The sequence below is a fragment of the Myripristis murdjan genome, chromosome 3 (assembly GCF_902150065.1).
Source record: "Myripristis murdjan chromosome 3, fMyrMur1.1, whole genome shotgun sequence".
NCBI classification, from domain to species: Eukaryota; Metazoa; Chordata; class Actinopteri; order Holocentriformes; family Holocentridae; genus Myripristis; species Myripristis murdjan.
The window spans coordinates 45,407,795-45,536,463 of record NC_043982.1 but is presented as its reverse complement, the minus strand read 5'-3'; the positions used below and the strand labels follow the sequence as shown (position 1 = coordinate 45,536,463).

Here is a 128,669-nt window from a genome sequence, read left to right as displayed (position 1 = left end):
CAAGTTTGAGTTTATTTATCTACATTTAAGACTTTTAATTGTCTTGAATCTGCTGGAACGCTGCGTTTGTGACAGCGGCTTTTTAGAGCTCCGAGAAAAGACGCGTTTTCCTCCAGCGGCTCACTTTTCCAGCGAAAAATCTCAGAGGCTCTGCTCTACTTTTTTCTTACTCTTTTTCAAATTCTATTTATATAATTATTTATTTAATTATTTATGTATGTACTTATTTATGTATTTATTTGTGGTGAAATGTGTGTTATTTATTCATTTATTTAAAAATCTGGACGGCCATTTCATAAACTATTTTTTTTAAACACAAAATTAAGTCACGGTACACCTGTTGTGGCCGCTTTGTTATGGTGGAGGCGCGCACTCGAGGCCTGCATCATGCATAATGAACACACACACACACGCATACACATGGACACAAAACACACACACACACACACACACACACACGTACACACACCGCCCTCCTGCACCTGGAGGACTTATTTTAAACGAATAAACGCCGAAATTCGGTCCGATTGGCTCCTGAATCATGTGCCGCTGGATTTGTGCGAACAGAAATCACAAAAACGCTGAAAGACGCTTGACGCTGTTCGAGCCGCACAGCCGCCATGCTGTCCACGCGAGACGGGCAGTGGAGCCCGGGCACTACAACGGACAGTGAACGACTTTATAATAATAAGAAGAATAACAATAGTATTAAAATGATAATAAAAATAATAGAACCAATAACCACATGCTGGAAGATGCTCGAGATCTATAATATCACAGACTAGTCGGTATAAATCTAGGCTATTATTAAAACGCTAGTATCCATAAAATAGTCTCCCACAATATCACAGCCTGCACAAATCTGGCATCCACAAAAAATTTTTAAATTTACTGGACAGATGTGTGTAGATTTAGCGCGCAAGAAAAAACAGTCCCTAGAATATCATGGTGCATACAAATAATAATAAAAAAAGAAAAAAAAAGAAAAAAGAAAAAGAGGCATCCAGGGAAAGAGCAGCGTCCAGGATGTGACTCGGCTGCTCGGAGGGCAGCGTACCTTCCCTCCTCATGCCGACTTTGAGGCATTTCTTGAGGCGGCAGTACTGGCACTGGTTGCGGTGGTGTTGGTCTATGGGACAGTTCCTGTTGGCCCTGCAGCTGTAGGTCAGGTTCCGCCTGACGCTGCGCTTGAAGAAGCTCTTACATCCCTCACATGTGAACTGTCCGTAGTGCTTCCCGCTGGATTTGTCCCCGCACACGATGCACTCGATCTGCTGGCTCTGCTGCTTGTCCATGGAGGAAGAGGAAGAGGACGAGGAGGACGTGTTGGTGCTGTTGGTGCCGTTGTTCGATGGGTTGGGTGCCGGCGGTGCGCCCTGGGGCGCTGTCGCTGCCGCTGGGGGTATTTCCAGAGAGGGAGCCGGGTTCAGGTGTCCCGTCAGCTCCCCGGGCAGAGCCAGAGCTCCGACCTGGGACACCGGGGAGGACAGGGTCCCCTGGGTGCCCCCGACATCCTCCTCGGTGTTCCTCCACGCCACCATCGCCATATCTACCGTCTCCAAAACTTTACGCACCCAACTTTCCTGTTTTTGGTTTTCTTTTCTTTCTTTCTTTTTTTCTTTCTTTTTTTTTTTTTTTAAGAGATAATTAACGCCCACGCTTTGTCGGCGTAAATTGGAAAAATGCAGTTAAGAGAACTGCAGCATTGTCGGACGAAATTAAATTACAGGCGACGGCATAAGAAGCTGCAGGGCGCCAGCGGGATGAGCGCAGTTTCATTTAGTAGAACGCGCAGCTTTGCGAGTGGAGGACGAGGAGTCACCCGTGCAGAGAGCGGCTCGGCGCGGCGCACATCCCGGAATAAAGACGCTTCATTCAGAAGGAGCCGGAGCTGTAAAATCCACAGAGGGGAAGAGAGGACAGTCAGCCAGAATCCACAGGGAGGGGGAGCCGCGTTATCCCAAAAACACAACCTTATCCTGTGTGTGTGTGTGTGTGTGTGTGTATGTGTGTGTGTGTGTGTCCAGCTTTAATAGCGCGCACACCGAGCGAGCGGATCCTTCATCAGAGACGGAGCCGCCTGACCAGGCTCTCCAGACGCTCCCTGCTCTCCCGATCAGTTAGAAGTTACATTAAAAAGAACAGGGGGAGGGAGGGGGGGTGGGGGGGTGATGACGACCATGCCTCGCTCCAGGACGGAGGAGGAGGAGAACGGTGCGTCTGGACGTCACGGCCGTGACTCGGATGACGTCTCCGCGCTGGGGGCGTGGTTAGTGCTGGTCTGGGATCAGCGGGGCGGAGCTTAGCGAGGACTCAGCCGCGTTTGGGGAGGGTTCCTCAGCCTGCCTGTGCGCGCGCACACACACTCACACTCACACAGCCCTGCGTTCGTCTCTCTCTCTCCCTCTCTCTCTCCCCCTCTCTCTCCCTCTCTCTCTCCCTCCACTTGACTCCTCTCCTCTCCATCATTAGTCCAGAATATGGCGCATAATTGCCGAACAACTGGCCTCGATCGCCGCCTGTTCCACATCACGAGCCGCCCTGAGCGCGCGTCCATTCGCACACGCGGTTTATTGGGCCGCTCATAACGAGCGGAGGCAGAGGACCTGCAGTCATCTGGAGTGTGGAATGTGATGCCACCTAGCGTCGGTGAGTGGGACCTGAACCAGCAGACCTGTGGCTGGCTGAGGAGTCAGACACCTGCAGCACGTGCGCACAGGACTCTCGTGCTCATCAGGTGGATCAGAGCTCTGCATGTCTTCAGCTCGGGAGGGAAAAGCATCACTTACCGCAGGTTTCTGCCTCAGGACTGTTGAGCAAAAGGCTCTGCCTCAGTAGAATAAGCTGAGCAGGGCAGTGTGGGTCCGGGGGCCCCCAGGGGCCCTTGAGGTTCCTCCGGGGGTCCTCAGCAAAACGAGGGCTAGTTAAAATGCCCGAGGCTGCGGTCAGACGCCTTTCACAACCATTTACACAAGAAATCTGATCCAGCACCACTGATCTGACCTATAAATAAAGCATTTTTATTTGAATCATATAATTCAATTGAAATAGAAATCTAATTTTCTCATGATTGTTTCCCCCCCAATTCTTTATTAATATGCCAGTTTATTTATTTATTTATGCTGATATGCTAATCACCTTGTCAATTTTACTATTAATAATGTCACTAAAAATTGTCACAGTACAAAAAAGCATGAGTGACTATGTTAATTGCACTTTGAGATCATTTATTTGATGTAAAGTGCGTTCTAAATTAAATTTATTATTATTATTATTATCTTCTCACCTCTCTGAAACTTCGTCAGTGTTCAAGACTGGCATCAATTTGACATTTAACACAAACCAAACTCACTCCTCTCACTGGGGGCCCAGAGGCAACATAACGAGAGACGGGGGTCCGAGGCTCAGTGAACCTGCAGGTCCACAACATGACGAGAGCCTGAAGACCCCGGGACCAGAGGCGGCATGATGAGAACACAGACGCCCTCCTAACCGGTGCCAACGGGACAGGCAGGAAGTAACTAATTACACTTCCTCTGATTACTTTCATGTAATTCTTCTTTCTTTAATCAGTAAGTTGACTTAAAGCTTGTGTCGCTTTTTAGAGTTTTCACTCTTTCATCAAAAACCTGAAGTCAAACAGCTCTCACCTGAGATTAAGCCCCTCCTCCTGCAAGCCCCTCCCACTCCAGTGCGCGTTTGTGCTCCGTTGTCAATGCAATGAGGAAGTAAGAAGTGGCAAGCTACTCTAAGTGATTTTTTTTTTTTTTTTCCAAGGATGGCTAAGTCATATTGTACCTTTTGGGGCAGTCATTTTGGCTTATTGGTTAAAGGTAGGGTTCGGCACAACTTGGTTATGGCTAAGATTAGGGATCAGCAGGACAGAGTGAATGTAAGTCAGTTAGGTTAAGCCTTCACCATCTTAGGAAAAAAAAAAAAATCTTCCCTACGGTAAGATAAGCTAAATTACTGTAGCTGAGGTAGGCTAGGAGGCATTTTTGGGGGGAGGTGGAAGCCAGCGTGCACGTCAGCTGTGCACCGGGCCTGATCGGACTGAGGTCGCGGCTCCTGAACAGATTTTAAAGTCCAGCCCCAGGAGGAGCAGCGTGGAAGACCGTGGACGTTTTTCTCAGTGCATTTAGTTTGGATCAGACCCCTTTTTCTTCAGAATTTTGACAAATCACCAAGACAGACACCAACGTGCACTGCAAAAACTCAAAATCTTACCAAGATTATTTGTCTTATTTCAAGTCAAAAATGTCTTATTCCTAGTCAAAATATCTCATTACACTTAAAATAAGACATGATCACCTCAGAAGTAACTTGTTTTTAGACAATTGTCTCTTGTTTCAAGTGAAAGTTTGCTTGTTTCATTGGCAAAATTTGTTTCTTGTTTCTAGCTAATTTTCACTTATTTCAAGTGAATTTTCACTTGAAAGAAGGGAAAATTGTCTAAAAACAATTTACTTCTGAGGTGATCATGTCTTATTTTAAGTGTAATGAGATATTTTGACTAGAAATAAGACATTTTTGACTTGAAATAAGACAAATAATCTTGGTAAGATTTTGCGTTTTTGCAGTGTGACTCTTCGTGTGATTTGCCAAAAACATGAAGAAGAAAAGGCTTCCCCGCCAGGCGTCCTCTAGGGGCAGCAATTGTCGAGCTCCGAGGAAGAGGAGGAAGAGGATGAAGAGCGACACACTGTTGGCCTGTTTTTTTTTTTTTTCCTAGGACGGCGATGGCATTCATTCTGTCACCATCGTAGGAAACGAAAACTGGCGTAGCCACGGAGGAGGGGCCAAACCACATCGACAAATCCTGCTCAGTGTGACTGCAACCGAAGCATCGGGTCACTCGACATCAGTGTTTAAAGTTGAATTTTAACATCAGACCATCCCAGTTAAGCGTTACCAGGCACTGCACTCGGTCTCCAGTTTAAATCTGTGGCCCTGTGCGCATCAAGCCATGTAAAACCTGTCTGCAGATGTAAAGAATGTCTTTTGTACACAGAGAAACAAACTCTACACCTCTTTTATATCTGCAGGGGAAGATGTCGCCTGGAGCACGGCTGAACCTTTACCACCTGTCCATTTTAAATCACACACGTCTGACTTGTGCTGAGGAGGACCTGGACGGCAGTGATTTTAGAGTGTCTTGCACAGTTTCAGTGAAGCAGCAGCTCTTCCTCAGTGAGATGTTTTGGTAGTTTTTCCACCCTCGCCAGCAAGTTAATCTCAGCCCTAATCCCCCCCCCCTCCACCCTCTGTATAATTACCTCTTGTTGTTTGCAGAGACTTTGTCTGCTCATATCGTCTGCAGAAGCCTTCACACACTGTGGCTCTGCAGCCTCGGCCTCAGGTCCTCAGAGTCTCCGCTTGTTGTCCCGCCACACAGCTGGACACCGCCGCATGTCTCCCTGCATGACAGAGCACGGCGCCTCCTACTGGTGAGGTGAGACCGGGGCGGAAGCAACACGGAAACATCGACTCCAGTACAAACACTGTTGTCTGACTGACATTTTATTTAAGTGGGCAGAAACGTATCAGTGTAAAAATCTACTTTGGTAAAGGAGAAAACTTTGGTAAACTTATTTAAACTGTGGTGAAGGTGGAACGCCCCCCCCCCCACCTCGCGGCTCAGGAGCAGAAATCTGTGCGCACGGTTTACAAACCGTGCTCTGGGATTCATAATCCGTGCCCTCGGATTACAAATCCATGCCCACGGATTTGCAAAATGTGCCCTCGGATTTTGAGGGCAAATCCGTGGGCATGGATTTGTAATCCGGCGTTTTGAAGCGGATTGGCTCTGGCATTTGTAGCTAAACAACCGAGCTGCAGTCATTCCTCAGCTCCTGTGCACATGCCCAGAGCGTGATCTCATTAACACACACACGGAGGCTCGGTGTTTTCTGTAGCCAATAAAGTTTCATTTTCAAACAACCTGTAGCTGTGTGAGCAGGTAAAACATCCTCAAAGAGTTCGAGTAGAAAGAGCTGGTTAGTTTGGTTAGTAAAGCTGCTTCTGGTTAGTTTGAAGCTGATCTGCAGCCACAGTGTGCAGCAGAGCCGCCGTCCGGCCTGCAGCCCGGCCTAACGTTTGCGCATGCACAAACGTTAGCTCATTAGCTAATTGTTAGCTCATTAGCTAATTGTTAGTTTGTATGGTATCTGGTTAGCTAATCATTAGCTTGTGCATTAGCTAGTTAGGTGAGTGAGCGTTAACTTCTGAGCTCGTGAGCAAATGTTAGCTCAAATACTTGCTTCTGGTGAGGTTAAGGTCAGGGTTAAGGTTACAAAACTTTAGCCAGCGATGTTAGCTAGCAAGCTAACATTTGCAAACACGTTAAAAACAAATGAGGACTTGGATTTGGACTGGGGTCGCTCGCAGTGTGTGTGTTGGCTGATGATGTGTTTGTGTACCGCACTAACTCCGGTCCATTTGTTGCCCTGCACTGCAAAAATGCAAAATCTTACCAAGATTATTTGTGTTATTTCAAGTCAAAAATGTCTTATTTCTAGTCAAAATATCTCATTACACTTAAAATAAGACATGATCACCTCAGAAGTAACTTGTTTTTAGACAATTGTCTCTTGTTTCAAGTGAAAATTCACTTGAAACAAGTGAAAATTTGCTTGTTTCATTGGCAAAATTTGCCAGTGGAAAAACTGAAAATTCACTTGAAATAAGTGAAAATCAGCTAGAAACAAGAAACAAATTTTGCCAATGAAACAAGCAAATTTTCACTTGTTTCAAGCAAATTTTCACTTGAAACAAGAGACAATTGTCTAAAAACAAGTTACTTCTGAGGTGATCATGTCTTATTTTAAGTGTAATGAGATATTTTGACTAGAAATAAGACATTTTTGACTTGAAATAAGACAAATAATCTTGGTAAGATTTTAACTTTTTGCAGTGTGGCAGACGGAGGTAGCTGCTGCTCATCGCCACGTGAAAATGTCTGCCTGGTTCTTTCCTTGCTGACTCATCTATCATGAATCCTGAGGCTCGGTGTGCCGCCGTGTTTCCTCGCATGGACAGTTTTGCAGCTGGAGGATTGCTTACACAATAGAAATAAAAAAACAACAAAAAAACAAAAACAAAAACGAGCTCTGCTAACGAGATACTGATGTCCAGGACCGATCAGAAGGACCAGCACAAGTTGAAGACGATTGTGTTTCTCTGTCTTTGTCCCTCCCCTCTCCATCCCTGTGGCAAATCTAGTTGACATTAATCACCAGGTTAGGAGTTTATAGATGATAAATCCCCCTGTTTTACGTGATTTGGTGCCCTTTATTGCCCCTCACCGGCAGGGAGCTGAAAGCGAGCTAATTGCGGACTAAGTGCAGCAGGTTTTGGCCGGAGGAGACCCGCTGTGCCTGCAGACCCATGGCGGCGCTTCTTAGTGTGTGTGTGTGAGTGTGTGTGTGTGTGTGTGTGTGTGTGTGTGTTTCCAGCAGGGAGGCAGCGCTGCTCCCAGACCTGCTGCAGCTCTCCGGGTTGCAGTGCGGCGCGGCGAACATATATCATTGCATCATGGCTCCCCTGCTAAGCTGTTTCCCCCACCGATCAGGCAGCAGCACCATATGTCCGCCTCGCTAAATCCACTAAGTGTTTAATATCAGATGCACTACAAGTATGAGAGGATTGGCCTGGCAGGACAGAGCCGATGACAGCCTGAGGGACACAGAGCGCCTCCATCACGCTCACATAACGGCTCCTCACTGCTGCTTCTCTGCTGAAATTTAGTACAAAAAGGTAGAAGGAGGCTTACTTTTGTAAAGAGTGAAAGTAAAGAGTCATCAAAAAAATATTCAGAAAAAAGTTTCAAAAGAGAAGAGTCTTAGATGTGATTTTCAGAGTGAACCACACCTTCTTTATTAACCACACCGTCTTTATTTGATTTATAAGTTCAAGGATGCATCAAATGGACCAAAGTATAAAACAAATATAAAACATTACAAGAGAGTTCTGACTATGATATCATACAAAAAGGAGAAAGAAAACATGATAAAAGGATTTTAAAAAATCCTTACACTTCTAAAGGGACAAAAAAAAAAGAGTTTAAAGTAGATTCTTTTGACTGAAAAAGGCAAAAGTAGCGATAAAAGTGAAAATTCTGACCTTCAAAACTACTCAGTAAAGCAGAGCTACATGAAATAAGTACAATCAGTAGCGGCTCAGTAAACTGTGAGTAAACCTGGAGCCTGAGCCTCCTGCATGGCCGGCTCCTCGGCTCCTGCAGGGTTTTCTCGACGTGTTCGGACACTGAGGCGGCGTCAGACTGATTCATGAGTGTGACATGCTGTGGCTGTGCGGTTCCTCCTGGCTTCATGTGTGTGTGCTCTTGCCCCGGCTTTGACAGGGCAGCAAAAGGGTCAGCACAAGCTTATTAGACAGCAAATGGGATTAAAGGTTGTGATCTAAATTCCTGTTCCACTTTGGCCGGCTTCAAGTCGCCGGGCGGTTCTCCTGCAGCGCCGGGCTTTCTGCAGGTCCAGGAACCGAACCGAGGACGTCGGTGCACGTGAACTTTACTTCACCTGTCCCGCTCCGACATCCTCATGACAAGTCAGGATGTCAGCTGAGTTTATGTCAGCTGAGCTCCTCACTTAGAGGACCCTCCATCCCAGTTCCTCTGCATGTGGAGTTTCCTCTCCAGAACGTTCCTCTGCTCTCCTCCCAGAGCGAGCAGTGGGGTTTCAGAGCTGCCACATCACTCCTCCTCCCTTTCCTCCAGCCGCTGGTTTCCATTCATTCCACTACGATATGAACATGAACTTTCAGAGCCTTCACACTTTCATGGTGTGACAAGAAGCCCAGAATCAACCGTAAAAAACTGGCTGTGTCAAGGGAGGTTTGGCTGCACCTGATGTTTATCTTTATTATTTAGCTTACAATGCATGTGTTGCATTAGTGCTAGCTTTTAAGCTAAATGCTAAAAACGGTTAGCTTTTTAACGTGCTTCCATACATTTATTAGTGTGGATCTTTTTTAAGCATAATAATTTAATTGTTACATCCATCCCCAAGTAGGGTTACAACTCCCCCCAGTACTGGGGTAGGTTGTAACAACATACCTCTTTGTATTTGACATTAATTTGCATAATCTGTGATGGTGTAGTAGAAGTCCAAGTGTATGTGATTTATAGCAGACAAATATGGGTACCACATGTCAAAACTTGAGATCTCTAGCTCAAAGAACCACTGAGTTACACTTGCTCAAACAGAAAGTGTTACTATCTTCCCCGGACTCCCCTACATTTCTCACTGTAGATCAGTGGGATTCAATACTGAAGCATTCAACTTCCATTTCCAGTTGTGTGAGATATAAAATGATTCAATTTAAATTAATACACAGAGCTTATATCACACCACATAAGTTTAAAAAAAAAAAAAAGGACCCAAATGTCTCTGAACTGTGCTGGCACAGTGCTGGCACAGTTCAGAGACATTTGGTACACTTGGTGAGTACCAAGCTCACAGTGGTGAGCTTGGTACTCCTGTACCTGGTACAGGATCTGCCTAACGTGATGATGCCCTGGCACCATCATCTCCAAAGTTTATCTGTTGTCTCGTCTTCCCGCTCAGAGTGAACAAACGTCCTCGCTCCACGACCATGGCAGCAGATTGAAACCACACACACACACACATCTGACACCTTCAGGAACCCAGAGGGAGAACTGAAGAGAACACGTGCTTTATCAGACTGACATTTACAGTTTTATTGAACTTATTAATAGCATAGGCGGACTATTTTCAGAATTATGCATGACTGATATTTTTTAAATTAACATTATTATTATTTTTTTTTAAATCTCACGTAACCCTTGCAGTTCTCCAGCGTAGCTTCATTTGAGTGATAGAGGAAACACAAAATGTCCTGGTTGAGTCTGTGTATCATATTTCAATGAGGCTCAAAAGAGGAAAAAAAAGTGAAATAAGCACAAACCATGACTCTACATGGTTCTCATCGACAGCCTGATAAATATCATCTTAAACAGTCTTTGCTTTAGTCAACCCTCAATTTTGCAAAGTGCACCTTTAATGCGGCTGTTGTGTGTTGAGTGTGGATCAGCGGAGTGAGTGTGTGCAGTAAACATGCAGCTTGTCTCGCTGAGGCGGCACAGCGGCTGGGGGAAGTCAGATCACTGGCGCAGGAATCTGCTCGTGTAAAAAGTTGAACCCCAGCTCATTTAAAACGCAGCCAGACTGAGAGCTGCAGAGTTACACGTCGTCTTTTCGTTTCTCTTGTAAAAGGACAAAAGGTCAGAGTTCAAACGAGATTCTTTTATTTAGAAACATAAAAATACAAAAGGAAGTTTAGTCGTCTCCTCTCTGCCGGCTGGTCAGTGTGGATGATTTTTGTCATTTAAAATGGAATACAAAACTTCCCTCGCAGCATACTTAAAGGGACAGTTCACCCAAAAACAACATCTGACCAATAAACCATCTTGACCTTAAGGCTGTAGGTCACACAGATCATTTTTAACCACTAAAGTGCATGTAACAAGCCCGAAATCCACAGAGTACAGTAACCAGACACCCCTGGTTTCCGTGGACACTCCCCATTTTGGATGACCTGTCCCCGGCAAAAACTGTCCCTGGAAATGTCCCCCGATTTAAGCATATTATGAATGGTAGGGGAGACTGGGGTAAGTTGAGCCAAAGGGTAAGTTGAGCCACCCCCTGTTGCTAGGAAACAGTAAAAAACATTGATCATTTGACCAAATATTTAGGAGGAAGGCATCATTTCATGGAGTCTGTGAAGGTAAGAACCACATGGGTAAAGTGGTTAGACAATTATTTCCAAAAAAACATTTTTTACTCTTGAAAGTGAATTCAGTCTATCATCAGTTTCATGAGAATTGTGTTAAGACCAAAACGGATCATTTTAAATTTGATTTATACATCAGTTGTGGTATCTATGAGCTACAACATGAGGTCATAAACCTAGCATAAAAGTGCACCATTTTAGCTGCGGGGACTAAAAAAAGTCAAAATGGTAGCTCTGGGGTAAGTTGAGCCGGAGCCCCATACACTTAATAAGTGTATTTTGGCTGTAGCCTAAATGTCTTAAATATTAAATAAATATGAAATATTGAATAAATAAATAAATAAACAAACAAACAAATAAAATAATAAATATTAATTACTTATAACCCTAACCCTAACCCTACGTCTCGTTGCGTGCAGGAAGCCCGAGCTTGGCTTGGCTTGGCTTGTATTATCGTCACCGAACCTAATTTCCATCAGGCATAGTTACGGCCACTAAGGGTCCTAGCTATGGGGTCCTAGTGCATCACCCATGAGCAAGCTTTTTATACCGTACTTTATTTTAGGTTTATCTGGTTAATATCTGATTGATGGGGGTCGTTAAATGATCAGAAGAATGTGTAAAATATGTATTCTTGGCACATGCTGGTGTCTATTTGGTTAAAATAAATGAAACTAAAATTGTCCCCATTTCTTTATTTCATCATTATAACATTTTTTTTTTTTTTTTTTTAACCTCAATGCTGGAAATGTCCCTGGATTTCATTTGAGAAATCTGGTCACTTTACCACAGAGACACAGTTGATTCATAAATGTCAGTTGAAGTGTTTTTGTGTGAACAGGGACACACACACAGGGACGCTGCTTCACCTCAGGGAGCTCAGATGGAGTCCTGATCTGCTCGGGAGCTTTCACTCCGTCTCCTTCCTTCTTACCTGGAGAATCCTCCATTAGAACAGCAGCCCACCAAGGTGGGACACACCTGGCTGTTAGAGGGGACGGGAGACGGCCTCTGATTGGTTCACTGCATGTTACGCCCAAAACACAGCCAGGATTCATGAAGAGACTCAGGACAAGCCTTTAGAGCCAGGAGGCTGGAGCTAACAGACTTTAGTCCAGCGTTCAAACAGCAGCAGGGACCTGGAGCCTGAAGGAGCAGCAGCTCTGCACACCGAGCACTCAGGTCATTAAAATAAAGCCCGTTACGTTTCTGCGACCCTAAAACCCAGAAGTATGAGCAGCCCTCCAGCCCGTTTTATTGTAAAGTCGTGAAAATTAAAGGTGTTGTGAGGTTATAAAGCCACAGTTCAGGGCTTCTCAGTCACAAGTTCAACTGGGACGGGTTTTAAAACCAGGACGTGTGGAGTCGATGGGCCAAACATTTTCAGCAGCCTTTTTAAAACCTTTTTTAGCTTTTATTAATGTCAAATTTTGTCATCATTTATCACCTCGTCCACGACGGCCAGCGCGCACTCTTTCATGGTGTAGGAGAGTCTAAATGACGTTTTCTTCTCTGTCAGGATCCAGGATGAACGAGGGGAAGCTGCTGTGGCTCTCTCTCTCTCTCCTGGGCGAGAGACAGTCACACTCAGCACTTCAGTCCCTCTCCTGTGAAAATTTGTCCAGAAGGTTTGGTGTCTCTCAGTGTGGTGCCTCCAGAGATGGCAGTAAAATAAACGAGTCCAGGCGGGGAAACACCGACAGCTCTCACTGTCAGTTGTGACTGTCAGCGGCCAGATGTTTGGAAAAGCTGGTCGATATGGTCAGAATTGCATCCCATGAGAAAATGTCGATTTGTGAAAAATCTACAGGGTGTCCACAAAGTCTCTTTACAATTTAAAAAATCTATTGCAAAAGCAGTTGATGAGATATCAGATTTGTTCTATGTCCTCAGTGGTTATCAAAGTCTTTAATCACATCAGTCATCAGCGACCTGAAGCTAAAGATCACTGATGCCGTTGCCACCATCGATGAGGCTCTGCTGCAGCGAACAAGAAATCGAGTCCCGTCTTGATGTGCTTCATGCAGCTAATGGTGCCCATATAGAGGTGGATTAAATGAGGCAAAAAAAAACTTCAGTATCTACTCCTCATTTTGTAATAATTTCCACAGATTTGTCTATTTATTTGCTTTTGTAATAAATTTGTTAAATAGTAAAGAGACTTCATGGACACCCTGTATACGCAGTTTCTCCTCAGGGATCAATTAAGTATTTCTGAGTCTGATATCCTGATGTTTCTCATCCTGGTTTTACTTCCTGAGTGCTTCAGATTTTGGTGTTGTAGCTATTTAAGCTACACAATAACATTACTATTAACCCTATAAAGCCAGAACTACGAAAGAATTGGCAGAAAATTCCAATTTTTTTGAAACTGAACCCTTTATTTAGTCCTATAACAAAATATATTATAAAAAAATAAAAATAAAAAAATATGTTATTACACGACCTTTCTGTTGTATGATATATGATATATACTTGAAGTGCCAATGGTCCAGGGTGAACAGGGGAAGTGTTCAAAGGTATATAACAGTATTTTGGTCAAGTATTGATTAAAGTGAAAATGAAAAACGGAATTGAAAATGTGTATCATATATGATACGAATGGCTTTATAGGGTTAAATAAATATTTTTTTATAAAACAATATTACAATTAGAAAATGAAAATTGCTTTTAAAATAGCCTGTGTAATTCAAGCTCGCCGGGCCACTGGGACGTTGCCTCTGGGCTGGATGTGGCCCGCGGGCCGCCAGTTGAATAGTCCTGCCATGTAGGGTTTCCATGCACTTTAAATATGAATACTTGTATGTGTAGTGAGTTACATCCACCCTGCAGGATTACGCCGCCCGGCCGCCTGCCGGGTCTGTGATCCTCAGCGCCGCGGTAAACAAGGTGGATTATCTGGTTGCTGTTAACCTCGGCTGCCGCTGAAATGAAACTGGACGCGTGTTGAGCCGCTGAGCCGAGGGTCAGGTCCTGGGCAGAGAGCAACAACAGCCTGTCAGGTAGATTAGCTCACCCGGGCCGCAGCCTTACCTGCCACCGCTCGACAACTCTCACCTTTTGATGACCTCGGCGCCGCTGACCTCTGACCCCTCGGGCCGAGGCGGCGCTCCTCGCACGAGCTGAGTTCCATGCCTGAGAAACGCGTGGCGCCACGGGTCAGCGTGCAATGAGGACGCACCGGCGACCGCCCGCCCGCCCAGCCGTGAGCCGAGACGTCCCCGGGAAACGCAGGAATCCTCATTAGGACGAGCTGGTGCAAACTGCTGCTCGACCTTTGACCCCGCTCGGGCTGCATGTCATCATCTGGCCGCAGATTAACCGAAACAGAAACACACCCAGATCCACAGAGAGACGGGCTGACAGGCGGCTTTAAAAGATCTGCGGCTCCCGACCCCGAGACACTTCAGATTCATGTCCACGCACACAAATTACCCATTTTTCTTCTTACACGTGTCCCACATGGACATGGACATGAATTTAGTTCACACACACAATGTTTATGAGTGTCATGAGAGATTATAAAGATACAAATATACAAGATAAAGATATGTAACATATTAAATATAAAGATACTGTGAGAGAGATCAATATAGAAGATAAGAGCAATATAAAAGATATGGGGCGAACAAAAAGCTAATTTAAAAAAGGCCAGTAAAGAGACAAATGAGGGAGAGAGAGAGAGAGAGAGAGAGAGAGAGAGAGAGAGAGAGAGAGAGAGAGAGAGAGAGAGAGTGTATATGTACTGATTCCCTGTATATGCCGGTGTATTTAAGTATTTATATATTTGATCAGTGTGCTGACTTCCTGCGTGTTTACATTTCTGTGATTCCATGTAACATCACATACATTGTAATAATGATAATAATTAGTTTTGTTTGTTTGTTTTTTACAGCTGTGCATTCTGTCAAATGTTTATTTGTGTTGACAAAAAACGAAAGAGAGAAAGAGTGAGAGTGAGAGAGAGAGAGAGAGAGAGAGAGTGAGAGAGAGTGTGTGTGTGTGTGTGTGTGTGTCTCCAGCTGTACTGACTCTCCACATTGTCACTGGCTGTTTAACCGTCTTAAAGAAGCATGAAAAAAAACAGAAGACTACAAAATAAAAGCTCTGTGAATATTTGTGGTAAAAAAAACAGACAGAAGGTAAATGTTGGGATGGTTTTCTCGGGGATGTGCAGGAGTTTTGCTGCGACGCTGATCCTGAGCGTCTCCGCAGCGACGTGATGCGATGGGTCAGACGGCGGCCTGTCAGAATCAAACAGACACTCAAAAAACAAACAAACAAACAAACAACAACAACAACAAAAAAACAACATCTTGCTGCTTTTTAAGGTCAGGCAACAAAAAGCGATTCTGCATCTTCAGAGGGACTGACTGAGTTTGGGAAAATGTTTTACAGAAGGTCGGGATGTCAGGATCATTATCATGTAATGTAAAGACGAACAGCTCCATGTTGTTTTAACAGTTCAAACGAAAAAGATTTAAAGGTGCAGTACACAAAATTGCCAAAGGTCATTTGAAGTGATGATTGTTTAGATTCAGTCGACAAGGAGCGTGAAGTAAACATGGACAGTTCAGTCTGAAAGGTCCTCATTTAAAGGACCAGAGCTTCTGCAACATGTTCCTCTGCTCTCCTCCCAGAGCGAGCAGTGGGCTTTCAGAGCTGCCACATCACTCCTCCTCCCTCTCCTCCAGCCGCTGGTTTCCATTCATTCCACTACGATATGAACATGAACTTTCAGAGCCTTCACACTTTCTTCACTCCAGTTTTCCATCAGCAGAATAAAGTCCTCCACATGAGTTTTCCTAAAAGCAGCAGCACTGTTGGCTTTTCAGGACTTTTTCAAACCCTCCTCCTCCGCCAGGGAAAATAGTCCCTAAGCGGGGAAACATTTTGCTCTCCACAGCCAATTATCAGCTGTGTGGTTTCTGGATGTTGAGAAGCAGAACATTAGAAGGCGGCTGCTTCAACCACAAACTCACATTTTGACTCTGTGCTGTGAAATCTGTAGCTCCTGCAGGATTTTAGGTCGACCCTCTGTAAATCTGCAAAGTGCATCTTCAAGATATTGCAATAATGGTTTTAATTTGGCATTTACAGTGAGGTTTTGTCAACAGTGTTCATGGCCCTCCCTCTGCAGCTCCGACTAGTTTCTCTGTTTTCACTGCAGAAGCACAACAAGACAAAGCAACCCCCCCCACCTCCACCCTCCACCCCCCCACCCCTCCCGGCTCCTACCACAAGAACAAATGTCATTCTCAGCAAAGACACTTTTTTTGTCCTTCACAGCGGCAGGCTTCCTCTCACCGTCCGCTGTTTTGATTGATCATGTATTTGTTATCTATTCATAGAGGCCAGATTCATCATTCCAATTTGTCAAGTTAGCGCCGCGGCGAGTTAATTATGTGCAGGAGAGCCGGGCTGCGGGACGGCCTCCTGTTTGGGCTCATCTGAGGTTTCTCCTCCTCACCTCCTCTCCAAACGAGCGGCAGCCGGAGCTTCGCCGGGCTGCCGGAGCTGCATGGCACCATGGGTAATTAGTGTGATGAATGCTTTAGCAGAGCAAATAGTGGCAGTCGGCTGTCTTGCTCGTCGTGCGGCTGGGCTGTCAGAGCTCAGGGGACTCGGGGCTCATCAGGGTAATGGATGATTCTCCAACAGGACCATCCCTCAAACAACAGCCCAGCGCCGGGCAGGAAACACACCGACTCGCTCGTGTTTTTCTCGCGGCTGAAGTGTGGAAGCGGAGCTGCTGCGGTGTTTGTGCAGGGATGCTGGCTGCTTATGGATGTCAACTGCGTGTTTGTAAGGTTAGCAACGACAACAACAACAACAACAAGTGTGTGTTCCCGAGAGCAGGACACAACACACCGACTGGAAAGATGTACGCTGCAAAGAAAAAAAAATCTACATATCTATCTATCTATCTATCTGTCTATCTATCTATCTATCTATAGATACATAGATATCAGAGTTCAAATCCTCCTGTGGGATGAGGTAATCCAGAATTTTCTTGAATCAAGTGTCATTTTCTTGATCCTAATGGGCTGATCTGCCTTATTCTGACATATTTTTTGTTTCCAAAAAAAAAATCCCAAAACAAGTGAATCTGCATTGAAAACAAGTGGGATCATCTCACCGGGCTGGCAGCTGTTTGACCTCGTCTGAAGAACAACGAGACCTGAACACTGGAGATGTGACTTGATGACTTGTTAACACGGAGACTTGTTTTTAAGTGTGATTTTTATTTGTTGTAACAGAGGCCTGGCCACGCACTGCAAAAACGCAAAATCTTACCAAGATTATTTGTCTTATTTCAAGTCAAAAATATCTCATTACACTTAAAATAAGACATGATCACCTCAGAAGTAACTTGTTTTTAGACAATTGTCTCTTGTTTCATGTGAAAATTCACTTGAATTAAGTGAAAATTAGCTAGAAACAAGAAACAAATTTTGCCACTGAAACAAGCAAATTTTCACTTGTTTCAAGTGAATTTTCACTTGAAACAAGTGAAAATTGTCTAAAAACAAGTTACTTCCGAGGTGATCATGTCTTATTTTAAGTGTAATGAGATATTTTGACTAGTAATAAGACATTTTTGACTTGAAATAAGACAAATAATCTTGGTAAGATTTTGACTTTTTGCAGTGCGGGAAACTGAGCCCTCTCCAAAGCAATGAAACGACAAATTATCATAAACATGATTTTCTGATTTTGTCTTCATGCGGCCTCATAGGACTGTGTGTAGATATGCAAACATCTGTGGGTGCTAATCCCTCTGAGGCTTTCTCTCAGAAAGTGTTCCTGAGCCCCGAGCGCGGAGCCATCGCCGCTGAAATGATGGATCACATTATTAGATTAGAAGAGAGCGAGGACAGCCCGCAGCCGCATTTGCAATTCACAGCCTCTTTTGTATGTGGACCTTTTCTGCATGAGGGGGATAATTGGGCCGCTGTCACCGCGTCAGAGATTGCTTTTTAACAATGTGGGGAACCTTGTAATAAATCAGGTCATCTGTCTGAGCCACGTCACGCGACAAGGCATTAGTCAAAGGTGCAGGATGATGCTTTTTGCATACGAGATCATCATTTATTCATAGTGTGAATAAATGTACACATATCCTCATTTTTCCAGCAAATGAAGAGCATATGGTGATTTTTTTTTTTGTCTCCTGGATGAATCAAGAGCAGCTGAAGGTCTGGCTGTCACTCCAGCACCAGCTAATGGCCTCTACTTACTCTGCGCCTTGACTTCTCAACCTGCTGTGACAGTGAATAATAGCCTGCGCCGCACATGAGGCCGATCCCCCGGCCATGTCATCCATTTAGCACGAGCCGAGCGGGCCGACCGTCCCCGGACAGGCGATCCATGGCTGTATCAGAGATTAAAAAAAAAAAAAAAAAAAAGCAGAGAAAGTTCTGTGAACACTTCCTTCAGCCAGCCGAGCGTGAAAGACAGGCAAGGTCAGGGGAAGGTCATCCGCGGGTTCAGGAGGTGAGAGTCGGGGAGGCGGACACGTCAGCGCGGCCGAGGCCCCGGGTCAGCGTGAAGACGAGTGGAAGACACATCACTCTGTCAGCGCGACGAGAGCCGCTGCGGCTTCAGCCTTTCGTCGTCAAGTCCCAAGCCATTGAGTCAACAGCCGAGGAACATGACACAACCTCTCAGAGTCACTCTGCATCAAGCGCAACAGGGAATGGCATGCTTTCCGTCTGACTGCACCCGGACCCCGGCTGCGCCCGGGGACGGGGGGCAGGCCCGGGCCCCGCGACGCCCACGGCGCGGCGGAGGGCCCCCCGAACACGTACCTGCTTCCTGAGCGCGGCGCGGCGGCTGAGTCACCGGCCCGGCCGTAACACGGAGATTATCTGCCCCGGCTGCTCCGGCGCCGCGGGAGGCTCGGGGATAACCACGGGGCTCGGGTGGAAGGAAATTAGATCATGGCAGAGCGCGAGCACATTTCTATTAAAACGATGTCAGGCTTTATCTTGTGCTGTCACCGGGCTTAGACGGGGAAGGAAAACGCGACCTCTGACCCCATCTGACCCACTTCTGATATTTCCACGGCAGTGTGAGCGCGGCGGAGCTGTCAGGCCTGATCCCAGGAGGTTAAACAGGAGACACGGAGCAGCTGTGGCTCCGCCGCAGAGGACAGCAGGACACAAGGAAACCATCCACCGCTCGGTCACATGACACAGATTTTTTATCCTAATTATAACGATCCTGTGGTCAAACTGTGGCGACGTCTTGGAACGGGGGTGTTTTAAACAGAGCGAGGGGCAAAGCTCTCTTCTGTTTATCCACGTGATGCCTCTCATCACGCAGAGGAGGGAAACTGACCAGCTGATAAACCGTGCGTGCAGCGAGCGGAGCTGAACTGACTAATCAATGCTTACATCAACAGGAAGTTACCAATCACAGTTTAATAATTGATTGTTTTAGTCATTTATGATGTAAAAACACCAAATATTGTCTGATTCCATCTCTCTCTATATATATATTTATAGACACACACACACACACACACACACATCTATCTATCTATCTATCTATCTACATGTGTATATGAAGACATTTGAAGACTTTCAATTTTCTGATTCATTAAAAAAAATTAAAATAGCAGTTTGTTGCAGCTCTAGTTGCTGTAAGTTTCTTTCTACCTGTGATTTTAGCAGGCAGTCTCATCAGCAAGATATTCTCCTTTCTATAAAAAAAAAAGAGATAGAGTGTTGTTTCACAGGTGAGGAAGCCCACAGCAACGTGACGTAGTTGTGTCATTAAATAATCAGGCAGGAGAGGTCGTATAAAAACAAAAATAGTATTTAATGTATTTACAATAAACATACAATCATGTAATATTTTCCAAGAAATATACAGAACATAAAGCTTTAAATATAAATTCATGTAATTTGAAAAAAAGAGGGAAAAAAATCCAAAGAAGCAATAGAGCATATCTAAAAATCTTTAGTGATGCTTTTGAAAATATAGGTGATATTTTCATATCTTGATGCCCCTCTCCTCTGGAAAGGGCCCCTGCAGGTACGACATGAGCGGACGCAGCAGCCGGAGGCGACACGCCGCCCCCCGGCTCAGCCTCACACACCCCGAGCTTCCTCCCAAAGGCACGCCGCCGCTCCACGAAAAACACCGTCCCGCCCTCAAGAGACGAGCAGAGCCAAGAGTCACGGGACGTCCCGCTTCCTCAGACGGGAGCCCCGTTACCTGGATGGCCTGCACCCTCCAGGTGGCAGAAACACTGAAGTATTATGAAAGCATAATGCATTCACGTGGGGGGAAAAATCTGCCTTGTTTTTCTGAATTAATGAGATAATTATCTCAGAATTTTGAATTTTTGTTTTGTTTTTTTTCCCCCATGAAAATTTTTCTCAGAATTCAGAGATAATTATCTCATTAATTCAGAAAATAGGGCATAATTTTCTTCCATGGAATCTGCTGTTTTATAATAATTATAATTATAATTAGTATCATTTTCTCTGAATTAAGATTTTTTCAGATTTTTTTTTCCATGAACATTTTTCTCAAAATTCTGGCAAAATTATCTCATTCATTTGGAAAAATGGGTCATATTTTTTCCCATGAAATCTGCTGTCCTGTACTCATAATAATTATATTTATAATTACCTCATAATTCTGATTTTTTTCTGGATTTTTTTTCCCATTAATGTCATGACATTAGCATCTCATCCGTTCAGAAAACTGAGGCAGATTTTTTTCTCCAAGAAAAAAAATTCTGAGAAAGATATCTGAGATAGATATCTCATCAATTCAGAAAAACAGCAGATTTCACGGGGGATTTTTTTCCTCATGAAATTTTTGTCAGAATTCTGAGATAAGTGTCTCCTTCATTCAGAAAAACGAGGCAGATTTTTTCCCCTTATGCTTCCATAAATCATAAACCTCAAGTCAATAGTTAGTTTATTTTTCACCCCTCTGAATATACAGTGTTTTGGAAATAAACTCTTCATACAGCAACACTTCTATCGCCAAAAATCAGCTATAAAACTCAAGCTGCTTTCACCACAAGGCAAGGTCGTCAAAAGAGAACAATGAAAAAAATATAAGATGTAAAAAAATGTTTATGCTCAAAAAAGTCATTTTCTTTTTTTCTTTTTTGTTTTTTTTTTTTGTTTTTTTCATCACAAGGCAAAAAACATGTCAAGCACGTCTCGGTGCCAAAAGAAAACAGTCCTGTCGCCGCAGGTGAACACAAGGTCAAGCGGGCGCCGCCACGCTCGCCGAGGCGCCGGCCGCCACGCCGGCGAGCGGGGACGTCCCGGTGCTCAGGTTGATACGGCACACCACCGACTCCCACCGAGCAGAGCTGGACATCCAGGCACAGGTGCAGGACTGCTAGTGTTTAATTTGGCTAATATTCTACAGTCAACCTTATCTACAATGTCAGACTAGAGCTTAACATCGGTGCCACTTAGTTCAAGCAAAGTTTTGTTTTTATTTGGACCAAAGCAACAAACAGCTATCAGCTTCGCCATAGATGGAAAGATTCTTCTAAATTAAGACAAGAACTCCACTGGTAGAAAAAAAGCCTACGGAATAACAAGTAATACATCCTAATAATACTGTTGTCTAGACCAATATACAGCATCTTATAGGCGATACGTATTTTTTTCTTTTTTCGGGACACTTCTATCTGTATGATATGGTAAAAGGAGCTGGAGGGGGTTCACAGAAAGGCTACATACAGCCGGAAGCTCTGAGCTCCAGCAGGTGAGACCGGTTCTCCGCAGAACGTCACAGGAACACTTGTATGGTGTCACTTTGGCACTTGAATGGCACTAATATGTACAGAGGGAACCGAGCCAGGCCGCGCCGGCGCCGAGGACGCTCGCCTCCCGGCCACGCTTCGCTTTCCGAACCACCGGCGACCTGGAGCCCTCCTGCCTCCTAACCGGTGACCTCTGACCTTCTGACAGCCAGCGACTACCAGTCCTCTGTCTGAAGGGTTTAAGTCTCGTGTTGCGGTTTAAAAACCTGTTTGAATGTTCGTTCACAGCACAGGGAGCAGAAACCAGGCCAGCGTTGTCTGGTTTTGGCTGCAGGTCCATGAAGAGTTCAGCTCCGGTACGTTCTCTACCGCCCGTTCTCCCTGTTCTCACTGGGTTTTGTTAGCGATGCTGAGCAGTTTGAGTCTTGAGGCGAGAGTTCACTGACGGGCAGAACTCCCAGCTAAACCAAACACATGATACGTCACCTGATTGGACGTTATCTCACCTTTGATTGGACATTGTCGGTCAAAACCCCGCCCACAGGTTCATCCTGAGACCAAGGTCTGAGCCCCACCTGAACCAAGAACCACGTTCGTTTTTAGATAGCTAACGTTAGCCAACATTCATTAAGTTTGCTAACCTTAACCATGACCTTCTCCTGAACTTGACTATCACAACCAGTCCTCTCCTAACCATGACCCTCCTGCTGTCTTTGGGGACAATTTGACCTCCATTTAATGTTCAGCGTCACTAAAAACATGATTAACGTCATTTTTTCCTAATGTCATGTGGGCAAGTGAGTAAACATGAAATGAACATGATGATGTTTTCAGTCCTGGACACATTCAGTTCACATCCATGTTTGACTCCAGGATGTTTTATCTGTATAAAACATTTAAGAAATATCAACATTTTACACACATTCAGTGACATCTGGGAGGTAAAAACATGATTCCCATCAGAACTCTGATGAATAAGGGGGTTTAGGTGGTGCAAGTTATGTTTTATTTAAAGGGATATTTATTTAGGTCCTCAGCAAGACACATAAAGTGCCTGATACATAAAGTTGGCTAACAATTTTTATTATAATTATTTTCTGGAGGTTTAGATCACCGGAGTCAAATTGACCCAGTTGATAAAAAGAGGGCGCAGCAGGTACCTGCTAACCCAAACCTGTGGGGGGCAGGGTTAGGATTGATACCGTCCAATCAGAGGTGAGATAACAGTCCAACCAGGTGATCCATGAAGAGTTTGGTTTCAGAATGAAATCCCCACCACTAGAAAAAAAAAAAAAAATCTCGTATGACACGATCGGCAGCGCAACGTTAAACGACTTGAACAAAGTCCAAAATATCGTATCGTGATATCAGACAGTATCGTGAGATTTTCATGATACTGTCTTGCAGTCCAACATTAATCCAACATTAAAAAAAGGATTTATTTTACTGTAAATTCTTTGAAAATCTTCTAAATTAAATGTTTTATGTACATGAAGTCTACATTAATGAAAAGGTTGATAACGTAGAAAATATCATGTATGGCCATAAATATCGTGATATTCAATATTATGATGTATCTTCCCAAGCCTGGATGATATTTTATAGTTTTCTAGCTGTAATTTCACAGGCGTCCTCTCGGTCACTGAGACACTGGATGATTCCCCTCAACATTTTGGAAATGAACTCTTCACATACTGGAGTGGTAAGTAGCTGGACGAGAGGAGTCCGAGTTTTTGATGCAAAACATATTTGAGTCCTTACAAAGTAAGCCTAGAAAAAAAGGAAAAAGGAAATATATTGTTTTCTCTGTATAAATAAATTATTTTAAAGTGTATATGTCACAGAAATCAGAATCCCACAGAATTCCTTGACAGATTATTATTTAAAATGAAAAACGTATTCATACCATCGCTGTAGTATGGAGTGATTATGAGTTAGCAGAGGGTCAGTATTAGACCAGATAAACAAATAATAAAAAAAACCTGTCAACATCACAATGCAGTATGCATTATTAAGCTTTTCCAAGGTCAGAAATACAATTTGGAGGCCATAACAGCAAAATGTGGCTTCAACCATCACCATGACCACCGAGTCCTGAACCTCAGCGTCCGTGCAAGTGACTGATGCTGCATATCTTTGTTGCTTTGCATGCATTTCTGGCATGCTTTTTAATATAATGGCGACAGGGTTTGCAAAGTTATGACTGATCGTTCGCTCCGGGCGAGAGCATCAGCTAATGTATTTTTTTTTTCTTTTTTTAAATATGCTTTTGGAAGTTAGAGCTAACTTATAGAAATGTCGGAGGGAAAGTTTTGGATATGGGAGAGAAAGAAACAGCTGGTATGTAAAGCTGTGTTAAACCAGATGTTGCACACAGAGGCCTCGTTAGCCAGAACCTGCGTGAGAAGTGTGAACTGAGATCCGTTGGTGATGGAAACAGTTTTGTGGCACTGAAAACAGATCATTGGTCTCTGTATCTCGAACAGAAGCCAGACACTGTGACACAGTGATGAGCTCTGAACCGCCTCAGGATTCCTCCGCTGCCCTGCGAGTGATCCTAAACACAGCAGGAGCAGAGCGGTTACAGTGAAAGCTACAGAGAAAGTCTTTTTTTTCTTCTTCTTGTTTTGTAAAATCTTATATTATGTTCAACATCTTTCACATCAACTCAGAGTTTAGTTTCCTAAGTGAGATATCCACACCTACTCTCACAATCTGATAGATGGCACAAAACTGAACAGGTAATTTACTGTTTAAAGTATTGCAGTTAACTTGTAGTTTGACAAAATGCTTGCACTTGCCCCAGACCGGATCGCCTGGATTTGAAAGATACCGGATGATTTCAGCTCATGACTGACTGCTAAAGCTACCACCACTGTAATGATCTGAAAGCTGTCTGAATTATAAGTAAGGCTGAGTGAACAGATGAGTCTAACTGTGGCAGAGTAGCCTCGCCGTTCCACTGACTGTCCCCTAACAGAAAAGGTCGCAGGTTCAATTCCCCCACCGCAGCTGCCGAAGCGCCCTTCAGCCACGACGACACCAAACCCGACCCGCGAACTCGTTCTGAAGTCGCCCCGGACTGGAGCGTCAGCTAAATGCAAAAGTAAACAGCGTTCCAACACAAGCAACACAAGTTAGGACTGAATCCAACCACAAGCCATAAAAAATGAATATCATCCTGATGCATTAGCCGTGTTGACTTCTGTCTTCCATTGATTCTGATGACTGGATCTGAGCTTCACGGTGAAGTTTGAGTACAAAACAAACCACCTATCCAATAGTAAGCTACTTAATCAACACGGGTTCACTTCCTGCCGGGTGAACCTAAAACTCATCATGGCCTCGACTTTAGTTTACCTTCACTTAACTTCAGTTGAAGAGGTTCATCTCTGTCATTTGGAAATGAACTCGTCAGCTTCAGTTGATTAGTTTTAATACATTTAAACGTCTACCGGTCTTCGTTCTCAGATCAGTGATAAATCAGACCTCAGCAGAGGCTGAACACATTCTTTCAAACCAACACAACATCTAAGAAACTCCGTCCTCCAAGTCCATTGCACATTACCAGCCTCAGCTCCAGTCTCCAGTCTCCAGTCTCCGGCCTCCAGTCCAGACCGCCACTATAAAACCGATTCCATGTTGTCGCAGGTCTCGTGATCCTCCAGGTTGTATATGAACTTTGTCCTGTTGACCGGGTTCTGGGCGATCTCCTTGCCCAGGTTGTCCAGAGTCACGTTGGAGGCGAACAGCTCGGTGGGCGTCAGGTAGCCCTCGCTGTTCTTGATGTACTTCCTGTAGTTCTTCCTCAGGCACTGCCACGTGGTGGCGTAGAGCAGGAAGGCCGACGACTTGAGCACGATGGCGATGCTGACGTACAGGTGCCTGTAGGCCACGTTGTCGTACAGCATGCAGGCTCCCTTCTCGCCGCACACCGAGCTCCAGAACAGGCAGGTCGAGTCGATGCCCATGCCGAAGATCAGAGGAGGTGGGATGAAGCCTGCGGGGCGGACAGCGGGGTCGAGAGGTCAAACAGGGTTCAGGACAGACGGACGACGTTCACCTCAGACCAGGTGAAACATCACCGGGACGTTTACAACACAGGACACACACAACACCACACAGACGGGACACAGTGCAACCAAGGCTGGAAGGAACTCATATTACTGAGACTGAGAAGCTTTTTATGCATTTGAACTTTTAAATTCTGTAATATGACTTTCCCGTCAGTGTGTTTCTGCTGCTGCATTGTTCTTGACTCCCATGTGAAAGTCCATCGATTCCAGAGAACAGATGGAGCAAGAAGCATCAGAGAGCAGCAACGTAAAGTTTTTTTTTTTCTAAAAATTAAAAAAATGAACTCACTAATGTTTACTCTCACTCCCTCTTAAGGTATAATGATAATTTAATACATAACAAACTACTTATTAACAGTTTATTGTTGCACACATTACAACATTTTACACACTATATTAGATATTTGTTAATGATTACCTAATAATTTGTAAACCCTTAAGAAATCATTTGTTAAACATTTATAGACGTTACATAGATGGACCAGATACACATTAATGGGTAATTAAATAGTTAAATGGTTAACTGCTTTGTAAACTGTCTATAAACATTATTTGGATGGCAACTGTAACGTTGTAACTGATTTTTATAAGTACTTATAAAGTAAATGGTAGTAAATGGTTCATCAATACGAGTAGTGCATCTATAAACTTAATTAAACTGTGTAAACTTTTAATTTTTAACAGTTTGTGTCGACTTGAACCTCAGAATCACTGCTTGTGGCTTTATTCGTTACTAACTATCATAAGCAGTAGCTGAGACTTTATAACAGCCATCCAAATAATGTTTATAGAAGGTTTACAAGCCAGTTATCAAGTATCTGGTTCATCCATCTATGTAATGTTCATAAATGTTTTACAAATGATTTCCTAAAGGTTCACATAGTGTATAAAATGTTATAATGCGTCCAATATTTAACTGTTAATATGTAGTTTACTATGTAACAAGTGAGGATTATAAATTATCATTTCATTGTTGCATGACTGTAAAATAACTATTAACTAATGTTTAATTAACTGTCAATTCAACATTTATTAAGGATTGTTATAAAGTGTTACCCATTTTAAATCACACTCTTGTTGCTGGCACTGAGGCGCTGCTACATCAGTGGTTTTACCTCTATCTTAGTAAATGAGAGTATTTCTTCAACACAGGACCAAACCCCAGAGCGACGGCGGCCATGAACACAACACGCAGACGGGACAGAGTGCAACAGGACAACATACATAATACAGAGTCTATAGCATGAAACAAGAGTTGTTCTGTTAATTATTGAGTTGGATTCTGTTGTAATGAATTCATGGATTCACGTCCTGTAATGTAACAGATGGATAAAATTCATAATGAATGAGTGAGAATGCATACGAGCGACAGCACGTGAGGGAGCTGCAGGAGTTTGATGTTCTTACCGATCAGCCTGAGCAGGAGGAACAGAACCCCGAGGGCGTAAGACTTCAGCTCCGGACTCACGGTTCTGCAAGAACAGGAACAGCTGAAGAGCTACAGAGAACAGCAACCTGAACAGGTGACCCGCTGTGCTCCAGCAGCTGCTGCAAAATGTCTGGATGTGACATTAAAGGAACACTTCACCTATAATTCATAATTTATCATCAACTAAACATTAGTTAGTTGGCATGAGTTCGAATATAACAGGGAAGCCACAGAAACAGCTCAGTGACGTTTATGAAAAACTTTAGTGATGTTACGTCAAAAATGATCCAATTCTTTTGAACAACCAATTCTTTCTAATGTTATGATTCTTCTGAATGATCAAATTTTTTTTTGAATGCTCCAATGCTTTTGAACGATACAATTCTTTTGAGTGATTAATTCTTTTGAATCATTGGTTCTTTTGGACGATGTGATACTTTGGAATCACTGAGTCGTTTTAACAACACGATTCTTTTGAATGATTCAGTTCTTTTGAATGATGGGAATGGAGTTGTAGGGTTAGGGTTGTTCTTTTTTTTTTTTTTTTATCTAAATTGCACTTCTTGCCCTGATCCACTTCCCTTAATGTGAGGAGACTCAGAAGTCATGAGGCCTGTCCCTACTCTGCCTCTGATTGGCTAACCCTAACCCTAACCCCACCCCCGAAGATCAGAGATAAATGACGTGTTTGGAGTTTGATGGAGCCAGGCTAACGACTCCCATAGGCTTCAAGTCTTTATGCTAAGCTAACAGGAAATGCTCCACATAGGAACTGAACCACTGGACATCCAGAGGTGGAAATGGTGTCCAACATCTGGTCTCAGTATGGGGAAGTCGGGAAGTTGGGAGTATTCTTTCAGTTATTTTAACCCTTTTTTTGTAGATTTGAAACACAGCAGTAATGAAAAATGTGACAGTATCCTGTGTCTTCCTATATCTTGGACCAGAGGTGGCAGAAGTACACACATTTCTTACTCAAGTAAAAGCACAAATACTCTTCTAAAATTATACTCTGGTAAAAGTTAAAGTGCAATTTCAAAACTTTTACTTAAGCCAAAGTTATAAAAGTACATGGAGTTAAATTTACTTAAGGACCCCATGAAATGGACTCTTACTGTGTTGATTTGATGTATTTCCTGTTGAAACAGGACGTTTGGGTGGGACACGGTGCAGGGAAGGACCATGCACAAGTTCAAACCAACAGGATGTCAGGAAACAGTTTATTTTGAAGGGATGAGGTGGATGAGAGAGGATATTCATAGATTTGTGAAGGTTTTATTGGCTGACATTTTAATTTACACCCAACTAGTGCAGGATGATGTCACTGTTTAAGCTCTGTTTTACTTTAAAGTAAAAAAAAAAAAAAAAAAAAAAAAAAAAAAAAGTAAAAGTAGTGTAATCCCTGTTAAAAAAAAAAAAAAAGCTTTTCTAATGAGCTAAACCAGGTTCTCTGTTGAGTGTTACTCTGAAGCACAGATGAGAAATAGTGTGCACCTCCGATCCTGTTTTTGAAGACACACTTGGATAATTCTAAGATGGTATTAGGCTGATTTTGTAATTGTCTTACCAGTTTCATAGTACGAGGTGGCTGCTCACATCTAATAAAGCTGCAGGTCCTGAGGGACTTGGAGAGTCTTTAAATGCTGCAGCAGACGACTAAAAAGACAAAAGACAACTGCTTCCACTACCTGTCCCCTCCTTATGGAAGACATGGTACACCACACCTGTACCTAAGAAACCACCTGAAAGAAACCACCTCAGTGACTTTAGGCCTTAAGCACCGACATCTATCCTGCACAAATCCACGGAAAAAATCATGGCAATCCACCTGACATCCTCTGCCAAAGGCTGCCGACGTCCACTTCAGTTTGCTTATAAAAGCAATACGGACACAGGAAATACATCAAATCAAGAAAGTAAGAGCCCACTGGGGTTTTCAGCAGCAAAAAGACAAAGACTAAGACACCAATGAATAAAGTATAAAGAGCATAATGCACAGCCGTGTAGGCAGCACGTACGTCCATCTACTATCTGTATTTTTCATTTTTCATATTTATTATTTTCATCAGTATATCTTACATTTCTTACATTTCAACACTTAAACATCTTATATTCTCAGGCCACTTTATTGTATATACTTAGCCCTTATTGTATTTAGTGTATATATTTCACAGTTTTAGTCTCCTTTTTAGTCTCTATTGTATATACTTTTAATTTAATTTAATTTAATTTAATTTTATTTTATTTTATTTATTTATTTTGGTTCTTATTGATGATGCTGCTGTAACGTGTGAATTTCCCAGTCTGGGATCAATAAAGTATACCTATCTATCTATCTATCTATCTATCTACTGATTGACATAAATAAATGTTGGTACTGGTAGCCAGTAACAAAATCATCAGTGAGGACAAAAAAACAACAAGAGCTGGGAGGAGAAACTACTGACTCAAGTTTCACTGGATGGAAAATCTGAGACAGACGGACATGTGACTCTCTGCAACACGTCTGTGTGTTGTTCTGTGCACGCCACATAACTGATGGTGATTCTGCTGTCTTCGCTAGCCTGAACATGTCAACAGCGCCCTCTGCTGGCCGGAGTGTGTACCTGATGAGGATGATGACGGAGGGCGTCTGGGCCATGGCTCCGATCATGCTGCACACACAGATGACGCACAGGAAGGTGAGGAAGGCCTGCTGGCAGCCGGGGCTCGGACACTTCCCGGGTAAAGCCACGGCCTCCTCGCTGCTGCTGGATATGCAGGTGCAGCTGGTCAGGTTCTGACACACACACACACACACACACACACAGGAACCGGGTCAGTGCAGGATGAAGAGGGTCGGTGCTGAAATGATTACTGACTTCATTTTACTTGTTTATTAGTATCGTCCCTTTTTTCTCTGCATATCTTGATAAAGTGAACGCTGCTCAGACTGAGGAAGACGTCTGAAGACTCTGATCACTTCCCATCAGACTTTGTGACGGGAAGAAAAATGTATGTGGGGAAAAAGATGAAGATGAATAAATGCATGAACAAATGTAAAGAGGGAGGAAGAAGAAAAGGGAAGAAAATACAAAAAAAAATGAGGAAAGCAGAGCAAAGAGATGGAGACGAAGAAAGAAGGGAACAAAAGAAAGAGGGGAAATGAGGAATGAGGGGAGGAAGGTGAGGGAGAGGCCAGCGAGTCTGTCTGACTCAACTGATGTGATTCATAATGATTCATAATGATGATGTGATTTCTGATCTTGAGCATTTTCAAAAAAAAAAAAAAACTAAACTAGCAAACCTATAAACTGAAACTGAAAACAAAAAGAGTCAGTAATGAAAATAAGAATAAAATAATGAAATAAAATGAAATAAAGTAAGAAATATGAGTAAAAATAAAAAATAAAAGTAAAAATAAAGTAAATTAGAATATAAGAATTAAAAATGCAGACTACAGTATGTATTAATCTATCTATCAGTCTATCAATCAATCAATATATCTAGCAGAGAGAACCACATATAGTGGAAACATACCGCACACTGGACTACTACCGGCACCTCGACTGTCGCTGTGTACGAGCATTTTCCTATTTTTTTCAATCAATCAATCAATCAATCAATCAATCAATCAATCAATCAATCAATCAGTCAATCTATCTATCTATCTATCTATCTATCTATCTATCTATCTATCTATCTATCTTATACAAATACATCTTATTTTATCTCACTCTGTCAGGAAACCAAACTTTTCATGCTTTCTTCCACTGGATGCATTTTTACATGTAACTCTACATGTGTATGTGTGTATGTCTATATGTGTGTGTATGTGTATATGTACGCATTTGTATATGTGTATACATGTATGTATGTGTACGTGTATGTGTGTATGTGTGTGTATGTGTTTACATGTACAGTACAGGCCAAAAGTTTGGACACACCTTCTCATTTAATGCGTTTTCTTTATTTTCATGACTATTTACATTGTAGATTCTCACTGAAGGAATCAAAACTATGAATGAACACATGTGGAGTTATGTACTTAACAAAAAAAAGGTGAAATAACTGAAAACATGTTTTATATTCTAGTTTCTTCAAAATAGCCACCCTTTGCTCTGATTACTGCTTTGCACACTCTTGGCATTCTCTCCATGAGCTTCAAGAGGTAGTCTTTTGGCCTGTACTGTATGTATGTGTGTGTATGCGTGTATGTGTGTATGTGTATGTGTGTGTGTATATGTGTGTGTATGTGTATGGGTGTATGTGTATGGGTGCGTGTGTGTGTGTATATGTGTGTATGCAGTCACCCTAACCACCCAGGCTGTTTACTCTCTCTGTGTGTATGCCTGTGTATATGTGTATATGTGTGTGTGTGTACAGGCTGTCTACTCTCTGTGTGTGTGTGTCAGCCCGCTCGTGTCCTCTGAGCTCTCGGGCTCCGTCTTTCCGTTTCGGTCGGTGTGCTCCTGGTGGCGGGACGCTCACTCACCGGCTTGGTGCAGCCGGCGAAGCAGGCGGAGAGGTAGGTGACTCCGTTGGAGCCGCAGACGGGGCTCACCGACGCCGTGTAGCAGTTGCAGTTGGTGATGCAGGCGGATTCAGGCCGCTGCCACGAGTGGAGTGTCCTGCAGACACAGCGGCCACAAACACCACCAACATTTACCGGCTCTTTACTGCAGCGTTTCCATAAAGTGACTCAGCGACTTCTCCATCTCAGAGGGAAACTATTTACTGCTCGACATTTATCTGAGGGCTGGAGTCACCAGCTCCTGTGCAGAGGAAGCTTTTCCATGCAAACCCTCAGATGTGCTGCATGTTAGAGTGTGAACTAGACAACAGGGTACAGAGCAGGGGAGTCAAACCAGGCGCCGTGCAGGGCCAAGAGGCTGCAGGTTTTCATTCCAACCAAAAACTCCACCAGGTGACTTCAGTGATCAGCTCGCCTTCAAGCAGAGAGGAGGGACCAGTCAGCCCGAGCAGCCTCTTGGCCCTCCATGGCACACGGCTGGACACCCCCGGTTCATGCATCAAGAATTTATCACAGTGGCTCTAAAACCTTGGTCAGTAATGTACCCCCTGTGTAAGTTTGACCAGTGCAGAAAAAAGAATTGGTTGTTTTTAGCTGTTCAAAAAAAACAAAAACAAAAAAAAACAACCAAGCCAATCAGCAGCGTCGTAGGGCGGGACAAATGTTGTTGACGTCATCAATCCAGATAGCATTTTAGCTAACACGGAAAACTAGATGATAAAATACCCCACTTGATTAACAAATGTATTTTACACAGACAGCAAGTCTTCTCAGTATCACGACACTGTAGTTTCCACTTCGCTCCACAACAAAACCAACATATTGGCATGGGTCAACTTAAAACTACGTTACATTTAGTTCTCAGGATACGTCGGAGCGTAGCGATCGGTTCAGGAAAATTAACTCCAGCAGATTCACGTGGCGGCCATTTTCCTATGACATCACTTCTACTGAAGGAGCATATGGAGACGCTGCTGGCCTGGACACATCAGTCACACTGGTGGGTCATGGTACTTACTCGTTGCCGTAGGCGACGGTAACCCCGGCGACGGGCCCGGTGTCACAGCCCAGGAAGAGGAAGGAGACGTAGCAGGCGGTGGACACCAGGTTGACCAGCATGGCCATGCGCACGGCGCCCAGAGCCGACAGGTTGAGCTTCTTGACCAGCAGGCCGCCCAGGAAGATGCCCAGGCAGGCGCAGGGGATCGCCGTCATGCCTGAGGGCGGGGGAGGGGGGGCACACGGTTAAAAACTGTCACACACTAGCAGCTCTGTGTCTGCTGTGTCTCCTGTCCCGTCTCATCTTTAAAAGAAAACTTCTACAAGTAAAGATGTGACTATTGTCACTTCGCTGAGTCAGCAATCTGCTTCCTGGGAATCCAACATGCTCTGAATTCTGCTGAGTCACCTTTAAATGAGCTCTGCAGCAGGGCCACTTTTTCCTTTATTACCACAAATGATGATTATGTTCATTTTGCAGCAGATACATACACATATACGAATGAAACTAAATGTGCTAGATTAAAATTGTACATTTATTTAAAAAAAAAAAAAAACTCATATTCTCCGAGATTGAAGTCATAAATTTATGAGAAAAAAACTAGAAAATTCTGAGATTATAAAGTCACAAATTTGCAAGACAAAACTTAGAAACTCAGAGATTAAAGGCATACATTTATGAGAAAAAATGTGAATATTCTCTGAGACTGAAGTAGTAAATTTATGATAAAATCTCACAAATTCATGAGAAAAAACTTCTAAATTCTGAGATTATTAAGTCCAAAATTTACAGCTCACTACAATGGCCTACTGCGCCACCGCAGTAGGCCAGAACTTTATAAATGACAGTGTTTTTTTTTTTTTCCATAATCAGAATCAGAAATACTTTATTTATCTCTGCAGGGAAACTGGGTCGGCTGCAGTTGCTAAAATTCTCAATAGAACAATTAAGATATAAGAAAATAGAAAGAAAGACAATCTCCATCTTCCCTCTGTCCATCTTTTACTACTGATTTTTTACTGTTTTTATCCAGGGTCGGATCTACCAGGGTGGCCTGGGCCGGCAGCTGCCACCCTGAAAACAGGCCTCGCCCCCCCAGCTGCCCCCCCAGTTTGGACAATCTGATAGAAAACAAATGTACAAGAGTGAAAGTGGTGTGTCGGAGTGCCAGTGAAGGTGTGGTGAGAGGAGCCGGCGGCAGGTCCCGTTCCTCTCATGTTCCTGTCTGGATCTCAGCAGAGACACAAAGAGAACCACTGATCCAAGCAGAACAACATCACTTTGACTTTGACTCTGAACAAACTAGAGGAACCACAGCTGGAGGCTCTGAGCCCACACTCTGTCTGTCTGTCTGCCTGTCTGTCTGTCTGTCTGTCTGTCTGTCTGCCTGTCTGTCTGTCTGCCTGTCTGTCTGTCTGTCTGTCTGTCTGTCTGCTTGTCTGTCTGTCTGCCCCTCTGTAATATTTCCACCCCTCCTTCATGAGTCTTCCTCTCTCAGCAGCCCTGTGGAAACAGCAGCTGAAGCAGCAGTGGGTGCAGTGTGTGTGAAAGCTAGCAGCAGCAGCAGCACAAGATACTGAGACTAAAATAGAAAACTTGAAAATAAGTCAGATATGAAAACGTATCAGAGATCTATCACAAAAACAAGGCCTGTTGTCCTCCGATGGGACGAGACGTTTGAGCGACCCACCTAGCAGCTGATTGGCCGAGGAGGTGGTGAGGTTGAACTGCTGCTCCAGGTATTTACCCAGGAAGGCAGCGAAGCCGGCGACCACGGCGATCTCCATGCAGGCGGCGAGCGTGATGCAGCTGAACACGGGATTACTGAGGAGGTGCCTCGTCACCCGAGGGATCACTGAGGAAACACCAACGAAGAAGACAGACAAGGTCACTTACACCGACTAGTGACTTTAAACTCATCTGATGATGGGATTCAGTATGAGATATGAGCAGAGGGGCTCCGAGTACTACAAACTATTACTGCAGTAGAAGTACAAGTACTGTCCCTCTGCTGGTATCTGACTGCAGTAGAAGTAGAAGTACTGTTCCTCTGCTGGTATGTGACTGCAGTAGAAGTACAAGTACTGTTCCTCTGCTGGTATCTGACTGCAGTAGAAGTAGAAGTTGTGCAGTAAAAATCTACTGCTGAAAAAGTAAAAAGGGACATTGCACTCAACTGAAGTGAGGACCCTGTAGACTCAATGTGGAATAAGCACATCATGTGGTGGTTGAGTCTACAGGGTTCTCACTTATTCCACTTTTTTTTTTTTTTTTTTTTTTGGACCAGTTGAGTCTAAATGGTCCTCGCTGCAGTTTTTCATGGTGCAGCTTTTATTGTGAAATTTGGAAAATGACAAAAATTAGAGACAACAAAGTAGAAGCAGGTTCCTCTGCTCATCTTTGCTGACCGAGCTTTTATTGTGAAAGGTTCCACAGTCTGTTCTCTGTAATGGATCTGATTTAAAATGTAGTGAAGGACAAAACTCAAGCAGAAATGGACTGAAGGAAAAGTCAAATTACTGACTTTAAAAATAAAAGTACACAAAAAGCTGCTCTTTTGCAGTGATGTGCATATTCAGGCACTTCCACCTCTGTAAATAATAAAATAATTATACATTATTAATCACTGGCTGCGGCCCGAACCTCCACCTCTCCGCCCCCCTTCATCCTGTCAGACCCTCGTCCTCCTCACCTCTCAGGTGCTCACAGACGCTGAGTCCGCTGTTGGCGTCGAAGCCGTGCAGCGCCCCGTTGGGTTTGGACGCCTGGTAGTCGGCGCCCAGCGAGGGAGGCAGCATGGCCTGCTCGCTCTCCGGCCCGCCGTCCACGTCGCTCTCGTCCAGCGCCTGCGGGAAGCCGAACATGAAGAGCGCCGACAGGAAGAGTAAGGCACCGCAGAGGAGGAAGCCGCCCCACCAGGCCCCGATCCAGCGAGGGTCGTCTGGGGTGATGTCCAGCTTACCTGCACAGGTACGCAGCAAGGTCACCAAACCACAAACAAACAGCTGTGACAACAAAGTTTTAGTTACCTGGAATCAAAATAAAATCAAAATAAAACTTAAACGATATTGTGGGTTTACAAAACTAACTAAAGTAAAATAAAAATCTGCAGAAAATGTGTTTAGTTTTAGTCTGTGACTGGGAGTCAACTGCCATCACAAAGGCAAAAATTAAATTAAATTAAATTAAATTAAATTAAATTAAATTAAATAATAACAATAAATACAAACTATATATTGTACTGGAGTACTTATTCTGAACATTTGACAAAAAATAAAATAAAATACTATAAAACAAATTAAAACAAAACAAAGCAAAACAAAATAAAATAAAATATAAAAGTACATATTGTATGGTATTAGAATACCTATTCTGAACTTCTGAAAAAATGAAACAAAATAAAATAAAACAAACAATAAAATATAATAAAATAAAGTAATAAATGTTTTGTTTTGTTTTGGAATACCTGTTGCATTGAAAAACAACAACAACAACTAAAAACTATATTATCATAAAAAACTAACTCAAACTAATACTGAAACTAATAAGAACTAAACTAAAAATAATAGTGAGCTGAGAGGTTTGGGAGCCACTGCCCCACGAGATGGATCATGACGTTACCTAAACTGAGTCTGAGCAAAAAACATCTGAAAAACAAAAAATGTTTTTTTCTTATTGGTGCAGGAAAGTGTTAAGATAATAATTACTACGTATGTTCAGCCCTGTGCTGAGGTCAGATTTAGGGAGGAATATCTTTACTGACAACAGCTGCTGCTGGAATAAATCTCACCAGATTTCTTTCTTTCTTTCTTCCTTCTTTCCTTCCTTCCTTCCTTCCTTCCTTCCTTCCTTCCTTTCTTTCTTTTTCTTTCTTTCTTTCTTTCTTTCTTTCTTTCTTTCTTTCTTTTTGACACAGAACCTGGGACAAGTGAGTCCAAGGATTTTTGTGGATTTCTCTATAAAGATACTGAAGTGAATAATCAGTTTTCTTGAGTGCGTTTAAATGTGGTGTATAAAGAGAGTTAGTTTAACCGTCCTATTATGTTTGGGGTCAATTTGACCCCAGTCAATGTTTAACATCTCTAGATAAATGATTAACATTTTTTTTTTGCTTCATATTTAATGAGTTTTCCCAATTTAATGGGTACTAACGGGTAAACATGAAATTCACATGATGATATGTTTTCAATGTCCTGGACACACTTTGTATGCACTGGTTATAAATAACAAAAATCTGTGTTTTATTTAAAGGGCCATTTAGGTCGTCAACAAAGAAACATACCTGACACATAAACTTTGGCAACAATTTTAGTTATAAGAATTTTGTGGAGGTTTAAACTGCCCAAACATAAAAGATGTTAGTAAATTTGAACATAACAGGAGGGTTAATCTGAAACCAGCATTTTCCTAGCAGCTGAGCAGGTTCAGTGGTTCAGAGATTTCTAACATCCAAAATGTAGATTTTTTTAAGGACCTGCATGCACCTGGTTATGACAGTGAGGCACGTCTGAGGGCATGAGCTCATCACTTTACAGAAAGATGTCATGAAAATCAGAAATCCTGAGAAGTGAGATGGGATTGGAAATGTGCACAAGTCACAGGAGGAGCAGCTCGTGGCCCAGGGTCAGATAAGCACAGCCTGAGCCTCCAGGTCTCATTTATCCTGTTGTTGGTGCCTCACACACACACACACACACACACACACACACTACCCATTCAATCTCCTGCCTCTTCCATTCATTCGATGGATTTCCACATTACCTCGGTATTTATTTTATTCATATATTCAGTGGTGCAGCCCAAACTTCAGCACCAGCTGAATCTAAGTTTTTGGAGAGGAGAGCTTTGGCACCAGATATCTAACCTCGTTACCAGACTGTGTTTGAATCAGCAGTGACTGGATCTTCACCGATACGAATCCAAAGGAGACTCACTTGTGTCGATGAAGACGGCATCAACATAGACTTTGGTACAGACGGAGCCGAGGATGAAGCCGCAGGCCGGGCCGAACACTAACGTCGAAAATAAAATACCTGCAGGAGACACAAAGCAAGGAAGGCTCAGTTAGAAATAATAGAGTCAAAATGCCAGCGGACCAACGTCATGGTCTAGGTGAGTTTGGTGCAGTGTAGCTGTAGCACAGATCTCTATTTTTCACTTATTGTTAATTTAATTTTTTATAATTTTATACCACCACTAATTGGTTCTAACTTCACTCATCATTTGCCTGATTGAACCCACTCGTTCTCTGTGACCTCTGCATGGGGCAGCAGGGGGACTTCCCACTCTTTTGCTATGTTGTGTTAGTTCATCTTAGACCTTTATCCAACTGAGAACTCTATTTATCCTATATAGTCCAGTCATTTTACGAAAAAGCCTAGGACAAATTGCAAGAGGAAAAACTCAACTGATTTTGGATCCTCAGTTTGTCCTGAGTGTGGGGAAAAAGTCCCAAGAAATCCCATTGGTGGAAAGTTTTGAAAATCACCTATTTATGACCACATATTACCAAAAAACAGTTTTTAACACACATATAGTAACCTTTTAATTCACTGTTATATAGTAACCTTTTAATTCAAGGTTACTATATACAGTACAGGCCAAAAGTTTGGACACACCTTCTCATTCAATGCCTTTTCTTTATTTTCATGACTGTTTACATTGTAGATTCTCACTGAAGGAATCAGAACTATGAATGAACACATGTGGAGTTATGTACTTAACAAAAAAAGGTGAAATAACTGAAAACATGTTTTATATTCTAGTTTCTTCAAAATAGCCACCCTTTGCTCTGATTACTGCTTTGCACACTCTTGGCATTCTCTCCATGAGCTTCAAGAGGTAGTCACCTGAAATGGTTTTCACTTCACAGGTGTGCCTTATCAGGGTTAATTAGTGGAATTTCTTGCTTTATCAATGGGGTTGGGACCATCAGTTGTGTTGTGCAGAAGTCAGGTTACTACACAGCCGACAGCCCTATTGGACAACTGTTAAAATTCATATTATGGCAAGAACCAATCAGCTAACTAAAGAAAAACGAGTGGCCATCATTACTTTAAGAAATGAAGGTCAGTCAGTCCGGAAAATTGCAAAAACTTTAAATGTGTCCCCAAGTGGAGTCGCAAAAACCATCAAGCACTACAACGAAACTGGCACACATGAGGACCGACCCAGGAAAGGAAGACCAAGAGTCACCTCTGCTTCTGAGGACAAGTTCATCCGAGTCACCAGCCTCAGAAATCGCAAGTTAACAGCAGCTCAGATCAGAGACCAGACAAATGCCACACAGAGTTCTAGCAGCAGACCCATCTCTAGAACAACTGTTAAGAGGAGACTGCGCCAATCAGGCCTTCATGGTCAAATAGCTGCTAGGAAACCACTGCTAAGGAGAGGCAACAAGCAGAAGAGATTTGTTTGGGCCAAGAAACACAAGGAATGGACATTAGACCAGTGGAAATCTGTGCTTTGGTCTGATGAGTCCAAATTTGAGATCTTTGGTTCCAACCGCCGTGTCTTTGTGAGACGCAGAAAAGGTGAACGGATGGATTCCACATGCCTGGTTCCCACTGTGAAGCATGGAGGAGGAGGTGTGATGGTGTGGGGGTGTTTTGCTGGTGACACTGTTGGGGATTTATTCAAAATTGAAGGCACACTGAACCAGGATGGCTACCACAGCATCCTGCAGCGACATGCCATCCCATCCGGTTTGCGTTTAGTTGGACGATCATTTATTTTCAACAGGACAATGAGCCCAAACACACCTCCAGGCTGTGTAAGGGCTATTTGACCAAGAAGGAGAGTGATGGAGTGCTGCGGCAGATGACCTGGCCTCCACAGTCGCCGGACCTGAACCCAATCCAGATGGTTTGGGGTGAGCTGGACCGCAGAGTGAAGGCAAAGGGGCCAACAAGTGCTAAACACCTCTGGGAACTCCTTCAAGACTGTTGGAAAACCATTTCAGGTGACTACCTCTTGAAGCTCATGGAGAGAATGCCAAGAGTGTGCAAAGCAGTAATCAGAGCAAAGGGTGGCTATTTTGAAGAAACTAGAATATAAAACATGTTTTCAGTTGTTTCACCTTTTTTTGTTAAGTACATAACTCCACATGTGTTCATTCATAGTTTTGATTCCTTCAGTGAGAATCTACAATGTAAATAGTCATGAAAATAAAGAAAACGCATTGAATGAGAAGGTGTGTCCAAACTTTTGGCCTGTACTGTATATAGTAACCTTTTAATTCACTGTTATATAGTAACCTTTTAATTCACTGTTTAAATATCTGTTCTGGCATTTATTCCTTATATTCCTTATTAGCGCATATCAAATCAGATAATGTGTGATATGCATGTGTAAACAGAATAATTCAAAGAACTTGTAATTGACTTTTTTTTCTTGTCTTTGAGTGTGTAATCATCTTGTGAATTTTTATAGTGATATCTGAAAGTCAAATGTTGAACCCCTTTCCCCTGTGTGTTAAAAACAGTGTTTTTTGGTAATATGTGGTCATAAATAGGTGATTTTCAAAACTTTCCACCAATGGGATTTCTTGGGACTTTTTTCCCCTCACTCAGGACAAACTGAGGATACAAAATCAGTTGAGTTTGCTTCTCTTGCAATTTGTCCTAGGTTGACCCCAATTTTGGCCTAAAATTACTGGACTAAAACAGTAGAAATGTGAGACTAATTTGTTAAGTTTTAATGTTGTTTGTGTTCTTTTTCAGATCCAAGCCCATGTGTGTTTTTCTTTCTCTGCATTAATTCTGAAGTAATTATTAAGAGGAAAATAAAACTGTTGAGAGGACTGAAAGTTCTTGGATTCATAGATGCATCACGATGGTAGTTAATTGTCCAACCTGAACCTGCTAAAACACAGAAACACAGTGATAAAACTGAGAAAACACAACGATAAAACAAAAAGAGAAGAGTTAAAAAACAAAAGAAAGCAAAGCTGAACAGCTGAGTGAGCGCCGCCGTCCACCGGCACACGCAAACCTGGAGAGAAGCCAGTCCAAAAAAAAAAAAGAGAGAGAGATGCAGTTCACCCGCTCTCTCAGCAGAGGGCAGCGTTGTATAAGACTGGTGATACTGGAGCCATTCACTGTAATACAGACATGATGAGACGGAGCTTCTACCACAGAAAACACACACACACACACACACACACACACACACACGTCTGTCTCCACCGTCTGGACTCCAGACAAGGGAAGGTCAAAATGAGAAACCATGTTAAATTTGACCTGGCGCCACCTGGTGACAGGTGCACTTCCTGTTTGACATGCAGACTGAGGCTCGATCACCCAGCTGAGCTGAGAGGAAGAGGAGGCTAATACAGGTGTGTGTGTGTGTGTGTGTGTGTGTGTGTGTGTGTGTGTGTGTGTGTGTGTGTGTGTGTGTGTGAAACGAGCTTAGCCATGAATGAGGGCTGCCAAACACTCGGATACACACCAGTGACTTCCTGTTTAACTCTCTGAAACCTGAATGAAACTCACGTTTTTTTTTTTTTTTTTTTTTAATATATATATATATATATATATATATATTAAAAATTCTGAAATTTACTGCTCTGTCCTATGAAAGTGAATGTTGTTTTGTAAGAAAGCACAGATTATAGAACATTTTAAATATTTGAATTATATCCAGTTTAGGCCAGTTTGGTCTGTCAGCAGTTTAGGAACGAATCTCCAAACCTGTTCGGTCTGATCGCCATGGATTTAGGGGATAACATTCATGTTGAGGATGAAACCCGTCTAGCGCCACCTGCAGGCCCAGGGGGGCTTCTGTGTTCAACATGTAACACTTATTTTTGTATACATAATTTTAACATTTTTCAATAAAGAGGCATTTTTCATCACATTTTTAAAAGCTTTTTTGTTTTTTATTTGAGGGTTCGGTTTAGGATTTAACCAAAAACAAACAAAACAAAAGCAAACACCAAAAATATTTTCTTAGCCCCAAGTAGTGATTTTGAATTACTTTTGAAAATAAAAGCTGATAAATGATTTGACATATTGTAAACCGTAACATTTCTAGCTTAAAGGGAACAAAATGTCCCTGAATGCTCCTGTGATGGTATTTTTTTTTTCTTTTTGTCATTTATCAAATCATTTCAGCTGCCTTATAATGTTTCTAATGGGCTATTTTCCCTGGCGGAGGAGGAGGAGGGAGCGTTTCAGTGTGAAAAAGCCCTGAAAAGCCAACAGTGCTGCTGCTTTTAGGAAAACTCATGTGGAGGACTTTATTCCGCTGATGGAAAACTGGAGTGAAGAAAGTGTGAAGGCTCTGAAAGTTCATGTTCATATCGTAGTGGAATGAATGGAAACCAGCGGCTGGAGGAAAGGGAGGAGGAGTGATGTGGCAGCTCTGAAACCCCACTGCTCGCTCTGGGGAGGGGACTAGCAGGAACATGAAGTTTGCACAGTTTTTGCTTTAATCTCGGCTCCAGACTGAGACAATGCAGCGCCTGCTAACATGACGGCCAAAGCACTCAAGCACACGCTGTTCTGTAGCTGTTCATAAATAACCCATGACTCAGGAATATAAAAAGTCCAGTCATTTCGGTGACGCGGGACCGCGGCCGCTCGAGCCGGGGCAGGACGGGCTCTCAAAGCCAAGGCCGGTCCAGGTAATAATAGCAGCTGCAGGCACGGAGAGGGAGCTGCCAGCGAGGGACGGAGGAGGAGACGGAGCTGATAATCCAGGAGCAACAGCTGCTGGACGTACGGGAACATCCAGAGCTGCCGGCGGCCTCCCGTCTGAACTCCACAGGCAGAGCAGGGGAGGAAGACTCTGCTGGACCTTCAGCCACAAAGGCCACATCAGTGGGGGGACTACGATTAGCTTGTGTCCTGCATGATTTACGAGCCTCTGCTGCCTGTTTTGGATGCACCTTGGGGGAAATTATGGGTTTTTACACTGGGGTCTGGTACTTTGAATATAAACCTGATTGTCTGACAACAGCGCCACCACCAGGGTCCCTAAGGTCCATGTTAAATATCTCGGACATCACCGGCTGAAATCTGATGAACCCACCGGACTTGAGTGGAGTAGAACGCTCTTTCCCATTCAAATTAAGCCCTTGCCATTCTGGCCCTTTCTCAGAGCCGCTGCAGTACAGGGGCAGGAGATCTTCAAGGGGAATGAAAGGTCAACAGTAGATGCCACGTAGAAGTAGTAAACATCATCTGAAAGCTGTGACCCTGAAGATTAATTTGCAGCTCTACGACTCCTGTGTAGGTGATGTTTGAAGCTGCAAAGTTTAACCATTTTTTGACCACTTGAGAATTAATTAAAATAGTCAAAAATCCTTCCAAAATACCATATTAGGACACCAAGACCTTGAGGAACACACAACACATGAAAGCACAGAAAGCACTTTGATCTGATGTCAGAAACTTTTGGCATTTGGAAATTTCTGTAAGAACTGCATTTATCAGCGATGATGTTGTGCGTTCTGTTGTGTAAATGTGTCAGAAACTGGCCCTTATTGTCAGTCGAGCTGGAGAAGCAGAGCTCCTCTGAACGGCCTCGCTCTCTGGTTTGTGTCTGTAAAGTCTGATGAGGCTGTGATTCTCCTAGAGGTCACTAGAGGTCGACGTCCAGTTTGACAAAAGTCTCTGCCTGCAGTGAAATGGCTGCTATGGGGGCCAACACAGGAATCAAATGTGGCTCATTGAATCCACAAGAGTCTCAGCTTTCCAGTCAAAGCAACTGATGCAGCTCCAAGACTGTTTAGGCCCCAGTCTGCACACACACACCATTTTACAACAGGCCACAAGAACACATGTGGACTGCAGGCTTTGTGGCCCAAACTGCATGGGATTAGCAGAAGGTGGGCGTGTCTGCAAAGGGGAGAGAACCCATTTTCATTCACACAGCTGGAGGTCAGAGGTCAAGGGACCCCGCTGGAGATGGCCATGCCAGTGTTTCCCTCGCCAAAATTAGCTTAACTTTGCAGCGATATTTAGCCAGTGTTGTAATGTAACGAAGTACTAACACTTTGTTACTGTACTTAAGTAGAATTTTCACATATCTGTACTTTACTTCGTTATTTATATTTCTGACAACTTTTACTTTTACTCCACTACATTTCCGAAATAAAATGTGTACTTTTACTCCGATACATTTTTCTTAACCATCTTCGTTACTCGCTACTACAAAATAAAAGTTGAGTTGGTGACGCAATTCCTGTTTGTTATCATTTCAACCGCGGCCGCCAAGTGCGAAGAAGAAGCTCCGCCACCGGACACAGTGGGTTACCCGGCTGCTCATATATAAATCCCCGCAGGCTTTCTGTTTGACATTTTGTTTACAAAAGTCTTGAAACAAATGTGACCTAACGAGGAAGTGGAGCGCAGAGTAGTTGGTTGCTAGGCAACGCTCTGTCCGTTTACTCTGGCGCAGGGATATTTTGTGCTGCGGTCTGCCAGCGGGTTACACTGATTTTACAACGGCATGGAACGCAGCTCAGCCAATCACATTTAAGGATGGGAAGCAGCCGTTTATAATTTCAAATAATAACTCGTGCTCGTGACAGTTGTGTTGTTGCCAAGTTCAGTTTGTCCAAACAGGGAGGCTGAGAGACAGAGAGCTGTTGATGGTGACAGAAGTTTAACGGTAATGTTAAAAAGTTGAAGCTTTTTTCTCCTGTACCCAGGCTGCTTTTACTGTAAGGAAGCCACAATTAATTCATTATCAAAATTCTAACCGCTCACTTTGTTTAAATACTTTTACTTCTAATACTTAAGTGCAGAAAATATCAGAAAATTACTTTTGATACTTAAGTACAGAAAATTCCAGGTACTTTAAGACTTTTACTCAAGTAATATTCTAAAAGGTGACTTAACTTAACTTCTACCAAAGTCATTTTCTAGTAAGATACTTGTACTTTTACTCAAGTATCGCTTTCAAATACTTTATACCAGACTGTATTTAGCCCTCTTGCCAATCTAGCATGACATAACTGACATCAATCGATCCCTTAGATTGTCTTGTTTCATGTGGCACCAGGGCCTCCAGAACAGTAAGGGGCTAACACACCATGGACTTTGTAGAATTTAAAGGGTCATAGGAAAGTAAAATGTATGTGTGCTGCTGATCAGCTCGGTTTGTAGATGTTGACTGTGGGTTGATACTCTAAGAGAAATCTAATCTAATCTCATCAAGAGTGTCAGACGTCAGAAGTTCAGATGCTCACAATTCTTTCAGGCTGCAGCCAAAGCACAACACATGTGAACAGTGCTGAGGCAGGTGTGACACATTTCATAGCCTCCTCACCTGCCAGCAGAGCAAAGACCGCCATGTTGTTGTGCAAAAGCCAAACCAGCATCCGTTCAGGTTCTGTGGATGAAACTTGGGGACTGACTGATGTGTTTTCATATCCAGAATCTAAATGAAACTGAATGGCCCACCACAGCGCCACCAACAGGCCAAGAAGTCCCCGAGCTTCAGGCGGCGATGTCTCACACATCACACATCCAACAAATAAAACATCCAGCACGACCTGCAGCAATCACGGTGGCCGTCATGGTCACTGCTGACAGGAAGCTGAGTCGAGGTACATCAACAGCAGCGGGAGGAAAAACATCAGGATGGCAACTTGGTCCTTCCTGTCATCTTTATTGGCTGGCATGTTAATATATGACTTTACTGAATATTCAGCTCTGATTGGTCAATGAAAACAGTCTGAGGTCTGTTTTTTTTCTGATTAACAATGTTCTCATCTAATCACATCAGCGCTCAGTCATGCAGTCTGGTCTGAAATCTGTTTTTTTCATCAAATTAAAAACTTGTTCCTGCCTGGTTCCTGCAGACAAACAGAGCTGGGTGAGAGGGAAGATTTTTATAACTTTATTTTGACAGCACAAACTTGTGACGGCTGGTTAAAGGGGCATGACACCAACATAGAAAATGTAGACTTTGCTGACATCTAGTGACCGAGATTTTTACTTTGCTGCAGTGACATAGTTTTGCACATGGTTTTGCATGCATTATCCATTAAAAATAATGCTTAATTATATGTCAAACATGACATATTTGGGGCATTCTACCGAATGTGTCCAAAATGCTGTCCCCTGACAAAAAAACAAAAAAAGCAAAAAAATTATGTATTCAGTCATATATGGTTACAAAGGTCTTTTTTATGAACTATTTAAACCCAAAACATTAAATGGGATAGTGATAAGCTAAAAATATACAAAATCATCATTTATACTTAAGGTATGCCTACTTTCTATTGGGAAGTAGCTGTCCCCAGCCCCGACCTAAAATTCAATTCATGTAAATAACACCAAAAACATTTTTTTGATTTTTTTTCAAAAGTGTAGTTTAACAGATATTTGTGATTAAGTCTAAACAGAAGTTGAAAGATTTAGATCTATTGTGGGAATAAGTTATAAATTAGTTTTAATATGCTGAAAAATAGTGTCCCCAGATTTTGTGTCACAACTGCAACGCAAGAGTTTTAATCCATTGGTTGAGTCTGGATTATAGCCACACCCCTGAATCTTTGAGAAGGGGAAGCACTCTGCTGCCCTTTACCTCATGAATGCATGGTAATTTGCTGATTCCCATAATTTTCTGAAATAAATGGCTTCTAAAGTCTGAAAATCAGTGTGTTACATTAAAAAATGTCACGACCGTACATATGTTTACTTGAATTTGGGTAGAAATCTTGGGGTTTTATCGACATATTATGTTTTTCTGTGAGAACAAGTCTTCAAAGCTATGCTAACTAGTCATGTGCTTACCAGCATTCTGTAGTTATGCTAAAAATTAGTTAAAAATGTCACAACCGAAGCATCTGCTAATGTTTCAGTTGTGGCACGATCGTTTCGGTTGTGACAAAGTAGTTAGTAGTAGTTAAACCCCATCATTTTGAAATGTGTGTTCTAAATAATCATGTCAATAATCTCTTTTAAGCAAATTAACATATTTAAGACAATGATATGTTTTGTATTTAATGTTCTGCTTTCTATTTGAAATTGGAGAGCTCAGGGCAAGACATCATGCCAAAACAGAATAGAAAAAGTGGAGCTGAAAGGTTGAGAGAATACAGACATTGACTACGTTTACATGCACACCATATTCCGATTTGGGTCAATATTCTGGTTAAGGTAACCATAGCAACAAAGACGCCCCAGAGTTCATTGTGAATCGAGCACGCGCAGACGTAACTGAATATTCCGGTACGGGGCATTTTCCAATTAAGGTGTTTACATGGCACAATATTCCGGTTACAACAGGCATATGCCAGGGGTCTGATTCTGATGCATAGCCTACATTTGAGGGATGCAACCAACTGAATACTGGTCACAACCGAAACAGTATAGTCACAACCGAAACACAGTGTGTTTTGTAAAAAATAAAGTTTATTGAGTTATCAACTAATACATTATGACACTAATTTGTTACCTTTATGTTCCGTTTCTTCAAATATTAACTTTGAAATCAATCTGATAAACATTAGGCATTTTACAAAGAAATATTGCATTCGATTTTTGAAGAATTGTAGAATTTGAATTTTAAAATTTGTTAAAATATTCATTTTTATTGATATAGTTGTGAAAACTGTCCTGAAAAATTTGTAAAAATGTAAATCTATAGACAAGAGAAGAATAAATATTAAAAGGTTGATATAATATCTTTTTTAGTATAATGCAATATATGTTTCGGTCGTGACAAATTTTGGGAGAGGTAAAACATTGCAAAACATTGTGAAAATACAATATAAAGATTGACAGTTCTTTTACTAGATTTGTGACCTTTAGATATGGTACAATATATATAAGGAAAAATTTGGGGGAACAAAACAAACAAAATTTTAAAATATTGCCAGGCCCATTTTGAACACTATCGGTAGAATGACCCATTTAATAAAGAAAAAGGAGGTAAATTAATTTGAAAAATATGAAATGCTGATGAAACTACTGGCGAGTTGGTTAAGAAAGGTGACAAAGTGATGACCTTAACACCCAAACTAGTTCAGGGTTTGCAGAGATGCCGAACGTGAAACCTGAACGCCTCTTTTCTCTGCGCTCACTGTTTTTTCTCATGTCCCCGTCTCTTCCATCGCAGGTGAAAACAAAATAAAAGGCCAGTCATTCCTTCTGTCATTCCTTGTGTCTGCTGGAGATGAAACAATCAAACTATCAAATAACTCCTGACAAATCTTTAATGGCTTTTCATTGTTCCTATGCAAAAAAAAAAAAAAACACTGCTGCTGTCTCTGAAAAGCCCTTTTAACAGTGTGTCCTGCCTTGAAGCCGTGCAGAGCGTCGGCGCCGTGACAGCCAACGCAAACAGAGAGCTAACAGATTACAGACAAGAAACACACGGCTGCCGGACAACAAACCCTGCCCACATCAAACGGATTGTTACGGAGCACTTTGATAGTCTCCATATTGAAATGGGGCGAGTGACTTTGTGTGGCATGAAACCAGACGACTTTGAGACTGACTTTGTGGAATGTATAATTCACAGGATTGTCTGGAGTGAAAGCTCTGGAGGCTTAGAGCCTGGAGATGACGGAGATACACCTCGGCCTGTCTGTCTGACCCAGCCGTTTGAAAATGACAGGCAGAGATACTCCACTTGAGCCGGGAGCTCAGACTGGATCTGACAGGCCCTCCATCCTGGCAGCGTCTGCGCACAGGGGCCACCACTTCTACATCTGAGGCCACGGATGATCTTCTTATTCTGAGCGACTTACAGCGAGCGAAGAGCGCCGTGTTTCATTCAAGGGCATTTCAGCTGGACCAGCGGCCACTGATGTGACCTTCAGGTCAGGAAGAGGCTCTGTGAGCACCGACAGACAGCATCTAGCTTTATTTCTGCATGATTAGTGGCTATAGAGCTATAAAGCTTAGTATATTATATAGTACAGTATAACCTAATAGAGTATAGCAGAGCAGAGTATTGTGCAGTGTAGTATAGTTTATCTTAATGTAGCGTAACATGGCATAGTGAAACTTAGTAAAGCACAGAATAGCATAGCTTTGTGTACTATTGTATAATATAGGTATAACATAGTATAGTATACTATAATATAGGTAAGATATAGTATAGTATTATACTGTACTATATTATACTATACTATAGTATAATAAGATAAGATAAGATAAGATATTCCTTTATTGGTCCCACAGTGGGGAAATTTCCAATATAGCTATAATATAGTACAGTATAGAACACTATTGTATAGCATAGTATAGCTTGGTATATATGGTATAGTACAGTGTAGTATAGAACACTATAGTATAGCATAGTATAGCTTGGTAGGTATAGTATAGTACAGTATAGTATAGCAAACTATAGTATAGCATAGTATAGCTTGGTATATATGGTATAGTACAGTATCGTGTAGGACACTATAGTATAGCATAGTATATGGTATAGTACAGTGTAGTATAGCGTAGTATAGCTTAGTATGGTATAATATGGTATAGTGTATTACAGTATGGCATGGCTTTGTGTACCATGGTATGGTATAGTATAATACAGCTTAGTATAGCTTATGATGGTATAGTATAGTAGAGTATAGAATGGTAGAGTACTGTATAGTGTAGTGTAGATTTGATTAGCTTAGTTTAGCGTAGCATAGTGTATCTTAGTAAAAGCTAGTATAACATAGCATAATATATTATATTCTAGTACAGAACAGTATGGTATTGAATGGAATAAAACAGCATGACACATAGAACTGAACTATATCCTAGCGTACTGCCCTACTACATTATACTGCGCTATACAATGCAGTGCTGTGTTATAATGTGCTATCTTGCACTATACCATATGATCCAGTGCTATACTATTAATAATACTACACTATGATGTAATGCTGTACTCTACTATACTCCACTCTATTACACTGGGCTTTGCTATACTACAGTATAAACTGCCATAAAATATGACAGTGTTGTTTTGGTGCTGGTGTGTATGTGGTCATGATGTGTGTGTGTTGCAGCAGACACAGAGCCATGAGTCAGCGTAACGACAGCGTGTGATCAAATGTTACGGCGGTGAAAACGCCCTCCTGTCCCCCCGGTTCGCCGTGCTCTGTTTGTTTGGTCTATCCAGCTGCAGTGGATGCAGCAAAGACAAGGTTATATGAGATCAGCTCTCCAACCTGCTCCCCTGCCAGCGCATCATGCATAATTTCTCACTCTGGCTCACATTATGGCGCGGCTCAATCAGCGGCTCGCTGTGCCGTGCTGAAGGTGTTCCCAAAAGGTGCACGCACATAAAACAGGCCTGTCCTGCCGTGGATGGACACCGCGTGCTGAGTCAGCAGCCGTCCCCTCCTCGGCTGTCCTACATGGGAAGAGTAATAACTCAGCTGGAGTGCAAACATTTTGCTGCAGTGGACTGTGAACTCGCAGCCTCACAGCTTCATTACAGGCGTCGGAGCGGCGGTGAGAGGCTGCGATGTGAGGCGCCGGGGCTGGAGCCGAGCCCGAGGCTGCAGAGCTGCGACCCCCCGGCTCCTCGGGCTCCTGCTGCACTGAAATCTACTGCGCTGTGCTGTAATGTGCTGTGCTGTGCTGTGCTGTGTTGTGCTGCTGCCTCTCCGCTCGGTGCTGCGGGTGGGGAGCGCTCTCGCTGCAGCTCCGCTCACTCAGAGGTAATTGTGAAGCCAGGCTTTACTGGTGAAGCCTCGACTGTCGAGCACTTTCTGCATCCACATTCATTCTACTGCAACACAAAAACAGGACAAAATGTATTTTGGGCCAGAAAACTGAAAGGTGCTATCAGCTTCTTTTTTTTTTTTTTTTGCTGTTTTGATCACAAATGAGACGGCTCGCCCATCACAGTCTGAAAAGCTCTGCATCCACATCGCATGATCTGACCTTTGGAACGACAGCGGTTTTAAAATGTTTACGTTCAAGCCAGCTGCACTGCCAGATTTATGGCTAAGAAATGAACATCATGGTTGTCATTGAAAGTTATTATGTGGTGCGGTGGTTGCACTGAATCATGAAGTCCATATTGAAGTGTACCGAGTAAAGCATATTGTCCCATCATAATTATTTTATTTCATTTAATTCTATTTTCTTGCTTTCAATAATTTTATTTTTACAATTAGTCCAGCCATTTTATGACTCAAGGTCAAACAAATTGCAACAGAGGCAAACTCAACTGATTTTGTATCCTCAGTCTGTCCTGAGTGAGGGGAAAAAAGCCCCAAAGAATCCCACTGGGGGAAAGTTTCAAAAAAGACCAAAATACAGCCCATTCAAACGTCTATTAACTTTTTTTCTCATGTGAATAGGGTAAAAATTTTAACCTTTAGGTATCACCATGAAAATTGCTGAGTCGATTACTTACATATAGACAAATAAAAAATGTATTGCAAGTTTTTTGAAATGGTTTATTGAAATGAGCAAATGGTGCATATTTGAATTATGTACACACTAATTTGCATAAATGCTACAACAGATATAAACCTTGGGTATAGCCAGGTGAAAATCTCGTAATCAATCCTGTTGACATACACTATATTACCAAAAGTATTCGCTCACCTGCCTTTACTCATACTATGAACTGAAGTGCCATCCCATTCCTAACCCATAGAGTTCAATATGATGTCGGTCCACCTTTTGCAGCTATTACAGCTTCAACTCTTCTGGGAAGACTGTCCACAAGGTTGAGGAGAGTGTTTATAGGATTTTTTGACCATTCTTCCAAAAGCGCATTGGTGAGGTCACACACTGATGTTGGTCGAGAAGGCCTGGCTCTCAGTCTCCGCTCTAATTCATCCCAAAGGTGTTCTATCGGGTCCAGGTCAGGACTCTGTGCAGGCCAGTCAAGTTCATCCACACCAGACTCTGTCATCCATGTCTTTATGGACCTTGCTTTGTGCACTGGTGCACAGTCATGTTGGAAGAGGAAGGGGCCCGCTCCAAACTGTTCCCACAAGGTTGGGAGCATGGAATTGTCCAAAATGTTTTGGTATCCTGAAGCATTCAAAGTTCCTTTCACTGGAACTAAGGGGCCAAGCCCAGCTCCTGAAAAACAACCCCACACCAAAATTCCTCCTCCACCAAATTTCACAGTCGGCACAATGCAGTCTGAAATGTACCGTTCTCCTGGCAACCTCCAAACCCAGACTCGTCCATCAGATTGCCAGATGGAAAAGCGTGATTCATCACTCCAGAGAACGCGTCTCCACTGCTCTAGAGGCCAGTGGCAGCGTGCTTTACACCATTGCATCCGACGCTTTGCATTGCACTTGGTGATGTGTGGCTTGGCTGCAGCTGCTCGGCCATGGAAACCCATTCCATGAAGCTCTCTGCGTACTGTACTTGGGCTAATCTGAAGGTCACATGAAGTTTGTAGCTCTGTAGCAATTGACTGTGCAGAAAGTCGGCGACCTCTTTGCACTATGCGCTTCAGCATCCGCTGACCCCTCTCCGTCACATTACGTGGCCTACCACTTCGTGGCTGAGTTGCTGTTGTTCCCAAACGCTTCCATTTTGTTATAATAGAGCTGACAGTTGACTGTGGAATATTTAGGAGCGAGGAAATTTCACGACTGGATTTGTTGCACAGGTGGCATCCTATGACAGTTCCACGCTGGAATTCACTGAGCTCCTGAGAGCGGCCCATTCTTTCACAAATGTCTTGTTTCACAGTCTGCATGCCTGAGTGCTTGATTTTATACACCTGTGGCCAGGCCAAGTGATTAGGACACCTGATTCTGATCATTTGAATGGGTGAGCGAATACTTTTGGTAATATAGTGTATAACAGTCAAATACTAAACATTAAGGTCTGAATGGAACCCATTTAGGCTGCCAAGGAACATTAAGGAAGAAGGAACTTAAAACCAGTCTTTAGTAATTATGACTGCAGAGATGAGGTTTGGAGTTGGGTCCGTGAGGCTGTTTCTGGGAGGTAAGTCTGTAGTGTCTCTAGACTCTAGTGGTGCAGCCACAGTACAGCATTAGCACTGTTTGACCAAGGGGGACCCAGTAAAGTGCTACCCACAGCAAAATGACTGTTTGATAAAAAAAAAAAAAAAAAAAAAAAAAAAAGCTTTATTGTGGCGCTCCCTGATCTCAGCAGCAGTCACCTCCTGAAGAAAGGAGCATGTCATAACTGCTCCACTAAGGTGGTAGCAATCTTGAAAAATGGCAGCCATTTTGAAATTTCTAAGTGGTTACTTGTCAGGGGACCCATGGAGACAGCTCATCCCAATTTTCATGCTGGTATCATAAGAAGACCACTTTATATGCCCTCTGTAGTAAAACTGTGGAGTTTATGCAAATTTATGTAAATTAGCTCATGTTACTAAACAATTTCAAAAAACTTGCAATACATTTTTTATTTGTCTTAAGGTAAGTAATCAACTCAGCAATTTTCATGGTGATACCTAAAGGTTAAAATTTTTACCCTATTCACATGAGAAAAAAAGTTAATAGGCGTTTGAATGGGCTGTATTTTGGTCTTTTTTGAAACTTTCCCCCAGTGGGATTCTTCAGGGCTTTTTTCCCTCACTCAGGACATGTTGAGGATACAAAATCAGTTGAGTTTGTTTCTGTTGCAATTTGTTTGACGTTGACCCCTTATTTGGCTTAAAATGACTGGACTAAATCTATATTTTGAACTATATTTTATATCTGCTGTTGTGTTTGGCTGTTTTTGTTTTGTTTTGTTTTGTTTTGTTTTTTTACTTCCCTGGTGTTGGTGCATTGCATTGCCTATGTAATGTGAAATGTGCTTGAGTGCTTGCTGGCTTGATTGATTGGCTGTATGATGGATTGATTGGCTGTTTGACTGACTGATTGGCTGATGGGATGCTCCGACTTCCGGCATTGTGCATTAGCGACGGATACAGGTGCTCTTACTCGCCCGAGGCCGAAATGTTCATTAGTGGTTCAGAGTCGGAAAGGCAGCACATGAAAAATGAAAAAAAAAAAAAAAAAAGAGAGAAAGTATTCATGTGCTGTTTTGCCAGAAGATCAAACTTGGAAGACGTACACGGATGTTCGATATGAAGATTATAGTCTAAATGCAAATGTAACCATGCCGCATGTGCAGAAACGTGTTTTACTGCTTGTTTCCACTGTGTTGAGAAACATAAACATTATTGCATCATAACTCAGATAGAAAAATGTTTCTGTCTGATTTCATCATCTGACTTTGTACCAGCGTTCATGTGAAATTTACAAATAGGATTTTTTTCTTCCTCCTGATACATCAGCTTGCATGTGCGTGCAGGGCAACCAAAAACCAAAACTCACGCACCTTTGAGAGGCGGTGGTGTTGCTGTGGTGCACCACAACAAACAAACAAACAAACAAACAAACAAACAAACATGTGCACACTAACACACGACCGCTTCCTGCCACTGCTGAGATACGCTTACACGGCGTTATCGTTTTTAACATTTACACAGCAGCTCAGACTCCAGCCTGTCAGGAGGTGAAATGGAAAATATGACCGCGTTCTGGTCAGGAGAACAACAAAGGGCCGTTAGTCGAGCAGCTGAGTGGTGTGTGTGTGTGTGTGTGTGTGTGTGCGAGGCGAACAGGAAGCGGAGGGCCGGCCGCCTCGCCTCCTGCTATCACTCACACAGCCGACAGCAATCAATAATCCAATTCCAATCCAGAGCTGCATTATATTCAGCAGAGCCAGCCGTTCCTGCGGGAAGGCATTTCCTCCTCCAATCAGGGACGAGCCTCGTCCGATCACAACTGTCAGTCGATGAGAAATAATTCAAGGCACGTGTCAGCGCCGAGGCTGCTTCATTATGCTGACGTTCAAGCCTAAATTTAGGACGCGGAGCTGCTCAAGCACAACTGTGATAAATCCTCTGAGTCTGAAGGTGCTGGGAGTGAAAATCCACCAGCCCTCCAGCCTGCAGGTCTGCTTCTCATAATCTGTTCAAGAAAATATGGTTTGGAAATTAAGCTTTGTTGTCATTTCACTTTTTTAACGTGATGCTCAGTGGATTCCAGCTTCGTTAATCTGCAATCCTTTAAAGATTTTGACTTTACAACACCGCCGTGTTTGTGTCCCTGCTGGAAACTCGTCACGTCACGTGAAGTTCCCCCCGCGTGGGGCAAACATGAGCAGAAAGAACAGATTTAGTCCAACCGGAGAGAAACCGTCAGATTAAGAGTGTAAATGGTTATTAGGCGCTGATATTTCCCTATTGATTATCACAGGTTTACAGCAGCTCTCTCAGCCTGATTGAAACTTGCCTCAGACCAGGCCAGCCTCCTCTGAGTGAGGCGGGTACATCACACATTTTTATTCTCACTGGGCTTTTATTCTGATTATTATTGCATGTAAATGCAGTTACTATTGTTTTTACATGTAAATGTTTGACAGTTTGAGCTCTACAAACGAATATCCATCAGGTACTTTATTGTACATTTTGTCTTATTAGCTCCTGTGTTCCACGTTATAGTATGTCTACTTTTTATGGTCTTACCACGATGGTGTGTATAATTTTTACTTGTTATGGAAAATGCTGCACAATATGGATCACAGTACTGGTCATTAGGTAATCATTAACAAAAACATCATGAATAAAATGTTATAATGTCCGCAATGGTTAATGTATAGTTTATAATATAACAAGTAAATGTAATGAATTATCATTTCATTGTTTGTTAACTGTAAAGAACTCCTAACTAAAGTTTAATTAACTATCAATATACTATTTATTAATGATGGGTATTATACAGTGTTACCAATATTTTTTATCCATTACTGGAACATAAAAAAAAAAAAAGAAAATCACCAGAAAATTAGTAAACCAAATATCATGAAATTAGCAGGGTTTTTTTTTTTTTTTTTTTTTTTTTTTTACAATTGCAGAAAAAAACTATATTTAATGATAAAAAAGTAAGAAGTAAAAAAAAAAAAAAGTAAAGTAAAAATATATACTAAAAAAAAGCAAATAGCAAAAATGTTAAGACAACTGCCAGAAAATGGCATGGATTTTTTTTTTTTTTTTTTTTTAAATCACATTAATAATGATTAAAATGATTATTTAAAGGTCACATCAGTGATGATGGGTCAGACGTCGTGGGCTTAAACTACTCCTCATGTTGCTGAGGAGGAGCCTCGAGGGCCCCTGGGGGTCCCCGGGCCCCACTTTGAACACCACTGATACAGAAAAGTGCCAGTTCTCAGACAGAGGGCTGTTCCTGCCGTCCTGCCGACTGTCAGAGAGCAGGACCGGAGACGGGACGGACAGCTGCTGCCTGCTCTGCTGCTCACACACACACACACACACACACACACACACGCACGCACGCACACACACACACACACACACTGAACACACACACACACACACACACGCACACACACACACACACACACACACACACACACACACACACGTTTGCTCAGGTCACTTTGGGGCACATTACATAGACTTGCATTCTTTTCCTGGAGATTTACCCTAACCCCAACCATAACAACTACATACCTAACCCTAACCCTAATCCTAAATGTAACCTAATCCTAACCCTAATCTTAATCTAATCCTAACCCTAATCCTAACCTTAACCTAGCCCTATCCTTAACCAAATCTTAACTTTAACCTAATCCTACCTTTAACCTAACCCTAATCCTAACCCTAACCCTAACCCTTATCTTAACCTAATCCTGCCCTTCACCTAACCCTAATCCTATCTTAATCCTATCCTAACCCTAACCTTAACCACTGACTCCAAAAGCAGCTGTTCCCAAAGGGGGACATCGCGCTTGTCACCAATTGGACAGGCATTCTAGTGTGTGTCACCGGAAAATGGTCAACCCCAAATTTCCTACCAAAGTCCCTTGATATACAAAATCTGAAGTGCTCCTAAAGAAATGCAATAAATCCTCCCATATCTCAACTGCACTTCATTTGACTTCCATTCCACTTTGTTGTGAATCACAAGTTGTTGTTGTTGTTGTTGTTGTTGAAGTGCGTTATTAGGATGAAGATGAAGCCCTCACACCCCTGACCTTCTACAGAAATAGTTTATCATGGATAAACAGTTTGACATCATTACAGTGGCATGGATGCATCTGGCATGTTGTGCCAGATAGAAATAATCTGATGAGGAAAACTGAGTGAAGTACAGCATCAGGCTCTGATTTTTTTTATGTATTTCATGTGTGTATATCTGTAAGTTATTACTGTCATTTCCTACCACAATATGTTGTTATAAAAAAAAAACAAAAAAAACTGAAATGCTCTCAAAGAAATGCATGATGAATCATGATGAAGATGAGGCCTTCACATCCCTGACCTCCTGCAGAAACAGTTTATTACGGGTACATACTTTCACGTTATTACGATGGCATGGACGCAGCAAAAGCATGTCGCACCTGTTAGAGACAAATAATCTGATGAGGAAACATGGGATTAGGTGAATTATAAGCATCAGGCTCTGATGGTTTTCCTTCTGTTTCATTTTGTGCTCCAAACACACCACAAAGGTTGAACGTTGTTCTTAGAAGTTGTTATGTGGGGAAACGTTAATGTCTGAACACTGGAGTTTGTCAGACTCGATCACGCCGGTTCAGCTTCAGATTACTGAATAATCCCAGCGGGTTTGAGGGGGTCGGGCTCTGAGTTGATGTGTGTCAGACATTACAGGTGATTTTAAAAAAGGAGGCTTTGGTGAGGCCAGCGTCAGGCACACAACACAACACAACACAACACAACACAACACAACACAACACAACACACAGACATGCAGTGAATGAGCCGGCAGTTGCATTGTGGGAGGTAACCATGGCGATCAGTATGCCTGGACTGTCAAGAAAAAAAAAGAGGAAGGAGAGAAGGATGGAGGAGAGAGAGAAGAATAATGGACTGTAACTGTCAGAGGAAGCAGCCTGAGGGGTGTGTGTGTGTGTGTGTGTGTGTGTGTGTGTGTGTGTGTGAGGCCTGTTATGAAAGCAGCAGCTCGTTGTGGTCTGTCCAGCACCACAGCGAGCTGCACAGCGACATCACACTGAAGCACAGGAAGACTTTATTCCTCTAGAGCTGCAGCTCATCATTATTTTAACTGTCGATTGACTATGGGTTTGATTAATCGATCGATCGTTTATCGTCTAAAGCGTGAGAAGTAAAGCCAGAGTCTGATGGGAAGAGATCAGAGTCTGAAGTGACGTCTTCAAATGTCCTCAGTCTGAGCAGCGGCCAAAAAAAAAAAAAAAAAAACAAAGTAGTGGAGATATGAGCAGTGAAAAGGAGGACAGTCTGAGCATCTTAATGAAGCTGGAATCAGCCAACGGTCGACATTTTTTACTTGATGAATAACCAAAACCATTCGATTATCAAAACTTACAAGTGATTTGAATATTTTAAGAAAATTAGCAATAAATAAATAAATGACTAAATGACCACTAAATGACTAAATAAATAAATAAAAATATAAAAGTCAAGATTATTATAAGAAAATTTGCAATAAATAAATAACTAAATGACTAAATAAATGAATAAAAATAAAAAACAGTCACGAATATTATAAGAAAATTTGCAATAAATAAATAAATAAATAGGTTAATTAATAAAAATACAAGAAAACTATATTTATAGATATATGATGTATTATACTGTAATTATTGTCAGATTTCTGTAAGTGCTTGTGAAAGTATTCCTCAGGACCCCCTGTGAGAGCCTCAAGGACCCCTCTGGGGCCCCGGAGCCCACTTTGAAAACAACTGGACTAAATAACAACACATGTACAGACTGAACCACCTCAGAACCAGAACCAGAACCTGAATCAGAACCAGAACCTGAATCAGAACCAGAATCAGAATCAGAATCAGAACCAGAACCAGAACCTGAATCAGAACCAGAATCAGAACCAGAACCAGAATCAGAATCAGAGATACTTTACTGATCCCGGGTCAGTTTCACCAGATTTCCCCCGGCAACAGTAAAGTACTTCTGACTCTGCAGTACTACCACAGTGACTGCAGTACTACCACAGCGGCTCTGCAGTACTACCACAGCGGCTCTGCAGTACTACCACAGGGACTGCAGTACTACGACAGTGACTGCAGTACTACCTCAGTGACTGCAGTACTACCACAGCAGCTCTGCAGTATTACCACAGTGACTGCAGTACTACCACAGTGACTGCAGTACTACCACAGGGACTCTGCAGTACTACCACAGCGGCTCTGCAGTACTACCACAGGGACTGCAGTACTACCACAGTGACTCTGCAGTACTACCACGGTGACTGCAGTACTACCTCAGTGACTGCAGTACTACCACAGCAGCTCTGCAGTATTACCACAGTGACTGCAGTACTACCACAGTGACTGCAGTACTACCACAGGGACTGCAGTACTACCACAGTGACTGCAGTATTACCACAGTGACTCTGCAGTACTACCACAGTGACTGCAGTACTACCACAGTGACTCTGCAGTACTACCACGGTGACTGCAGTACTACCTCAGTGACTGCAGTACTACCACAGCAGCTCTGCAGTATTACCACAGTGACTGCAGTACTACCACAGTGACTGCAGTACTACCACAGGGACTGCAGTACTACCACAGTGACTGCAGTATTACCACAGTGACTCTGCAGTACTACCACAGTGACTGCAGTACTACCACAGCAGCTCTGCAGTATTACCACAGTGACTCTGCAGTACTACCACAGTGACTGCAGTACTACCACAGTGACTGCAGTACTACCACAGCGGCTCTGCAGTACAACCACAGTGACTGCAGTACTACCACAGTGACTGCAGTACTACCATAGCGGCTCTGCAGTACTACCACAGTGACTGCAGTGCTAACTCAGTGGCTGCAGTAGTACCTCAGTGACTGCAGTACTACCATAGCAGCTCTGCAGTACTACCACAGTGACTGCAGAACTACCACAGTGACTGCAGTACTACATCAGTGGCTGCAGTACTACCTCAGTGGCTGCAGTACTACCACAGTGATTGTAGTACTACCACAGCGTCTCTGCAGTACTACCTCAGTGGCTGCAGTACTACCTCAGTACTGCAGTATTACCTCAGTGGCTGCAGTACTACCACAGTGGCTTCAGTAGTACCTCAGTGGCTACAGTACTGCAGTACTACCTCAGTACTACAGTACTACTCCCTTCATGGCTCCAGTGGGTCTCAGTATCACAGAGCAGTCGCTGCATTCCAGCTCATCACATCATGTCCTCAAATCTATTTCTGAAATAACAAATCAGCGTCCAGCAGCAGGCCTGTGTGTGTGTGTGTGTGTGTGAGTGTGTGTGTGTGTGTGTGTGTGTGTGTGTGTGAGCGCTGCTGGCAGAGTGTGTACAGAGCAGCGGCACGTCGAGAACAAACCTCCGGCCTCCTCTTCAGCTGCACCACCGGCAGCGACGATGCAAACACCAGGAGAGCAGGAGGAGGAGGAGGAGGAGGAGGAGGAGGAGGGGGAGGAGGAGGAGGAGCGGCGGGCCACATGGCGACCGGCGACTCGACGTGAAGGCAAATCAATGAAACGGCGAGCAGAGGAACAGCAGGGCGGCTCGCTAATGGCTGCATTTACAGAAGGACAGAGAAACTGCAATGTGCTTTGATTTCTTGCTCGTGTTCTGCTCAGTGACTTTAACTGAACACTACTGAACACATGGGTTGGATGTATTTTGTCATAATTTATGAGTATAAATATCCACATCTCTGGAAATATGGAAATTAAATATGGAAAAAAGAAATTAAGTGTAGTGCACATGAACCGATTCGACTGTTACCTCACCCCTGATTGGACGTCATAACCCCGCCCACAGATTATGGGTAGTCGGCCCCTGCTGCTCCTTCTAGAGGCTCAGCAGCTGTTAGCATCTGTTCCTGTCATCAGTCTGTGTCAACCAATCAGATATTAGCCCTAACCACTTTCATTCTCCTGTTCGCTCGAGCCGTTTTCGTCAGCGACTTGGCTCAGGTGGGACTCACGGATTCATTTGGATGACCTGGTTGTTCAGAACGTTCGGTGCACCTGGACTCGACTTCTCTCATTTTTTTTCCTCTTAATTGAAAAGTAAGATGAAATAATGAGAGATTTAACAGGAGAAATTTAAGGGAGTGTTGCACTGCAAAAACGCAAAATCTTACCAAGATTATTTGTCTTATTTCAAGTCAAAAATGTCTTATTTCTAGTCAAAATATCTCATTACACTTAAAATAAGACATGATCAGCTCAGAAGTAAATTGTTTTTAGAAAATTTGCTTGTTTCATTGGCAAAATTTGCCCGTGGAAAAGGTGAAAATTCACTTGAAATAAGTGAAAATTAGCTAGAAACAAGAAACAAATTTTGCCAATGAAACAAGCAAATTTTCACTTGAAACAAGAGACAATTATCTAAAAACAAGTTACTTCTGAGGTTTTTGACTTGAAATAAGACAAATAATCTTGGTAAGATTTTGAGTTTTTGCAGTGTGCTGCTTCTGGTCGTGTTGACGAGCAGGCGGCTCCGCTCTCCAGGCTCATTATGTGGAGGTCAACAGCAGGTCGACACAGAGCGCTGCAGCATCACAGCCAACATATGTTCCCTGTACCTAATTTAGCTCCTGGATGTGGGCGTTGCATAACCACACACTGATAGTATCGGAGCTCCATATACAAAAAAAAAGGACTCCATAACCAGCTCCATGTGCAAGAGTATGAATGAGCTCAATGTGCTGGACTTTGAATTTGGACGGTGTGCTCAAAAGTGGAAAATGTGTTCAGTAAAGCGCACATCACATACAGAACCAACAGCTGCCTTGGCACAGATTAGCAGAACCCAAAGAGAGAAAAACACAAATGAAACAATGTTCATGTAGCTTGTCAGCACATAAAGCATGGCACACGGCGAACTGAAGAATTAACATCTTAAATCCGTCAAGATCGCCTGTTATCTTTAAAAATGAATAAAACCGTCAATAAGGAATGCAACAACCTGATTTTAGAAACAAAAAAAAAAAATAATAAAACAGCTGAATCCACAGAATGTTGTCTTATTTGTGCTCTAGAACACAACCGCTGTGGAAAAAAATCAGATTTCTCTGATTCACTGCTTTGTTCTCGCTACCGCCGCTCCCTCTCTTCATTCACTCTGTAGCTCGCTCGACCATCGCTGCTCTCTCTCTCTCTCTCTCTCTCTGTCGTGCTCTCAGCTCACACACTTGTTTTCTTTCGTCTTTTTTAAAATGAAGAAACCGACAGTAAAGCCTAACTTTGCTTTTAACATTATCAGATGTGGAGAAATGCCCCCCGGGTTGCGTTTGAGCAAAAGTTCATTCTGCTTAAACTTCCTGTCTGAAGGCCGCTGTGTTTTCTTTCGCTGAACTCCATGCAGAACGCACTCCTGTAGCCTAAACATAGTATGTCATTCAAATGAATGGGAGGACTGCTGAGGTCTGAATGCAGCCTAGAGCGTCACGTGGAGATGCTTTTCATATCAAAAATCACCGATCCGTCTCGTCTCGGCTCGAAGCGGCGAGCTGCCTGCATCAGCCTGTATGCAGCTGGCTTTACCACGGACAGGAAGTGACATAAACTCTCTGCTCTGATTGGCTGCTGAAGCCCTGGGAGGGTTCGGTGTTTTTCCAAGGTTTCCAACTGTTCTTTTTTTTTTGTTGTTTCTTTGAGGGGGTAAAATCAACATGGAGTCAACATCAACATAAGTAAACACTGAAGTGCAGTTAGGAATAATGGCGTTATGGTATAAATCCATACTTTCTAAGCAGTGGTGTAGTCTAGTTTATTCTAGTGGGTATACGCGCGCACGCACATGCACACACACACACACACACACACACACACACACACACACAGGCTCCCTTTCTGAAACGTTAACGTTAGCTCCTGCTGTAGTGTCCCCCGAAATATGGTCAAAAAGAGCCGCTTCGTAACACAGAGAAGGCGACTTTATGAACGGGAAAGTGAACGTTATGTCAAAAAAAACATACTGATACGTATCTTTGCGCATTTTTAAGTGGTTATACGGAAATGCGGGACCTTTTCTAGTGGGTATACGCCGTATACCTGCGTATCCTGTAGACTACACCACTGTTTCTAAGACATTTTAAGCATCTAGTTATTTGATTTAGAAGTTAAATAAATCTGAGAGTTACGGGTTCAGAAGTGTGAGGCTCCACCTGGTGGAGGCAGGCAGTAACCACACGTTAATTCTAAGAATGGAAAAGAGGCGGGTTTTCATGTTGAACACTGAAATAAAAAAAAAAAATGCGACTAGTCCTGTTATCTATCTGTAATCTCAGGGTTAGATATTAACGTATATAGACAGGTAGTGATGGCAGCTTGATCGAGGCCCAGCTGTTTCATTCTCACTTTCTCCACCAAAGATCTCAAACACATCTTGGAGGAGAGATTGTGCTGAGTCGGGATTCAGAGGAGGGGAAACTATCACGTTCTGTTGACGGTAAAGCGACGTCGCAGCTTCCGCTCAGGGCGACAACATGTTCGCCCTCTCTGGATCACTCTGGATGATGCTGATTGGCTAAATTGAAGTTGTTATGTGGATAACTCGAGTCAATAATTGGCTGAACTGGAGCACAGACCCTCCTCTTCCACATATTTTTTGGAAAGCTTATGATTTTCTTTCAAATTACATAACTTGCATTACTCTACATTACATAACTTTTTCTTTTCTCCAGGGAGGCCGGCCCCCTGGCGCCCTCTTCTGGCCACTGGATGGGACGATGTTGTTATCTGATGATACAATTCGATATGGGCCTGACAGTTCAATGCAACTTTGATCAACGTAAAAAATAAAAAAAAGTTCAGTGCCAACAGAGTCTCTCTCTGTGCAGAATCCAGTCTGAGCCACAGATCCTCCCAGCAGCCTCTCTGTTAGCATGCAAACACTTTAGACTGTTCACATTTTTTCTCAACTGGGTCAATTTGACTCCGGCGATCTAAACCTCCAGAAAATGATTATAAGAAATATTGTTACCCAACTTTATGCGTCAGGTACCTTATGTGTCTTGTTGACGACCTAAATAAATATCCCTTTAAATAAAACATAACCTGCACCACTTTAACCCCCTTATGCATCAAAGTTCTGCTGGGAATCATGTTTTTACCTCCCAGATGTCAAAATATACTATAAATGGTTCTCTCACTTTTACAGGTGTGGTTCTGTCAGGTGAGGTCTCTAAAGCAGAGGGAAGTTATTGAATATTAAAAATGTCATGTTCTAGTTTCTCATTGTCCAAAACAACCAAAACAAATGTGTGTGTTAATATTTCATATATGTTTTATGCAGCTAAAACAGCCTGGAGGTCAAACTGACATCAGTGTGAACCAGATGTGTTAAGGACACTGAAAACATCATCATTCATGTTCATTTCATGTTTACCCGCTTGTCCCCATTAAATTAGAACAAGTCACTGAAAAACATGTTACAGTTTTTCTCGATTTCTGAGACACATTTCTCAAAAGCTGCTCTCCTTTTCTCTAACCTGTGAACACAAAACCCAATTTTCAAGCTACATTCACAAAACCTCAGACTCCTCTTGCAAAACCAAACTTTCACCTCCAAACAGTTCAATCTGTGCTCAAAACTGAACTGTGTTGTCAAATTGTGCCCCGAGTCAATCAAAATTAAAAACACTACTGAGCAGTCACTAAACACTACATAGAAAAATAGAAAGCACAATGCTCAGGACATGAAGCTGTAGAAATTAATGTTTATTGTTCACTGTAGGCTAAATGCATGTTGCAAAACAAAAAACCTGTGCATTTAGCACTTGTGTATAGTAAAAAAAAAAAAAAAGTACAAAACACAGAAATCTTGTGCATTTAGCGCTTGTATACAGTGAGGCTATGTAAAAATAAAGTACAAAAATATATACAGTTTTTCTCAGTTGCTGAAACACTAAACCCTGTTGTCTGAACCAAATGCTCCATTGCCTGAACCCACTGATTGAATCAGTCACTCTTTTGGCAAAACCATCAGCACGTTTCACCTGTTTAGACACAACTTACCAACACATTTTCATTGTGATGCTCCTGTGCTGCATAATGGTGAGCACTGGTGGCAAAAGTCAAACACAAGTAAAGCACTGGTGTCACTGATTGAACACAACAACTCAAAACTGATCACACTTGTGGCTCAAGATGTGAGGGAACATATATAAGCCAGTTCAGAGAGTCACTGCTGTGTGAGGCCCTACAATGGATAGAAATCTGAGAGGAGGAGTTTGAGTGAGAGGAGGTCGAGGAGGTCGAGGTGGTCGAGGAGGTCGAGGTGCTCGAGGAGGTCGAGGAGGTCGAGGTGCTCGAGGAGGTCGAGGAGGTCGACCCAGTACGGAGAAATGATGCTGTGGCTGAGTAATGCACTTCTCATTTGTATATTTTTGTACTTTATTTTTACGTCGGCTTACTGTATACAAGTGCTAAATGCACAAGATTTCTGTTTGTTTTTGTACTGTGCACGTGCCACGTGTAAATGCACAAGATTTCTGTTTTTTGTACTTTTTTTTTTTTTTTTTTACTATGTACAAGTGCTAAATGCACAGGTTTTTTTTTTTTCCAACATGCATTTTGCCTACAGTGAACACTAAACATTTATTTCTACAGCTTCATGTCCTGAGCATTGTGTTTTCTATTTTTCTATGTAGTGTTTAGGGACTGCTCAGTAGTGTTTTTAATTTTGATTGACTCGGAGCACAATTTGACAACACAGTTCAGTTTTGAGCACAGATTGAACTGTTTTGAGGTGAAAGTTTGGTTTTGCAAGAGGAGTCTGAGGTTTTGTGAATGTAGCTTGAAAATTGGGTTTTGTGTTCACAGGTTAGAGAAAAGGAGAGCAACTTTCAAGAAATGTGTCTTAGCAATCGAGAAAAACTGTAAATGAGAAGTGCATTACTCAGCCACAGCATCATTTCTCCGTACTGGGTCGACCTCCTTGACCTCCTCTCACACAAACTCCTCCTCTCAGATTTCTATCCATTGTAGGGCCTCACACAGCAGTGCTCTCTGAACTGGCTTATATATGTTCCCTCACATCATGAGCCACAAGTGTGATCAATTTTGAGTTGTTGTGTTCAACCAGTGACACCAGTGCTTTACTTGTGTTTGACTTTTGCCACCAGTGCTCACCATTATGCAGCACAGGAGCATCACAATGAAAATGTGTTGGTAAGTTGTGTCTAAACAGGTGAAACGTGCTGATGGTTTTGCCAAAAGAGTGACTGATTCAGTCAGTGGGTTCAGGCAATGGAGCATTTGGTTCAGACAACAGGGTTTAGTGTTTTAGCAATTGAGAAAAACTCTTTGTGCTGAGAGAAAGTGAACGTCCTGCAGCCCGCTGTCTGCTGGACGCCTCACCCCGTCCTCTGCTCAGTCCTGTACACTGTGAGCTGATGCCATGGCCTTCAGCGTCGCCAAGACAAGCCTGTATACAGTTACTGTACCTCACCAAGAGACTGAGCTCTGCACAGAGAAGGAAGTGGAAACTATATTTAGTCCCTGGTCTGAATGCAGCGTAGCATCAGCAGACCTCAGTCAGAGTCAGAGAGCTGACTGACTAAACAGGACACTGGGACAAGGACACACTGCAAGACATGTGAGAGGAGAGGAGGAGGAGAGGAGAGGAGAGGAGAGGAGAGGAGGAAGAGGAGAGGAGGAGGAGGAGTGACTAAGCAGAAACTGTAGCATCATTAGTTTCATTAAACCTCGCTCAGGCCCAACACCGCTGACCAAAATGGCCTCTTCATCAGCCGGCGGAGACGAGGCAGCAGCAGAAACTCTGTACCGTTCCATCTTCGTTAAATAGGTTTCACCTCAACCCTGGAACTGCTCCTCCTGCTTGATTCCCTCATTAAGCGACTTCAGAGTTAGAAAACAAGCCGTTTTCCACATTGCAGGACAGAGTCTCCTCCAAGCTGTGTCTCTGCTGAGGCTCCGTCTCTCTGAGTCTGAGCCGAGCTGCTGCTGCTTTACGGCTGCAGAATCACATCACATAGACACGATCTGCATGTCTCGTGCATCATTTCAGACACATTTCAGAAGTCAGCAGCTCATGTTTGGGATCTCTGGAAACCTCAGGATCTCCTCTAGAATTTAAATTAAAGTTCTGTGTATTTGAGGAAAAGCATTTGTGATGATGAACCCACCGACTGGACCAGCAGAACAGGTGGGAAGAACCCGTTTTCATATAAATACATATCCGCTGGTTGATATAGTACAACAGTCATTCAGCCTATAGGCAGCTGATGAAAGCGTATTGAGTGTGTTGACTCTTGCTGGCAGAAATCCTCAGACGCCTTGACTTGACTGGAGCCAGAGGAACGGAGCAGCACTTAAGACGGCGGCGGGGATTTTCCCAAAGGGGAAGCGTCAAAGGGAAGTGGACAAGACCTCGTCAAAATGACTCACCCACCGGAGCACAGGCTTACTCATGTTTACCATCACTCTGTTGTTCAGTCATTGTCTGTACCTGTGAGTGGAAGGCAGGAAAACACCTGAGAGTGGACAGACTGGGGCTGCAGCAGCTGAGCTTTCTCCAGATTATCTTATCGATTAATCCAATAATTGGATTAAAAACACTTGAGGGTCTGAGGGTCAGAGCTGCCGTCCACCTCCATGCCTGTATGCAATTGTTTTTAATGTTTTTTTTTTTTTTTTTTACTAATTTTCAGGTAATTATTTAGCTAAATTCTAGCAATTTTTTTGCATTTCTTTTTTACTGCTACAGTAATTTTTGGCTAATTTGCTTATTGCATTTCCCTTCTTTTTTTTTTTTTCGTTTTTTGGGATCACGTTTACTTTTACAGCGGACATTTTTTCTGTCTGCTGGGCTCAAGGTGACGACAAGGTCTCTGTGACGTCGATCCAGCATCACTGATCTGACCTTTACATATATCATTTTAATCAATTAATATTTTAACACTGAATGTATCTGATTGTGTATTTTTCATGTTGTATTGTGTATATATTTTTTTGCGGTGTATGTCGACCTCGACATCATTGTAAATGAGGGAAACCTCAATGATCTTCGAGGCTTTAAATAAATAAATAAATAAATAAATAAATTCATTTTATTCTGTATCGTTAAAATGGCCACAACTGTACATATTTTAAGTTTTAACAAGGGCTTTGACATTATGAAAGTGTGGCCTGTGTGTGATATCGTTCAGTTCAAGGTGACACAGCGTTGTTACAGCAGAGTTTTAACGCCGGAGTCAAAAGGCACGAAGTCAGGGAAGCAAACCCAGCGCTGCCAGCCAGGCGAAGGAAAGCAGTCAGAAACAGTTTTCACTCACCTATGTACAGCGAGGAGTCCTTCCTGCGGACGTGGTCGTCAATGTAGGACACGCCCAGGGGCTGGACGGGCGTGGCTCCGATTCCCAGCAGCACCTGGGCCCCGATCAGCAGCAGGTACATCATGTTGGTGTTGGCTCGGTTGCCGCAGTTGAAGCCCGAGTCTCGGCTGTCCACCCGGGAGCTGTTGGAGCAAACGTCCCGGCCGTCCTCGGCGTGCCACGACTCGCCCGCCTCGTACTCGTACTGGTGAGTCAGGAACTCGGGCAGCGCCGACAGCAGCGCCCCCAGCGCCATGACGATCCCGCCGCAGCCAATCAGGCGAGGCCGGTGGGCCTTGGCGCCAAAGTAGCTGACGAACAGGATGAGGGCCAGGTTGCCGATTTCGAAGCTGCTGGCGATGACGCCGACGTCGGCGCTCTGGAGGTTGAAGCGTCTCTCCAGGGTGGTGAGAACACTCACCTGAGAGAGAGAGAGAGAGAGAGAGATATTGTTATTGTGTACATTGTATCACTAGTCGATTATCCATTTGTTTTTTTTTTTTTTGTTTTTTTTTTTGTTTTTTCCCCTCCACCACCCCCCCTAATGGGGACCAAATTTTATTTTCTTTAATTTTTTCTTTTTCTTTCTCTTTCGTTTTTATATCAATTATCCATTTGTTTATTTATTTTTATTTTTCCTTTTATTTATTTATTTATTTATTTATTTATTTTATTTATTTTTATTTTTTTTATTTTTATTGTCATTATCACTGCTATTTGCTTTGGCAATATAAGCACTGCCTTGTCATGCCAATAAAGCTATTTAAATTGAAATTGAATTGAGAGAGAGAGAGAAAGAGAGAGAGAGAGAGAGAGAGAGAGAACTTTTACCACTACCATCCCCTGACTACAGAGAGACCTGCTGAGGTCATCAGGCTTAAAAAAAATAAGTTAGTCACACACTCCGTTTAACATTTAGGCTTAAAAATATACAACAAGCTTAAGCCGTTAAACTTATAAACATCATGAACGCAGAACTTCCTTCCTCTTTCTTCTGCTGTTGTGGCACAAATAACTCCTTATCTCCTGGTTTCTAAAGAAAAAAAGATCCGTTTTGTTATTTGTGTAAATGACAAATATGTTTCTCAGCGCTTTGTGGCGTTCTGTGCCAGAGTGGGGAAAAAAAACTGAATTGGTTTAATATTTAAGTTAAAAAACATACAGCTTGAAGCCAGTTTGGAAGGAAGACGTGCAGCTTGTTGAGCAGTGAAAACCTGAGGGCGTGTTTGAGCGTCAGTATCACAATGAGCCGCATGAGGCTGCGGTCTGAGCGAGGACAGAGGGACAAACCACACATGAAGGTCTTTACTCGTGTCAAATTTAGTGAATGCACTCTGATGTCTTTGCGGTGTATCATGTATCATGTCACACTGTGTTCTGGCTAACTGTACAGCTGTTGGGAAATGGAGAATATTCAAATTAATGTATCATTTTATCACACTGCATCCATTTTAGACAGTTAATTTCTTCAAAAAAAAAAAAAAAAATGGGGCAAGGATTGGAAGTTAGCAATAAATATAAACACATCTTTCCATATTTCAGTTGTAAAATATAATAATTATGCTATTTGCACTGCCCCTTTCAAATGACTAAATAAATAAATAAATAAAGACATGAATAAATAGATGTTAACAAACTGTGTTTCCATGGTGACTGGAGCGGCACGTGGCTCCGTGCAGACGACACAACAGAGGAATCTTCTGCACGAGAGCCTCGTCTCATGGAAACATTCAAACGAGCTCGCCAGGGTCACGCCTTACTCTCACAGAAACACTGGTTCTTAAACGGTTCTTCAAAACGCTCTGTGGTTCCACAGAGAACCATCAGCAGCTGAAGAACCTCTTCATTTAGGGGCTGGTTCCTCACACTCTCTGTGGTTCTTTAAAGTGCTAAAGGTTCTTCATGTTTACTGGAGTTATTTGGTGGCGGCAGCAGCTAACAATTCTTCTCCTTGTGGATTAATGTGCAGATTATTTCCTCAGTGAATGGATTAATGTGCAGGTTATTTCCTCAGTGAATGGATTAATGTGTCGCTCTATAAACCATCAGAAAATATTTTTAATAGCTCGTCTGGAACCCAGTGAAGGAACAAGGAACGTGGAGAACCGGCCAACAACATGTTCATGTTGGTTTCCAACCTGCACACAGTCAGCTGATTTAAAACGCTCAGAGAGACTTTCAGTATTCTTAAATTACTAAAGAGAACCATGTAAAAAAAAGTTCTTTACTGAACCAGTTCGGTCCACAAAGAACTTTCTTATAAATTTCACCCGCAGGACAGAGAAAAACAGCAAAACAGCAAAACAGCATCATTCCCCTTTAACACCATCCCTGAATGATCAGCATGCAGCAGAAAATACAGAATCCAGATGGAAGACCAGCTCTTCTTTATTTGTCACATATCCACACTGTAAGTGTGTGTGTGTGTGTGTGTGTGTGTGTGTGTGTCAACTATTGCTGAAGGGAAATTTCTGTCTCTTTCCCCCCCCAAACAAGGAATTGTCACATCTGCTCTTGTCCATGTGGGACTGACTGAAAAACGCACTGTATCGTCTTTTTAAATAAGTTGCACTCATGAAGCAATCATTAATATAAGTATAATTTAAATGATTTTATTTATGGATGGAAAATGCCATGCGAAAGCCAAGTGATGATTTAGATAATATTCATTTCCACCACTCAAAATGTCTAATATGGCCTGTATTTCTACCAAATATAAAATGTTGCTGTACGTGCCAGCTTGGGGCCTGAATGTTTGATCTGAATATTTTTTTATTTTCTGTATTATTTGCTTTATTCACAGGAACATTTTTCCACCCAGGCTGGCTGACACAAAACAGGATGTCAACATTTCTAAGCTGCTGTGCTGAGGCGGCTGCTGATGTCATCGTGCTGCTTCACCTGGCCTCCCGAGCCGGCCGCTGCCATGCAGGTGACTCGTCAGCTGCCAAACCTGCAGACATGTCTGCAGAGGCGGTGTTTTTTTTTTTTTTTTTTTGCTCACTAGACCAAATAAATCAAAAGCTCCATGGTGGGAAAAGGCGGCAGCAAACAATGAAAGCAAAGTAGAAAAAAAAAGCTAATTTCATGACGGGATGAGAGGTGAGAAGAACAACACAGGATGATGTGGTGTTCGCTTTGCTGAGTTTATGTCGCAGATAAGAGGCAGGCAGAGGCTCAAACTAGAGGCAACCGACCCTTTCAAGCTTCAGCAAATTCACTCGACGTCTCTCAGAAACAAACGGGGAAAAGGTAATCAGCAATTATCCGGAAAAAAAGTATTAACAAAAAAGCTAGATATTAGCTAAATAATTACCTGAAAATTTACAAAAAATAAAAGCTAAAATTGACAAGAAAGAATGATATTGATTATTAATTGATTAAAATGATATATGTAAAGGTCAGATCAGTGATGCTGGATCGACGTCACAGAGACCTTGTCGTCACCTTGAGCCCAGCAGACAGAAAAATGTCCACTGTAAAAGTAAACGTGATCCCAAAAAACGAAAAAAAAAAAAAAAGAAGGGAAAAGCAATAAGCAAATTATCCAAAAATTACTGGAAAAATAGTAAAAAAAAAAAAAAAAAAAAGAAAAAAGAAAAGAAAAAGAAAAGAAAAGAAAAAGAAATGAAAAAATGCTAATAATTACCTGAAAATTATTTAAAAAAAAAAAAAAAAAAAAAGCTAAAATTAAAATGATACATGTAAGGGTCAGATCAGTGATGCTGCATCAGACCTTGCCATCACCTTGAGACATAAAAAAGAAACAGAGACAGAGACAGAGACACAGACAGAGACAGAGGTGTGTGTGGTCAGGTGTGACCGGGCTGTCCAGCAGACGCTGCAGCAGGTAGACCTGAGGGTTAATCTGCAGCCGAGATGAAAACTGAGAGCCAAAAGTGTTTTTGATGTTTTTGTGATGATGAAGTTCATCATAATGTTCTCAGAGAGAGAATGAGAGAGAGAGAGAGAGAGAGAGAGAGAGAGAGAGAGAGCACGTACCAGGGCTGAGTTATTGATCCATATTCTGGAAATGGTCTTGTATAAACTCTGACCTCAGATCTGTACCAAACAGGCTGAGTCAGACGGCAGCGCCTCAGCCGGCTGGAGGTTTGATGTGTCTGTCGCCTCAGACGGCGGCTCGGCTTTAAAGGCCGGCGCCGCACAAAGCTAATTTAGACACAATGGGAGCCCCCCCCCCCCCCCCCCCTCCGGCCCCCTCACACACACTTTGTCATGAAGCCTTAACAATCTGTCGCCCCGCGCTAAAAAAAGGAAGACGGCCATGGCGGCTCTGTTATTTCAGCGGTGGAACACTAACCCAGTTCTGCAGCCAAACTTAGACCTGGAGGACCTACATCCAGCTGACAGGAGGTCAGCAGCGAGCCTGCGCCGCGGACACAGGAGCACTCACACCTTTACATCAGGTGTTTGTTTACCTGTCAGACAGCCCCTATCAGCAGGAGCAACAGCTGCTGCCCAGTGTGACCTCCTGAACCCCCGGTCCTCCACCTGAGAGCCCAGAGGGGTTCCACAGGATCTCCAGGGAAAAAATAATATGGGGAACAGGAGAGAGTACTACAAACTGCTCCCAAGTACTGTCCCTCTGCTGGTATGTGACTGCAGTAGAAGTAGAAGTACTGTTCCTCTGCTGGTATGTGACTGCAGTAGAAGTAGAAGTACTGTTCCTCTGCTGGTATGTGACTGCAGTAGAAGTAGAAGTACTGTTCCTCTGCTGGTATGTGACTGCAGTAGAAGTAGAAGTAGTGCAGTAAAAATCTCCTGCAGTAAAAGTCCAAAGTGTCTCATGTCAAATGTCCTGGCAGTAAAAGTGACTGAGCTCCTTTTTCCAAACAGTAACTGTGTTAGCTGGGATCTTTTCCATGCAGTTAGAAAAGGAGGAGAGAACACGCTGCACACTGCATGCTTTTAAAGGGGCATTACACTCAACTGAAGTGAGGACCCTGTAGACTCAACTGACACATGTGGAAGAAGCACATCATGTTTTTGCCAGTTGAGTCTAAATGGTCCTCACTGCTGTTTTTCATGGTGCAGCTTTTATTGTGAAATTTGGAAAATGACAAAAAGTAGCACCAACAAAGTAGAAGCAGCTTCCTCTTCTCATCTTTGCTGAGTGAGCTTTTATTGTGAAAGGCACCACAGTCTGTCAGTGATCATCTGTTCTCTGTAATGGATCTGATTTAGAATGTAGTGAAGGACAAAACTCAAGCACAAATGGACGTACAAGTACACAAAAAACTACTCAGTTACAATAACATGAGGAAATATAGTTACTTACTTCCACCTCTGTTCATTTCAGTTTTATTTCACTGACTCGAAGTGATAGAATAACTACTCAGCTCATCACTGTCAGTCTGACAGTCTACAGTACAGACAGTTAGGGTATAACTAAATCTAATCCCACACTTTATCATATGCACGTCCACAGTCTGATCTGTGGGTCTGACACTGAAAAGGCTGAGAGCCTAAAGACCTGAACTACCAGCTGGACCAGACGGTGAGAGGGTCGGGGTCAGAGGTCACAGCACTTTGACGGCAGGTGGGTCAAATATTCCTGAGATACTAGAATATTTATGTACAGCCACGAAGACAAGAACCTGATTACAAAACTGTACATGAGCCTGGCCAAATGAAATAAAGTAATAATAATAATAATAATACTTTGGGAGGAGGTGAACACGGATGATGCTGTGAGGTAATTCAGGTCAATGTGTGAGGCAGATGTCATGTCATTATAAACATTACTGTTATGGAGTCAAATAAACTGGACTATTTTTACCAACAGGTTCATTCAAGACTCTGATGGAGAACGATCTGTTTGAACCCTTCAGATTTGACGATAAATTTTAAAAAATATCTACATTGACAATACAAATGTGACCAAACTGAGCTTCTCCATGTTTTTAAAACTGGGGGACACCAGTGGAAACACGTCCATGTTACGTGTTCAATCATCAAAACACGTCCTCATCACATGAAAACACGTCCTCATTAAGTGTTAGATCGTGAAAACACGCCCTCGTTTCGTGGAAACACGCCCTCGTTTCGTGGAAACACATCCTCGTTACGTGGAAACACATCCTCGTTACGTGGAAACACGCCCTCGTTACGTAGAAACATGCCCTCGTTACGTGGAAACACGCCCTTGTTACGTGCATGTTTAGTCCCCAGTTCGATCTGAATTTAATTTATTTGTCCAAGAAATGCCACTGGAGGAAAGAGAGAGATGAACGGAGTGGATACAATGAAGAAGACGTAACTTAAGCCAGGGATTTTCAAAGTGGGGTCCAGGGGACCCTCGGGGGGCCATAAGGGGCTTCCAGAAGGGTCCTCAGCAAAATGTGGAACAGTTTACTTTCACTGTAATATAATTCATTAAGAACTGATAGAATGCAGAAACTGTATGAGGGATCATTTGAACATTTTCCTCTTTCTGGTTTAATCTCAACAGGATTTGTCAGACTTCAAGTCTGACATTGAAACTGACCCTTTTAGACCGGAGACAATTTCTTCAAAACTTCTTCAAAAACATGGAAAAAAGGACAATGAGCAAATTAGCAAAAAATTACGGGAGTAATAGTAAAAAAAAATAATAAGAAGAAGAAGTTACTGTTTAACTTAAAACATTATATTTAAAGGTCAGATCTCTTTTGTTGCCTGTGAAATTTCTTTGATTATTAGATTTCATACATGCTTGTGAAAACCATTTGAGCACAGCCTTTCACAAGCATTTAATACTTTAATACTTTAATACTAATACTAGCATTTAATACTCAACACAAACCAAATCTCTCTTGATATCAGGACTTCTACAGAGCAAAGTTAGCTCTAATAGAGGCTTCTTGAATCTCAGCTCGGGGGTTCAGAACATGGAAAGTTTGCCAAGTTAGTCACATATAAAAACATCACACCGCAAAAGAGACTGAACCCTTTGAAACCTGAACAACTTCACTTGATTTCTTTCAAAAACAAGGGGGGGAAAGGTAATGAGCAAATTAGGGGAAGAAAAATACTGGAATAAAAATAAAAATAAATAGGGGGAAAACATCCAAAAAAATACCTGAAAATTAGATTTAAAAATAAGGAGAAAACTTAAACAATTCAAATGATGTATTTGAAGGTCGGATCAGTGATGCTGGGTCAGATTTCTTGAGTTTAAATGCTTTTAAAACATTTAATACCGAACACAAACCAAAATCTCTCTTGATATCAGGGTCTTAACAGGGCAAGGTCACTTCAAACAGGGTCTGCAGCTGGGGGGCCACAACAGCGGGGCTCTCCGGTTTGAAGCTGCTGGTGAAGCCAACAACAAGCCAGCGTCTCAAGCTAAACATTAACAGGCTGTTCCCCTCTGGGCCGCTGAAGAGAGACGTTCCGGTGTTTCCACCCTGCCGCAGCCCTCATCACACACACACACACACACACACACACACACACACACAGCCCAGAGCATGACGCACGTGTTAATGTTTCACACCGGGACCCTTTAACTCCATAACGCCTCATTTTTCAACATAACATCAGGCCCCTTTTCAGCAGAAGTCTCTGATGGGAAGTGTGTGTGTGTGTGTGTGTGTGTGTGCAGGAGTGTGAACAGTGTGTTTCTGGTCTGGAGTCTCCAGGCCTTCATCTGATGCTCTCAATCAAACCAGCAGATGAAAGGCTCTAATGCGAGTCATGGCACTGACATTTCCCTCACCACTCACTAAATTTCCTCCTGGAGCGTCTCTGTCAGTTTTACGGTGCTTGAACGGGGACATTTCTTCATAATAACCCCAGAATACGTAGAAAAAGGGGGTATGATCAGTGTTTTACCTCCTTCCTTCGATAAATCTGACCTTAGTGGCTGTGCCATTATTTACATGACCAAGGCCTGAAGGTAAATGGGAAGTGGCTGATGGGGGGAAACCATTATCCTGATTCTAACGGCGTCGTTCCTCTCCAGGCTGATTCCTATAGTAAATAACTGCTCGGGCTCTCTGACTTAATAAGATAAGAGTCACTGCACAGACAGATCAATGGCAGCTGTGGTCAGGACATTAACCACACAGTCATTCCACCCGGTGTCACATTCACATCCAACACAGTCAGCACACATCTCAGTTTTTATCCAAACAGAGGGTCAGATTAAATAATAATAATAATAAAAATAATAATAATAATAAAATCTTTAAAAATGGTCTTTCTTAAATCCCGACTGATATTGAAGATATTTCTTGGTTTATTTGATTTAACAGAGTTGGTACATATATAAGATTCAAGGATGTAGCGAGAGACTAAAGCTCCATAAAGCCTTTATGTTTGCAAAATAGAGGCTAGGCTGACATAAATCCTCATGAAATCAGTTCGCAACAGGCTACACGGCAGTAAGTGGTGGCAGCCAGTGGGAGATGGGCTGTTTTGAGGGAAGTAGCCTATAAATGAATCCATTTCTGGAAGAAAAAAAAAAAAAAAAAAAAAAAAAAAAGCAGAATGGCTGTTAACCTTTTCGTTTCCCACTGGTCTGCATCACCCGGTTATATATAAACCAGCTTGTCACACGCTGTCACGGGCCTGTGCTGCATTACCGAGGCTGCATACGGGAGCCGACTGCAGCCAAGCCCCGCAGGTTGTATCGACCTTCTGTCCAATGTTTCGTAACACGCTTCTCATTGGAGCATCCATATACGCATTTCTTATGGAGATTAAAAAAAAAAAAGCCCTCCACTCAAACAGCGCGCACGGCCGCTGTGACGCGCTTTGTGGCGCAGAGGCCTGCCGGTTAATGCGCAGCGTCTCGGCAGTAAATGAAAGCGCGATTGTCCGCGGTGACCGGTTTGATCTCCGCTGTGATTATTCTAATGTGATTACAATAATGTGATTATCAGCCGCGGCGGCTGAGGCGCCGCATCGCCGGATCTCCGCGCGTCTCTCTGCGTTCACCTGATGTAACCTGCTGTTCCGGGGACACCGCGCTCCTTAATTACCCGTGTACCCGGATTGCGCTTAGTGTGTGTGTGTGTGTGTGTGTGTGTGTGTGTGTGTGTGTGTGTGTGTGTGTGTGTGTGTGTGTGTGTGTGTGTGTGGTGTGCACACTCACCAGGTACGCGCCCACGGTGCCCTGCGCCAACATGAGCGCACACTCCGACACCAGGAAGATCTTGATGTTGGAAAAACATGAGGTCTTCTTCTGGCTGTCGTCCTGCTCCGGGTCGTCGGTGCCGCTCGGCTCGGCGCAGATCTGCTTTTTAACCTGCATCCTTCCCGCTCAGGCTCCGGTCGGGTCAGACGGCGTGAAACTGGACGGGTCCGGCCGGGTGCGGAGCATCTGGGTCTTATTTGGAAGACGAGCTGCACTGCAGAAGGAGCCGGAAAGTGCGAGCGTCTGTCAGCGGCCGGTCGAGGCTGGAGAGCGCCGCTAGAGACGGAGCTGCGTTTCACATCACACACAGCGGCTCTCAGCAGGCATCACACAGATCATGTTGAGGTGTGTGTGTGTCTGTGTGTCTGTGTGTGCGCGCGCGCGCGTGTGTATGTACGGTCTCCGACAGCTGACGTCGTGTTGCAGGACGCTGTTTCCACATCCGGGACGTCCAACGACCCACCAGCACCGACTGCTCCAGGTCTGGCAGTCCGCCTCAGATCGCAGCGCGGTGGGGATGGAAATGATGATGCTCCTCCTCCCGAGAACCAGCACATCTCTCTCTCTCTCTCTCTCTCTCTCTCTCTCTCTCTCTCTCTCTCTCTCTCTCTCTCTCCACCACCACCAATCAGCTGCATCGTTTACCTGCACAGTCTCTTCTCCAGTTTGATCACTGTCACAAAAAATATGAGATTTCGTCATACTTGCGTGCGCTGAGACAAGCACACACAGCGCACGCACACTCACGCACACACTGACACATTTCCATACAATGACACAGCACCATTTTTTATTTTGGTCGGCTTAAAAATAAACTCTCTCTCTCTCTCTCTCTCTCTCTCTCTCTCTCTCTCTCTCTCTCTCTCTCTCTCTCTCTCTCTCAGCAGGTTAATGCTGCTACTCATCAGGATTTGTCAGCATGTGTCTGTATTGCATCAGAGCCTCCACCAAAACTATTTATACAATTTAGGGGAAAATATTATTATGTCTGACCTAATCTCCATCCACTCCTGTGGTTCTCAAAGTGGGGTTCAGGGACCCTAGCTGGCCTTAATAGCTGGATCTCAGCTCATAAAGAATAAATTCAATATAAATTCACTATAAATCAATTTACCAAATATTATTCAAATTTGAGTGTTCATAGGAATGTATGTATCTGTGTATGTATTTGTATGTGTAGGAACTGCACTTTCTTGCTTTACTAAGTGCTGGCACCCCCCAGCAATTGTCTTGTAATTTGATGGTAATTTTCTTGTTATCATTGCAAATATGTTTTTGTGGTATTTTTTTTCCTCATTGTTTTCTTTTAATTTTACCATTATTATTCTCTAATTTAAAAAAAAAAAAAAAAAAAAGCAAAATTTCTGGTAATTTCCAATATTTTTTGAAATTTTGCACTTTTTTTTTTTTTTTTTTTGCTAACTATTATACTAATATAATGTTTATATAAATGGAAAGAAGTGGCCAGTGCCTTACAGTATGTCATGGTGTGTTAGCATGTTAGTTACAGCAGGACAAATGACTGACATACATTTTGAAAGGAAAGAAGTCAGTAATGGCCCCTGGGCCCCTATTATGTCCAAAACTGTCCTGCTGTCCGTCTATCTATCTATCTAGCGTGTGGAAGCCTGACAGTCCATGATGCAGATTTATTTATTGAAATTGTCTCCAGGGGTTTTATTAGCTGACGGAGCAGCTGATGATGTGTGACTCCCAGTGGCTTCCAGTGTTATGAGCTGATTTCAGCCTGGAGAGTCTCAGGTGCTCAGGTGTAAACTCACCAGTCAGTCAGTCATACAAGGTGAAGCAGAGAGGAGGGGACAGGAAACCATCACCAGCACAGGTGAGGGCGTTTCCTCAGCGACCTGAGAGACAGGTGACCAGGTTGTAAGGTCTGGCCTTTGAAACACATTCTTTAAACTGAGCTGCATCTTTTAAACCATTTCTCCCAGCACACGTGTACAGACCGTCTTTAACAGGCTTTCATTTAGCAGCAGGTGTAGTAGTAGGAGTAGCAGTAATAGTAGCAGTAGTAGCAGTAGAAGTAGTAGTAGTAGGAGTATCAGTAGTAGTGGTAGTAGTAGTAGTAATATCAGCAGTAGTAGTAGCAGTAGTAGTGGAACAGTAGTAGTAGCAGTAGTAGTAGCAGTAGCAGTAGGAGTAGCAGTAGTCGGAGTAGTAGTATCAGCAGTAGTACCGTAGTAGCAGTAGTAGTAGTAGTAGCAGTAGTAGTGGTAGTAGTAGTAGTAATATCAGCAGTAGTAGTAGCAGTAGAAGTGGAACGATAGTAGTAGCAGTAGTAGTAGAAGTGGTAGTAGTAATATCAGCAGTAGTAGTAGCAGTAGTAGTGGAACAGTAGTAGTAGCAGTAGTAGTAGTAGTAGTAGTAGTAGTAGTAATATCAGCAGCAGCAGTAGTAGTAGTAGTAGTAGTAATATCAGCAGTAGTAGTAGCAGTAGTAGTAGCAGTAGTAGTAGTAATATCAGCAGTAGTGGTAGCAGTAGTAGTAGTAGTAATATCAGCAGTAGTAGTAGCAGTAGTAGTAGTAGTAGTAGTAGTAATATCAGCAGCAGTAGTAGCAGTAGAAGTGGAACAATAGTAGTAGCAGAAGTAGTAGCAGTAGTTGTAATATCAGCAGTATTAGTAGTAGTAATATCAGCAGTAGTAGTAGTAGTAGTAATATCAGCAGTAGTAGTAGTAGTAGTAATATCAGCAGTAGTAGTATAGATAGATAGATAGATAGATAGATAGATAGATAGATAGATAGGTAGGTAGGTAGGTATACTTTATTGATCCCAAACTGGGAAATTCACACGTTACAGCAACATCATCAATAAAAAAAAAAAAAAAAAAACATAAAATAAAATTAAAATTAAAATTAAAAGTATATACAATAGAGACTAAATATACGAAATATATACACTAAAGACAATAAGGGCTAAGTATATACAATAAACTAACCTAAGAATATAGTAGTAGTAGTAGTAGTATTAATATCAGCAGTAGTAGTAGTAGTAGTAATATCAGCAGTAGTAGTAGCAGTAGTAGTAATAGTAGTAGTAGTAATATCAGTAGTAGTAGTAGTAGTAGTAATATCAGCAGTAGTAGTAGTAGTAGTAGTAATATCAGCAGTAGTAGTAGCAGTAGAAGTGGTAGCAGTAGTAGTATAGGAGTAGCAGTAGAAGTAGTAGTACTAGCAGCAGTGGTAGCAGCAGTAATAGTAGTGGTAGTAGTAGAACAGTAGTACGAGCAGCAGTAATAGCAGTAATAGTAGTAGTGGCAGTAGCAGTAGTAGTAGTAGCAGCAGCAGCAGCAGCTAATGTGGACCACTTAGTCTATACTATCACATACACCTACAAAATAAGTAACATATCCAATGTAACTATTCAATATATATAAAAATACACTATCCAGATACACTATCCAAAATACACACTGTACACACTGTCGCACCAGTAACATCATTTATAAAAGAAGTGCATACCAGGAGTCTTACACAAAAATAAATCCCCTATTATACTGTCATTAGAAGCTGCAGCTGTGGTCAAAGTGATAATTAAAAAAATGATGCACCTACAATACGCAAATACCACTGGTATCACCCTATCACTGCACTATTACACCTCCTTTACTGCACTACTACCACTGTATTTTTTTTTTATTACTATTCTATTACTGTAATATTATCGCACTTTTCCTTCATCACCACTCTTGTCCTGTTTTTTTGCTCTGTTTCCACTTCAGTCATGATCACACTTGTAATTCCATTTAAGCAATATTTTTGACTTGGGGCTTTAAAAATGTGATTTTCTCTGATCACATCTGAATTTCCACACTTGACCAGAAAATGGCACAAAAAAATGGCACAATTTATTTAAATTTGTCTTTCCCCCTCTTTCTTCTCCCCCTGCATTTCTTCACAGAGACACATTTCAATAAATCGAGTGACTGTCTGTCCTGCCTGTGGCTTGGTGCAGAATTCCCGTTGCAGTGCGAGCCCGTCCACTTCCATGTCTTTTTTGGAAGATGTGCACCAACTGTGATGTGTGTGTCTCCCGGCCGTCGGTCAGGATCTGTCGGCGTGCTGTGAGGGCAGGGAGAGCTGCACCGCTCTGCTGCCGCTCCTCGTCCTCCACGTCCAAACTCCGTCCAGAGCTGACAACCGCCGTCACTTTATCTGCAGCAAACTTGAGTTCATGCTATCTTTAGCACAGAGGTTTTCAAGCTCTGGACCGCGGCCCCACACCCTGACGTGAAGGGATTCTATCCTCAGGACTTTGACTTGAAAACATATTTTGGTTTGTGTTAAGTGGGAATTTTCCAGTTTGGGATCAATAAAGTATACCTATCTATCTAGTATGGAGCTGTTGAGGTGTCACACTTGTCGACATTACAGCATCATGTTAAAGTAATCAAACATGTTTTCTTGTGTGTGTCATAGCGATGTCTAGAGAATTAACCCTTGAAACCTGAGCCAACTCACTGAATTTCACATGCAGGGAAAAAGACATTTCCAGAACAAAAAAACAAAACAAAACAAAACAAAACAAAAATCCAACTCCTAAAAAAAGAAAAAAAAATACAATTTATTATTAAATATTTATTACAATTAAATATTTATTACAATGTTTATTATTTATTAAAAATGTATATTTAAAGCCACAAATGACCAGCACATAAGTGGAAAAAAATAAATAATAGTAACAATTATACTGATAAAAATAAAAAGAACAATATAAAAAATATTGCCTTGTCTCATTTATTGAAAGATCAGATCATTGATGCTGGATCAGATTTCTAGCATTTAAATGCTGCGTTCAGGTGCCTTAATCAACCATTTAAATTAAAGTGAAATTAAAGCGTTTCTCATTTTGGCCCCCTGGAAGACCCTGAAGGACCCCCAGGGGTCCATCATGCTTGAGCACATGCAGTCTAAGTGCGTGGCTGCAGAAGTGCTAACTCTCAGTTTGTTTTAGGATTGTTAAAATTTAAACACTTGCCGGCCAGCAGCCGTGTTACACACAGCGGCAGCCTGACGCGTCGTGAAGCCGGCAGCAGAATCAGTTCAGTGTTGTACAGGAAACGCTGTCACGACTCAGCACTTTGCTCTCAGACTGAACAAACACTCAGGGACCATTACAGTCCGCTCCGCCTTATTATTTCATGGCTTGTTCAATGTGCACGTTTAGCAAGTCTTTACTCACAATATTTTGACATTTTGGATGCTACGATGCTCTCATCCACACTGACTCAGTGATGAGACACTGTGTTCTGCTCATGGGCGTCTGTGAGAATTAAACTTGTAACCTTTAAACTTGTGCAACAGCCTCTCACTTACCATTAAGCCGATCTGAGATCAGTAACGCTGGATGATGCTTAAAGTCTCCTTTCTGCTCTCGTTATGTACCAAAATAAACGTGCTAACATGCATCTTTTACGTCAGCATGGATGTTCAGCATTAAATCCACTAGAGGGCAGCGCAGAGTCTAAAGCATGGCTATTCAACTTCAATGGCAAGGGGGCCAAATATGAAAATCATTGGAGGTACCGGGGCCACATACAATATTTTGTCAATTAATGCCTACATTTGTCTTTGTAATGTTTGTCTTTGTGTATTTGTAATGCCACCTTACGTTGTATTCCTTCATCATAGCGATGCATTCATGGCACAATAACCACACCAGTTTAGTGCTTGTTGCGGCTGATAAAGTAAATAAATATTTGTCCGTCCTTTCACTCTGGAGCTGGCCATTTTCAGCATCAACTTTATGTTTTTTGTTTGTTTGTTTGTTTGTTTGTTTTTTGGCTTTGACAGAGACATTTTGAAGTTTGTTAGCGTGATATTAGCTTGATGCTGGCTGTCCTGACGTCGTGGTGCAAAGACAGTCGTGTTCGTGTCTGTCTCATAGTCATGGCTGCACTGCTGCCACGATTCCCGGTGCTGCTGCTCTGTTTGGTCCATATCTGGAAGCTTCCTGAAAACCTGCACAGACGTGGAGGAAATGCACGCAGAGTGGAGACAGAAGGCTCCGTCTGTATCTGTATCTGTGTTTATCGTTGAGCAGAAATGAGCCTTCATGCCCGGGTTCTTACAGCAGCACACCGGCATGCAGAGTTAGTTCTGTAAAGGCTGCCTGTGTCGAAACTGTTGGTTTTCCGGGGGATCAGTTTGGGTGAAAGCAGGTTACAGTGTGTGTTGGAGTCCCCTCACAGCACAGTGAGTCTCCAGTCAGTCAGTTTTGGATGGAAAAGCACATTTTCCCCTGTCTGTACAGTTAATCTTATTACACGGACAATGAGCTAAGTACTCAGTTTTGTTCATACATGCATTGTTTGATTTGTTTGTGAGCTAATATCTTTGCTATGAAGCAAAGTGAAGCAAAGTGACCGGACATAGAAAGACAATAGCCAAAATGGCCAGGGCACACAAAGCTCAATAGGCCTGTTTGGCTGAATTATCAAGACTTGATTGTTGCAAATGTGTAACATGACATTTACAAATATGTACTGAAATTTACAAATGTGTAAAGCGAGATCTACAAATCTCACTGTAAATGTCAGTAGGGGAGAGTGGGGTAATTTGTGCCAAGGGGCAAGTAGTGCCACCCCTGTTATCTAGAAAACCATAGAAGAAGTTGGTCATGTGACCACATATTTTTGAAGAGGCATCCATTTCACTCATCCTGCAAAGAAGGGAGACACATGGCTTGAGAGGTAAGCACATTTCAGTTCAAAAACCATTTTTTTGCCCTCCAAAGTAAAATTTCCATGATCAAGTTTTTTGATTGCTGTGTTTGAACAATTATAGAAAACTCTGAAAACAGTTCACACAGGTTTTAGTACTTTAGTAAGCTACACCATGAGTCTATACAGTTAGCATGATGTTAGCTCAAAACAGCTGGGGGATGCATTTTTTTCAAAATGGTGGGCTTGGGGTAATTTGTGCCAAAGGGCCTTGGGTACGTTGTGCCAGTGGTATAACTTGTGATTATATACTATATGTTACTTTATTGTATTTTATTGTTATTGTACATTGTCTTCTTACCTTTGATCACTAAAACTATTCAGATTCAGATGAAGATGATTTGCAGGTGCTCATTTTGGAATTTTTATTTTGTTCTGAGTATGTGTTCATGTGGTGCTCGGCCTCGTTATAGAAAAGTGGCCTGTGATCTTGTTAAAATAATAAATAAATGTTAAATAAATAATTTTGTTTTGAAATTGTTTTGCTTTTATATAGCATTATCATTTGTGAGATTAAAATGATCTGTTTTACTTCAATTATCAATGGCACAATTTACCCCAGTGTATTCTCTCTAATGGCACAATTTACCCCGCACTGGGGGCAAGTTGTGCCACAAAACCACTTTTTTTTCAAAAACTATATTTCTCAAACAGCTTATATAAGATCCAAAGTGATTGTTCCCAGGGATGCACAACATCCGAAACTATATGTGCATATTTTAGTTGGAGGCATTACTGTAATCCCCTCGCTTTAAAGGCACTTTAAGTAAAAACTGGCACTTCTTACCCCACTCTCCCCTACTCATCTGGCTACAGCTTTTCACTCTTAGCAGATCTTAGTTCACCACACCTCAGTGAGGTTTTGCAGATCTCAGGAAACATTAAAACATGTCAGTACATATTTGCTGACACATGCTGTTCCTTTGTATATATTTGCTGGTATCATGTCAGGCATTTGCAAAATGTTCTCAGTCCAGGTCGTCAATTACCGACGCTTTGTCACGCCCCCTTCAGCAACTGTCAACAACAGCACAGGCACCCTGAATCACTTTTATCGTGTCAGTGTCACGTGGTTAGGTTCAGGCATTAAAACGGCTTGGTTAAGGTGAGGGAAAGGTCAGGTTTAGGCATTAAAACATACATGAAGCGCTCATGTCTTCCACACCCACCATCCACCCTGACTTTTTTTTTTTTTTTTTACACAGACTTTTTGGCTTTTCATACTCTGTCACATCGCCTGGCTTCCTCCGCTATGCACCTTGCATCTCGTACCGATGCCAGAATCAGACGCCGAAGGTCGTGACAAAGCGCCAGTAAGTTTTGATTTTATTCCAGTGAATTATAACCACAGCCCCACCAGGAGAGACCAACAGGCAGATCCTGCATCCCAGGAGCTCCACCTTGTATGCCCTGCTGTCAACACCGAACAGACTCATATTCAACTGCAGCACACGTTGCATGTTGGGCCAAACACAGTAAAAATGCACAGTGTATCATATCAAATGGTGCTGAACTTTTGCACAGCACTTGGGCTGCAGGGTTACTGTGATCTGAGTGTGGTGTTTCAAAGTCAAATATTACATAACAAGGATTTTTCTATAAAATTGCAATTTTTCACTTTTTTTTTTTTTTTTTTTTTGCATGAATCTGCGAGCAGAAAGGCTGGATTTCACCTTTGCTGAAGTTTGTCGTGCCGAACAAATGAAAACGCCAGCAGAGCCGAGGGACAGAGGAGCACAGCGGCGGCAGTAAAACACAGAGCAACGATCCTGCATCACAGCAGCGGGACGAGGGAGCACCGGGTGCCAAGGTCACCTCACACTGATCCACAGCTTTTGGCTCGGGCTCGTGTTCGGACCATTCAGGAGCTCCATCAGGACCAATTCAGCAGCGTCTGAAGCCAGCAGAGTCTATCAGCCAAACTGCGGACTCAGCAGGATGACCAGCCGTTTCTCATGGAGTCAGCCGAGGTGAATTAAGGCCAGCCGACGGAGGGCAAAACCACCGGAGGCAGGTTGTTTTTACATGCCTCATATTCACAAGACCTGCAGGGAAATAAAGAATGCACATTATTCATCTATTTAAAGGACCATCCAGGTGATTTTGAATGTTTGGTCTGTTTACTACAATTTCTCCACATTTTATGTCAACAAACCATTTATCAAATCATAGGGGGGAACTAAAGATTTCACAACATCAAATCAAAATATGAATTTTTGCTTGACACACCTACCAAACAGCAAAATTAATCCAGAAATGTGAGCTATGACTGCAGCAGCTGTTTGTAACGCTGTTTCAGTGTTCAGGCGGGGTGGAGTTTGCTTCAGCGTTAAGTTGGTAAACGAAGGCGAGGGCAAAAAATGTTCATCAACGACCTTTTTTTTTCCATGATGAAGATGAGATGAGCTAAAAATAGATCATAGATAATAACAACTCTGACAATGGGCGTGTTTGGTTTTCATTAACAAGACAAGACGGGACCAAAATTCATGATTTTCAAATTGTGCAAAGACTCTGCAGTTTGACACGGCAGGCCACACAACTTTGTTTCCTAATGTTTTCGATGAGGCTGAGGAAGGAGGAAACCCTCAGGTTCATTTCATGACTGATAGCCCACAGAATTAATGTTCACACTTTTAAATGTCTTAAATCTGATGCTCTGGTGTCAAATGGACATAAAAACATAAACTATGGAGTGACATTTTATTTCAGGTTATGATGCGGTAAAAGCTCCTGAGGCATGTCTAAGTTGTATTCTCTGGAGTATCGAGTGGCCTTCATCGCTCTTTACCTCCATCATGACACACTTTCAAACTGCATAGTCTGCCTTTGAAATATTCATCACACAAAAATAAACCTCATGACCACACACAACCGAGATCCATTAGGAATGTGAGCCAGGTCACATCAAAAAGGGGATTTTGAGATCAGATCACTAAGATTTGTGTGAACACCTGACGGCTGATGTGAGCTGGGATGATGGGAAGCTTCAGTGTAGCATCGGCCGTAGTCGGCCCACGCTCGACCAGCTGTTTCTGAGAAATTTCAAACTGCTGATGATTCTCCAAAGTTTGCTTTAAACCGGAGCGTAGGGGAGAGTGGGGTAATTTGTGCCAAGGGGCAAGTAGTGCCACCCCTGTTATCTAGAAAACCATAGAAGAAGTTGGTCATGTGACCACATATTTTTGAACAGGCATCCATTTCACTCATCCTGCAAAGAAGGGAGACACATGGCTTGAGAGGTAAGCACATTTCAGTTCAAAAAACATTTTTTTGCCCTCCAAAGTAAAATTTCTATGGTCAAGGTTTTTTGATTGCTGTGTTTGAACAATTATAGAAAACTTTGAAAACAGTTCACACAGGTTTTAGAACTTTAGTAAGCTACACCATGAGTCTATACAGTTAGCATGATGTTAGTTCAAAACAGCTGGGGGAGGCATTTTTTTCAAAATGGTGGGCTTGGGGTAAATTGTGCCAAAGGGCCTGGGGTAAATTGTGCCACTGGCACAACTTGTGATTATATACTATATATTACGTTATTGTATTTTATTGTTATTGTACATTGTCTTCTTACCTTTGATCCCTAAAACTATTCAGATTCAGATGAAAATGATTTGCAGGTGCTCATTTTGGAATTTTTATTTTGTTCTGGGTATGTGTTCATGTGGCGCTCGGCCTCGTTATAGAAAAGTGGCCTGTGATCTTGTTAAAATAATAAATAAATGTTAAATAAATAATTTTGTATTGAATTTGTTTTGCTTTTATATAGCATTATCATTTGTGAGATTAAAATGATCTGTTTTAGTTCAATTATCGATGGCACAATTTACCCCAGTGTATTCTCTCTAATGGCACAATTTACCCCGCACCAGGGGCAAGTTGTGCCACAAAACCACTTTTTTTTTCGAAAGCTATATTTCTCAAACAGTTTATATAAGATCCAAAGTGATTCCCAGGGATGCACAACATCCTAAACTATATGTGCATATTTTAGTTGGAGGCATTAGTGTAATCTCCTTGCTTTAAAGGCACTTTAAGTAAAAATTGGCACTACTTACCCCACTCTCCCCTAGACACACCCCTAAAGCCAAAAAATAAATTCATCCAGAAAATTCAGTTCAGAAACACACACGTCACCGCTCCTGTCATTTGTCCAAACCTCACGCGAGCGGCAGGAGGTTTTCCTCTTGCCACGCTGTCCCTACGAAAATAAAAGCTCACTGGTGGAGCAGCGACTCCAGAGCCAAAGAAATTACCTCCACTCCAGCTAACAGGATTGATTTTCTCCCCAGTGCCGAGGTTTCTCTGACAGGATGAATTTACTGGGGTCCTTCTCCATGAGAAAAGCCTGGTGCTGCCTCAGCAGGGCCTGCAGCGACAGCTCCTGTATGTGTGTCACCTCATCCCTCTGGGACGGTCATCGACATGGAGCGCTATGCAAATATGGAGCACCTTAGTCCTGTAGGCATATACACATACATACATATTTATATAATATCTCAGGCTTGGATGATGTATTGTTGCTCTGCGTTCATGGGACAAGTTGCACCTGAAGGATTGGGAAAATACTCCTCGCCGCACCGTAAAGGACTGATTCCTCTACCTGTCAGATCATGCCTTGATTTATTTCCATCCGGCTGTTTAAAAAACAAAGATCAGAAGAGATACTTCAACAACCATCATTACTATCACTAATATTATACCTGCTGATACTTCTCCCTTTACACTTTACAATACGCATCTTCACTGTCCACACTGAGATCCAGTTGTGTGAGGCATTAAAATGACTTGGTCACGTCCACTAGAAACTACCTGCATACTTGTTCAGGAAACATTCCTGGCTTAATTTTCACTTTCATTTTCAGGCTGTCCCACAGAATATAAAATAATGCAAGAGACTGATTCAGACCAGTTTTATACTTTATAAAAGCATGAAAGCATGTGTTTAAATGGCTGGTTTACAGAGGATTAAAGCCCTGCAGGGTCAGATCTGTCTTGTGTATTTTTCATGCCAAATCCTGGCCCAAAATGAGAGAATACCCATTCCTATTGGTTCCTATGAGGGGGGCGGGGCCAGAGAACAAAGGGCAGGAAGTATCAAACTGGAAGAAATGTTTGGGGCGTGGAGAGGAACCAGGGAGAGGAGATTTGTTTGATACCTGTTAAGGCGAAATAGTGGCTCTTAGTTTGGAGACCTAAATCATGACTGAGAGCAAAGTTTCCATGAACTGAAAACACAACAAATCTAGAGCACAAGCTGCAATTACAGCATCCAAATCTGGCATGGCCATTTCCAGCAGGGTCCCTTGACCTCTGACCTCCAGCTGTGTGAATGAAAATGGGTTCTCTGGGCAGCCACGGCTCTCCCCTTTGCAGACACGCCCACCTTCTGCTAATCCCATGCAGTTTGGGCCCCAAAGCCTGCAGTCCACATGTGTTCTTGTGGCCTGTTGTAAAATGGTGTGTGTGTGCAGACTGGGGCCTAAACAGTCTTGGAGCTGCATCAGTTGGCTTTGACTGGAAAGCTGAGACTCTTGTGGATTCAATGAGCCACATTTGATTCCTGTGTGATGATGTGGGCCCCCATAGCAGCACCTCTAGTGACCTCTAGGAGAATCACAGCCTCATGAAACAGACACAAACTAGAGGCGTCTAGGTGTCGTGATCGTATCGAGTCAGGAGATAAGCATATCGTCCCAGCCCTAAAGTGTGTGTGTGTGTGGTTGTAGAGAGGAATGACAGTGACACAAGAGAAAGTGCAGTGAAGTGGTAAAGAAAACTGTAACAGTCATAACTATAATAATGCAGTTTATTTTTCTGCAACAACGTGAGCGGCACTATAAATTACAATGTAGTGTCCCATCACAGTTCAGTACATTAACAGGAAGATCTGGATGTGGATTGGGGACGCATGTGCCTTGCCTTGCCCTCAGTGCATCTTGGGTACATTTACACCTGCCCTGCTGTGTGTAGGAATCCTGTGAGTTTTCATGGTATGTATGATGGTTTAATCAAAATCAGATTCAAAGTCATTAGGAGGATCCATGAACTGAAGCATTGAAGTGTAGACTATAAATATCAATGGGAAGTTTCAACAGCAAAAAGGTGCAATTTGACTGATCAAGGGTTAGATATACTGCAGATTTTGTGAATTCTTTAAGAAACTGTTGAGGACAACATGAGGTGTTTAGTTAAATATGTCCCACCCTGTAAAGCAGCCCAACTCATCCATTTAATGAGCAGAGACAACAAACCATGTTGAACAGTGGATTTGTCAGTGGAGTCCTCCCTTCAGAGGTTTATTCAGGCCCAGCAGTCTGGACCCCGACCCTTAATCCCCCGGCAGACACACCTGCAGAGGAGAGTATAAAAACCCTGGACTGAGCCGACTCCAACAGCGAGCTTCAAGGAGTCTCTCCAAGGCAAAGCAGCTCTCCAGAGAAGCTCCACTGTCAGAGCCACAGAGCCACCAGACCCACCCTGAAGATGAAGCCCGACTTCCTGCTGCTGCTGCTGCTGCTGGGCCTCTCGCAGGCCCATCCTCTCCAGGAGGAGGGAAGCGGAGAACAGGTCCTGGTGGAAGACCCGGAGGCCGTCCACATGGACATCAGCACCAGGATCCTGTCCTCCAACAACGGCTCCAGTGAGATCCTGCTGGAAGGAGACATGGTGGTGCCCAGAACCAGAAACGCCATGTTCTGCTGGACCCACAACTGCCTGTGGAGGAAAGGCTCCGACGGCCTGGTGACCATCCCCTTCACGGTGAGCGGCGACTTCTCGGCCTGGGACAGGCAGAAGATCGAGCGCGCCATGCGGTCCTACCACAGCGGCACCTGCCTCCGCTTCGTCCCCCGTCAGAAGGAGCAGGACTACATCAGCATCCAGAACAGAGACGGCTGCTTCTCGTCTCTGGGCAGAGAGGGAGGCGCGCAGGTCCTCTCCCTCAACAGGCAGGGCTGCCTCTACCACGGCATCATCCAGCACGAGATCAACCACGCTCTGGGCTTCCAGCACGAGCAGACCAGGAGCGACCGCGACCAGTACGTCAGGATCAACTGGGAGAACATCGACCCGCGGATGGCCTACAACTTCTACAGGCAGCACACCAACAACCTGGACACTCCCTACGACTACTCCTCCATCATGCACTACGGCAGGACGGCCTTCTCCGTCCAGTACGGGAGGGACAGCATCACCCCGATCCCCGACCCCACCGTCCAGATCGGCCAGAGGCAGGGCCTGTCCCGCATCGACATCCTGAGGATCAACCGGCTCTACGGCTGCTGACAACAACACCGACACCTTCAACAGAAAAGGCTCTGAGGCGGCAGATCACTGCTTCACACCCAGTCTGACCCACAAATCTAACATGACGACAGATTCAGTCAATTTAAATTGTTCTCCTGCAATTTTCTGTAATAAATCAAAAACTACGACCAAGTTCTGTAAATTGAATTGAAATGTCTAGTTTGAAAATAAAAGCAAAAGTACTCACTATTTCTGGTTTTCACTGATCTATTTGTATGTGGATTCAGACACAAAATCAGACACATTTCCAAGAGCAAAAACCAGAGCCAAATATAAATCAGATTGAGATGCACAAATTTAGTGTTTCAGACCAAGTCTGATCCAAATATCTGGTAACACTTTACAATAAGAGTACAACAATTCATGTTAGTTAATACCATAATAAACATTAAGTAACAGCAGTTCTTGAGTTGAGGGGGGGTGAGGGTGGATGGCACCCCCCCTGAAATAAAAACGGTCAAAATCATCCCGCCTGTAAAACTGCCATCCTCACTTTTCATCAAGTGAAAAAAATTGACCACCCCCCTGAATTTTTTTTACCACTCGACTACTGAGTAACAGGTAATAAACATTAAGTAACAGTTAACTAACCGTTAACTAATGTGTCTAAGAATCATATACTAATGCTGTTCATGCTAAGGTATTAATTTATATGTTATTTAAGGGTTATTATAGATATTATTAACATTAGTAAATGTCACAATAATCATTAACTAACAGTTAATTAACCATTATGGCATTAACTAACGTTAACTAATGTTAATTGTTGTACTCTTATTGTAAAGTGTTACCAAATATCTGATATGATACTAGATTCAGCAAATTTAGATACACTTTCAATTTTTTATTATATTATTGTAGGTAACAAAATTTGAAGAAGAAAAAAAAAAAAAAAAAACATGGTCGGGAGCACATGAACCTTAATACACCGAGGGACATTTCTTACTGAGAGGTGCACAATAGCGGAAAAAACATAGAAAAAGCACGTTTTTCATCCGTGAGGTAGGCAGATGATGAGGACCATGTAGACTGAATTATCAAATTGTTAAAAAAAAAAAAAAAGAGCACATTTGGGGGAGAGCCTGGGTGCCCAACTTTGGCCTGGTTTATATATTTAGCTGACTTGCTGCATCGGTCTATTTATTTATCAGTCTGCTGAACCCTGGTGTTTATGTTAGACTTCCTTCCATACTTCAGCTCTTATGCAGAATTTGTTGATGTCTGAATGTCACCGTGTGTCATTATGTATTTCATGTTTTATGTACATCCATACAATTGCCCTGGAGGGAATAATAAAGTTGTTTGAATTTGAATTTGAATTTGAATTTGCAGTGTGCTGTGTTGGCTCCCTGGCAGGTCCCACGCTGCAGCAGGATGCAGGGTTACAGCTCAGACTGTGTGAGCCCCTCTGACACCTGAACTCTGGAGGGGGCTTTGACTCAAGCTGAGCACCTGCACAGGTGGAGTGGATGGAAGATTTTAACAACTAACCTAAAGGCCACTGTTGCACACTTGGATGTAATAAATGGACTTCCAGGCGTGCATGGAATTTTTTGACGTTTCTTTACTTCCAACACACTGGAAAACACACAGACACACGCACATCAGCAACTTTGCTGCTAGCCGCAGGCTCTCTATACACTGAATATGGCGCACTTGCACTCAACATTCACCCCGCAAAATACAAACATATTCCCCATATTCTGCACATTCACTCGTATTTTAGTCGGACAGCTACATTTCCTTAAACACATTATACACACATTATACATCTGCGTCACTGTTTTCATACACTTTTATGCCACTTTAGCTTACCTGGAAAACACACAGACACACGCACATCAGCAACTTTGCTGCTAGCCGCAGGCTCTCTATACACTGAATAGGGAGCAGCCGCCCGCACCTTCTTAAAGGACCCCTAAGGACACCTGGCTGCCCAAAGTGCCTGTGTGAGCTTTGCTCATTGTAACCGTGCATTAATCAACTAAAATACTACTTTTGACATGGCAGATGACAGAATATCAATCCCACAAAATAATAAACTCAAATAATAAAAATAATGAAAAATAATACAGGGTGATGGGGGGGTGCTCAGTCTCTCTTAAAATATGTCATGTGTCCCACACTCTCCCCTCCAAAAATGAATGTCGTCCCGACATTATAGATTTCCCAGTCTCATGTCTTTAACTGGTGAGTTGTAGAGGTAGGTTATACGGGAGTCAGTCTTTAGAGATACTCTCTGTACAGCAACAGTCTTTGACATGACACGTATCTCCCTCTTCACGTCATGTGTCAGCAATAGACACCACTGGCCAGGTGATATCTGAAGTGCTACTCCGCTACTTATGCGGGCTATGCATCTCATACTGAAGGGTTTTGATCCTGCTTCTACCCCACAACCCATTACACAGACCCACATGTACTACTGTATGCCTCACACATATTCCAGTATCTTTCTATGTGTTAGTAGTCTGAACTCTGGTACTTTACTTTTTAACAAAGATAAATCACTGCATGAATTTTCCAGTTTAACTGTAACCTTAAATGCTACTATGAACTCTCTTTTAGCTTGTCACAACAATAAATTCAACATGTGACTATGAACTTGTGTCTTTAACTTTTAACTGTAACTATCACTTGTGTCTGTGTGTGACTGATGGCTGACCTAATATGTCATAGGTGAGTGTCTCTGGTGGATTTCTTTTTCTAAAAGGATACTTTCTCATGGGAGGTGACAGCGGCTCAGGGTCCCCCTCATCTGGTTCATCAGATGACGTCTCCTGCTCAGAGTTTGGCTCGCCTGCTTCATCAGATGACGCCTCGGGCTCTGCCTCTGCCGTGTCTCTGCTCTCCACCTCTGGCTCCATCCTGCCTTCATCATCCTCCTCTGGACACTCCTCTTTGTCACCATCTTGCTCCACTTCTTTAACAGCTGCTTGTGGCTGGAATTCCTCCGCCTCCACTCTCAGCTGGCTCCTGGCCTGGTCGAATGGCTCTGCTGGTCGCGTGGCAATGGCCCTCCAGTTACTGTCATCCTCCGAACTACTCTCCAGGTCTCGCTCCTTCTGTTTTGGATGTCTTTTCTTTTTCATATCTGTAACTGGGTTTCTCTTTCTCAGTTTCTTTTTCTCCTGCTTGTCTTCTTCAATAGGCAAGAAGTCGCATGGCAGTAGCAGGTTTCTGTGCAAAACTCGGGTCCTTCCTGGGCCTGTCTCAGGTTGTACTTCATAAACAGGGCTGTCCTTGTGTCTCCTCTCGGTCACCACATGGACTTGCTCCTCCCAATAAGATCTGAGCTTTCCTGGTCCTCCTTTGTCTCTGAAGTTCCGCACCAGTACTCTGCACCCTGGCTGTAGTTCTGCTCCGTATGTTTTCCGGTCATACTGTTTCTTGGCTCTATTTTGCCCCTTTTGTACGGTCTCTGATGCCAGCCTGTATGCCTCCTGCATCCTCTTTCTCCACTTGCTGGCATAGTCCTTCTGAGATGCGCTCTGGTCACATGGAGTCAGCCCAAACATTATGTCGACAGGGAGCCGGGGGTTTCTACCATAGAGAAGGTAATATGGGGCATAACCTGTCGCCTCGCTGCGCGTACAGTTATATGCGTGTACAACCTTGGCCAACGAGCTCTTCCAATCTGATTTCGCTTCTGCAGTCAGGTTTCTAAGCATGGAAAGGAGTGTTCGATTGAACCTCTCTGCTTGACCATTTCCAGCTGCATGGTAGGGTGTTGTGCGTGAGCCTTGGATTCCACTGTATTCTTCCAGCTTTGAAAACAGCCTGTTTTCAAACTCTTTGCCCTGATCGTGATGCAACTTGGCCGGAAATCCAAACTTGAGCACAAAGTCTCCAAAGATCTTTTCAGCGGCAGTTTTTGCTGACTTGTTGGTACATGCGTAGGCCTGGGCGAAGCGCGTGAAGTGGTCTATCACAACCAAGATGTACTCATATCCTCCTTTACAGCTTTCCAGATGCAGGAAATCTATTGAGACCATCTCAAAGGGGTATGTGGTCACTATATTAACCAGTGGTGCTCTAGTCGGCTTGTTTGGACGCTTCCGTTTCAGGCAGCTACACACCTTGGTCACATAATGGTCCACATCTCTCTGCATATGAGGCCAATAGAATCGATCACGGATCAAGCTGAGTGTCCGCTCCACTCCGAGGTGCCCCATTTCCTCATGCAGCTCCCGGTAGATCAGCTGGTGGAATGTTTTAGGTAGCACCAGTTGAGCTCGAGCCACTGACTTTCTGTACAGGATACCATCCTCGTTGACAAACAGCTTGTTTCTCTCCCTTACAAGAACAGAGATGTCATCACGCCGGTCTCTTCCTCCCAGACGAGGCCACTGTCCTGTCATGACGTACTCTCTCACCTTGCCAATGACTGGATCATCAACTTGTGCTTTCTTAAGGGTCTCCATGGAGATTTCTGCCACTGGGGGTGCTACTCGTTCCTGCGCTACATCAGTACATGCTGCAGTGATAGTGGCTGGACACATCCAGGGCTCATGTTCGAGGGACTCAAGTTGGAGTGCCTGTGTGACAGTTGTTATCACTTCTGGCTCCATTCCATCTGAGCATGTGCGCATGTACTGCTCCATGTCAAGCGGCATTCGCGACAAGCCATCCGCATCTCCATTCACTTTCCCGGGCCGATACTTGATTGAGAACTTAAAGTCTGCAAGCTCAGCAATCCACCGGTGTGTTGTGGCGTTCAGCTTCGCTGTGGTCAAGACGTAAGTCAGAGGGTTATTGTCAGTGTACACCGTGAATGAAGGTGCATAGTACAAGTACTCACGAAACCTTTCACAGATTGCCCACTTCATTGCTAAAAACTCTAACTTGCCAGAATGGAGGTGGTAATTCTTTTCGGGAGCAGTTAGTGTTCTCGACCCATAACCGATGACAACCAGCTTGCCTTGTTGTCTCTGGTACAGAACTGCACCCAGCCCCTCCTGAGAGGCATCACAGTGCAACACAAACGGCTTCTCAAAGTCGGGGTAACCTAGGAGTGGTGGACACAGCAGGTACTCTAGAAGCTGGCAGAGCACTTCCTGGTGTTGTCCTGTCCAGGTGATCGGCTGGTTAGAGGATAGCTGATCTGACCTTTTGTGTTTCCCCTTGCTCTTCCTTGCACTTGATCCTTGGGCCTTGCTCCCTGGAGTTTTCTCAGTGGTTAACAGACTGTACAGTGGCTTGGCAGTGCGTGAGAAGTTTGGAATGTATGGGCGGTAGTATGACAGGAACCCTAACATTTTCCTCAAGTCTCCCACAGTCTCAGGTTTGCGGTCTTTGAGTGCTTGTACTGGTGCTATCTCAGCAGGATCCATGCAGTAGCCGTCTTTGGATACAATCTTCCCCAGGAATTTCACCTTGTCTTTAAACACTTCACATTTTTTTGCTGTCAGTTTTACTCCATGTGTTTGATAGCGACGTAACACCTCTCTCATATCACGTAGATGGTCCTCAAACGTCCTGCTGTGGACAAGATTGTCATCCAGATAAGGCTGAGATGTCTCATCTCGCAACCCTGCAAGGCACTCCTCCATACTGCGCTGAAATTCTGCTGGAGCCGAGGACAGGCCGAAAGGGGTCCGCACCCACTCATATAAACCCCAAGGTGTTATGAAGGCTGTGAGTGGTCTGCTACTCTCCTCCAGGAAACCCTGATGATACGCCTTGCCCTGGTCCAGTACAGAAAACCACACACTTCCACTCAGGCTGTTCAGCATATCCTGCACTCGGGGGATGGGATGGCGGTCAGGGATGGATTTTTGATTCAGTTCACGATAATCCACACATAAACGCAAACTCCCATCCTTCTTGCGCACGCAGACTATTGGTGATGAGTATGGGGACCGGGATTTTTGAATCCATCCTCTGTTCAGCAGGTCCTCCAAATACTCCTTCACCTCCTTGTGGAGCGGCTTGGGTACTGAGGTGTAGGTGCGTCTTACTGGAGTTGTGTCACTTAGCCTGATTTTCAACTGTAAAGATGGAATGCATCCCACATCATTCTCATCTTTTGAAAATGCTGTACATTCTTCTCTGAGCATCTGCCTCACCTTTTGCTGCTGGTCTGGAGTCAGATGATTAACTGACACTGGAGGGTCCCATGAATCATGTGTGCACGTGTCCAACTGTCTGTGTTCCTCTTTGTGCTTTTCAGGGGTGCTGGCTATGTCGGCTGTGGGCTCACCCTCAGTGGATGTTTTGGTGGTGTTTTCACTAATACTAGCTGGTCTTACATCCACTGGGTAAATAGCTTTCACTTGCTGGAGCTGTCCCAGCACTGTGCGAGGGGTGAGAGTAATGTCATGGTTGCTACCATTAGTGACCGGAATAGTCACCCGAGACCAGTTTCCCTTCTGCAGGCATATGGCGGTTTCCTGAATATTCAATCCCTCTGGCCATTTTGGAACGTCCTCCGGTTCAAAAAGGACTTCCTGTTTTGTGGAAAGGGGACCTGTCCTCACACTGCACTTAACCTCCTTGGTCTGCCCTGCAGGGATTATTGTCTTTAATCTTCCTACTTTTACCACACCCTCTTTGTCATTCTGGTCACAGCTCTGCACTATGTGAATCAGCACATTTGCTTTTTTACAGTCAATAGAGAAAGCGTCTCTTACCACAGCAGGTGTAACTTCTGGGTGCTGTTCCATTCCATTCATCACCAGATGCTCAATCACATTGTAGCCAATAATTGGTGGCTCTGCTACACCGGGCTCATTGGAGACCAGCACTGGTACTGTTAGCTCTGGCTGTGGGCTTCTTTTTGATCCAAGCTTGAACTTCAGCTCGACCCAGCCAGCAAAAGGTATTACTGTCTGGTTTGCTGCTTGGCCAACAAGTGTCTCATCCTCACTCAGGAGTTCATCCAAGCTCCGTAACCGGATGTGTGGGAAACAGGACTTTCTCCAGCTTTCATTAATGATTGTGACCTGTGAACCTGTATCCCACAATGCTTGTGTTGCTACTCCCTCAAAAAAACAATCCACCATGCACTTCTTACCGATGAGGGCTTTCAGCTTGGCTTGGCGACGTAAAGAGAGATGACTGGCATAGGTAACACCCACAATCTGTTCAGCCTTCTCACTTTTCTCTAACTCCGCCTCCAGCTGCCTGATTCTCTCACACAGAAGCTCATGCACCTTGTCATCTGGTTCAGCTTGGCTTGAGGCTGATGATTTTGGGGGTGCAACAGCCTGAATTGTCACCTTCATGCCCTCAGGTTTCCCAGCCAGCTTCCTTTGTCCTCTGCAGCCCCTTGAGAAGTGCCCAGACAGTCCACATTTAAAACAATGTTCACACTGGTCACCTGTTCCCTGCTCCTGGCACACTTTGCATCCTCTCTTAACACACGTTCTCACTTGGTGGGTGGGGCCTGGAGAGTTAGCAATGCTTTTCCTTATCTCAGCCATTTCTTCTCTCAACAACCTGACGGTTTCATAAAGGTCGGAGTCTCTTGAACTGGTGACAGCAGGTGTTTTACGACTCTTAGGCTTCACAACTTCAGCTGACTGTTCTTGAACACCCACCCTGGCTTCGGCTGTACACTGATTCTGCTGACTGCTCTGCGTTTCTGTCTGCATTTCATTTACTTTAGGGATTCTGCTGCTTGTGTTTTTTCTTTGCTTAGATTGTCTTTCTGATTCAACACTAGCTGCTTCATTCATTCTGTCGATGAGTACTTCATCTGTCACTCTCTGATCATCAAGGTAAGGCTTTAGCTGAAACTTTATATGATCACTTAACAGCCCAGTACTCACTGACCTCAAGAATTTCTTCTGGATGAGCTCGGGACTGTACTGTTCATCGGATCCCACTTCTCTTGAAGCAAGCAACAGCCTCTCTTTTAACTCAATTGCTCTGAAGAGGAAGTTTTGAGGGGACTCACGACTGTCTTGTGTTATGTTTACTAGTTTGTGATACAGGTCTGTAGAACTGTCCTCTTTGAAATGCCCCTTTAATATGGTCTTTAACTGGGAAAGGGTCAGGTCACTTTTTATCTCCAGCATATCACGAATACTCAAACCTGGACTGATTGACTTGATCACGGCTTCCACCACTTCAGCCTCACTGTGTCCTTTATTCAGGCCTCTCTCAATCTGATGCATCAGGTTTGTATAGGAGAGTCTGTCTTTTTGTCCCTTCTCCCCAATTTGACCACAGATCTTGAATTCTCTCCTTATTGTTACTTCCGGGAGCCGATTCACTGCTGTAGGCATCACATTCTGTGGGGCTGAGGCTTGGCTTAACGATGCCTTGTTCACTTTTTCATTCAGCCGCCTCACTTCATCCTGCAGAGCTTGGCTATTTAGCTGGAGCTGTGAATATTTTTCTGCTAAGCTACTTTCTTCAGCTGTGTTTTCGCTGGTTGGTGCTGTGCTTTCTGTATTTACTTCATTGTCCTTATTTTCTGTAATTTGCTCAACTCGTTTCAATACTGTCATCAGATGATGCATTGCAACATCCTGTTCCTCATCATTAATTACACTGTCCATAGATTCTGTGATTTTTCTGATTAACGCTCGCCTTGTGATGACATTTCCACTCGGGATTTTAGCTTCAGCACATACCACTTTGAGCTGGTCCAGTTGCAACAGCCATAGTCTCTCGGACACGGTCTCTGCCAACTCCTCCAGATCCATTGTGTTTGATGCGTCCGCGACTCCGATGCTGCGCGCACTCGCTGTCAATCAAAGGTAATCCCGATTTACGTCTTTCTCACACTGACCGCGACGTTAATCATCCCAGCGGTGCCTCCAATTTTTGTTGCACACTTGGATGTAATAAATGGACTTCCAGGCGTGCATGGAATTTTTTGACGTTTCTTTACTTCCAACACACTGGAAAACACACAGACACACGCACATCAGCAACTTTGCTGCTAGCCGCAGGCTCTCTATACACTGAATATGGCGCACTTGCACTCAACATTCACCCCGCAAAATACAAACATATTCCCCATATTCTGCACATTCACTCGTATTTTAGTCGGACAGCTACATTTCCTTAAACACATTATACACACATTATACATCTGCGTCACTGTTTTCATACACTTTTATGCCACTTTAGCTTACCTGGAAAACACACAGACACACGCACATCAGCAACTTTGCTGCTAGCCGCAGGCTCTCTATACACTGAATAGGGAGCAGCCGCCCGCACCTTCTTAAAGGACCCCTAAGGACACCTGGCTGCCCAAAGTGCCTGTGTGAGCTTTGCTCATTGTAACCGTGCATTAATCAACTAAAATACTACTTTTGACATGGCAGATGACAGAATATCAATCCCACAAAATAATAAACTCAAATAATAAAAATAATGAAAAATAATACAGGGTGATGGGGGGGTGCTCAGTCTCTCTTAAAATATGTCATGTGTCCCACACCACTTTGAAAAATTAACCAACAGGGACAGTGCAGATTACACCAGACATTACATAAGAATGCTACCAAGATATTAGCCTAACTTATTTGCCATTTGCAAAAACCAAACACTTTGCAGCGTGTTCGCCTGCCGTCCCAGCCTCACCGTGGGAGTGCCGGCCCTGCAGGTCGCCTGGGATGGAGACCACAGAGCGCTGCATTTCTTTGTTTTTTTTTTCCATTAGTATTTTTTTTTCTCTCCATTGCAAGGACACTTGATGGTGTTTTGTCACTTGGAAGGTCATCTCAGGGGGCGTCTGCATCAGAAAGACACCTGGGGAAGCTCACGTTGCTCCCACTGTAAGGCCACCTGTCCTGCAGCAGAACGTCACATTTTCTCCACCGGAGGTTCATCCATTAAGACACTTCCTCACATGTAGGGACAGCCTGCACAGCACCACAGCACAGCTTATCCACTGGAGGGGCGCTTCTCCATTAGAGGAGCACCTCGTTTATTATAATTTATTATTCTTGATTTACTGCATGAAGGGGCACCCTAGAGGACATTTGGTCTTCTTTTCCCATGTGAAGGGAAGACAACAGGGGGCACTTCCTGTCATTTTTGGCACACTCTATGAGAAATGTTAATCCATGTGCATGAATCTCAACTAAATAAACTATTTACCCTGATAAATTCAATTAAATCACTAATTACCTCTCAGTGTGTCTGATAAGGAAGACAGAAGTTCACACACAAAGGAGGAGAGCCTCATGTCAGAGTCACATGACTGGATAACTTTCAGTCATCGCCATCTAGTGGCCAGTTCCAGGAACTGCCACAGAAAATCCACATCCTCCAGAGTGAACTGTGGTTATTATTGACTTTGGTTTGAGACTCTTTGTCCAGTTTGTCCTGACTGTGTTCAGATAGCCAGGGATGTAAACAGGACAAGGATTCTGACTTGGTTATACATTTTCATGTGACCTTTCAGGAGTCAGGGCTGGTACACACACACACACACACACACACACACACACACACACACACACACACACACAGGCTATGGATGAGTGGTTGAAACAGTTTGCTTGAAAAAGTGATTAAATAATTTAAATTAATGATGACATTTTTCATGAAAAGAAATGGTGGTCTTTGTATTGGAGGACAAAACGTCTTCAGACAGGAACAGATTTCATATCAAACAACAATAATATTTGTCTGTGTTTGAAAACGTGCACTCACATTTCACTTAGTGCTCAGATGGTTCAGGAGGAGAAGGCAGCAAGGAGCAAAAACTAATAAATATAATCATAATTCCTAGAGACAGAGAAGGTGAGTGTGTGTGTGTGTGTGTGTGTGTGTGTGTGTGTGTGTGTAGTCAGGGTTTTGAGCAGCTATTTGAAAGAGGCAACAGTAATGGTAAGTGTGGCACTTTATCACCAATAAATAAAACTTAAATAAAGTGATATAAGTTTATTATTACATTATCAGCTCCAGTTATTACATTTTTTTTTTACCTGGTTAATAATGTAAATACCAGTCAAGTTCTAGTCAGTTCTGCAGCAGACTGGTAAATACCAGTCTGCTGCAGAATGTAGCACCTAGAAAAATGAACCTAAACTTTGCTGCTCATGACTTTCACCCAGAAAATCTTAGACTTTAATTTTTTGTTCCAAAAGTCAGAAGCTACAGGGTTGAAAAGTCAATACAGAGAAAATCTTGCAGCTGAGATGATTCCTTCATTAGTCTTCGAAGGGTTAGATATTTTCATATTGCATCCATTATAACTCGCTCTGGTTAAGACTTCGCCATAAATAAATAAAATGTAAATGCTAAACCAGTAGACCAAAGTGTTCAAGTTATGGGATGGTTATTTGTTTGTCCCTCAGGTGAGCTGTACCTGAGGGTTAAACCAGCTGTGTTTTACTATCATGTTTACGTATTACAACAGTCCTAAACCCAATAACACATTTTCATGTATTTGTGATGGTTATTTCAAGATCAATCAATCAATCAATTTAAGGATCAATGAAACCGTTAGTGAATTAAAGTTTTTTTTTTTTTTTTTTTTTTTTTTGGCATTTCTACTTTATTTGATAGAGACGGTACAGAGAGAGAGGCCTCAGTCAGGGATCAAACCTGGGCTGCTGTTGAAAGTATGCAGACCCGACACATCACACCTCACCAGGTGAGCCACCAGGTGAGTCTCCAGGGTGTGAAATCATGACTGAAAAATAAAATCAACATTAGCAGAAATTCTCAGTAGAACAGAGCTGTATTTGGGTGGTCTGAACTGAGTTTGATGAACTGCAGAAGAAACTGTTGAGGACAACATGAGGTGTTTAGTTAAATATGTCCCACCCTGTAAAGCAGCCCAACTCATCCATTTAATGAGCAGAGACAACAAACCATGTTGAACAGTGGATTTGTCAGTGGAGTCCTCCCTTCAGAGGTTTATTCAGGCCCAGCAGTCTGGACCCCGACCCTTAATCCCCCGGCAGACACACCTGCAGAGGAGAGTATAAAAACCCTGGACTGAGCCGACTCCAACAGCGAGCTTCAAGGAGTCTCTCCGAGGCAAAGCAGCTCTCCAGAGAAGCTCCACTGTCAGAGCCACAGAGCCACCAGACCCACCCTGAAGATGAAGCCCGACTTCCTGCTGCTGCTGCTGCTGCTGGGCCTCTCGCAGGCCCATCCTCTCCAGGAGGAGGGAAGCGGAGAACAGGACCTGGTGGAAGACCCGGAGGCCGTCCACATGGACATCAGCACCAGGATCCTGTCCTCCAACAACGGCTCCAGTGAGATCCTGCTGGAAGGAGACATGGTGGTGCCCAGAACCAGAAACGCCATGTTCTGCTGGACCCACAACTGCCTGTGGAGGAAAGGCTCCGACGGCCTGGTGACCATCCCCTTCACGGTGAGCGGCGACTTCTCGGCCTGGGACAGGCAGAAGATCGAGCGCGCCATGCGGTCCTACCACAGCGGCACCTGCCTCCGCTTCGTCCCCCGTCAGAAGGAGCAGGACTACATCAGCATCCAGAACAGAGACGGCTGCTTCTCGTCTCTGGGCAGAGAGGGAGGCGCGCAGGTCCTCTCCCTCAACAGGCAGGGCTGCCTCTACCACGGCATCATCCAGCACGAGATCAACCACGCTCTGGGCTTCCAGCACGAGCAGACCAGGAGCGACCGCGACCAGTACGTCAGGATCAACTGGGAGAACATCGACCCGCGGATGGCCTACAACTTCTACAGGCAGCACACCAACAACCTGGACACTCCCTACGACTACTCCTCCATCATGCACTACGGCAGGACGGCCTTCTCCGTCCAGTACGGGAGGGACAGCATCACCCCGATCCCCGACCCCACCGTCCAGATCGGCCAGAGGCAGGGCCTGTCCCGCATCGACATCCTGAGGATCAACCGGCTCTACGGCTGCTGACAGCAACACCGACACCTTCAACAGAAAAGGCTCTGAGGCGGCAGATCACTGCTTCACACCCAGTCTGACCCACAAATCCAACATGACACCACATTCAGTCAATTCAAATTGTTTTCTATAATAAATCAAAAGCTGCTAGCTACATCTGTTATTATCTGTGAATGCTATAGAATTCATTTGCTGTTATTAAGTTTTAAATTATTAAAAAATGGAATTTAGTGCAAAAGTCAAATAATTGATGAAGGCTCTGATATCTGGTCTGTAATAAAAACAAAAGGACTGATTATTGTTTCTGTTGCTCATTTTTCCATTGCTACCTTCAAAGACTGTACAGTAAATCTACATTAAGCAATATTACAGGAGAGGTCGTGCTGTTAAACTGACTTTGGCTGTGATTCGGTCGTAGTTAAACGCTCCAGGCAGCAGGATCAGTCGCAGCCTCTCTGAGTTACACCTGAAGAGCTCCTCCTTTTTTTTTTTTAGAGCCATAAAGAAACAGGTGCTCAGTCCCTGCGGCCCGGCGGGGGTGTGATGGGGGTGGGAGCAGGTGGAGAAGTTCATCTGCTCCTTTAACATGAGTGACAACAACAGAGAAAGCTTTAAGGTCCGTGCTCTGTGTGTTTGCTGTCTTCCAGGCGAGGCTGAATTATTGCATTGCTGCATCCTCTCAGTTCCCTCTCTGCTTCCTGCACCTCACAGGAACCAACCGAGGCTCTGACACTTTTTTTTTTTTTTTTGTCTTTGCAAGGCGGCAGGCTTTGCATGTCGACTGTCCCATCTGTCCTCCTCTTGGCATTTCTCACCTCAGCCGCCTGCAGGGACCAAACCAGCTCTGGCATGAGGGGATGATGTTTCCTATAGGCTCAGCAACATAAATGTCACACACTCCTCCAACACACAGTAACCAGGCAAAAAAAAAAACAAACCTACAACAATTCAATTTAATCTTATTTATTTATATAGCCCAGAATCACAAATTACAAATTTGTCCCAAAGGGCTTTACAGGAATACAACATCCTCTGTCCTTAGACCTTTACATCCGATGAGGAACAACTCCCTAAAAAAACAATACAACCTAAAACCTGCTCTGAGATCTTACTCAAAACCGAAAAAGGATGTTTAGTAGTCAAAGATGACGAGACAATTTGAAGTTTGTGGTGATGTAATCTCTGTGAGGCTGCAGGAACATGTGCAGCAGGAGGATGTGCAAACTGAAAGAGTTAATGACTGATTAAAGTGGGCGTGGCCATAGGCGGAGTTTGCGGGGGGGCAGGGGGGGCATTGCCCCCCTAGCGTCTGAAATGTGTCACTACAATGAGTCAAAAATAGGTCCAATATTTTTTTTTTCCTGTATACATATCTATAAACATTTAAGCAATGCAATAAAATAAGATTATTTTCAGAAATAAATCTGAATTACATTATGTTTGGTATTGTAATAAATAAAATAATAATAAAAAAAAATGTTTGCCCCCCCCCAGCGCAAATTTCAAACTCCGCCTATGGGCGTGGCTTATTACAACAAATCATTTTCAATCATTTCTCTTTCCAAACTTCAAAAAACAAAAGATTTTTTTTCCACATCCACCAGTGTGTGACAAAAGTGTGCTTCACTGCAACCACAGACTGCAGTGAAGCACAGGCTGCTTCACTGCAGAGAACAGATGATCATTGACAGACTGTGGAGCCTTTCACAATAAAAGCTCAGTCAACAAAGATGAAAAGAGGAATCTGCTTCTACTTTGTTGCTTCTACTTTTTGTCATTTTCCAAATTTCACAATAAAACCACCATGCACCATGAAAAACTGCAGTGAGGACCATTTAGACTCAACTGGTGAAAAAATGTGGAATAAGTGTGTGGACACTGAGAACCATGTAGACTCAACCATCACATTATGTGCTTATTCCACGTGTCAGTTGAGTCTACAGGGTCCTCACTTCAGTTTTAGTGTAATGTCCCTTTAAAAGCATGCAGTGTGCAGCGTGTTCTCTCCTCCTTTTCTAACTGCATGGAAAAGATCCCAGCTAACACAGTTACTGTTTGGAAAAAGGAGCTCAGTCACTTTTACTGCCAGGACATTTGACATGAGACACTTTGGACTTTTACTGCAGGAGATTTTTACTGCACTACTTCTACTTCTACTGCAGTCACATACCAGCAGAGGAGCAGTACTTCTACTTCTACTGCAGTCACATACCAGCAGAGGAACAGTACTTCTACTTCCACTGCAGTCACATACCAGCAGAGGAACAGTACTTCTACTTCTACTGCAGTCAGATACCAGCAGAGGAACAGTACTTGTTTCCAAAAAGGTTAATATTTATATATCCACAGAGAAATGAGAGCAAACCACCCGTCCGAGTTTTTCTCCCTGACAGTGAAACTGTTAGCCTGTGGCTTAAAGGAGGATCAGTGCAGGCCTAGTGGCTAATCTATAAATCAATCAATCAGTAAATCAATAAATAAACAGATACAAGAAAAGAGAAGTTGAGTGAAAAAGTCTTTATTCATTTGTACATAACGGGCAGTTCATATTTTATGAACTCCGCAGGAGGGCCTCAGGTGGACGTCGTCTCCTACTCGGCACTGTCAGACTGAAAACAAAGAGCAGAGCAGGGAATCACCGAGCAGCCATCATCACTTCACATCCATCATCACTTCATGTCCATCATCACTTCACATCCATCATCACTTCACATCCATCATCACTTCACGTTCATCATCACTTCACGTCCATCATCACTTCACATCCATCATCACTTCACATCCATCATCACTTCACATCCATCATCACTTCACATTCATCAGTTCATCCAAACCTTTATTCAGACAGGGTGTAAGCCACTGCGAGAAAAGCTCTTTTACAAGGACTCCCTGATTACAATACAGATATAAAACGAGGCCATAAAAATAACCAGCAAATATAAAAAGAAAGCAATATAAGATATAAGATACAATAAAAGCAATATATTAAAGCAATAAAGCACAGCAGTAAGAGTTCAGCTCAGTGTTTCTGGCTGAGCACCGAGCCGGGCGGTTCATAAAACCTGAGCGTGAAGAGGATTTATGTAAATATATTCAGCGTCGTGCTGCAGGCACTCCCAGCAGCAGGGGGCGCTCTGGCCAGGAGCTGTAGCTGCAAGCCCAGTGTTGTTGTGAAGGCATCATCAAATAATTAAAAAAGAGAGTAGTTTCTTACTCTCTGATGACAAAGTGCTTTTGCTCAGAGGTTTGGGGGAGTCTAACTGTGCAGGAAACTCTACACACACTTTGAATCTTCCCTTCTTAATATATGATTTATATCTATTCTATTGGAATTATTGATAAAGCAGCCTCACATTTTGATGAACCCAAATTTTGACATTTTTGATGAATCAAAAGTCTTGAAAGAGGGGAGTTTTGATACGTTGCTTTTGGAAGCAGAACCCACGTGAATTTTACTGGTTGAGAGGGTTCTCTGATAAATTGATCAATTAATGATTAATGTTAAATTATAATAAATAAATGAGACCCCACACTACAACGATCCATCGGCCTGGAGTAGAATCGGCTGAAAGTAAAAGAAAAAATCTTGTATGCTGTATATTTTTTGTATTTCTCTATTTCTCTCTCTACATTATGTGTTATTTTCATGAACCAACACGCAGTTTCTCATTGATTGATCGGCTACAAATAGATTGATTTAAAATTAGAAATCAGAAAGCAGTCTAATATGTCAAATCGGGTTATACTGATGATTGTGAAAAATAATCCGGCCCCTCTGTGAAGGTCTCATTTGCACGAACGCGGCCCCACCAGCTGATCTGAGTCGGACAGCCTCACCTTCCCAGATTCGCGGCTCTTGGCCCTCAGCTTGTTGACCTGAGACTCTGCGATGTCGGCGCGCTCCTGAGCCTCCTCCAGCTCGTGCTGCACCTTCCTGAACCTGGACAGGTGAGTGTTGGCCTGTTCCTCCTGGGAAAAGTACGGAATTATATTTGTTGAGTAGACAAACGGCACATTATAAATGAATTGATCTCAATTTGAATCCCTCGTATCAGAGGTGAAGCGATATATTAGACGTACAGCCTCCTCGGCCTGCCTCTTGTAGGCCTTGACTTTGAGCTGCAGCTTGTCCACCAGGTCCTGGAGCCTGGTCACGTTCTTCTTGTCCTCCTCAGTCTGAAAGATGAAGGAGTGGGAGAATGAGAGACAGAACCGAGGCTAAACACTGAGGTTCACAGGAGGTCAGCGGGTCGTACCTGGTAGCTGAGCTCCTTCACTCTCCTCTCATACTTGCGGACGCCTTTAACAGCATCAGCTCCTCGTCTCTGCTCAGCCTCGACTTCACTTTCCAGCTCGCGCACCTGAGAGGGGTAATACGAATGGTTCAAATGTATTCCACATTATGAAACGTGATCCTCAGACTGACAGCTTGTCAAATTGTGAGCATGTCTACCCTGGACTCCAGTTTCTGGAGCTGCTTCTTGCCGCCCTTCATGGCCAGGTTCTCCGCCTCGTCCAGACGGTGCTGCAGGTCCTTCACCGTGACCTCCAGGTTCTTCTTCATCCTCTCCAGGTGAGCGCTGGTGTCCTGCTCCTTCTTCAGCTCCTCGGCCATCATGGCAGCCTGAAATGAGTGGAATTCACTCGCTAAAAATGCTGACTGAGAACAAGCTAATTATGTTACTGAATTAAAGGCAGAACACGCAGGATTTGTTGTAGTTTGTAAACACAACATCCAAATCAGCCACTTTTGGCATGAAATATGTGTATATTTGGTACTGAATGCGGAAAAACAGGATATTTTAGTGTTTTACAGATTATGTGTTGGGACTCACCGTAAGTTACTCATAAGTGATTACTGAAAAGGATTATTTTTGTGTGTCTATACATTGTTTTATTTATTTATTTTAAGGAAAATCCTGCTCATTGTGCCTTTAAGTATCCAGACAATCTAAAATAAGAGAAGCATGCAGAAATGGACTGAGGTCTGCTGAAAACTCACATCAGTGATGGCTTTCTTGGCCTTCTCCTCTGCGTTTCTTGCTTCCTGGACGGTGTCGTCCACCTCGCTCTGGACCTGGACGAGGTCCCCTTCCAGCTTCTTCTTGGTGCTCAGGAGGCTGGTGTTCTGGATACGAGAACAAGGCAGGACAGCGTTTTCAAGACCTGCCGTTTATATCTAGGAAAAGGATATGAGCCAGGTTATTATTCTTATTATTGTAGGAACCTGAGAGTGCAGCAGTCCCACGCGCTCGCTGGCGTCCACCAGCTCCTGCTCGGCCACTTTGCGGCCTCTCTCCGTTTGCTCCAGAGCGGCTCTCAGCTCCTCGATCTCCGCCAGCATCAGGCCGTTCCTGCGCTCCACCATGGCGACCTGCTCCTTCATGTCGTCCTGTCCTCTGACGGCATCGTCCAGGTGCAGCTGAGCGTCCTGAAAAACAAAGAGAAAATGCCCGTTCGAGCTCAAACTCAAGAACATACCTTGTATTTTCTGCTTGTCACATCTTACTCATTTTATGACTTTTATTTTGCTATTCTGAGTTTGACCTATTTCAGAATCAGAAATACTTTATTGGTCACCAAGGGGGAACTTGGTCGGCTGTAGTTGCTAAATTCTCAAGAGGAGACTTAACCCCTTCAGACCCTGCATCCATTGGAATGGACATGACTTATTTCTGTCTCTAAACCAATAAATACTGGGTAATTGAATGATGTAGGTAATGCTGGTTACTGGTTGGATCCTGATTATCCAATCATAATCATGTTATGACTCTGAGCACGCTCTGAGAGAGGGACAGACATCGGACAAGACGAGCATGGCTGAGCGACTGCAGAGAGGGAGGAGTCAGTGCCCGTTTTCAATCAAAAATATAAATTTATGTTCATGATGGCCAAACAAATTTTCTGTCAGCATAATTGTAACTGTTACAAGTGATCATATTTGAAGTCATTTTGAACATACATCATATGGTTAATTTACAAGTCTGATGTCCATTGCAATGGACAGGAAAAAATACTATTAAAAACATGAGGCAAAGATGAGCAAAAATGTGTTTTTTCCACTTTGTTTTTATGTTGGAGAGGAGTCAGAATCAGTTAAAAAAAAAATTTGCCCAGCAGAAAAAAGCGGGTCTGAAGGGGTTAAAATAGAAATAAAATATAAATATGTGCCTAAAAAATTTGTAAAAAAAAAAGTGAGTACATTATGTGCATTAAGTCTAAATATGTGCATTAATCCTACAAAACATTTCTTATTGGTCTTCATCCTGCCTCTGGTGTTTCCTCGTTGCAAATTGATGAGATTTATGACGATGTTCCCACAGCTCCTGTTTTTATTGTCTTTTTTCCTTTGGAGGGGGTGGGGGATATTGTTTTATTGTTTAATTATGTGACTCGTATTTGTATGAAAAGTGTTTTCTAAATATTCTGATGGGTGAGCTGCATGTGTTTCTTACCTTGAGCTGTCCCTGGATGTTCCTGAGCTGCTTCTGGGACTCGGCGGCCTGCCTGTTGGCGTGGCTCAGCTGGATCTCCATCTCGTTCAGGTCTCCCTCCATCTTCTTCTTGACTCTCAGGGCGTCGTTCCTGCTCCTGACCTCGGAGTCCAGAGTGCTCTGCATCGAGTCGATCACCCTCTGGCTGTTCCTCTTGATCTGCTCCATCTCCTCGTCCTTCTCTGCCATCTTCCTGTCCACTTCGCCTTTGACCTGGTTGAGCTCGAGCTGAACGCGGAGGATCTTGGACTCCTCGTGCTCCAGCGTGCCCTGCAAGACAAATTATTCATAAAAAAAGTCAGTACTGTCACTGCAAAGATAAATAGGATTAATATAAATACAATACTGATGTGTCGCTGAAAGTCAGAGCCAGACAGGATTATACTGAAGCAGTGCTTCTCAAAGGAGGGTGTGCGTACGCCTAGGGGGACACTGGAGCTCCTCAGGGGGTACATGAGGTTTTTTTTTTTTTTTTTCCCAGTTATGCATATGCACAGTTATGCATAGTTCCTCAACAATTAGCCCATGCTATAATACACTGAATAAAATATGTAACTGTAAGTTTGATAAAGCACATTTTATTTTCAGTTTTCCCTCTGGGTTTCCTGAAGGTGTCAGATGTGTGGAGGGCTGGAGGCAAAATGTGTGTGCTTCAACAATCAAAGACATTGCATACTGAGCGCACACCTCGGTGACGACACCTCGGCGCGTCCAATAGGAGAGAATAGTGGAATATGAAAAAAATCTGGCGGATTTTGGCAGAACGGCAAAACAACAATGGAGGAAAGCCTCACCGTGGCCGTCTGCAGTCCTACCTGATCTCATTAAAAAAGACCAATCATGAAGAGAGAGATCCAACAATTTGGAAAACCAGGTGTGTTTAAAAACTGGCACAGATATATGATGTTTTTGCTTTCTGCAATAGGCCAGATTTTTTTTTCTTTTTTTCTGCACTACGCCCTACTCTGCATGCACGTGCACACTGCTCTGTGCCCGTCTGGCCGTACCCAATGCAGAGCGCAGCCCAAACCGCGCACTGTGTGAAAGCCCCTAAAAGGATGAGAATGCATTATTTTGCACTGCTTAATTCTTACTTGAATTTTATTTTGGAATTTGGAGATTTTAAGAGCAAGGGTTAAATAAATATTGATAGGTTAAGAAATTAATGTTTTTTCATTGATACACATAATAATCGTTTAGGTGATTGAAAAATTAATAGTTAATCGATTAATCGAAAAAATAATCACTAAATTAATCGTTTAAAAAATAATTGCTTAGCCCAGCCGTAGATGTGGACATATGCGACCCAAAATATTTTACCTCTGCCTCCTCCAGGGCTGTCTGAAGTTCAACCTTCTCTGTCTCAACTGTTTTCTTGGCCTTCTCAAGCTCGTGGATGCTCTTTCCAGTTTCACCAATCTGCTCTGTCAGGTCTGAGATCTCCTCTGCCAAAAAAAAAAAAAAAAAAAAAAAAAGCATATTAAAATTTCCTCGTAAGAGTGAATGGTGATTTTTTTTTTAGCAGTAGACAGAAGGTGACGTACGCTGCAGGTTCTTGTTCTCCCTCTTCATGGTCTCCAGCTGCTCCAGAGACTCCTCGTAGGAGTTCTTCATCTTGAACAGCTCGGTGCTGAGGGAGCGAGCCTCTTTCTGAGCTCCTTCCAGCTCCGCCTGGCCCTCCTCATACTTCTGTTTCCACTCTGCCAGAACCTATTCGTGTATGGTTAAATAAAAAAAAAAAATATATAGATCAACTTTGACACTAGTTCAATGTGCAAAGTTTGGGATTTTCATTCAGTCCTTTACCTTGTCAAAGTTCCTCTGCTTCTTATCGAGGTTGGAGGCCAGACCGTTAGCTCTCTCCACGTCGATCATGAGGTCCTCCACCTCGCCCTGCAGCCTCTGCTTGGTCTTCTCCAGAGAGGCGCACTTTGAGTTCACAGCCTCGATGGATTCCTCGGCCTCCTGCAGACGCTGGGCCAGCTTTTTCCTGCACGACAAACGATTGGTTTTCTTTGTGTTTCAGATAATTAATGTACTTCACCGTTGAAGGAGAGGAGGATTTCTGTTTACTTTGCCTCCTCCAGCTCCTCTGTACGCTGGATAGCATCGGTCTCGTATTTGGTCCTCCACTGAGCGACCTCGCTGTTGGCCTTGGACATGCCGCGCTGCAGCTCGGCCTTCGCCTCCTGCTCCTCCTCAAACTGCTCCCTCAGCAGGTCGCAGTCGTGACGGGCCGACTGGACGGCGTGGGCCAGGGCGTTCTTGGCCTAAAAAATATTCAGTTTGATCTGCTTTAGGCAACACCTTTACAAATCCAAAATGGCCATCAAATGATTCATAAAGAAAAAAAAAACAGATCATGGCATTTTTTTTTTAAAGAAAATGAGTTGTTTTTGGAGACATTAGGCGATGGAGCTGCAATAAATGTGTGCAGAGGTTACATTTCCACCTTCTAATTTCTCTTTTTTTTTTTTGTCTTGTAAGGCACTAACTTGTCACTAACTTTTTTTAAATTTTTTTTTTAGTCTGGGGAAGTTGGAACAAGGGTATTTTTTCCCAAAACATTGGAGAACTCCTTTAAAAAGATTTACCAGCTTGAACATACCTTGACCTCCTCCTCAATGTGTCTCTTCAGCTCATCAATCTGCTGAGTGAACGCCTGCTTGCCCCTGGTCAGCTGGGAAACGAGAGCTTCTTTCTCCTCCAGCTGGCGACTGAACTCCCCTGGTTGGGCACAGAATTAAATGTTATATCGAAACTGAACGAAGCCACTCACTGATGCGGTTTTATAAATTTAAACATCATCAGGTACACACCATTCTCTGTCACAAGTCGTGCCTTTTGTGCACTCATGTCATTTAGCTGCCGAACATTCTCCTCATTTTTGGCCTTGAGTTCACTCAGTTGGTCCTCAAGAGTTCTGCACATTTTTTCCAAGTTGCCCTATGAAGAATAAGACACATTTAACATTTAATTAAACAATCAAAATGTAGATCTTTTTTGTTCAGCTAGTAATTCCTCATGCAGTAGTTTTCGAAAAACAAATGACTCACCTTGGATTTGGCGACGGCCTCCATGTTGCTGGACAGGTCGTCGATCTCCATCTTGTACTCGCTCTTCTCCTTCTCCAGCTTCTGCTTGACGCGCTGCAGGTTGTCGATCTGCTCGCCCAGCTCCGCCACGCTGTCCGCCTGCTTCTTGCGGAGCGCCGCCGCCGTGGACTCGTGCTGCAGGGTCGACTCCTCGAGGTCGCGCCGCAGCTTCTGGAACTCGGCCTCGCGCTTCTTGTTCATCTCGATCTGAGCGGCCGTGGCTCCGCCGGCCTCCTCGAGCCTCTCGCTGATCTCCTCGAGCTCCCTGGACAGGTCGGCCCTCTGCTTCTCTACCTTGGCCCGGGCGGCCCGCTCAGCCTCAATCTCTTCCTCCAGCTCCTCAATACGAGCCTACGATTTTGTGATAGTAAGATCACAATGCCTGTGGAACAAATTCTTCTTTATCTCTAATTAATGGAATGTAATCGACTGCTCCAATATTTTACCTGGAGCTCCTTGATCTTCTTCTGAAGCTGAGCGCCCAGAGACTGTTCATCCTCAATCTTACTCATCAGCTGGCTGATCTCAAAGTCTTTCCTTAAAGTGAACAAAACATAAAATCAATAAAAATCATATTCTATTTTACAACGGCCCAAAAGTTAATATATTTTAATAGGGTGTATCATCATGGAAAAGAACACATATTGGTTTCTCTTACTTCTTGAGTTTCTCGTCATTTTGCTGCTTGTCGTTCTCCAGATCCATTATGGACTCCTGGGCCAGTTTCAGATCTCCCTCAAGCTTCCTCTTGGCTCTCTCAAGGTCCATGCGGAGCTTCTTCTCTTGCTCCAGTGAACCCTCAAGCTGTTGAATTACAGTTTGTGATTATGAGTCCACACTAAAACACAGTTAACACATGAATAAACCCTCATTAAAAATGTGCAGATCTATGAATATGCAAATATTCATTCCCTGCCTGCTGGCACAGCGGCTCGTAACCAGAGCTCTGTTCACACGACCAGGACGTCGGGTCCCACCACAGTCAAGAAAATTTTTCCATATTTGAAAATCTAACCATGAAATTTTTTTTTTCCAGTGAATCTTAATATTTTTCATGTGAAACAGCCATTTCCAGTTGGTCCTGTTGTTTCTGTTTTTTTTTTTTTAGAGCAAAACTCCTCTGCTGGGCTGCTGGGCAGCAACTGTCTTCTGGGCAGCAGCCCAGCAGCCCGTGGAGCTGCTGCTGATGATATGCAAAGCAGCAAAGCAGGCTGCCGGGGCGCCCGGGGCCCGGGGCCCATGTGAATCTCACACACACACCCCCACCTTTATGAGAGGAGTGTGAAAACACCTCTCTAGTGACAAACTGTACAGTCATGTTCAGACACTTGAGGGACATAAACATGAGAAAAACACATTTTTTAATGCAGGGGGACTTTAAAGACGCCGTATGGAAATAACTGTCTTCTTACATCGTCCACTTGCTGCTCCAGTTTGGTCTTGGCCTTGGTCAGAGTGTTGACTTTGTCCTCCTCGGCCTGGAGATCGTCCAGTGTTTGCTGGTGAGCCTCTTGCAGGGCTTTCTTCTCCTTGGTCAACTTGGCGATCGCCTCATCTTGAGAAGCCATCTCCTCTGTCAGGTTTTTCACCTGATAGTGGCACAGAAAACTTGTGATTCATTAAAAATAATTTCACATTGGTATAAATTCACCAAAAAAACGAACAGAAATATTTCTATATGTATATGTTAAATGAAAGGAACCTTGTTTTCGGTGGCATGTTTCTCCTTCTCCACTTTGGCCAAGGTGAGCTCCAAGTCGTCGATGTCTTTCTTCAGCTCAGAACATTCGTCCTCCAGTTTCCTCTTCTTGGCTGTGAGTTCAGCGTTGATTTCCTCCTCATCCTCCAGCCGCTCCGTTGTCTCTTTGAGTTTGGCCTCCAGCTGGATCTTGCTCTTAATGAGCCCTTCACACCTTTCCTCTGCATCAGAGAGGTTCTCAGTTTCCTGTTAGATCACAGGTGGTGTTTATTAGCAACTCGTGGTAAAATGTTTACAGGGAAATAGAAATAGTATGCTAAAAATTGTCATTAATACGACAGTAATAAAGGAAAACGGCATATCTGTTTTTACATTTGACTTACAGCGGCTACTTGCAGTTGCAGGTCATTCTTCTCTTGCAGCAGGGAAACCATCTTCTCTTCTAACTCCTTCTTCTTGGCCAGCGCAGAGGCCAGGTCCGTCTTCATCTTCTCATAGTTCTCCTTCAGATTAGCCAGCTCCTTCTCAGTCTCGGCGCTCTTCAGGAGAGGCTTGATTTTGAAGTACAGATTCATCCACGGCCAGTTTTTCACATTCATGAATGAACGGATGTTGTACTGGATGGTGAAGATAGATTCTCTACAGAGGGAATGGAGACACATTTAGCACTGGACGGTTTAAAATTGTTTGAGTGGGAAAAATAATGTGAATGTGAAATTATAGACACTGAGGGTGAAGTATGGAGAGTTTTTTGTTTCTTTATTGTGCAATGAAACAATATATTTGAGTGCAAAACTATCAACACTGCAATGAAAAAAATGTTTTACCACAAGTAAAATATATTTGTGGTTAAAATGACAATCAAAAAGTTTTTCTTTGCAAATCAAAAATTTTATTGTCCGTTGAGCTGAATCTGGTGGGCGGGACCTGAAAGATGTAAGACACGTTTCTATTGGCCAGTCTCGACTGGAGTGACAGCTTGGCTGCATCCACACTTATAATACAAGAGGACACCAGCCGCTCTGATCCACACACTGTGACACTGATCAGGACAAAACTTTTGGATTAAAGTTTTGGATTTGCAAATAAAACTTAATGTTGAGAGGTTTTCACTCACGTATAAATTTTGAATGAATGTAAATTATTCTGTTTGATTGCATAATAAAGAAACCATAGTCGGGATCATCTGTTGATTTCACATGGATGGAGGTTATTCAAAATTAACCTAAATAGTTTTTAGTTGCTTAGTTTAAGTAAGAAAATTATTTAAATTACTTATCACAAAGGTACTAACTTATCATAACTGAACATTTTGAAGGAGTTTAAGAGTTAGTATTCATTTGGAATCCAATATAATGTGTTGTGTTCCTCGCACACAAGACTAAACTCAATACAGTGTGTCATGTTCGTACCTCCTCTCCATCATCTTGACGAACTCTCTCCTCATGAGGTAAGCTCTGCAGAGAGCCTGAGTCATGGTCACCAGCTCCGCCAGCTTCTCGTCTCTCATCTCCTCCAGGGTACCCAGCAGACCGGCTTTGAAGAACACCTTCAAGAACATTTTTTAAGTGAAGGAACTTGGTCATCAGTATGCAGGAATAAAGCAGAACATGTTAATAAAATCTATTCATGTCGCCAAAAACACAAACCTTGGTGTGTCCAAACTTGTACTGAGTGTGGTCCACATCAATGGAGCCCAGGAGCTTCTCTGAAGCTTTCTTGTTGTCGATGAACTGTCCCTCAGGGATGACGCTAGCATTCAACACTTTGTATCTGCAGGAGAAAATTAAAGATCAACAGGATACAAAACTTTCAGTTACAGCACAAGGATATTAGATATTAGATGGGTTGAAGTATTTCATGTTGCGGAGCGTGTGTGTTTGGATAAATCACCTCTGCTTGAAGTCACCATAGAGGATTCTGCTGGGGAAGCCCTTCCTGCAGATTCGGATGCCCTCCAGCACACCATTACACCTCAGCTGGTGGATGACCAGGAAGTTCTCCATAAGACCTGGACATTGAATTTTGAAAAAAAAAAAAATTAATTATGTTTTTTTAACGAAGTTTGGGAACGAAGACCACACCTCGAACACATCCCATGTCTGTACAAAATATAGGCACACCTTATTCTGTTCCTCTCCCTTTTGTCTCAGATTTTCGCATCCCTCCGCCCCAAACCTGCCGCTTTTTCTCTTCTGTTCATTGCTGAATACAGGAACCACTGGGGGCTCAATCTGATGACATCATCAGAAGAGACAAGCCTCGACTTGCCCAGTTCCTCCCGTTTTCCAGCCAATCATCAAACTCCTCCACTCCTCCGTTCTGGACCTTTATCCTTCCCTCATCCCTTTAACTTTCCCCCTCCATCCCTTCATCCCCTAACCCTCGACCCTTCAGCCATTCCTTATCTCCTCATTTACTTATTTATTCATTTATTTATTTGGATCCATGTGAATCACGACCAAGGTAGCAACTACTGCTCCTGGGGTCCACACAAGTAAAAATTACGTCACAACAAAAAACATTACATCCTAATGCAAAAAATGTAACAACTGCTAAAAAAACATAAAAATAAATAATCAACAACAATGAACTTTTCAGTAACGATAATACAGCAATGGCAAAATACTAACACTCTATCATGGAAAAGCAATCTATAATCAGTGACAAAAAACATCCCTAGACTGCTACCCCACATCCTTCTATCCCTTCATCCGCTAACACTGGACCCTCATCTCTTCATCCCTTCATCCCTCATCTCAGGTCTCCATCACACAATAATCTCTTTCAAACTTGTTTCCTATTGGTGTCATCTTTTGTTAGTGAAGTAACAGTTACATATATTCATTCATATTTTGTATTAAGGAGTAGCTGTCATGTCTTTACCTGGTGTCTTTGATTCATTTGGAATCAGGCAGCGCACAAAGTGAGGATGGGTGCTCCTCAGGTTGGTCATCAATTTGCCCAAGTTCTCCTGAGAGGTGAAATTTAAATCATTTAAAACTTTCAGTCTCAAGCCTTGAGACGGCTCATGTTGAGCCATTTGTCCCTGTTCCTAAACAAATATGTGAATGTGTAACATACCCTGAAAAGAGCAGACACAGTCTGGAAGGAACCACCCTTCTTCTTGCCGCCCTTCTTGCCACCACCACCTCCAGAAGACTCTGTTTTCCAAAACATATTGTCTTACAGTTCAACTGACTGAATGCATCTATACTCACCAAGGGGAAATGTATTTTTTTTAAACGGAGTTAGTTATGTGAATGAACAGATTAGCTTCTCACCCTCAGCTGAAGCATGGGATGCATACAGGAAAGCTAGCAGTTTGTTTGAAGACTTCTGGTAGAGCTGAACGACAGAATCGTTCAGGGGGTCCTTGTTCTTGTCCAGCCAGCCGGTGATGTTGTAGTCCACTGTGCCGGCATAGTGAACCAGGGAGAAGTGAGCCTCGGCTTTGCCCTTGCCAGGCTTGGGCTTCTCAAAGGCCTTGGTCTTGCCCAGATGCTGATCGTGCAGCTTGTTCTTGAAGGTCGTGTCTGAGGCCTTGGGGAACATGCACTCCTCTTCGAGGATGGAGAAGATGCCCATTGGCTGATGGAGAGAGAGTTAATATGGAAGAGAATTAGCAATGTAAAGGAATACTGCAACCTCTTGGGGCAAAATGTCCCTTTTCCGACTTTTCCAGACTGAGACAAGATGTTCAACATTATTTTCACCACTGCATGTCCAGTGGTTTGGTTCCCATGGGTAGCATTTCCTGTTAGCTTAGAGACTTGAAGTAGACTTGAAGTCTATGGGAGTCATTAGCCTGACTCCGTCAAAGTGAAAAATACACTTTAGAGCAGCTCTGAAGCTGTCTTATTTACACAGTGGATCATGTGGATTTGGGAGATCCAGCACAAATTAACTTTTCCTAAAACCGCTATATATCTATATCTATATCTATATCTCTCTATCGATCTCTCTCTCTCTCTCTCTCTCTCTCTCTCTCTCTCTATATATATATATATATATATATACATATACATAGACATAGATTTTTTTTTTTTTTTTTTTTTATTTCAAAACGTGTATTTCAAATCCACATAATACACTGTGTAAAAAAGACAGCTTCAGAGCTGCAGTAAAGTCTGTTTTCGGTCTGGAAGTCGGAAAAGGGAGATTATGCCAGAAATTATGGAGTTTTCCATTTCTACTTGTTGTAGAACTTTAGCGATCAAGCCTTCCAGAGACGTTGCTCACCTTCTCAATAAGCTCAATGCAGGCAGCCAAGTCCATACCGAAGTCAATAAACTCCCATTCGATGCCCTCCTTCTTGTATTCCTCTTGTTCCAGGACAAACATGTGGTGGTTGAAGAACTGCTGCAGTTTCTCATTAGTGAAGTTGATGCACAGTTGCTCCAAGCTGTTGAACTGTAATTATGAAAATGTAATCAGCTGCGTGGCAAAAACAGTGTTCATAATGTGGTGCTTCTCTAAAGATTTTCAAATCACTCACATCAAAGATCTCAAACCCAGCGATGTCCAACACACCAATGAAGAACTGTCTCGGCTGCTTGGTGTCCAACATCTCGTTGATGCGGATGACCATCCACAAGAACATCTTCTCATAGCAAGATTTGCACAGAGCCATCACAGCGTTGTTAACCTAAAAACAGCAGCACCAGGTTCACGACAGCATTTTTCTCTTCATAATCACAGTTGATGAAATGCAAATGAAATTTTTTAAAAAGTTTTATTAGCTTTAATGACATCCATGTCTTACCTGTGGCACGGTTTGACCTTTGGTGACAAACTCATTTCCGACCTTGACTCTGGGGTAGCACAGAGCCTTCAGCATGTCGGCTGAGTTCAGACCCATCAGGTAGGCGATTTTATCAGCCTCTGAAGGAAAGAAAACACTCACAGTCCTCGATGCACTTGAGCATTACACCCTCAGGAACTGAACGGGTAGAACCGGCACAGTCTATGTGGTTCCTCTGGTTCACAGCAAATCAGTATTTCCGGGTGGTCTACGTTGCCGTGGCGACAGCAGCAATAGCCTTCACTGACGTCATGGCGTCAGCAGAAGAGTTTGTTTGAATAACTGTATTGAAACTTGCATGGTGACGTTAGCAGCTGCTGCTGCTGGGTGGATCTCTCTGTCACGGCGTCGCAGCAACAACCAAGGAGGACGTTAAAGTTCAAATCATCTGCTGCTCATAAAGTTATTTCAAAATAATTGGAAACAGCCTCTCAGGCTAACATTAATATTAGATAATTAGATATGAGCTCAGTTAATCCTAATTATCTGCGTTGCCGTCAAAAATGTTGTGCAGTCCAGCAACATCTGAGACTCAACATTTAGTTATCAGAATGAAGATCAGCTGCACTCCCCTCAGCATTATTAACCTCCCTGCTTTACTTTCTAGGCCTTCTGCAAGAACAACACGTGCACTGCCACAGTTTACACTGGGAGCAGCACATACAGATTCAAAGTCCCTTTTTCCCCAGACGCAATTGAGTCACTATGGGAATATGCCGTGCCATCAGTTGAATCTTTACAGCTGTTGCCATGGCAACGTGAGCCACCCAGAAATACTCTGATTTGCCGCGAGCCAAAGGCCCACAAACGTCCACGCCGGTTCTACCCATTCCGTTTCTCTGTCAGCATCAGGGTATAAAACATGGATGTATTGTTGTATGAGATGTGTACCCTCAGTTCCGTCGGGCTCAGCCTGCTCCTCACGCTGCTTCTGCTTGAAATGCATGTTCCCATGATGCATCACAGCGCCGGTCAGCTTGTAGATGCCCAGCTTCTCCTCAGCGGTGAAGCCCAGGATGTCGATAGCCGTCTAGGATTATAAAACAACATATGACATTTTAGCTTTTCATCAGGAACACTTTTTGAAAAGATTTGCAAAATGTAAATCACTGCAAATGAAATGTCACTTACATCTGTTGCAATGAACTCCTCCACATCATTGATGCTCTTGACGGTGATTTCACCCTGACTGATCATGTGGTAGTCGTAGGGGTTGGTGGAGATCAGAAGAGCCTCTGGGGGGCAGAGATTAGAGGAAATACATACTGTAGTCTTGGTCCCATATTAAACTTTACTGTAACATAACTGGACCATGAAACTCCACATATCCTTGTCCACTTATTTTGAAATCAAACTGAATAGACAGATAGATAGATCGATATGATTATATGACTGCAAAACTAGTAACACTACGATCAAAAAATCTTTTATTGTAAGTGAAATAAATTTGTGATTAAAATGCGAATGAAAAACTTTTGTTTGCAAATACCATGTAGCTGTTGCATTTTCCAGCTTTTTATCTTTACCGTTGCCAAATCATGGTCAACACTGTTCTACCATGAAACTGTGCCTATTTATATAATAAAAAACATATTTCTGTATCATACCAAGAAGCTCGGGCTTGTGGCCGGTCATCAGCTGGTAGAAGATGTGGTAGCTCCTCTCGGCAGACAGCTGGAAGGTGACTCTGGACTTCTCCAGCAGATCTGTGAAGTTCAAATTCAACAAAAGGTTTTATTCATGTGTGACATTTTTAGGATTCTTTTCTTTCACTCAGGTGAGTATGTAAACCCCCGTGGCTCCTGTCCGTAAGACTTACATGTTTCAATATCGGCTGAGGCCAGCTTGCCGGACGATCCAAAGTGGATTCTGATGAATTTACCCTGAGAGTTCATCAGAACAACATTTTGTTTTTATTCTTAGCAGCAGCAGGCACAAAACAGTCACGTGGAGCTTGATGACGAGGTCACTTACGAAGCGGGAGGAGTTGTCATTCCTCACGGTCTTGGCGTTGCCGTAGGCCTCCAGCAGAGGGTTGGCGGCGATGATCTGATCCTCCAGTGAGCCCTGCAGGACGGCAGAGGGACACATCGAGCACGCTGCAGCTTCAATCCACAGACAGCAGAGCCTCAGGATCAGATTCGAGACAAGGAAACCCAGTTTACCTGTATTTTGCCAGCAGACTGAGCTTCAGCCTTCTTTCCTCCAGCTACTGCAATTGTTGCAAAGTACTGGATGACACGTTTGGTGTTGACAGTCTTTCCTGCACCGGATTCTCCGCTGAGGAAGACAAAGGAGTTTTACAGAGATAGATAGATAGATAGCTAGATAGATAGATAGGTTGTCCAGACATTACACAGGAACAACAGTACACAAAATATACCTACATATACAGTAGAACAGCTATATCTTTACAAAAATATATCTATCTATCTTTACAAAAATAAACACAATAAATAACAAAATAAAGTAGCTCAATACAAAGAATACAAGGGAAAAAACACCTTTGGATACCCTGTTAGAGTAATAAAAACTAGAATATACTAAAATATATCTATAGACCTTTCACCTTTGAATATTTTCCGAGACGATATGTATAATAAAATATGTCTGCAAAATATCTGTAGATATTTAGATTGTAGATATCTATTAGAATATAACAGCCAGGCAAATATAGATGTCGATAGAGATATAATCATAACAGATAATTTATAATATATTTTTCATGCAGCAGTCCCTGATGATACTGGGTGACAGAGACTGTCATACTTGGTTCAGCCTTATGGAAAACATTCTTATAATAATATATAATTCAACATACAACAGCATACACAGAATAGTCTACAGTAGGTAGCAGGTTTATCTAGATCATCCTGTGTCGTTATGAGAGTGTAAACACAGCGGTGTCGTTTCATACTCACGTGATGAGGACTGACTGGTTCTCACGATCTAAAACAGAGAAACACACACATTGTTTCTGTTCAAACTGCCGCGCTCAGGTGTCAGCTCACGTGCTCCTCAAACCCAGACATGCCGCTCGTACCTGTGAGCATGAACTGATAGGCGTTGTCAGAGATGGAGAAGATGTGCGGCGGCGCCTCGATCCTCTTCTTGCCTCTGTAGGCCTGCACCACCACAGTGTCGTACACGGGGAGCCACTTGTAGGGGTTCACCACCACGCAGAAGAGCCCGGAGTACGTCTGCAGCACACAGAGCACAGGCACGTCACATACAGAGTGAGGGATGTCACCATTCACCAGGTCATTACAACGCATCATTTACTGTATAGTATCATTTCAATGTCATTATCCTCTTCTTTTTGTTCTAAATGTACTAAATCTCTAACATCCAGATTAAATGAAGCCAAAACATCCATGTTGAATTTTAAAGTTTGTTCTTATTATGCTGAATCCCCTCCATGTTTATGGCCCCCATGCTATTTAAGCACATATTGGTGTACATCCATAAAAGTAGAACATGACTTCTATAATTACAAGTACAAGGAGGGTGGAGAGGTGCGAGAGAGGGAGAAAGAAGAGAGATGAGGAGGAAAAAAATTAGATATTAAGGATAAGATTCCCTCAAGGGATTTTTCTTCTGCCATTAGGGTTAGAGTCAGTTGTTCCTTTTTTATTTTGTGTTTGATTGTACTGAACTGAAAACTTTAATAAAATACAAGTAGAAAAATAATCAGTTTGAGAGTATAACATATATATTAATATTAATATGTAACATATATATTTTGATGTGTAATACAGGGACTGTCCTCTGGCAAAAAATGACCCCACAGGTCACCTGTACAGCAACTTATTACAACCTGTAGTTAAGCGCCATCTAGTGGTGTAATATTTAAAAGAGCAACAAGGGAGCACCTGGCATTTAACTGAATTGTAATCACTTATTCATTTATTGATGTATTTTAGCCTGTTTTCCATTTCAGTCTGTCCTTTTATTTTCTTGATTCTTTCGTTTTAATACCCCACCTTTTTATTTTCTGGTTTCACTCACTTCTATGCACATCCTGTTACTATTTTATCTTGCACTCTTAACCATTCACTTACATGTTATCTACTGTCTCAAGTTTTTTATTTATTTATTTATTTTATTGATTTCTCGGTTTGCTTCTGCATTTCATATCTTATTCATTCGTATTATTTTATCTTTTATTTTAGCCATTTTGAGTTTGGTCTGTTTCTTTGTAACCCTGACTCTGACCTTTTCCCCACTTCAACCATAACAACAAACCTTTCCCTAACCTCAAGAATAACATTTTCCAAACTTTAAGTATTTTCACTACTTTAGTACTTTCCTCACTCACGAGTATTTTTAATGGTTAACAAGCTAATATTTGTTTGCGAACGTTAGCTTGCTAGCTGCGTTGCCCGGGAAACGAGCGTGTTGCTGGCGTCAGAGGCGGGAACAAACCCTCTGAGAGACAGCGTTCATTAGCCAGGGTTGCCAAGTCCGCGATTTTTCCGCCAAATTGGGCTACTTTTTAAGTGTTGCCGCGGGTAACAAATTTTGTCCGCGGGTTGGGCTTGGGCAGACATGAATAAAGATTCATATTTTGAATGACCAATGTTTATGCACAAATCCTGTCAAACCAATGACCAATTACATCATCAGCACCACTCTGCCCAGTGCCTGTCAGCTGAAGGTATCCCATATTATATTTTAAGTTCTGATATACTGTAAATTAAATAGGTGAAAGAACTGTTTCGGGAAATTGCCTCTAATGTTTATGGTGTTATTTTATAGATATTATAGTGCATTTTGCAATTATAGCAATGCTGTTGGACTTTAAAAGCAACATATATGGATTTTTATGGGCATATTTTGAGTTCTGGTATTGGGCTGATTTTTGGGCCCTTTTTAAACCCGGTTGGGCGGGTTTTGAGTTGCTGTTTGGCTGCTTTTGTCTACTGGCAGTGTATTAATGTGATGTGAGACACGTGAGGCTGACATGATAGTGATATTCACTTAAATCTTAAATTACAGTCATTTACAGCATCACAACACTGATACAGCATTACTAAATTAAACATTTGTATGCATTTTGGGGAAGTTGAGTATAATCAGCTCACGTTGCAGACACAAAAAAATTTGCAAATCTAGTTTACATCCGTCATGTCACAAAATCTACAAACTAAGCAGTTGGAACGGCCTACGTACTCAATTTGATGTCACACTCAGTATGAACAGTACGTTAGTGGGTGATTTCCAACACACTAATATTAGTGAACGGTCTGTAACCTTAACCCTGACCTTTTCCCAACCTTAACCAAGTATTTTTAGTGGCTAACAATTTCGCTAACATTAGCTTGCCCCTGCCGGTCACATCAGAGGCTGGAACAAACGAGTGAAGTGGTCGTATGGACCGGAGGATTTGCTGAGAAAATATTATAAACTCACGTAGATCATCCAGGATGCAAATCTCTCTTTGAGGTTGTAGAGGACGGCGGGCTCGTTGAGGTGCGTCATCATGGCCATGTCCTCGATCTTGTCGAACTTGGGAGGGTTCATCTGGTGGATGTCGGTGTCTTTCACAGTGATAGACTGAAAAAAAAAAAACGTGAAGTTTTACAAAAATCACATTGCGAACAAGTAATGAAAGGTGGAAGTAACTAATCACATTCCCTCATGTTACTGTAACTGAGTAGCTTAGTACTTGTACTTTTTTGAGTATTTTTTCTAAAGTCAGTAATTTGACTTTTCCTTCAGTGCATTTCTGCTTGAGTTTTGTCCTTCACGACATTTTGAATCAGATCCATTACAGAGAACAGATGATCACTGACAGACTGTGGAGCCTTTCACAATAAAAGCTCAGTCAGCACATGAGAAAAGGAACCTGCTTCTACTTTGTTGGTGCTACTTTTTGTCATTTTCCAAATTTCACAATAAAAGCTGCACCATGAAAAACTGCAGCGAGGACCATTTAGACTCAACTGGCAAAAAAAGTGGAATAAGTGAGACCCATGTAGACTCAACCATCACATGACGTGTTAATCCCACATTTTGTCAGTTGAGTCTACAGGGTCCTCACTCCAGTTTTAGTGTAATGTCCCTTTAAAAGCATGTAGTGTGCAGTGTGTTCTCTCCTCCTTTTCTAACTGCATGGAAAAGATCCCAGCTAACACAGTTACTGTTTGGAAAAAGGAGCTCAGTCACTTTTACTGCCAGGACATTTGACATGAGACACTTTGGACTTTTACTGCAGGAGATTTTTACTGCACTACTTCTACTTCTACTGCAGTCACATACCAGCAGAGGAACAGTACTTCTACTTCTACTGCAGTCACATACCAGCAGAGGAACAGTACTTCTACTTCTACTGCAGTCACATACCAGCAGAGGAACAGTGCTTTTACTGCAGTAGCACTTTGTAGTATGTCTTCCCACCACTGCATGTATTTTTCTTAGTACATACCTTTCCACCTTCCAGCGTCTCCACGGTGGCTTTCCCGCCGTCTTTGCTGACGAGTTTGCCCTTGACGTACATCTCGTCGGGACAGGCCACAAAGTAGGCGGTTTTGGCGTCGAACGGCGTGTTCTGGGCCTCAATCCTCTCCTTCTCTGGTTTGCGGAGGTAGATGGCCGCAGGGCCATACTGCTCCATTTCTGCGTCTGTGCTCATGGTGGCACTTTGTTGGAGGCTAAAACGCAGACAAACAAGCAAACAGAATGGCTCAATAATCATAATGATTTGTTGGTCAAGTAACAATGATGTGATTCCCTTGTCACTCTGGAGCAGCGTTAGTTACCTTATTTAACTCCAAAAACAATGATATTTTCTTCTGTTGTCTTCAGACGCTGTGGAAGATAAATTGACAGTCACAAATCAACTGAGAGGATTTGGTTTACTCTTGCTTTTTCAATATCTGAAAACTTTTTCTGTCAGCATGCAAAACTAATTACATGTCTGAAAAAATATATGTATACACCCAGTGGCCACATCATCAGCTCCACCTGTATAATCTAATCTAATCTAATCCAGCTGTTGTGCCATAAAGTTTCCTCTCCCGCTGCCTATAAAGCTCAGCTTGTCTTGTTGTCACGGTAACAGAGGTGTTCGTTCACTTCTATGTTTGGCATTGAGCTGATAGTTAGTGCTGCTGTTGGACTGGACTGCACTTTACTGACAGCTGTTTCCACTATTCTGTCCCCCCCCCTCATTGTATATAAATATGGAGGGACAAAAAATTAGAAACCCCTCTCAGTATAATGTAGTCCAGTACAAGACCTCAGATGGAGCTGATGAAGTAACGCTGAGAGGAAATATACATGGTAAACGATTAATAATCAGCTAAAAAAAAACAAGTACATAAATACAGTTAATTAAAATAATTAACAGACACAAGTTAGCCACCAGGTGGAGCAGGTGCAAACATGATTTGTAATCATGGATTTAAATCAATCAAGGGTTCCTGAAGAATTCATTTTTAGGGAGCTTTGATAATTTTTTTTTTTAAATGGAAAATGTTGTATGGTTGCAGTAAATAAATACCTGTGGTCAGCAATCACCTGTGTCAGTGCGGCACTCACCTTTGCTGGTTGCCTATCAGTTGGTGGAGGAGCTCTGAGCCGCCTTTTATACAGACGGCTGGACTCCCCCACCACGACTCCCCTGCTCCATTTGGTCAAGTTATGTTGACATTTTATTGCTTATTGCATGTAGAGTGTCATGTTATCCTCGCTGCATATCACTTAATGTCACGCTATACATAGTGCTTAACGTTAACATCGAGATATTTTCATGTTTATGTGAAAAGGGAGTGATGGAGGGTGACAGTGATACGCTGCCTCTGGACCAGTGAAGTTTTACGTGTATTACCAAAATAGTTCAATATGTAGCATGAGAGGAGAATATAGGACGGGATTCAAAATTAGCTTGACCAAATGGGTCCTTTATTTGGACAGTGAAAGGCAAAGAATTTATTGTAATATCATGTTAAGTCTCCCCACTGGCTATATGGCACATGTCATCTATATATCAAAGATATGTCAGGAAAAAAATGTATCATGAAAATAGATATCAAAAACCCCTCATTTTGCAACATTACTGAATATTGTCAAGATGCTGTAATTATTTATTGTAGTTTACTGTGCACAATAGAGTTAGTGGACATTAGTGGACATTTATTCAGTTTATTAAAAACAGAAACTTTCCTGTAAAGCCCACATGAGCCAGACACGGTGACGTCACTGAGCTGCAGGTGGTGAGCTGCTGCTTGGTGGTTTGAGGGACATTTGAAGGGGATTGTGGAGGAGTTTTACATGTTGAGCTCCTGCAGCGGGGAGACGGGGGGGCCGACCCCTGAGCTTTGGAGAGGCTTTCAGACATAACGTGTAAAGTTTGGGGGTCATCACGCAGCTCCGATTTCACGTGTAAAATAAACAAAAATATGAACTCCATGACATAAACTGGCCGGAATGTTCCAGGCCGACAAAACCGCAGCTGAGGACTTAGAGCCTTTTTTTTTTTTTTTTTTTTTTTTCTTTTTTTTGCTTCAAAAGATGTGATGCTGATTAGATAAGAACTTTTGTAAATGTGTCCTAAATATGTTAAATGTGGATCATAACTCAGGCACTGAAGTCGCACACTATTTATTTTTTTTTATAATATTCATTTGTTTATTTCTATGCTTTCATTTAGTATATATTTATGTCATTATTTACATTTATAATAAAATGTGTGTTTGTGTGTATATTATTTATTTATTTATGTATATATTTTATATTAATTACTATATTTATTTTTATTTA

At 42.9% G+C, this 128,669-nt stretch overlaps 5 protein-coding genes across 7 annotated transcripts in view; 2 read left to right on the top strand and 3 right to left on the bottom strand.

Moving 5' to 3' along the window:
• Nucleotides 1–2,112, bottom strand: part of LOC115380322 (COUP transcription factor 2-like) — a 10,183-nt gene extending 8,071 nt beyond the window's left edge. The window contains exon 1 of the mRNA XM_030081452.1: nt 1,058–2,112. Within this exon, the coding sequence (XP_029937312.1) occupies nt 1,058–1,547 (490 nt within the window). The 5' untranslated portion in view covers nt 1,548–2,112. The remainder of the gene's footprint in view (nt 1–1,057) is intronic.
• A 23,031-nt stretch (nt 2,113–25,143) lies between these two features.
• On the bottom strand, nt 25,144–77,072 carry slco3a1b (solute carrier organic anion transporter family member 3A1b). The gene is made up of 10 exons (XM_030081439.1): nt 76,914–77,072; nt 67,775–68,234; nt 37,473–37,571; nt 35,231–35,500; nt 34,229–34,393; nt 32,557–32,755; nt 31,500–31,635; nt 29,632–29,804; nt 27,004–27,068; nt 25,144–25,520 (listed from the first exon to the last, which is right to left on the bottom strand). The coding sequence occupies exons 1-10, from the start codon at nt 77,070–77,072 to the stop codon at nt 25,144–25,146; spliced, it is 2,103 nt and encodes a 700-aa protein (XP_029937299.1).
• Nucleotides 77,073–84,972: 7,900 nt separating this feature from the next.
• LOC115357264 (high choriolytic enzyme 1-like) lies at nt 84,973–90,985 on the top strand. Its single transcript, XM_030048683.1, has 2 exons — nt 84,973–85,011; nt 90,155–90,985. Exons 1-2 carry the CDS (start codon nt 84,973–84,975, stop codon nt 90,983–90,985), a joined length of 870 nt encoding a protein of 289 aa, XP_029904543.1.
• Nucleotides 90,986–102,542: 11,557 nt separating this feature from the next.
• LOC115357262 (high choriolytic enzyme 1-like) lies at nt 102,543–103,826 on the top strand. Its single transcript, XM_030048682.1, has 2 exons — nt 102,543–102,584; nt 102,996–103,826. The coding sequence occupies exons 1-2, from the start codon at nt 102,543–102,545 to the stop codon at nt 103,824–103,826; spliced, it is 873 nt and encodes a 290-aa protein (XP_029904542.1).
• Nucleotides 103,827–106,405: 2,579 nt separating this feature from the next.
• On the bottom strand, nt 106,406–126,540 carry LOC115377351 (myosin heavy chain, fast skeletal muscle-like). Of its 3 annotated transcripts, none has more exons than XM_030077044.1 (39): nt 126,334–126,540; nt 125,319–125,462; nt 122,950–123,106; nt 122,828–122,855; nt 122,072–122,186; nt 121,881–121,973; nt 121,726–121,789; nt 121,514–121,612; nt 121,038–121,141; nt 120,798–120,936; nt 119,868–119,986; nt 119,601–119,750; nt 119,345–119,515; nt 118,372–118,693; nt 118,187–118,254; nt 117,989–118,076; nt 116,996–117,113; nt 116,752–116,875; nt 116,515–116,651; nt 115,486–115,741; nt 115,106–115,348; nt 114,816–114,992; nt 114,062–114,207; nt 113,850–113,940; nt 113,365–113,754; nt 113,128–113,254; nt 112,917–113,035; nt 112,382–112,578; nt 112,115–112,298; nt 111,853–112,018; nt 111,629–111,753; nt 110,270–110,578; nt 109,042–109,245; nt 108,817–108,942; nt 108,268–108,438; nt 108,071–108,175; nt 107,895–107,990; nt 107,652–107,783; nt 106,406–106,423 (listed from the first exon to the last, which is right to left on the bottom strand). In XM_030077044.1, the coding sequence occupies exons 1-39, from the start codon at nt 126,538–126,540 to the stop codon at nt 106,406–106,408; spliced, it is 5,829 nt and encodes a 1,942-aa protein (XP_029932904.1). The 3 variants fall into 3 exon arrangements, with proteins under 3 accessions (XP_029932904.1, XP_029932905.1, XP_029932912.1); XM_030077045.1 differs by having other exon boundaries at nt 118,187–118,266; nt 118,387–118,693; XM_030077052.1 differs by having other exon boundaries at nt 118,387–118,693.
• Nucleotides 126,541–128,669: the final 2,129 nt, after the last annotated feature.

What these genes read in the sequence shown, in the direction of transcription:
- slco3a1b (XM_030081439.1), bottom strand. Translation starts at nt 77,072, where the DNA reads ATGCAGGTTAAAAAGCAGATCTGCGCCGAGCCGAGCGGCACCGACGAC. An exon ending in GCACCGTGGGCGCGTACCTG is followed by an intron (nt 68,235 to 76,913) that starts GTGAGTGTGCAC and finishes TCTCTCTCTCAG; the next exon opens with GTGAGTGTTCTCACCACCCT. An exon ending in TGCCGTCTTCATCGACACAA is followed by an intron (nt 35,501 to 37,472) that starts GTGAGTCTCCTT and finishes GTACCTGTGCAG; the next exon opens with GTAAGCTGGACATCACCCCA.
- LOC115357264 (XM_030048683.1), top strand. Translation starts at nt 84,973, where the DNA reads ATGCCAGAATCAGACGCCGAAGGTCGTGACAAAGCGCCA. An exon ending in AAGGTCGTGACAAAGCGCCA is followed by an intron (nt 85,012 to 90,154) that starts GTAAGTTTTGAT and finishes CTCCACTGTCAG; the next exon opens with AGCCACAGAGCCACCAGACC.
- LOC115357262 (XM_030048682.1), top strand. Translation starts at nt 102,543, where the DNA reads ATGCAGACCCGACACATCACACCTCACCAGGTGAGCCACCAG. An exon ending in CTCACCAGGTGAGCCACCAG is followed by an intron (nt 102,585 to 102,995) that starts GTGAGTCTCCAG and finishes CTCCACTGTCAG; the next exon opens with AGCCACAGAGCCACCAGACC.
- LOC115377351 (XM_030077044.1), bottom strand. Translation starts at nt 126,540, where the DNA reads ATGAGCACAGACGCAGAAATGGAGCAGTATGGCCCTGCGGCCATCTAC. An exon ending in AGAAGATCAAGGAGCTCCAG is followed by an intron (nt 113,755 to 113,849) that starts GTAAAATATTGG and finishes ACAAAATCGTAG; the next exon opens with GCTCGTATTGAGGAGCTGGA. An exon ending in CCAAGAAAGCCATCACTGAT is followed by an intron (nt 108,439 to 108,816) that starts GTGAGTTTTCAG and finishes CACTCATTTCAG; the next exon opens with GCTGCCATGATGGCCGAGGA.